Raw genomic sequence first — 144,179 nt, forward strand, 5'->3', positions numbered from 1 at the left:
TTTGTATTCCCATATGTTTGTAAATACCCTAAAACTACACCTTCGTGGGTGTTTATTTGTATCGTAGTAGCCTGGCCATCTGTTTGGATGGGCTCACTCTTCTAATCTAAATCCAAAACGGACGCTAACAAGATGCATGGATGAGCAGTTTACCTTTGATGTATACGCACACGGTAGACGCCTATTCATCTTCGTAAAGCTAGAAAGCATGAATACCTCACACATTTGTGCAGGTGTGAGTCTACTTTCCACCTTTTACAATCCTTGTGAATCGGCTCTATAATGTACTTGACAGCATCACAAACGTATTGCTGATGAACAGCAGAATTTCAAAACGTTGGCCATGTAGAATAACAAAAGCCTCAAATCTGATATGCCCCATAAATGCCACATTAAAGAGAAGAGTCAGACTCGTATCAAAAGATGGACAACCCATCAAAGGACTATGCAATTTAATATGTTTGCCTTTACTGACAGCACAGTTTGCTGAATGTGCAGTTGGCACACTCGCCTGGTTTGTTAATGAATCACTTGTTTCCTTTTCACAACAGAAGAAATAAAAAAACACAACCTTGTGGACGTTTGGACTTTATTTCATAGGTGGGCTCATTTTGTTCAACATGTAAGCTTTTCTGTATTTTGACAGTCTTTTCTTTTTTGTTGTTCATTTTCTTGGAAGGACCCAAGTGATGAGTTGTATTTCTTCATGTTTTTTGGAGGGGTGCAATTATAGATGGGCTACGCATTGGGAGGTTGACTACATGGCATATTCCTTATAACGAATCAAACGATTGCCCTAATGCATAATATATCTCGCTGGAGAATTTCCTGTCATCAAATGTAAAGCTTAGCTGGTAATAGCTAAAACTGTTATGTATTTGCACATGAACTGCCAACTGTACACTGATTGCCAACCATAAGCGGAAACAGACTAATGTTGGTGGACTTTTCAAAATATTAACCACATACTGCATATTAAAAAACTACTGATAGTCAGAAAACTCAATTGGGACTCACAAAGAATATATTGTCAACCATTATCACATGTGCCTGGAAAGGATTTAAAAAGAAAAACAACTATAGCTCTGAGTAGTACATAATGAATATATTCCTTATAAATTTATTTTCTGTATGTTCCGAGATATCTGCATGAAACATTGTCTGGATTACTTTATGTAATTATTTCTTCAGATATTGACCATTCAAGTGGATCCATTCGCATGAGTGCAAGATTCATGGCCAAACAGCAACCATAGACTACAGTACAAACCTGTAGAAGCCTCTAAGCTGTCTTTTATTTAAATTGTATTGGCAGATCTCTTCCCTTTGTCTTGGACACTGTGCTGCTTTTTGATGTCTGAGAAAGGAACAGAATGCAAAGAATGGTTACGAAGGGGTTTTCTCTCAATCATTTACCAATATATTCATCTTGTATACACGCTCATAAATAAGTGCAATAGTAAGCCAATCAGGACACAACAGGGCCAATATTTGTGTTCAATAAATTGTATTATTTTAACATCATAATACTGTAATTTATATAATCCAGAGCTGACCGAGCAATCTGATAAAAGTACTCAGTTCATACAATTTATACACAAACTGATACCCGGGGTGTCGTGATGTAAAAAGTGTCAAGTTCAATGCAAAGTATTTGAATCCAAGTTATGTTATAGGTTCATGAGAGACAACTCAGAGACTGTGTCAGTGTTTCAACCCTATGGAGAAAAGCTGTGGGGCTCTTCGGGACAGCTTCATATGTCTATGTATTTTCAGTAGAGGACATCACCCAGCACCTGAAAGACCTCCACCGGCTCCGCTCCAGAAGGGATGCCATTTCAAACTCCTGACCCACGCCTACAAAGCCCTCACTGACTAAGGACTGGCCTACTTGAACCCCAGCTACACTTCCACCGTCCTCCCAGGAACATCCGCTCCGCACACCTTGGGCAAATCCCTCGCATAGGCTGTGCCTGTGCCAGAGGATGCTCCTTCTCCCATCTCGCCACCAAAGCTTGGAACATCCTCTCCCTCCACCTCCGCACCTCGACCACGCTGACTGACTTCAGGTAGTGGCTCTAGACCTGGCTCGTTGAATGAGACCCGCAGCAAGCACCTGGATAACCTCGCAGGTGACAAGCCCTGCTCTATAAATACTTCTTGATTGATTGATTGATTGATTGACGTCATCCAAAACACCAAGCTTATTTGAGTTGAAAGTATCCAAGGGTTGGATCTCCACATCACCCCACTAGCCAGTGGACCTTCTATGACCGTCAAATACTGCCATTACAAAGTGTCCTTCAGATCGGCTTTATGCGCAGGCAGGGTCAATAAGGGAGGAGCAGGGCTCAGCAGGAGTGTTGTTTGTCTAATTGTTCCTATTTGTATTCTGACTTGTTCAGATGATGACACATGTGGGCACAATTAAAACGTCACCCTCCCCTGATATTGATATGTTAATGCCCGAACCAACACATGAGGTATCCAGCAATGGAACATTGTCCTGTGTCTTGCTTTGATGGCGATGTTAGTTAGGCCTTTTCATTACAATAAATGACAAATGATTGGCATTGTCAATCCTTTAAACTTGCTCATGGATATCGTGTGTGTAGATGGAAGCAAGGTTTGGAATTCGGCTCCTTAGTGTCAAGATTTATAAACAAAATCAGTCGGTTACATGACGTAAGGAACACAAGGTGGTTAATGAACTGTTCCAAAATATCTTTAAAGTCTATTTAAAAAAATCTATATATTCATTCTGTACTAAAAACAACTACGCATCACGTAAATGCAGTGCACCTTTTTTTAAACCATTCCTGTTGAGAATAATTCTTTCCTGCCAGACCCCAAGTGAACTCATAAAAACACAAGTGGGTTAAAACAATGAGCCCAGCATTGCTGGCTGGTAATAATGACTGACATTGTCTTTTACATCCGCAACTCTAAAGCGAGGAGCGTTCAAAATCAGTCCTTCAAGCCTTAATTATAGTGAGTAGAAAAATAATGCGTTTGAAAAGAGAAAGCACTTAACAAGGGGTACAATTAACATTCTAACATGTCATAAATGTAACAAAGATCAAGATTCCTTCTGCAACGACTGTCATAGAAAGCCTTCTTTTTGGAGATTGACAGGTGTTTTATTAATGCTTATTTCCCATGAATACATTATCTAGCACACCTTTGTAGGTAGAGCTTTGTACCAGCGCCACGAGACGTGAAATGCATGATTATTGCACTGTTCCTCCAACAATATGCTTTGATGATCTTTACTGGGGTAACATAAATGTTAACATACTTGCGCAATCTTGGGACAATTCCAGGCTGGAATGACCATCAATAGACTGATCATTCCAGGGTGCAAAATTGACCAACTCCATATAGCAGTAACCTTGTAAGAATATTACTAATGCTTCTGCATTGCACTGGATTGTATTTAACGTGCATCACGCTATCCTAACCTGGTGAAGTGCTATAACATCTTGTTAATTTTAATATTAATACAAGTTAAGCATACCACACCTGGAGAGCTGTACCAGTCAAAGCTTCTCAGACATACTAGTAACTATGCCGTGTTATTTTTACACTTTGTTATTTCTCTACGCATCAATTGTGCAGATGTGCAATACTTAGTTGGGAAAATCGGACTCACTGTGCATTTGCACCTTACTTCGTTTTCGTTTCTCCACATAGAAAATATTTTTTCTCCGTGAAAATCCCATTTCCTCACAACGGTGGTGACCACCACACCAAAGGTCATAATGGACACTGGGGGCCATAATTACGACTTAAGTGGTTCCTCCCTATGGAGGCAGCCGTCCTATGGCCCTGGGGCTGCCCCAAATTCGGTTACTCTTTCTAAGGTCTCCCTGAGGTCTTAGTCGAAAGACATTCAACTGTTGCTCTGTTTATTTTGGCATTTTTCCCCCACCTTCTAGTGGCAATGCATTTTTTTCCATGAGGTTTCAGCCTTGCAGTATCCCGCTACCCAGTCCTCATACCCTAGGTTATACATTTAGAAATGGGGGCCATTGTATTATAATCGTCGATCTAAGGCGACCATAGCTGTACGTTTCGATCTTAGTATACATTTCATGATTTTCTCTTGCTGGTGAGGTAAAGCATATTTGCCAGTCAGAGGTCGAGCCTATTTATAGACTTGTTTTTGGTCTATTTAATTCACCAACTATTGTTGGTCGTTTTATACTGTGTTGCGGCCCTGGATTTCGAGAGTTCTTTAAAGAAATACTAGTGAGTACTAGACCATTCGTGTAGTGATCTTCACTATTAGACCTATACTTTTCCTTTATGTCCGCTCAACCTTCTATATATTTGTTTTCTAGATTACCTATCCCTTTTGACAGCATCAGATTGGCCCCTAGAGTACATACAGCCTCGGAAGTACTCTCTAACAGTAGCTATTATAGACGACATCTTACATGGGACGCTCGGGTAAGGTCATGCCCTTTGCGTTTTCTCTCCATTTTAGTTACTCATGGCGTTCACATGGTTTAATTTCACTCTTTTATCTGTTGCAGACTCTCTTGCCAGGCCCTATTTTGACGTATCCGTGGGTAACCTTTTTTGCCATTGCATCTTACTCTGACTTGCGTTTTTGGGAAGCGTCTCTCTCACCTTAGAATTGTCATAAAAAATGGTTCTATTGGCATACCGTCACTATCTGCCTCATCTTTACTTAGCGGTACAAAAGGGGGTGGTGATGGACGGCGCATCTGAATCAATCAAACACTCACACCCAGTCAAAAGATCTGGGTTTAAACCATCACCGTTCTTTAGCCCACTCTGCCACCCCAGTTCAGACATGGCTATATGCAAATCAGTCTGACCCTGTGCCTCATGGGAACAGTCCAGCCCGAACTGCCAAGCCATGTCTTCCCTGGACCGGAAACAAGCTTCCGAGGACCGGTTTCTGGCATTCCAGCCGTCTTCAGCCCAGCTTGCTTGAATCCAGTGTCAAAGTGAGCAAGGGACTCACGTCTGAGCATACCCTGCCACACTTATGGCGGCCAAAAGCGGTACAAAAGGGGGTGGTGATGGACGGAGCATCTGAATCAATCAAACACTCACACCCAGTCAAAAGATCTGGGTTTAAACCATCACCGTTCTTTAGCCCACTCTGCCACCCCAGTTCAGACATGGCTATATGCAAATCAGTCTGACCCTGTGCCTCATGGGAACAGTCCAGCCCGAACTGCCAAGCCATGTCTTCCCTGGACCGGAAACAAGCTTCCGAGGACCGGTTTCTGGCATTCCAGCTGTCTTCAGCCCGGCTTGCTTGAATCCAGTGGCAAAGTGAGCAAGGGACTCACGTCTGAGCATACCCTGCCACACTTATGGCGGCCAAAAGCGGTACAAAAGGGGGTGGTGATGGACGGAGCATCTGAATCAATCAAACACTCACACCCAGTCAAAAGATCTGGGTTTAAACCATCACCGTTCTTTAGCCCACTCTGCCACCCCAGTTCAGACATGGCTATATGCAAATCAGTCTGACCCTGTGCCTCATGGGAACAGTCTAGCCCGAACTGCCAAGCCATGTCTTCCCTGGACCGGAAACAAGCTTCCGAGGACCGGTTTCTGGCATTCCAGCCGTCTTCAGCCCGGCTTGCTTGAATCCAGTGGCAAAGTGAGCAAGGGACTCACGTCTGAGCATACCCTGCCACACTTATGGCGGCCAAAAGCGGTACAAAAGGGGGTGGTGATGGACGGAGCATCTGAATCAATCAAACACTCACACCCAGTCAAAAGATCTGGGTTTAAACCATCACCGTTCTTTAGCCCACTCTGCCACCCCAGTTCAGACATGGCTATATGCAAATCAGTCTGACCCTGTGCCTCATGGGAACAGTCCAGCCCGAACTGCCAAGCCATGTCTTCCCTGGACCGGAAACAAGCTTCAGAGGACCGGTTTCTGGCATTCCAGCCGTCTTCAGCCCGGCTTGGGAAGACATGGCTTGGCAGTTCGGGCTGGACTGTTCCCATGAGGCACAGGGTCAGACTGATTTGCATATAGCCATGTCTGAACTGGGGTGGCTGAGTGAACTAAAGAATGGTGATGGATTAAACCCAGATCAGTTGACTGGGGGTGAGTGTTTGATTTGTTCAAACGCTTCGTCCATCATCCCCTTTTGTATTGCTTTGTTCGCCCTAAGTGTGGCAGGGTACGCTCAGACGTGAGTCCCTTGTTCACTTGGCCACTGGATTCAAGATAGCCTGGCTGATGAGGATTAAGAATCCGAAACCGGTCCCAGGATGCTTGTTTTCGGTCCAGGGAAGACATGGCTTGGCAGTTCGGCCTGGACTGTTCCCATGAGGCACAGGGTCAGACTGATTTGCATATAGCCATGTCTGAACTGGGGTGGCTGAGTGAACTAAAGAATGGTGATGGATTAAACCCAGATCAGTTGACTGGGGGTGAGTGTTTGATTTGTTCAAACGCTTCGTCCATCATCCCTTTTTGTATCGCTTTGTTCGCCCTAAGTGTGGCAGGGTACGCTCAGACGTGAGTCCCTTGTTCACTTGGCCACTGGATTCAAGATAGCCTGGCTGATGAGGATTATGAATCTGAAACCGGTCTCAGGATGCTTGTTTCCGGTCCAGGGAAGACATGGCTTGGCAGTTCGGGCTGGACTGTTCCCATGAGGCACAGGGTCAGACTGATTTGCATATAGCCATGTCTGAACTGGGGTGGCTGAGTGAACTAAAGAATGGTGATGGATTAAACCCAGATCTGTTGACTGGGGGTGAGTGTTTGATTTGTTCAAACGCTTCGTCCATCATCCCCTTTTGTATCGCTTTGTTCGCCCTAAGTGTGGCAGGCTACGCTCAGACGTGAGTCCCTTGTTCACTTGGCCACTGGATTCAAGATAGCCTGGCTGATGAGGATTATGAATCCGAAATCGGTCCCAGGATGCTTGTTTCCGGTCCAGGGAAGACATGGCTTGGCAGTTCGGGCTGGACTGTTCCCATGAGGCACAGGGTCAGACTGATTTGCATATAGCCATGTCTGAACTGGGGTGGCTGAGTGAACTAAAGAATGGTGATGGATTAAACCCAGATCAGTTGACTGGGGGTGAGTGTTTGATTTGTTCAGGCGCTCCGTCCATCATCCCCTTTTGTATCGCTTTGTTCGCCCTAAGTGTGGCAGGGTATGCTCAGATGTGAGTCCCTTGTTCACTTGGCCACTGGATTAAAGATAGCCTGGCTGATGAGGATTATGAATCCAAAACCGGTCCCAGGATGCTTGTTTCCGGTCCAGGGAAGACATGGCTTGGCAGTTCGGGCTGGACTGTTCCCATAAGGCACAGGGTCAGACTGATTTGCATTTAGCCATGTCTGAACTGGGGTGGCTGAGTGAACTAAAGAATGGTGATGGATTAAACCCAGATCAGTTGACTGGGGGTGAGTGTTTGATTTGTTCAGGCGCTCCGTCCATCATCCTCTTTTGTATCGCTTTGTTCGCCCTAAGTGTGGCAGGGTATGCTCAGACGTGAGTCCCTTGTTCACTTGGCCACTGGATTCAAGATAGCCTGGCTGATGAGGATTATGAATCCGAAACCGGTCCTAGGATGCTTGTTTCCGGTCCAGGGAAGACATGGCTTGGCAGTTCAGGCTGCACTGTTCCCATAAGGCACAGGGTCAGACTGATTTGCATATAGCCATGTCTGAACTGGGGTGGCTGAGTGAACTAAAGAATGGTGATGGATTAAACCCAGATCAGTTGACTGGGGGTGAGTGTTTGATTTGTTCAGGCGCTCCGTCCATCATCCCCTTTTGTATCGCCTCATCTTTACTTAGGACATTCATTATGGACCGGACCTATTTTCCCGGGACTGGGTGGCCATTGTCTTGCGAATTACAGGTATTCTCACTTCTGGGGTATAGGTGATGGAGCAAGGTTTCACATATTCCGAAACTTGTTTGCATTCAGCCTTCTCTAAATAACTTGCAATATATTAACCAACATGTTTTGTTTATTAATATTTGCACTACGCAACATTTGTAGCATCTAGGGGAAGCTTGTCTATGTGCTTTTACTAACAGTAATTCTAATGCATTAAAATGCATTAAAATGGCCACCGAAAATGCGGGAAACCTCCTGCGCATGCATCTGTCACATCTACGTGGCATGACGTACCTGTCTGCTTGGTGGGAAAACTTTGCTTCTGCGCACTAGTGCCAGAAATGGCTGCCTTAAATTTCACATGCTAATGCTTATGCTGCAGCTTGTACTAAACCTGTTTGTTCTGCTTGATCATTAAGGCACAAGTTAAAGTAAAGTAATGGGAATAGAGCAGGGGATAAGTGGTATACAGTGCGTTCATTTATTTCTGTATTCTCAAAATGTCTCTTTTTTTGATTTTGCTACTAGCTCGTACTTTGGGCCTGATCACTGACACATCTTCCATCTTGGATGATTCTGCACATGCGCACTCTGACACTGAATTTGCTGAAGCACTGGCATTGAACCCCTGCCAACCCGCTTTTTACCCATGATGTGCCTGGGAACCTGATCATCTGACCTCTAGAAAGGAAGCTACCAAATACAATGTATTCAAAATGTGTACCAATATTGGTGGGCGGAATAAAATCATGGGAAAATAAATTGTGGGTGGGGATTCAATAAATATGATTCGAATTGAAATTACATCATCTAAGTATTGTGTGATGACCTCTCCTCATCTTTCCAACCAATCACTGAAGGAGAACAAATAGATTTGCAACATTTAGGGGTCGTACATTGCCCTCGAAATGGTATAACTATGGAAGGCTCAGATAGAGAAATTGTCCGAATAGCTGACCTGTCACTGACCCAGCACACTCAATAGGCGATCGAGAGCAGAGATGCTGGCGGAGCACTCTGTCAGAAGAATCGATTACCCAATCAGGGTACTAATTGGCTTTCCTAGAGAGAGGGGTGTGACGCCGGCGTTGCACTTAGCTGGCGTCACCTGTCCTGATCTGCACCTGTCTTTTCCCGTGGGCACTTGATCAGTCGGAAGCCTGGTCCTGGTCCATATTTTTCCTCAGCCCGTGGCCAGGATTGGTCATTGCACCATTCTAGGTAAATATAATCTATGTGGTATGTCCTTGTGCTATTTCCCTTTCTTACCCTTCCCAGGTTCCAATGTCAAAAGGAGTTACTGTGATTTCTTACAAACGTTATGTCCTGCTGGTTATATTCTTGCTTGTAAAATGTATGGTCATGAGATTGTGGCCCTTTTTCATTTGACTCAGAAAATCTATCATAGATAAAGGTTTTAAAACTTTCCCTCGAGTCTGTGTTTATTATAAGGAAAGTAAATGTGTTTAAATATTACCTGTTTATGCTAACTCCCTGATCCACAGGACTTATAGTAAGGTGACAAGGATTGGTAAGTCATGGTTTACAGGTATAAGTTCTAAATCAGACCTCTGGGCAAACTGATAGAGTGATTAAATTAGTAAATAGGTTAGGCAGGACTACTAGTTCAATGTGTGAATGATGTATGGGCCCAAGGTGAGTATGGTAAAATTGAGCTAGTTGGTGCCTGCGGGCTCTATCGTAGGCATTCCTGATATAGCTGCCTTTTAAGTTAACTGTTTCTGATTTGGTCATATTACTTTCTTTTACCCTCAGAACCAACACATGGTCAGGGACTGAACCCCAGTCCCTATTGTGTCGTTGCTAAAAGAGCCATTGCAGCGTCCTCACTTGCAGAGACTTCTGAAGCATATTTTCATCAAATGTGTATCAATAAATCATTGTATTTTTCTAAAATCACTGGTGACCTTCGTTATTCCTTTTTTGCACATGGGTTTCGTTGCCCTTCATGTCTGTGGTTTCTCAATACTGGGCCTTTAACTCGGTTGATCATACTTATATTTTCTCTACTCCTTTTCTTTTTTCTTCTTCAGGATATAGTACGACTATTCACACATTTGATCTTTCCTGTTTACATACACACGATTGGTGATATGATAATTTTAACCTGAGTTTAGTGTGTCTCTAACTCCTTGTGCTCCGTTGTATTGATTTTAATCTATTGTTTTTTATGATGCCTTGTGTCATGCAGACCTATGGTGGTAGAATTTGAGAATTGAGTACCCTGCACACTATAATCAGAAATAGTGTACGTTCTACAGGTGGCTTTCTGCCACTGATTAACCTGTACTCACAGCACCCTGATGAAGGAATCTTCCATCTACTAGTCACTTCCGAAACACGCGTCAGCGCTTTTCCTTTGAAACATGTATTATTGATGATCTGATTGATCTTGCATATATATTGAGCATTGTCATGTGTATATCCGTTTTTCTCCTTTTTAATTACTGTTTATTGTCTATTGTACATGTGTCTATCTGTTTTGATAAAGTGTTATGGTTTCTCATTTTTTGTAACTATTTTATGCACATGATGGTATTGTTTCATAATGTTGTGGGTGTTGCTCTTCAATACATTTTGTGTTAGGTATCTTTCAGAGTATGTTCATATAATGGAAAGCATATATGTTAAAAAAAGGAAACATTATATATCCACCTCATTTTTATACTTTTGAATAATAAATACTCAAAACCATTAGTCTGTTGGACAATTTCAATTATAATATGGACATATTGCCCTATTTTAAATAACGAGGTTTGAAGAAGTTCATGTTGCCATTTACCTTCTTTCTTTCCCTGGTTTCTCCTCCTTGCATATTTAACTCTATCAGGGACCCTCTAGTCTATCTTAATAGTTCCCTGGGAACACCTGTGCAAAGGCCACGGAATACCTACCCGGTGGAGTAACCAACGCAGCGATTTGTGCTCCATTGCGTTACTCCATATTTTTGGAGCCCATCAATGCCATGCAAAGTGGCTTTGCATGGCTTCAAAAATATGACTTACGGTTTGCGTCGCTCTTAAACTATGTTGCAAACCGGGTCATGAATATATATGGTCCTGTGTTCAGTCTTGAACATTTCACAAGTTAATAATTGATTTCAGGATTGAGTCCAAGTAGTTTAATGTAAGCAGAAAGAGACTACAGCATCCAGAATGCATTGAGCTATCAAACAAAACCTAGGACAGAAACAGTGTTCATAATGATCGGAAGGAAGGTTGGCATCATAGTCAAGAGGAAGTTCCTACTCTTTCACATCTTGAAAGGGGAATTGCTTCAGGCCTTTGCAGGAGGACATTTCTGACCATATCCAGGTTGAAAAGGATTGTAGAGGTGTCTGTGGATGTCTCCACACTCATACTTTTGTGGCCGTTCACTTACACGTAAGGTAAAGCACACATTAATCAGTCCACTTTGCACAGCTTGTAGCGGCTTTAATCCTATGTAATTGTATTCAGTATTGGCATACAATTAAGCAATTGGATATACTTTTACATATTTTAGGTAAGATTTATATGGAATAGATATCTAACAGATGAAATGTTAGTCCTTTTAGGCCATAAACATGTATTTAGTGCCTGGCCCAATGAGTCCAATGCACAAGCAATTTAAATCATTGATTTATTTCACAGATTAATTGTGATTAAAAATAAATAGAAACATTTCCGCCTCCTTCTTTTTGGAACCTTTTTTAGAGTTTGATATTTTTTGTATTCTACCTTTTAGAATATTTGTGTTTAATGCCCTGCTCATGTATTTCTGTTTGTGATTTTTTTTGTGCCATATGTTTACACATTCATAAGCAAAATGTATGTTACAACTGTCTATGTAATAACATCAGTGAAAGAACGATGCAAATCTGGAAACCGATCCTGTGAATCAAACCCTGTTTTTTTTGGAATAAATTTTTTTACAAATGGAATTAATCTTTGCACGAGAAAATCCATAAAAGCATCGAAAATGCTAGAAAAAGTCACAGGAAAGGACAGAATTTATGTGTGGGTTTGGGACATTCAAAGCAATCCTGGATCCTGCTGTTGGTAGTATTGGAAAGGAAATTACCCACTGTGTGAAAGTCTCAGAAGATTGTCAATTTCCACATTGCCACTGGCAGCTATATGTCACAGTCAGGCGGAACCGCTAAGTAAACATATAGATTATAAGCCTGCCCATGGGAGAATATATATTACTCCATTTACCTGCATGGGATCTGGGTCTCAGTTTCGTTCTCATCGCTTACCTTCCACCACCCCTCAATCTTCCCCTTTTTAGATTTGAAAAATTGGGTCTCAGACACCTTTTCCCGGCATTCATTTGTACAAAATGACAGGCGCATAGCTGGACAGTCTCTTTTCTAACCCACTGTTTCAATACAACAGTACAATTGGACTTTGATTTGTACCTACTCATGGCAAAAATTAAACTGTGGCTAGCTGATACGGTTTTCAGTGTGAATAAGGCTAAAGAGTCGTGCATTTTGATTGACGGAATATGGGGAACGTTCGGGGTCTGCTCACCTTGGTTTTTCTTTTGTGATTGGTCTCATTAGCGGTCCAGCACTTTCACGAAGTTCAAAATGGTCGTAGATGGAGTTTTCAATCTTACAAATGGACATTGCATTTGAACCTATAAAATCAGTCCCTAAAGATGTAATAAAGACAGTTACTACTAAAGATAGGTGAGCAGTTACAACTGTGTCCCAGTAAAAATCCGGGCACTTAGAACACAATCTGCTACTAGAGCCCAGCACTATGTGCTCCAGAATACCCAAAGTACTGCTCCCCTGCACACCTCAGATGCAGTCTGAGGTCGAGCTCACTCACCCAAACCCAGTCCAACCCTACAAAACAACCCATCGGACCACCAGCATTCTTCTTCATTGCCGCTAGAACCCTTGAGCCCATAACTGAGGAAGGAAGTCAGTCTCCAGTCTATTAAACGAGGTGTGATGACTATTGCCTCTCAATGAGTAAGCAGCGTTCCCCCTTTAAAAAGGAACTACAGGCTCCCACAACCCCATCAAGAGAAGGCCCTCATAGACTCCTCGTTGTCTTTAATCTGTGGGCTTTATAACAAGTCCTATATGATAGGACTTCTGGGGGCTCTGCATGGATACTGGTGGGATACCGGCTATATGAAAAAAATTAAAGAACGAATAAATACATGCTATGTATACTGCTGCATGTGAAACTGAATTGCAATATAGAGGAAGGTGGTCTCAAGATTTTCATGATCATCATTAAGTCAAATAATGATGTTAAGATAAAGTGTTGGTGCCCAACATTTAATTTGGAATTCTAAACAGAACACACATGTACACACACACGTTTACTAGACCTGTTTTTCTCGGTTTTGAAAAAACACGTAGCGGCAGTTGCGACAGCAGTTAAATAGATACTGCCTACTATTCTTGGTACAACATTTTAATCACCATTATCTTCATTGTTCCATAGTCTTGTGCAGCAGGTGTTCCTCATTAGTTATAACAGCATCCAATGGCAGTAGGAAGTTTAACAGGAAATTATTAGCAGTGTTCCTTCAGTTAAACAATTTATTAGTTATTACTCTTTGCATATTTGTATCTGTATTGTATTTTATTGAATAACAATGCAATTGCTGCACATTGCAGCAAGCTAAATCAGCAGTGTCCAAAGTAAACTTGAGAATGTATTTGTTAATGCATTTACTTGTTCATTTATTTTGTAGTTTACATGCATGTGAAGAAGATGGCAGGTATGGTGGTTGTTAAACTCTGACACCAACAATTTAATACATACATTTCATATGTTAACATTTTCACGTACCATACTAATTTATAGCAGTAGATTTACTGGTGGGAAAGGAAGAAATGTAATGAGAAATGTGGTCAGAGTATTGTTAGCCATGATTGTGTTTTTGAGGGAGAGGATGAGCTTCAAAAGTAGCCCTGAACATGTGATACAATGAGGCTGCACATCAGATAGACGCAGGCTGTAGTGGAGGCGCCCTGTTGGAATGAGGCAGTAGCACCTCATTGCTGCACGGGGAGGTTTGAGTAGCACAAGCGACTATTTGAGTATGAATTGCGAAGATGGGGCACATGAGCGTTTTGAAGAGAGTTACATAGGGAACCACTAATGGATTTAAATGCGAAGATCAACAGCTGGTACAGGAAACTGATTTTTTCACCAAGTGGCAGTTGGTCTGATGGCAGGAGTGTAAAATTAACTTTTGCCTGGTGGAGAAATATAAGGTCTGCCTGGTGGAGTTTAGATTTGTTTCCCAGTCGAGAGAAAGTGTAGAAATGTAAGGTCTGCATGATGGAGTTTAGATGTGTATCCAGTCGGAAGAAAGTGAAGAAATATAAGGTCTGCATGGCGGAGTTTAGATGTGTATCCAGTCGGAAGAAAGTGAAGAAATATAAGGTCTGCATGCTGGAGTTTAGATGTGTATCCAGTCGGAAGAAAGTGAAGAAATATAAGGTCTGCATGGTGGAGTTTAGATTTGTATCCAGTCGGAAGAAAGTGAAGAAATATAAGGTCTGCATGGTGGAGTTTAGATGTGTATCCAGTCGGAAGAAAGTGAAGAAATATAAGGTCTGCATGGTGGAGTTTAGATTTGTATCCAGTCGGAAGAAAGTGAAGAAATATAAGATCTGCATGGTGGAGTTTAGATTTGTATACAGTCGGAAGAAAGGGAAGAAATATAAGGCCTGCATGGTGGAGTTTAGATTTGTATCCAGTCGAGAGAAAGTGGAGAAATATAAGGTCTGCATGGCGGAGTTTAGATGTGTATCCAGTCGGAAGAAAGTGAAGAAATATAAGGTCTGCATGGTGGAGTTTAGATTTGTATCCAGTCGAGAGAAAGTGGAGAAATATAAGGTCTGCATGGTGTAGTTTAGATTTGTATACAGTCGGAAGAAAGTGAAGAAATATAAGGTCTGCATGGTGGAGTTTAGATTTGTATCCAGTCGAGAGAAAGTTGAGAAATATAAGGTCTGCATGGCGGAGTTTAGATTTGTATACAGTCAGAAGAAAGTGAAGAAATATAAGGTCTGCATGGTGGAGTTTAGATGTGTATCCAGTCGGAAGAAAGTGAAGAAATATATGGTCTGCATGGTGGAGTTTAGATGTGTATCCAGTCGGAAGAAAGTGAAGAAATATAAGGTCTGCATGGTGGAGTTTAGATTTGTATCCAGTCGGACGAAAGTGAAGAAATATAAGGTCTGCATGGTGGAGTTTAGATGTGTATCCAGTCGGAAGAAAGTGAAGAAATATAAGGTCTGCATGGTGGAGTTTAGATTTGTATCCAGTCGGAAGAAAGTGGAGAAATATAAGGTCTGCATGGTGGAGTTTAGATTTGTATACAGTCGGAAGAAAGTGAAGAAATATAAGGTCTGCATGGTGGAGTTTAGATTTGTATCCAGTCGAGAGAAAGTGGAGAAATATAAGGTCTGCATGGCGGAGTTTAGATGTGTATCCAGTCGGAAGAAAGTGAAGAAATATAAGGTCTGCATGGTGGAGTTTAGATTTGTATCCAGCGAGAGAAAGTGGAGAAATATAAGGTCTGCAGGGTGGAGTTTAGATTTGTATACAGTCGGAAGAAAGGAAGAAATATAAGGTCTGCATGGTGGAGTTTAGATTTGTATCCAGTCGAGAGAAAGTGGAGAAATATAAGGTCTGCATGGTGGAGTTTAGATCTGTATCCAGTCGGGAGAAAGTGGAGAAATATATGGTCTGCATGGTGGAGTTTAGATCTGTATCCAGTCGGGAGAAAGTGGAGAAATATAAGGTCTGCATGGTGGAGTTTAGATCTGTATCCAGTCGGGAGAAAGTGGAGAAATATAAGGTCTGCATGGTGGAGTTTAGATCTGTATCCAGTCGGGAGAAAGTGGAGAAATATATGGTCTGCATGGTGGAGTTTAGATTTTTATCCAGTCTGGAGAAAGAGGAGAAGGAAAGGCTTAACAGTAAGCTAATGCAGTAGTCAAATTTTCTAAGGAAAAATTCTGTAATGATTACCATACCTCTGAGGAAGGAAATGTTATGGTGGACCCTGCATACATTGTATTCTTGATTCCTGAATCTTGCCTCTGTTGCAGATAGGAAAGTATCTATTCTAGTAGCCCTCATGAGTATCACAGATCTCATATCCCTCAAAAGTGTTTCCACTAAAGCAACTTTTTCTTCAAAATACACATTCGCCACTATGCAAGCACAACAGATGTTTCACTGCCTGGCCTTCAAGCACTTCTCATACCAAGTCAAGACTTTGTACGACATCCCCCAAGGTTGTATTTCCAGGTTCAAATATTCCTTTTGTTATTTCTGTGCAGTAACAAGCTTTGAACTCATAATTTTGCCCATCTTTCCAAGGAAAACTAAACTGCACATGTCCTTTTGCAGGTTGTATGACTTTAATAAGCATGCCTTTACCATGCATATGTATGTACCACACATGCCTTTAACGTGCAGGTAAGTATTAATAGGGTAAGTTACATCTCTCTCTCTCCATATAAGTATATACACTTACATATATTTAACTCAGCTAATGGTAAAGGCGTCGTCGTATAGGCACTGCATGGTAAAAACATTGTTGCAAAAGATATCTCTCAATCTTCTATTGGTTGCTTTTCCTTCAAAAAATATGTTAGTGTTTTCTCAACACATATCTTTATTCCAATAATTACAACATGCTTGCTCTATAATTAGTCAAAAGCGTTCTTGGGAGGCCGGCGTTAGGACGGGGGCAGAGACAGAACAAGTCGAGCTTGTCAGCATCCCTCTGAGGAAGTAAGGAAGACGGCGGGAAACCAGAGGAACACAGTAGGAGAGTGGAAGAGGGTGCCGTTTTTGTCCCGCTTTGGTACTTTGGCAGCTGACGGTTCATCGGTAAAGTAGGAGCAGCGCTGGGAGTCACGTTGGGGGTCGCTGGGAGCCGCGGTGATCGAACACAGGGAGAGCAATTTTACTGAGACTGTGGAAGACCTGTAGGACGGGGCGCAGCAAGTGCAATCGCTGAACGCTGAACGCTGAACGCCGAAATTTTGGCTTCTTAACGGTCGTCATGGATTACCTGACTTAAGCCTACAGACACAATCTTGGGGAGAATACACTGCAACAGAGCCTGCAGAAAAGACTGGGGAAAAGTTACCCGATGTCCTGCGCCGTACTATCTGGAGGTCGTTGGAGCCGCCTGAAGTTTTTCGTTACAACATGCAGTAAGGTTTGGAGGAGCACTTACAGCTCATAGCTTAAAGCTTAAACACGTTGTAACTCCCTGTAGCCTTAAATTTTGATTTTTCACAGAACTGAACTGACCAGCGGGAGTTGCTGCTTGTAGTTAAAAGTAGTAGAGTATCAGTATTTTTCTTGCGCATGTTTCTTTCTTTTTTTTTTTTGACTGTTTGCTGGGGGGACGCATCGGCCCTGTGAGCTGTGCTTGTTTGGGGAGAGCGGGGACGCAGCGGGACTACCTGTCCCAGGAGGCTGCGAGGAGAGGACCGGCAGCCCCACCCCCTGGACATATTCAACGCCTCATCTCCGGCCCGCGGGACGCGCGCGGGCAGCACTGGGCGAAGCCCAGGACAAGGGCGGGGCCATCTGCGGCCATCAGAGGCCAGAGGAGGCCGGGACGGGGCCATTCCCCTTGGTTCGGAAGTAGGAGAAGTGGAACAAGTATTAAATGTACTGTTACCCTTTATCTATCCCCCTCTTACTAATAGGTCCATCCCACTCACCATCATAGTGGTACTATTGAACTGTTTATATTGGAAGATGGCTGATGACATGACCTGCAAGGGGGGTACCAGGAATATCTCTACCCACAGTGGCTTGATCAGAGGAACGATGGACCACTATCTAAAGAGAGTAACGCTCCCCATTATCAGAGAACTAGAGCGAATAGAGCGATCCCCCGCCCTGGATAGTTCGCCCACTATGTGCGCTCCTTTACAGACTGCTGATGTTGCTCCAGAGATATCCTTACTGGAGGAACTAAACAACATGTGTAAATCCACGTATGCTCCTGTGGAACCAGACAATGTGAAAATTAATTCCCCTATCTGTGCCATAGCAACTATTAGTCCCCGGTCTTGCAATCAACCTCAACCAACTCATAGTATACACGATGCGCCTCCTTTAATACGATCATAAGTAAACTCGCATTCGGCATTGACCCCTCAGCTCACTATCGCTAAAAGGAAGAGAGATGGGGCCAAACAAATGGGGAGACAGGCCAAGCAACAGAAACTAAATCCTTATCCCGTATCTCCCAACACTTCCAACATTGTTATATCGAACCCACCTATCCATGCTTCTTTAATGGCCTCGATCGAGAACATGATCAAGACTATAATATCCCCGTTGATGGATAAAATGGTTAGTTTAGGGGACAGGCTCACGGGCGTTGAGAAAGCCATCAAGGCCAATTCATTACCTGCAAAAACTATGGCAACATCCACTCAATCACAGCGTTCAGTAGCCACAGAAATGCCCGATACCTCCTTACAAAGCAAGACCATTTATAGCCAGCTAGTAACTTCACATGTGAAAAGTTTGGATCCTCTGTCACAACTGTACGGAGCTCTCGCCCCAGAATAGGGCTAAACAATCAATTGACATCAAACAAGGGAACAGTGGTCAATCACAACAATATGAAAACCAAGCATTTACATTTGCCCCCAGAGGCCGCCCCTATTGTGTGTGTCCTTTCGGGAGTACCTGAACTTAAAAGGGGGGAAACATGAAAATCCTATGGACCTAAGAAACAAGGTTACGTTTTGGTTAACCAAAAATAGACCTCTACCACCCAACATCGATGGAACCATACTTAGTGTCAGAAGGGTGGGTTGGCTAGGACCTCTGCGCAAGGACTTGGTGGGCGATTTGGTTCTTGTCAAATTCAGGTCTAAATATGTTGTTCCTTTTCTCCAATCTTGGCAGCCTCAAATAGGAGATGGCCCCATATCTATCTGGAGCATAAGTGACTTCTATCCTAGATCATTATATGTCTAGTTGAAATGTAAAAAATCATAGAGCAACCACCTGATGGGCAGGTGTGGTCCTGTATCAAGTTTCTATATTCATCTCCACGCCTGATCAATTTGACTTATTATCTCGCCCTATAATGTTTAGCCGATTATTTATCGACTTGCTTTTATTTTATTTTCTAATATACGTAAATATGATGAAATGTACTGGTGTATATTTATGTACTGTTGTTGCTTTTATGATTCTTACACAGAAATCGAATAAAGCTAAAAAAAAAAAAAAAAAAAAAAAAAATTAGTCATCTATATTTAGTATGCCCTCCTAACCGCAAATGGGATGCATCTTGTTGAACAACGGGGCAAATAATAAAAGTAATTACTTAGAAAGTAATGGAAAACTGCAAATATAAGTTCAGAGTGAGAGGCGGCAGAGGGAGTAAGTGTCCCACACTGAGGGAAGGAGTTGCAATGCAACCTATGCATACATAACTAAAATAAGTACATCAGAGTCTCTTTCAGAGGGCCATGTGCATGCAGGGGATACTGGGCCCATGCGTGGTGGTTGAGGCCTTTTACTATGGATGTCACAGGGCCTGACCTGCTATGGACCCTGCTCAACTGGGCCAAGTACCTCTTCTGCACTTGATTCACAGTAGTAGCTGTGGCCGAGCAGTCAAGGCTCCCTCAGGGGAATGTCAGTGGACACAACTAATAACTCAAAGTCCAAAAGTATAAACAATAAATCAATGTTCAACCAAATATTTGCTACTATAGGAAAAAGTAGTATTTTGTTTCTAATTCTATACATGGATAGAGATGTGACATTCAAATGCAATAACATATTCTCCCTTGAGGTCAGGGCTCTAGTAATTGACAGATGAATCCTTATCCCATCCTCCTTTGTGTAACGTGTTCAGGGTTATTCCCAATTCACTGATGGCTGAAGCTGAGAATGCAAACCATTAGGCTGTACTTAAGACTTCCCCCGTCTGATCTTTTAGAACTTAATCAAAAGTGTTTATGATGCCACAGCACCATTTCACCATTTGGAGCCAGTTCCCCCGGAGACCAACTGGCCCAGTTCTCATTGTAGGCGCTTTTGTAGCACAGAAGAATTCAGCTTTGCAATGGGCCCCTTCAATCCTTAGCACCCGGCGGCGCAGGCTCTCTCTTTGGAGTGTCACTGTCGGAGGTCTCGCAGATGTTAGAGAATCTCCCGGCTCGTGAAGAAGCAGAAAGTCGACTTTGTTCAAAAGGGGTGGGGAATCCTTTCTTCAGCTCCCGACTGGAGCCACGAGGATGCAATGCCGCCTATGGCATCTCCCGCAGTCCTCCACAGTGAGTTGGGGGCAGTCCCCCAACAGCGTGGGTCCAACCTGCAAGTCATAGCCTCAGTTTTCCCTTCTGGAAGTGGCCCAAATCTTTTGGCAAAGTTGGTACCTGCCACGCCTCCTGGCATACAGGGTTGCCATGGTACGTGGTGATGCGTGCGCAGACACTTCGAGCCTCAGCACCCGACCCAGACAGTCTTGGCACTCCTGAAAATTATACTTTGCCGGTGGCCCCCTCTGGCACACGATGTCACTGCAGCTCCGCAATGCTATTGTCGCAAGACCCGCAAGGTGCTCAACACACGACTCAGTCTATGGCAGCCCTCTCCTGGCATACAGGGTCACTGAAAACAATCTTGCTCACGGGCAACTGCTTGATCTGTGCTCAGCAGAATCCTCACAACTCACACAGGGATTCCTCACAGTAGGGCTGCCCAATGTACTTTGCTCCCTCCAACACATACTCCCTCACAGAGCACAGTGCTCTTTGAAAGCAGGCAGGCACTGGTGCGCCAGGCTCTAGGGCAGGTGGTCTTGATTTCCATGGGTGATTTCCCCGGATCACTGACAGAGTATCGACAGTCAGAATATCGAGCTACAGAAATATTGACGCAAGAATATCGATGTCCGGAATATCGAAGTCCTATCTACATAAAGGTCAGTACAAAAATATTGTTAAAAAAATATAGTTGTTAAAAATATATATTTTTTAATGTATAAAAAAATGTAAATTAAAGTAAATAACACATATAACTAAAAAAACTGTTAAAAATATTAAAAATATTTAAAATTATAAGTGATACATATAATGTAAAAATCAATTAAACATATATATGTATACAATATATATATATACACATAATAATATTTATAAATAATCATTTTAATAACTTATACATTGTTAAAAACATATTAAAAATTATACATAAATATACCAATAATATAAATTAACATAAAAAATATATATAACTAATTACATTATTACAATATTTGTAACCTTTTTAAAATACATTTTACACTACATTAACTAAAACAGTAGAGAAAATATTGGATAGCAGAGGCGATAAAATTATTATTCCTACTCCAGAGAGTGCAACAGTAGGGAAAGTATTGGATAGCAGAGATGTACAAATTACTATTCCCACTCCAGAGAGTGCAAGAGTAGGGAAAGGGTTGGATAGCTTAGGGGTAACATTTACTATTCCCACTCCAAAGAGTGCAGCAGTAGGGAAAGTGTTGGATAGCTTAGGGGTAAAAAGTTACTATTCACACTCCAGTGAATGCAACAGTAGGGAAAGTGTTGGATAGCGGAGGGGTACTAATTACTATTCCCACTCCAGTGAGTGCAACAGTAGGGAAAGTCTTGGATAGCGCAGGGGTAAAAATGACTATTCCCACTCCATTGAGTGCAAAAGTAGGGAAAGTGTTGGATAGCAGAGGGTTACAGTTTACATACTTATCAATTAAATAATTATTAAAAATTAAGAACCAATTATTAATTAATCATTTAGACATTAAATATAAATACTAATAAATAGTTATTAAAAATTACTTTTTACAATTAAATTACTTCCCACCCTATTCCCCTATAAACCCACAACCCGCTCCTAAAAAACCACAAATAATATAATTATCAATAAATACATTATTAATAATTAATAACCACATTTTAATTAATACATAATAAATTGTTTATAAATACTAAGAAATACATAATAATAATTACTTTATTAAAATTAAATTACTTTCCACCCTGCTCCCCTATAAACCCATAACCCGCTCCTAAAAATAACACAATTAATACAATTATCTATTCATTAATTAATATTCATTAATGATTAATGAATAATAAATACTTTATAAATACTATTAAATAACTATGAACCCCACCCTATTCCCCAATAAACCCGCTCCTATAAAACATACACAATTTGTATAATTATCTATTAATTATTTAATATGAGTTAATAACCAATTAATTAATAATAAAATCATTATAAATGCTAATAAACATTAATAATTACTTTATTATAATTAAATTATTTCCCACCCTATTCCCCTTTAAACCCAAACCCACTCCCAAAAACGTACACAATTTATATAATTATCTATTAATTAATTTTATTTAAGAACCAATTCATAATTAGTTGATAATAAATTAATTATGAATACTAATAAATAAACAGTAATGATTGCTTTATCATATTTAAATTACTTTCCACCCTATTCCCCTATAAACCCACAACCCGCCCCTAAAAACATACAAAATGTATATATGTATCTATTAATTAATTAATATGAATTAATAACTAATTAATAATTAGTTAATAATAAATTAATTATGAATACTAATAAATAAACAGTAATACTTACTGTATTATAATTAAATTACTTCCCACCCTAATCCCCTATAAACCCACAACCTGGTCCTAAAAAACATACACAAGTTATATAATTATCTATGAATTAATTAATATTAATTAATAACCAAATAATAATTAATTAATAATAAATGAGTTATAAATACTAATAAATAAACATTAATAATTACTTCATTATAATTAAATTACTTTCCACCCTATTCCCCTATAAACTCACAACTCGCCAGAGAATTAAATTACGTGAAAATAAATTTACCTAAAAATATTTATTGCAACAAATGTAACACATACATTAAAAAAACAACACATATTACCTCAAATACTTTTAACACACATACTAAAATACAGAACACCACAATTAACATCGATGTTATTAACAATGATATTTTTACAAACTATATTACTCTCTTATTTAATTTAAAAAAACGATATTTCTTACCTTACTGTCGATATTCTGTACCACAATATTCTTTCAGTCGATTTTCTTGACCTACGATATTTAAAACTCGATATTATGGTAGGTCGAAATAAAAACGCGATATTCTGTCTGTTCACTGATTTCCCCTCATCCAGCAGGGAGAGTAGCAGGACTTGCCTCCCAGCCCTGGATACAGGCAGGAGTCTTGCAGTGCTTACCCTTCTCACGCAGCCTGTCTGGCTGCTTGGCAGATGACACATTATTGGGCACTTAACATGCCCATTTTAAAGTCCTTTTTCAGACACCAACTGTTATTTAGGGTCTGGGTCTTTTAAGTTTATTGTTGGGGTTCTGCTTTTTTTTAAGTGGGCACTTCTCTTTTTTATCTTCCTTCATGAAAGAGATCTGCCACAGCAGACCCGACTCCAAAGCTTATTTTCCACTGCATAATTCATGGGAGTGACCAGAGATTACACCTGGATGTCAGTCACCTTGATATATGTAAAAAAATGTTAATCCCAGACTCCCATCCCTAAGGTCTATGAATCTCTTATCAGCCACATCTCCCCTCCCGAGATGTGTTGAGGCCCTTTCTTTGTAATCTATTACTGAATAGTCCCCTGAGATGTAAAATGAGTCTCTTCCTTCCCTTCAGTGTGCACCCACAGCTCACAGGAATGCAGCAAAATACAAATTTGTCTGGGGGATTCCACTCCTACTCATATCTTCACCAGGCAGGCATGGTCTTCCTCCAATGGAAACAAGAGTCCAACATACAATGAACAATTGCAGACACACTCACTCAATGCACATTCATAGCACACTTTCTGTTCACCACTAATACCTCAATTAATTGTACTCTTACATGTATGCATGCTTTCAGTACACACACTCAATCTGCGTGCACTGGTCAGCACCATAGCTTTTTTATCTTTAGTCAGGGTGTGCTCTTTCAAAACACTCGCACTGCCAGCACACACACTTACTATGTGTGTCCTGTACAACTCTTCCCCCTTTATGTATCGTACTTCATGCAAGCACACATAGACCCGGCTCGTGCAGTCCCTAGACACGCACTGCACAGCACTGCACCTCTCATGCAATGTATTTCTCTCAGGCATATATACACCCAGCACATGCACTAAACACACATGTACTGCACAGCACTGCTCCATCCTTGTACTGGATCCTTCCCAGGCACACACACAACTAATACGGAGGCACTACTCCTGCTCCATGAAGCACTCCACATCTACCTGATGTAGACCAAGTGCGAGTTAAGCACACAGCAGCAGAACTTTTAAAAAGGTGAGTGAGCCAGTAGGCTGACACATGATAAAAAAGGTCCTGTTCACTACTACTGATCACTATACTGTATTCTGCCACTACTGTGCTACTTAGCTCCTAGTGAAGGTGGTAGCCTTCCCCCACTATGAGGGTAGTGCTTTGGGCACTCCTCCTGGTCCAACAAGACCACAATCCATGAGAAAGGCTTATGCCATGACGCACATGCAAGATCTGTATTTGTCTCTTACAAAAAAATCGGCATTAGGGATCCAGATAACAGTACAGTTATGCACTTAGGGTATATGTCTCTGACAATGCAGATGACTTTCCAGCCCCAACAAAGAATAATATACTAATTAAATAAATACTCCTGGGTGCACATTAAGGGGTTGATTCCGATCCTGTAAAAAGTGCTCCGAATCGCCGTACGGAGCGTTTTTTCCCCGTACGAATCGTACCTGTAAACGTCCCGTACGTATGACGAAGTACGATTCGTACCAGGAGCCGTACTCCGTACGAGTCGTACAAGACACCATACGACTCTAATCTCCGTACGATTCTCCCTCGGAACCCGCTGTAAGCGACATCTGTACCGTTCGCGGCTGGTTTTTACGACCCAGCAAGTACGATACGTGTCGGGCACGCACCGTATGACCCTTTTTCTACGGGAGCTGAAAACAGCCGTAAACGCCGAAACAGGTACGGAACAGCCCCCCCGGGTACGGTGCGTACCCCCAGCAGGGGTACGGCTCGTACCCCTGCGATTATGGGGTGTACGAGCCGTACCCCCATTGTATGATCGGTGTACAAGCCGTACCCCCATTGTACGATCGGTGTACGAGCCGTACCCCCATTGTACGATCGGTGTACGAGCCGTACCCCATGTACGATCAGTGTACGAGCCGTACCCCCATTGTACGATCGGTGTACGAGCTGTATCCCCATTGTACGATCCGTATCCCCATTGTACGATCAGTGTATGAGCCGTACCCCCATTGTACGATCGGTGTACAAGCCGTACCCCCATTGTACGATGGGTGTACGGCTCGTACACTGATCGTACATGGGGTACGGCTCGTACACCGATCGTACAATGGGGGTACGGCTCGTACACCGATCGTACAATGGGGGTACGGCTTGTACACTGATCGTACATGGGGTACGGCTCGTACACCGATCGTACAATGGGGGTACGGCTCGTACACCGATCATACAATGGGGGTATGGCTCGTACACCGATCGTACAGTGGGGGTACGGCTCGTACACCCCATGATCGCAGGGGTACGGTGCATACCCCTGCGATTATGGGGGGGTACGGACTGTACGGTGTGTATGTGTTTGTGTGCTTTTACGTACGACTCACCCTTACCTTACATGGACCGTACGAACAGCGTCCTCATACCCCGGTCTGGATCGTACTCATTGGGTCGTACGGTATGTGTACGAGTCGTACGGTTCACGGTTTCAGCCTTGCAATACGTACGGATCGCGACGATTCAGATGGATTCACGGAATACGGATCGTACTTCGCGACTCGGACGGACGGGTACGACTCGTACGGAGAGGGCTCCGGATACAAATCGTACGGACGTTTTTTTCCCTGAATCGGAATCGACCCCTAAGTCTTATCATATTCCTATCACTATATCAGGAATTGTATAGGAGGCTGATCCCAAACAAATGACTTCACGTTCACTGCCTGTTCATATTCAATGCTTTGGGGTCTGTAGAAGAGTAGAGACAGTTACATTTCATTGAGTTATATCACAGGATATACATTATGATGTGTTTGATGTATTATAGTCAAAATTTCCCCTCTCCTACCGACACATAATCAGACCTCAAGTATAAGAAAGCTTTAACGACATGCATGCACACAGCCAACATGGCACTGTGTGAAGTACCCACCAGTAATAATCAATCTTGCATCATGTTTGCCACTTCCTGAATACGAAAAGAGGCTAACTGATTTTGCCCCAGGTTTGTCCGATATGTTCATGGGAGAAAGAATTGTTTCCAATTTCTGTATGTCAAAGGCAGAAACAAATGTAAAAAATAGATGTATTCCACTTTGGATATGAAAATGATTGCATGTCACATGTTGAGTGGGCAGTTATATTTATTATTTTTTGTTTTGTTTGCTTATGTATTATATTTCAATGACAGAATGACTCTTTCCTGCGCTTTGAAGTGGGTAGTGTTGTGAACTTTGTAGAAGGGTTCAGGGTGTGAGGTGGATAGATTAAACAGTCTGAATATAGGTTGCAGGCACAGGCGAGGGTGGGTTGCTGTTGAGGAGACTTGGCACGGTGGCTAGACCTAACAGAGTGGGACATTCACTTCAGGAGCAGGGATTGGAAGACTGAAGCAAACCACCCTTTCCAAGGTTTGGAGAAGACCTGTTCAAGGATTCTAGAAGGCTTAGGGGATCAATCCTGCTCAGGTTGTCTGGAAAACTGAAGGGATCCTCCTTGACTAATGGTTCTCGCAAATGACTTCAGGTTGTACAGAACACTGTTGCAAGCCTTAGGCAAAGAGAACAGAAAGGCAATTAATCCTTACCTGAAGTCATAAATTCATGTTGCAAGCAGAGATTATGGGAAGAGTGTCTTAGATACTGGGGAATTATTTCCTATACATCTTTATAACTCAAAGTGTGAAGGCAGAGTTTGTTGGGATGCTAGGCTTAGGCACTTGGGGGCTTATCCACAAGAAAGTGACTCAAAGCGCCGCACTGATTCACTTTCAAGCACAGGGATGGGACATATTTACAATATGTCCCATCCCTGTGCTTTCCCCTGCATTGGCGCACAATTGACTGCTATGCGCCAATGCAGGCACCCTTGCACCATGGTGCAAGAGTGTCTGCGTTTCTGGGGAGATTGTTTTTGTGCAGGAAGGGACACCTTCCTACACAAAAAAATAATCACAAGAGGCGATTTCCCCTTTCTAAATGTGCTGTAGAATGCAGCACGCATAGATGGAGGAAAAAACGAGGAAAAATGAAAGCATTTCTCCTCGTTGCTCCTCCCTGTGCCTCCCCTGGAGAATCAGAGTATTCTGTCGCATTTCAAGGTTTACAAAAGGTTGTAAATCTGGGAATGCAGCAGAAGCCATGGGTGTTACGTGGGAACACCCACAGCAACACCCATGGCTTGCCTCTTTCACGCAAAGTGCTGCGTGAAAAGGAGACGTATTTACAAGGACACGAAAAGCCACACAGGGTGGCTTTATGGCTCCTTGTAAATATGGGGCAGAAAAATGCACCGCTGGTGCGTCACAAAAAAGTGGCGTACCGACGGCGCATGTAGCTTGTAAATAAGCCCCTCTGTGCCTTATTATACAAAGTACGCTGGGAAATAGAATGGATATTTTCACCCTATGCACCAAGTGCACTTTAGTATCAGAAAGGGGGCAGTAGATGCTTGTGCAGAACCTTCTGTAATATGGATGGTACCAGCCCAAGTAACTGGTGTTTCTTTAGTGTGTGTTCCCTCATTTGCATAGAGGGTAGACCTCATGCAATTCATGGAACTCTTGGCCATTGTGCCTATGCCACATTACAGATGCAGGTGCACTGGCAAAGATGCTGTCTAGAGGCAAATTAATTGCAGGTAATATAGAAGAATGTGCAGAGTAAGTGTGCACTCTGAGGAAGTTCCTTGTGAGTATGTTCAGGAGGCAGCAGAAACCTACCAGGTGTGCCCATACAGGCGGTGCCCTAACCAGGGATCCCAGTCCCCCTTTCAAACTGAGGCCAGACTGTCAGCAGTGAAAGAGTGAGGTTTCAAATTGTGGCCATGTCTTTCACTAATGTGCTCTCCTCTGCACAAGCACAATCTGTTAAAGTTTGCACATGCAATGTGGACAGTGTATAGTCTATCTGGTACATTTTCCAGCCTCTGCTAGATGCACCCATTTAAGTACACTATGGTGCAAATTAACCGCATCGCTGCGGCGGCATTTCCCTCTGTGCGCGGCGGTTTTAAAAAACCCACGGTTCATGACGAGCTCAGCTCGTCATGAGCGCACGGCAGGTAACGCTCATGACGAGCTGAGCTCCTCATCAGCCTGGAAGGGGTTAAGACAGTTGACTCATTCTATAATTCGGGCCTTGGTCTGTAGATGATAAGAGATTAATATAGTAATGATTTGTCGTCCAGGCAGAGGACATTTAAATTAAAAGACACCAGTTGTGAGCCAATGACCTCTCAAGGTCTGGAGTGAAGCAGAACTGCATGGCTTTGTACTTTTTACAGATTAGTCATAATCTTGGTAGGGAGATGAGCATGAGCCACATTGCAATAGTCACTGTGGTCCATTGAACATTTTGGAGATTACCACTATCCAGTATGATGGAAACAGTAGCAGGAATTTCACACAGAAGACACAGGTGACATGAGTCCCAATTTGTCATGCTGTTGACCTGGGGGAAATTTGATAAGGAGGCATTGATTAGTGCACCCAGATTACAATTGCTTTTGGGAAAGGTGTTGCCCCGGATGTTTACATCTATTACAGGGGGACGGGCCAGACTGTGACCTTTGCACCCTTTATCTAGAGGTAATTGTGATGCAGCTAGCTCCAGGCTAACGTCATGCGGTCCGTGAATTACTTGTAGCCATCTATCTTCTTTTTAGGTCAAGCCTAGCGTTGCAGCGTGCATGCGCCGCTCGCTCTGCAAGGCATGCAGTAGTAGAGTATGCTATGGAAGCTGCGCCTTCTCTCCGCCCATATTTTTGATTGGCTGGTGTCATTGTCCATGGTAAATGCTGACTTCCGATTGATAATGAGGCTTGTTAGTCCCTCCTTGTTACAGCCCTGTTGCCATTTGGTACCTCCCACGAGGACTGGATCTTTTACTTGTAGCATTACAAGGTCTCCCTCATTGGTTGGTAAGCACTATTTGTATTCAGTCGGCTCTGGCAATGGTGGCCCCGTGTTTATTTTTGCATCCCGCTTTCACTTTAACAATAGCTGCCTGCCGACCCCGCGAGTGCTGTGCGGGGCAGCAGGTATTGTTAAAGTGAAAGCGCAATGCAAATATAAACAAGCAGCTGCCTTTGCACAATGGGGTCAGCTTGTTTCTACATTTAGTCATTCAACCAGACTCTAAACACAGTGGGTAGTTTACGAGAGAAGCAAACAAGGAAAGGCGACGTGGTTGTATAAAATTAACCCTTTCTGCCCTTCTTACATAACTATTCTGCAGCAGCGGTTTAACCCCCTATACCAACTTACTGGGGTTGAATGGGCACAAACATAACTGCCCCTTCTGACCCCCCCTCTCCTTCGTTCTCATTCATGGTTGAATGACACCGCAAACCCCCCATCCCTTTATATAACTTGCTGGCATTGCGATTTGCAAATTGCACACAAATACCTGCACCAAGTGCACTAACACCCTCCCAAATTATCTTGTTCAGTTTGTGATTTACCAATAATATAAACTGATCATGCATTAAACCGATTGATCAATTGTGTAAGGATTTAACCAGCAATGTGTGGCATAAACACATCGCTACAGGAATCCCCTACACATATGATTTTATTGTGATCTCCGCCCTCCATTCAACTATTTTTCTCCCAAGACCACAAGTCACAGCGTTCCGTTGGTGTTTTTTCCTGGGACGTGAAGGTGTGGGCGGGGTGTTCCTAAATGTGGCCAGTAGGAACGACGGTGGCATAGTCCGTGCGATGAGCATGTGCCGTATCTATGCAGCTTCAAGTCAATTGAGTTGGGCTCGTAACTCCGTGAGTTAAGCTGGTGCCAGGGACCGGATAATATAGGGGTCATTTCAAGGTGGTAAGGACACTCGGGGTTAATGCATCTGCACAAGTGTGTGTACCTGCAAGTTTATGGGTGCAGTTCAAATATAGCTCAGCTAGTTAATGTGCCTGCTTAGTCGTTCTATGTGAAGGTCACAGTGAAAGATGGATGAATGATGGAGCTGAAGTGTGTGTGGCTTCTGGGAGGTCGCGGCTTGTAGTACTGCAAAGCCAATCTTAAAAGAGTTTAGTGCTTGTCGAGCTGACATGTTATAAAGGGAATGATAGAGGGCCAAGAGACATTCAATCAATCAATCAAAAATATCTTTATTCGATTCAAAGAATCATAAAAGAAAACAAGTCATAAAATATACAAACACTTCTAAAACTTTAGGTATGTTCACAGTTATAGATTGCCAATTTGTACAATGTTACATTTGTGCAAAAATGCAGTGTAAATTTAAAGTGCAATTAAATCAGTGCAAAAGAGAACACATTCATAAAATCCATTATAATAATATTCACAGGTGTAGATGACTAATTCATGGGAGATAACAGTTGTGCAAATACACAAGACCCGGACTAAAGTGCGATCGCCGTAAGAACAAAGAATACAATTCAATATATAAGATACAGTGCCTTTTAACTAAACTGATTTTCCAAAATTACTAGAAATACATTTTATAATAAAATATAAATACTATATACAATAAAACATTTCAGCTAGAAGGAGGTGCATTCTTAATGTTCTCAAAGCTATTATAAAAATAAATTCCTAGTTTAAATTTCAGGCCCTTCTTCGTTCTAATATAATTAGCAGCCAATAAGAATCTCGAAACTCCAAAAACAACAAGCTGGGTGCTATCAGTTTTTAAAATACGCAGCATTTCATATATCTTCTCACACCCATCTTCCTTCCTAGCGGTGCAATCCATTTCTGTCTAGCTTTCATATAAATGGGACAAAATAAAAGAACGTGAACTATGCTTTCCTTTGTAGACAGCTGACACATTGCACACTTGTTATCTTCCTCCCCGTTGCGAGGCATTCCCCACTTGGCTGTAAAAGACCTGACTAGAAGAGTCCCATACCTAAATTTTAGATACAATATTTTTGCAAGTTGAGGTTCTATTTGATCAAGAAAAACCTCAAAACAAGGGACAGGTTTAACCATCAGGTAATCATTCGTGAGTGGGCCAGCGCTGCTATTCAATGCTACTTTCAACACAGCCTGCCTCCAATAAATCATCTTAAGTTCATTTTTTTAGTTGAGAGTCAATTTTTCTGGATGGAGCTAGAACTCGCTGAGCCCCAGGTCTGTTAGCCACCTGCGTGTGTTAACCAACCAAGGGAAGGATACATGTGTGTCTAGTGCAAATAATTCTCTTAGTGCCTGTGTATAAATAAAAAGTTCATCAGTAGCCCATAACCTGATCCAATATAATAGGGTCATCAAGACTCTGTCCTCAATACGTTTTAACCCTAGGTCATATACGTACGGATCATCGGGGTGTTTTGGGGCAAGGGGATCAATGCTCTTAATACCCTATTTTCCCCCATAGTAATTGGGGTCATTTGCTCCCCGCCCCACAATTCGGAACCATAGAGGGCAGCAGTTTGAGCCTTTGATTTATATACCTCCAATGCCGGGGTGATAGATTTAGTATAAGTAGCATGGAGATTTTTCAGGATGGGCGCTGAATTTTGCATAAAAATCACTCCTGTTCTCCTAATGTGGGGACACCAAGAAAGCTTAGAATCTAGGGTCACTCCTAAATAAACGAAGTTATCAACCCTCTCTATTACTGCGCCGTTTAGTGTGATATTATTTTTAAAACTATTATGGGGCCTGATGCACATATATTTAGTTTTTGAAGGATTTATTTCCAGACCCTTTCCTATGCAGCTTGTTAAGGAGGTTCTGGGGCCCCTGGGGTTTTGCGAAAGCAAGATAGTATCGTCTGCAAAAGTAAGGGCGCACACGGGACAATCACCTAACTTGGGCGAATCATGTTTTGAATTCAGTAAGGAGTCTACCATGTCATTAATGTAAAGGAGGAAGAGGGTAGGCGCCAGGACGCACCCCTGGCGCACACCTCTCCTCACCGGGACCTCCTCAGTTAGTTCCCCACCTATTCCGCAGCAAACTTTTGCATAGTTATTTTCGTGGAGTCTTATCAATTGTACCAGAATGTTTTTGGGAACACCTTGTTTTAATAGATTTACCCACAGCAGATCTCTCGGTACTAGGTCAAATGCGGCCTTAAAATCAATAAAGGCCACCCGATCTTAATTTTGTATATTTCCAGGCAATGATTAGCAGCCTGAACACCTGATCAATGGTGCTGATTCTTTTTCTGAACCCAGCCTGGTAAGGGGACAGTATATCATTATCTGTTAACCAGTCATTTAACCTTTCCAGGATCTGCTTAGAATAAATGTTTTGGGTTATATCTATCAGGCTAATCGGCCTGTAGTTGGCGGGATTGTCTCTACAACCCTTCTTATGTATAGGGACAATCACCGCCCCCTTCCATGAAGCAGGAATGGGCTGACCACTACTTATTGCATTACACAGTAGATTCATGTACGGAGCCCATACATCTGGGTCGTGTCTAAAAAGATCCCCCGGGATATTATCAGGCCCTGGAGCTTTCGATGCCTTAATTGATACTAGAGCCTGCTTAGTTTCTGTAATGGCAAAGTGTAATGGAGCAATATCATCGGATTTTAATAACTCACTAATTATGCCTGTATTCTGGTTCAATATCGAATCCTCAAGTGCATATAAGTGTTCAAAATGTTTAAACCAGGTGGTAGGAGCCAAATAGTAGCCCTGGGCTGGCTCACTAAATTTGGTGCCATTTGCAATGATCCGCCAAAATAGTGGGTGGCCTCTTACCCTTGCTGCGGCTAACAAATCTCCCAGCCGGCATCCTCCCAACGTTTGCGTTCTATCTTTAAGATCCGGCTACAGTTATTCCTCGCCTGCCTAATTGAAACTGGTTCTTTAGATCGCAATGTTTTGATTAAGTATTTTTGGTTGTTTCTACAGGCTTCGTTAAACCAGGGGTTAGCTTATTCTTAGGAAAAAGTTTTCCCAATGCTGCTCTTGTGAGATAGGGTTCGATTTTTTCCACTAACATAGAGTGGATTTGAGTGATTAAAATAGGGTTTAAATCATCATTAGAAAAAAAAGGGATAAAAATATTATAAATAGAAGTCAACGGTTCAATTTTCCCTAGGATTGTCGGCCATCTAACGGCCCGCCTATTATTACACAGCATAGGCTGTAGTCCCTGTGTGCCTAGGTTAATCTGGGCCTGGAAGTGTTTGGCTTCTAACGATAGGCATAGGGGAAAGTGGTCACTTTCCCTCTTTTCCTCTACTCTAAAATCAATCACGTAGCCCCAGTGTGTAGCGCTTATCAGGATGTGGTCTATTGGTGAGAGCGCCTGACCCCTAGTAAAAGTATTTTTTCGCTCAAAGTCAGATGGGCACCTACCATTACACGCTCGTAGACCTTTTTCTATAGCAACATTAAAAATCTGGAGTGCTGAGGCTGTACACCTTGCTAGTTTCTCAGTACTTAACTGCGGGATACCTAATGCTTGATCTTCTTCCTCAGTTATTGTTACCATACCCGAATGGGTTCGTAACAACAATTAAAATCGCCACCATTGAGAATAGGACCATCATTGGTAGTAGAATCAATAATCCCAGTTATTTGTGTAATTAGAGGTGTTTCTTTTGAAAGGTCATGTGATCTTATATATATATATATATATATTAAAGAGTAGAAAGGTAGATTTATTGAGGAATTTTAAAAATAATCCCTGAAGATCACGTGAACCAATCAATATATCATCTATTTCAGAATCTATTTGGTTCCTAATCCAAACTAAAAGCTCACCAGAAGGTCTGCCTTTATTAAGGTGAGTTGCTGCAATGCTGAATGTTCGGTAGCCCACTTTAAATATTAGTTCCAAGGCCCACGTCTCTTGGAAGAGACATATGTTGAATTGGCCTATATAATTTTGCCAATCTGGTTCCAATAATTTTTTTGTGAGGCCTGCTATGTTCCAAGACAAAATTTTAAAACTACTTATTATAGGGGCGCTATCACTTACTATAATCTGCTCGCTTTCCGTAAGGATGATAGGTTCTACAGTAGGATTATCAATCAGTCCCCCCTCAGGGTCCTCATAAGCATTTTCTTCATCTGGGCTTATTTCCCCTTGAGTCCCTACATGATCACACTGGTCCCCGTAGTTTACCAATATCTGGTTAACAGGCTCAGTTAGTCAGTCTACTGCTTCAAGATCACTTTGCAGATTTGGTGTAGTCGCTAAGCTAGTTGGGATAACCTCTGTCACCATGAAATTCGTCCTGGGGCCAGCATTAAACACTATTGTTTTATTTTGTCTGATCCCCATCTTTGAGTCAAAGAATGCATGGGTTCTCAAATTAAAGGGTATCAAATTCCCAGCTATTACCCTCGAATAAAAAGTTACCCTGATGTCGTCTAGATCGCCTCCCACTTGTTGCTGCCGTTCAACGTTTTGATGTCAGATTTAATTATAGAAAGGCAGTGGCGCTTAGTCCTAATCCAATGTATAACCTTGTTAACCAAGGAATCCTGGTCCTCCTTAGTTCCCGGCTTCAATCTGGGGGCATTCGTAAGGAAGACATGAGATTGGATCATTCCCTCATGCAAATTATGTGCTAGTCCCCAATTTGAGGCTAGTTGGGGCAACTCTTGGTGTACCTCTTTTCTCTGATGGTTCGCCCGTTCACGTGTACCCCCCGTAACCTAGCAGGTGGTAAACTATCGGATGCCTCTTTTCTCTGGTAGTTCACCCATTCACGCACACCCCCGCGTAAACTAACAGGTGGTAGACTATCTCATGTGGGGAGGAATTTGCTCTCCTCAATATAAGCTACGCTGTTCCTGTCGGGCTATTGCTTGGTATACTGGGTTTTGTTGACAACCACTACCATGATCATCGCTATGGAGCCCATAAATGCTAGAAGACTGTGGGTTAACTGGCCATGTAGATTGATTAGGACACTCAACCGGTTTAATAGCATCATTTCCTGATCTTGGCTCTCGAGGATTAATCCCATTGGGTATATGAATAGTGCCCTTCTCGCTTGTGGGCATGTTGTTAATAAGCGTTTCTTTCATTCTTTTGATCACACTGACCTCTTCTTCAACGTTAGTTAATTTATAGGTCAGTGCAATTATTAAACTGTGTGTTTCAACAAGATGAGGGTGCGGAAGAGAATTTGATACAACAGGGTTACTCAAGCTCCCGTTAGGTGTTTGTCCGCCCCCCTGGTATGTCTACTGTAACCCAGGGCACCTAACCACAAATAACTAGAGTTTTAGCAAAATATCACAGTTAGTAAGTGCGCAGAAATACTTATATAGAACTATTATAACTTCTCAACACATATCCTCCTACTGGGGGTATAGCTATAGTGATCTCCACCTATCCCGGAGTAGCACACACAGCCTATAGTAATGGTTTTCAGAATATAAGGAATTTATTACAGTGAACTGAGTCCCAAGTTACAATGACCACAGGCTATATTAATTCAGTTTTAAAAGAAGATCGGGTAGTAAACTTTCAAGGGGGTAGCCCAGTCCAGTCTTATTCGGGCTTAGACAGGCGCGGACGGGTCCGCACTTGGCGTACGTCCGCGCGCGTCCCGTGCTGCGGGAGCGCTCTCGTCATTTTAAAGCGCCTCCTGGCGCTCTGGCGATGACGTGCTGTGAGGCGCCAGGGAGGTCAGTAAGGCACACTGGGAGATTAAGTTTTGTTCCTCTGTATGCGGCGCAGATTCAGGTGCAGTTCGGCGTTGCAGCCCTCCCAGGGGCTGAATCCAGCAGTGGCGAAGGCAGTGGCGGCAACCAGTAAGGCAGAACACGGGCCGATGAGAGCCAAGAGACATTGCCCTTCATGGCAAACTCTGCATCCTCTTGTGATGGCACGTGCTGTAGAGAAGCATTGTGTTGATGGCTTAAGATAACCATGTCTGCCTGTAGATACAATATTGTAATCTACCTTTGTGACACCCGTTGCCTCACCTGGTGGTGTTCACTGCTGGCCACTGGTTTAGCCGTTGCACCATTGTCTGCTGCTTTCCACAATGGAGGCCATGTAGCAAATGGCCCCATGTGGCCAAGATGCTGACTGGTCTGTAACGACAAACTGACTATGCCAATAGATTTTACTTTTGTATAGTGCTTGCACTCAGTCACAGTGTACGGGAACCCAAGCACATCAAAAGCCGGGGCAGAGATCAGTACACCTACAGCCAAAAGCTATCACAAACCTGCGGCTCCCACGCGCACAGAGCAGCAGTGATAGATAACAGTTTGCAGGGCTTTAAGTGGGATGAAAAAATTGGGGGGTCTCTCAAAGGGACGTGGCCAATGTAATTAAGAGTGTGGCTTAAAAAGAAATAAGCTAAAAATCTGTGCTTAGCATAGTGTGCCGCCCGACTTGTATTTTGCCGTTTCTGTCATTGCATCCAGATATATGATACAACAAGTAACATCATATCACAAGTCAGGACTATTGGCTTTCTCAATGGTTCTTAGTTGCATAAGATAAATAAGCAGCAACTATGGCTTGTATATAATATTGAAACTAGCATTTGCCATGCAATAGGTCTCGCATTTACTCGAGTTTAAGCTAGTGGCATTGTAAATGACAATGCCTTTTATTTATGTTCTGAAAACGAAAACAAAAATAAAAGGCATTGTTATTAGCAATGTCAATAGCTGAAACTTGCGTAAATGCGAGACCTATTGCATTGCAAATTCTTGTTTCATTTAGCAGTGCACCATGGCATTTATGTACAGATCCTACGTTCACCTATCTCAGGTACTCACAAGAGGAGCCAGGTACGGATTACAGATTAAAGGTAACAGAGACATGTCTTGAGACACCCCGCAGGTGAGGTTTATGACATGATATAGAAAGTAGGGAAGTTTAACCAAGTGTGTGCAACCTGATGGAAGAGACCTGAGCTGATGCCAGAAGAGGCTCCCGACTCACGTCTCAGTGTCTACATGAAATATAAGTGAGTTGGGTGGTTGATGTGGAATACTTCAGGGTGGTCTAACAAGATTATGGTTTCCCTAGGATTTTTGGGTCAGCATTAGTTTTTTTTTATTATTAGGGTGATGATGGAATATGTGAACTCAAAACAATATTATCTTCGCGCACACCTATTTGGTTATGACCATTTCAACAATATTCGCGTTGGCGCTATCCTTGTCGCACTGAGTCTGCAGTGCCTAAAAATTGCTGACATGCTTTCTATAAATATACGATTCAGAAAAGGGGGTGGTGATGAACAGAGTGCCTGAATTAAGCAGACCACTCTTACCCAGTCCAAAGATCAGGGCTTGATCCATCACCGTTTTTTAGCTCACTGCACCATCCCAACTCAGAACTTGGCTATATGCAAATTAGTCTGTTCCTGTCCCAGTGCATGATGGGAACAGGGCAAACCAAACTACCAAGCCAATTCTTATACTGGGAAGGAAACAAGCTTCCGGGGACCGGTTTCTGCCATTTCAGGCGTCGTCGGCCCGGCTTGCTTGAATCCTGATGGTGCAATGAGCAAGGGACTCACATCTGAGTATACCCTTCCACGCTTATGGTGGACAAAATGATTCAGAAAAGGGGGGGTGTTCTGAGCTGGGATGGGGGCAGTGAGCTAAATAACGGTGATGGATCAAGCCCTGACCTTTGGACTGGGTAAGAGTGGTCTGCTTAATTCCGACACTCTGTTCATCACCACCCCCTTTTCTGAATCATTTTGTCCACCATAAGCGTGGAAGGGTATACTCAGACATGAGTCCCTTGCTCACTGCTCCATCAGGATTCAAGCAAGCCGGGCCGACGACGCCTGAAATGGCAGAAACCGGTCCCCGGAAGCTTGTCTCCTTTCTGGTGAAGAATTGGCTTGGTAGTTTGGTCTGCCCTGTTCCCATGATGCACTGGGCCAGGGACAGACTAATTTGCATATAGCCAGGTTCTGAGCTGGGATGGGGGCAGTGAGCTAAATAATGGTGATGGATCAAGCCCTGATCTTTGGACTGGTTAAGAGTGGTCTGCTTAATTCAGACACTCTGTTCATCACCACCCCCTTTTCTGATTCTATAAATATACAGCCTAAAGACTAGGAACTCTTTTCTCCCCCTGGAACAATCCTCAAATGAAAAGTGGTCGTACAACCTTACTCAGACTTTTTTCATATATTTACATATTTTATGAACATAAGAGTTTGCTTATTCTGTCAATGTTTAATACTTTTGCATTTCAGACAACACTTCGTAATGTATATGTTTAATTAATGTAGAGTTACTATTACAGTTCATCAGTCACAATTTTAACTAATTTTACATCAACCTTTCGAGTAGCGCATTGTCTGTTTATTTACATTTGGTGATTTACACCATTCACGCAACATTGTCACGGTTGGCGTTAACCTCGTCCAATCAATTCATCACACACGGCGACATCATCAGCACGTGATCGGACTTTCGTCCAATCACAACTTTGAATGAACGAACCTAAGGCTACCGCCACTCGTTCACACATTTCACACTGCAGGTTCTAATAATTTTTCTTTAGAACACGTCGTTTTCTGTAAACCCGCAAACACAACGACTAGAGCAATTATTTTACTTAGATAGGGTCGATTTCGACCTTCCTATTGGAGTTAACGTGAGACTCACACACCATGTGACTTATATCTTTCTACTAATACCCCGCTTATTGGCTCACACTAAACTCACATGACCCGGAACACGGAAGTGAACACTGGAGGAGAAGACCAACGTAAGTTGCAACCTCGCGCTCGCCATTAGGCTTCAATATTCTATCATTTCGGCTCATTGTTTTCAATTTCCATTAGGATGGTATCTTTTGATTAATGTATTATTCAGTATGTTAATGCTGCATGCTATAACTGTTTCTCATGAAGCGAGTGAAGAAACATGCATTCGGTTTTATAACAAACCACTGAGGTTCCATAATTCATTTTGCGAACAATCGTTTGATCTGAGTAATGTTTTTCTGTTACTGAATGTTAAGGTCCTGAACGTTTTCTTAATATTTTTCCTACAGGCCCCTGATGAAGGGTTATTGTCTCTCAACCCGAAATGCATTGGGCATAATATAAAACAGTGAACTTGTGAATTTTCATGAATACAATGAACTTTCTTGCAAAAAGTGAAAACGATTCTGAATGAACAATTAAAGACAATGATGAAATCTGTGAAATAGTCAGTCGTAATGTGTTCATACAAACGACTGGTGTGAAAATTGATTACATATAATTGAGTGAGTGAAGAAACCCTACAGTTTCATTTTAAAGAAGCACGCATTCTTCGTGGTTTGTCGAACCACATTCGATATCAGGAATATGTGAACTCCTCAGGCACTGGTCATTCCTTGAAGGATAATTTTGAAATCAAGAGTTCAGAGGGATAGGGCTAGCAATCTCAGTTTGACATCCTTGGTATTGCAGAAGTCAGTTGGTGCGAAGGGTTTCAAATATTTTAGGATCTTGGTTCTTCTGCAACAGAAACCAATGAGTTTCATTCACGGTGCTCATATGCTTGCTTAGCCTTTAATAAGCATCAAAGTCTCTGTTTTGATGTGAGAAATGAGAATTTGAAAATATGACGTATTGCTGTACATCACTCGTTTAGATCCACTACTTCATTAAAGCTGTGCAAAGGCAATAGAGCAGTCTAGATGTTGTAGGCATATTATTGTAAAAGATGGTTATGAATCTCTAATTTAAATCTAGAAAATTGTGCATGATAAAAGTTCCACTGAAGTATAGTGTAAAGCTTCTCATTCAAAGTAAGAGAAAAAGAGTTCTTTTAAAATATAAATAATTCGTTGTTTGCATTCAACTTGAATCGCCCTGCTGGCCACCACCTGCGCTCTTCCTATGCCCCCTAACTACTATTTATTGTTATTGCTGTCTGACATGTGCACTTCAGAGCTCGCACTACCAGGGCTGAGAAACAGCCATGGGATTGCAGTCACAGGCCCCCAGCCTCAAAATGAACCTGGGTTAGCCTGCTCCAACCAATCCTATTGGTTTGATTCACGTTGCACAAGGAAGGAAGTCCTTCCCTTACCTGCTGGACTCATCGCCAAGGAGCGCGCCGAGTTCTGTACACAAATTGAGCAACATATATGGTGAATTATTTGGGCATCGCGCCTCAATATATTTTAATGTTGCCGGCCGCCACTGTCCCCAAGCTGTTTTCAAGAAAAGGAAAACGCTCTCTCTGACAAACTCGGGGTTGAGTCTGGAGCAATATTGTGCAATTTCCGAACAAATTGTTTGAATTGCATTCAAATCAGTTATTTTTTAAATGTGGTAGTTTGTTGTCAAGGAAGAATTTTGATGACTAATCCCGTGCTTTGGAAGTTCTTGAAGCTACTAGTGTTCTCATGCATACACTTCAGTTAAATGCCAAAACATGGCAGATGTATAAATATGAGTTGTTATTGTGATAAATAGACTTAGGGCCTTATTTAGAGTTTGGCTCAAAGGATATTCCATCGAGACCTGGGGATATCCTGTCCTCAGTATTATAACTGCTAAAGGCTCCAATGCACTTGTTATACGGCAGACGGGACCTTGGAGCTAGTTTGGGCATTTGAACTGATAATGGCGAAGCTGAGCTAACCAGACCTCTAATATCTTTCAAAGCCTGTGAGACCTACATATCTCAGGTTGGTACCTCCTGGGTAAAGTGCCATTTCATTCTAATATGTACACACTTATGGAACAAACAACCTCCGTCCTTTAGAAGTGCAGTTGCCAATCTGAGCATTAGCAAGGTCTTAACGACATATCTATTTACCAAAACATTTTCTATAATCATGCATGTATTCTTCTCTGAACTCTGCCATTCCCACTCTCAGAGACTAAAAATGCTTAGAAACAGCAGTAAAACACCGCTTGATAACTAAGAGTATAACAGAATGTTTTTCATGTGTTTCTTTTAAAAAAAAAAAAATTTTTGAATGGTGTTTAAACACATAGTTATGTTTTTTACTGCATGTTCATCCATTAAGCATGTACGATATTATGTCATCTTCAAACCTGTGAATTTTTAAATGAACTTGTGCAACATTCTTCAACATCAGGATCCATTTACATTCATTTTTTTTAAAATCTACTGTTTTAACCTAACAGATGCGCAGAACATAAATTCTTCTCATTCAAATTTCTGCCATATGTTGCAAATTATTGTCCTTGACCTCTAGTAGTTCCCATGCCTTAAGCACAATTATGGTCCCAAACTATTATAATTTTTAAACGTGACAGCATGACTACAGCATGTAATTGTATGCTTCCGGAATATTTAAGTCAGCTCCCATTGGACCATAAATTTGCAATGTGTTTTGCTAATTTGCATTATTTGGTACGGCCATGGAAAAGGGTGTACACTAAGCATGCCGAGGAATTGCAGCATCCTCTCCACACCATCAGATGAATTACTTTGGTCCTCAACGTTTACTTTGACCTGTTTCCCTAAGCCACAGACCTTTGCTAACGCAAGAACATCAGTGACGGCATTGTGATGTGGCTGTTTATTTACTAAGTAAAGCTAAAGAATCTGATCTGGTAAGAGTAAATGGGGTCAGATAAAGAGAACGTGAAGGAGAAATAGTCATGCGGATAATTTTCCCTGAAACCATTTAGCTACAATTTGTTTTAATATAAAACAAAAATGGCTAAGATGAACAATGAAACGTTTATTTTGGAAAGGAATCTCCTTAACATTTACTGAGCAATTTGAAAGGAAATTGTATGAAAGACTTCTAATAGACATCGGCAGTGTATCACGTGTTTTCACTAGCACGCCATAGTATATCAAGATCAGACTTGCTAAGACCCTGCAGCAGGGCAAAGTGACACAAAGTGGCGCATGGTGTTTACTCTCCATTGCTAAACAACTTTGCGTCAAAAATTGACATACCCTTGAAGCAGGGTCTAACAAGGAGAAATGTTTTAATTTCTTTAAAAAAAAAAACACGCATTACATTTCTGCTGAAGGGCACAGCTAAAATCCAGATTGTGGGATTCTCCTATATTTGTCTGTACAAAGGCATTTTTACTAGAAGGGTATGCTTCCAGTGCAAATATAATGCTAGACAGTGCCCATTGACCTCTACAAGATTGTGCGTTGCCCAAGAAGCTTAATTTGTGCGCCAGCACAGGGGTTGGCAGCAGCATGCCAGCCTTAATAGCTACGGTTCTGTGCTGTGTTTTCCCCTTTGCACAAGGGAACATAACAAATTTAGTGGCACCACTGCATTGTGTTAGAAATGATTAAATCTGGACCCAACTATGTTTACAGTGGAATATGGTGCCGGGACAAAGTAAATTACTTTGGTTGGTGAGTCTAGTATCACAGAGGTAATGTTCAGGGTTTCCAGTTTGTATCCTGACACACCAGCTAATGGATGGGTGAATACTTCAGGTGTTGATCTGCCGAACCAACCTTGCAGGACCTATGTTTGCCAACATCCAGCTAAAGAGAGGAAGTAGAGTCCTTTATTTAAAAGGACTCTCCCCCACATAGAGTCATGTGCCATGCTTCATCATTGAGTCCACAACCATTGGGCTCAACCTCACTCTTGGACTGAGCACTTTGATATTATTTGCAAGGGATCCAGGTAAAGATTCAAATTGCCAACAGCGAGGGGCATAGCTAGTGTGCGACCAAGATGGCCGCCTGAGCACTCTCTCCGACCGATCGAGAGTGCCTCTGCTGCTTTAGTGGACTGGATGATGATGTGAGAAACGGTCCTCAACGTCACTCACCGGGATTAACATCGCTGCAGCCCCGGTGACTGTTTACCCAATTTAAACTATGTCAGGAACACTGGAGCTCCAAATCGGTCACAGAGACGGCCAGGCAACAAAATGGCCACTACAATACATATCCTGCATAATATGTTCTATACTCAGTGAATGCTACAATTTTTGGAAAGTAGGTCCCCCCACTTATACTTATACCTGATATCTGACTCTCTTTTGAAGGATAGTGTTGCTTACACATCAGTAACTGTGCCTTTTGGTCTGAAGCTCAGGCATCGTCTTTAGATACAAAAAGGCTGCCAGGGAATAAAGCTTGATTTCTTACTTTTTAAATGATTATGAGTTCTGTTATCTACATCACTGGGTGAACCTGTCTTTTAAACAAGGTGTGTTGGCCATATAATTACTCTGCTTATGGAAGAAGTGAAACTCTTTGTGGTTGCTGTAATCCTTTCCAATTGAATATAAGCTTAATGTGCAAGTCTTCCACTTACTTGCATCCTTATTGAATATAAATACTTTTATATAGCATGCAAAATATTTCTAACCTCTATCACACTCTACAACCTACAAAAGGACTTTCATTGGTGGAGTAGCATTTTTTTTTATACAAACATGGACGAAGGTAGAGACAAAGAACTGAAAGACTCTAAATAGGTCAAAACGGGCAAGAAAAGATCTAAGTCCACACCACCATTATCAGACTCACCATTAAGATCTAAATCTGACCAGTCTACAAACATGGAGCTTATACTTCAGCTGCTCGCTGGCCTACATGACCTGCCACAAAGCATGAAACGAACACAGACCTGATGCAAACAGACATTCAGGGTCTAAGGAATGTTTTTAAAGATCTAGCCAACAGGATCACGAAAGCTCAATCTCATATAAGCTGCCTGGAAGATGACATGAAGACAACTTGAAAACTTTCCAACTCAATGTGTTCCAAACTGCCATCTGCCTGACTGGAATATAGACTTAGAACATTGCAACCATAGCGAGAACCACAAATTGTTGGCCCGCTGGAAAGAGCCGAGGATGCTGAAAACTGCTGTGTGGAATTTCTTGAGACGTGGATTCCCCACACTTTGAATATTGCCTTTTCTAAAAAATTTCAGATTGTAGTAGCTCACTGAATTCCCTCTGACAGACTTCCACCTGACTCTCCCAGGAGTAAACAACAACTGAGGACCATCATCTTTAAACCCCCTAAGATACCACGACACGGAGGACATTTTGAAATATAAAAAATTTAATCAGTCGATATCTTGGGAAGGACCAAAAATTGGTATTGGTTATGATTACCTGAAAGACACCATAATCAGCAGGAAGGGTTTCTTAACCCTCAGGCACCAACTAAGATCTCTCTATTGAAAATTTCTTTGTGGTCCCTTCCCACTTCAAAATTATCTTTAACAGCAAACCCAAACTCTTTTGGGACCCTGCTGACCTCCAAAGGGTTCTCCAGGACATCAAGCATTCTAACATTAGCCTGTGAACAATACCAGCTGTGATTTTGTTTCAGGTTTATATGGTGCTGATCCTATTGCTTGCTTAGACTGTCTTCTAGCTAAATAGGAACTAATGTATCTCATTTTGCTACCCTCAAATATGTGAATTGATCAAGGCCCTCTCATTGCAGAGTTTCACAGAACAATAATGCTTTACTGGTATGTTTTGTTTATGTGTTTTTTCCATGTTATCTATGGTAGCTAGACCTTGTAGAAACATATTCCTACTAGAACAGTAATAATATGTGAGTTTTGCCCTTCTACAGTGTTATGCAAGTTCTGCATTACTTTCTCTCGCTCTTCTTAAGGAACTAAAATGTTGATTAGGTTAGAGCTCATTATCTTCTTATAACTGCCCTACAGGTGTTTTAATAGTTTGTATATATGGAATTTTTACCTGTCTCCCTGAAATTGATATCTTGATCATGTTTTGATGCGATTAATTCATTCGTCATCATTTTCTTCTGATGGTTGCTTTCAGAACATTTATCTCATGTCCTGATGATGAAGAGATAAGATCGAAATGCCATTGATGTTCTCTTTGGCAACTAAAGAGGACACAGTCACTGCATTATGGATCCTGTGATATATTAGACATTTTGTTTATTATTCCTCTGCCATTGTGTTTGTTTCTATACACTGTAATTTGCACTTGTGTATGTTTATTATGTGTAACCCCATGAGCATCATGTTATATGTTTGTATTATTCCCGATCCTTTTTATGTTCTCTAATAAGTTATTCTAATTATACAAAGCTATTTTCAATAAAGTTTTGTCTTTGGGTACCTTTTATTTGCACTTCTTTGTAAATATAAATCTGCATGTAAATTTGTCCACTGTAGCTACTATATTGTTTTTCGTCCCAGGTTCTTAGGAGTACGGCTGCCCCCGTTGCAGGTAATCTCTCAACACACAAATTTATGCACCACATATAATATTACGGATGTATGGAGGAGCCACAAATTTACGGGCAGTTAATATACTTTCTACTCACACCTTCATGACTTTTTTTCAAGGATTTATTATCTTCTAGTAGATGACCAACTTCTCCAAAAGTCAATATCCCCTCAGATACCAATTGTGGTTTCAGATCATGCATGCATTTCTTTATAATTACAAATTGGTGCCCTTGCTCAAATATCTAAACAATGGAGAATGAAAGACTTGATCGTAGATGATGAACTTATGAACTCTTCCATTCAAAAAGACATTCCACATTTCATTAAAAAAAATGTAGATGAGACTCCTCCTGAATTATTCTGGGACTTACATAAAGCTACTATAAGAGGAAGCAAGATTAATCATATGTCGTCGAAACACAAAAAGGATATCCTTCATCTAAGCAAGTTGGAGAGTAAAATTTTAGCAATGGAATTTAAATTAAGCCACTCTAAGGGCTCCATGGCTCTTCCTGAGCTAAAAGCACTTAAATATGAGTATAATAGAATTTTGAGCACTAAAGCTCATAAATGGGTTGAGGTTAACAATGCCGAAAAATTATCAAATAGAATAAACGCCACCAGTTTTTAGCAAACTACTTAAAATGAGGACAACCCAGCCATCAAAAATGCTAAAAGCATAAATATATCTTCACTGACAGACATTTTGGAGTCATTTGAAGACTTCTATGAATCCTTATACACCCACATTACTACAATTGATGCTAATCCCTGTGGGAAATTAAAAAAAACTTATCATTGCCTACCCTAGACCCAAATTCTAGAGATACTCTAGATACAGTCAGTGGCTGACTGTGAATGTACTTGCTTTGCGATCTCCATGAGTGCGAACTACACTCTACCTGGGTTGTTGATCTATCATCCTCCTGGTCCTTCTAAGGAGTTCAAATCTGCCCTTATTGAGGCCGTAAGTGTTATGGCTATGACGTCTGCCAACTTCTCTATCTTTGGGGACCTGAATTTACATTTTGAAGATCTTATGGAGACTGACATCAGTAGCTTGCTGGCATATCTTGCAGCTTGTCAATTAAATCACTTAGTCTCCGGCCCCACTCATACTGCGGGCCACTTTACTAGACCCCGTTTTTTCTAATATTCCTTCCTTGTCTGTCAGCCCCCCTAGCCCAGTCTGTTGGTCCGATCACCTTTTGATTTCGGTGTCCCTCCCGATCCCAGTACTAAGTTCTGATTACTGGTGCCCAGAAATCCTTATATAAACGCCCTTGGCGTAAACTGAACACCGAGCAATTCCACACACTTTTGTCCGTAAAATTACCCAAGTTACCTGTGGACCCAGATGCAGCTTATAAAATCTTCTGCGATTGGATCCTTCAAGCACTAGACTCTCTTATCCCTGCCACTTGGTCCAAGTGCCACTCCCCTCACTCCAATCCTTGGTTTTCCGATAACCTGGCTGACATGCGTAAAGCCTGTAAAAAGGTTGAGCGGGCGTGGAGGAGGGACTATGCTATGCTTGCTAAAAGATGCTATCAGTTGCCCATTAAAAGATATCACCAGGCCATACAGGTTGAGGGGGCTGCCTACTTTGCTAAAGAGATTCAGTCCAGTCCCAATCCCATTAAATGTATTTTTAAAATACTTAATGATTTTAAACGCAGGAGAATTCCGGCAGCCTCTGTTATCACGTCTAACCATCACTGTGAGGACTTGGCCACCTTTTTTGTAAAGAAGGTAGAGACCATATATAAGTTTTTCCCGTTGTCCCCTGCTTCTCCCAGTCTTCTGCCTAGATCCCCTACCGCCCATGCTCTCATGACCTTTCCGTTGGTAGAGCAGGATGAGCTCCGGCTGCTCTGCAGAAAAATTAAATCTGGCTATCCGGCTGATCCTCTTTAGCCAGACCAGTTTCTGAATACTCTGCCTGTGATTTTGGCACCTTTGAGTCAGTCAGTTGGTTAATACCTCACTGTTTACGGCAACAGTTCAGAGGCAGTGGAAACAGGCTATGGTGGTTCCCCTCCTTAAAAAGCCGTCATTGGATCCTGCAAAACCAGAACATTTTCGACCAATCTCTTTGCTACCATGGGCAGCGAAAATTACTGAGGCACATATCAAGACCTGTCTCACGTCATTTTTAAACACCAATGGCATCCTGGATCCTACGCAGAACGGTTTCCGCCCAGGACACAGCACGGAGACAGCTCTCCTTGCTGTGACTGAACATCTGCGGACTGTTCTAGATGAAGGCAATACTGCGGCACTAATTCTGTTAGATCTTAGTGCCGCATTTGACACGGTATTCCACCCAATTCTTTTAAATCGCCTGGAGGAGGCTGGTATCAGTGGCTTGGCTCTGAACTGGTTCAGATCGTTTCTCTCTGAAAGAAATTTTCAGGTATCTGCTCCACCCTTCCTGTCCCGTGCCTAGTCTATTGGCCAGGGTGTGCCTCAAGGCTCTGCCCTGAGCCCCATACTTTTTAATCTGTATGTTCAGCTTCTGGCCATGATAGCTAGGGACAGAGGCCTCTCCATTGTTTCCTATGCCGACGACACGCAGTTGGTGGTGGTCCTCACTGACGATCCCACGCAGGGCGCCTCCAAATTTAGGAGTGGGCTGGCGGCGGTCGCGGAGTGGATGACCACCAACTGCCTCCAGCTGAATGCGAATAAATCGAAGGTGTTGTTGTTGGGTAAAAACTTCAAACTCTGGAGTGAGAACTGGTGGCCGGATACCCTTGGGAGTGCTCCTTCCCCCAAGGTGGTGGTGAAGAATTTAGGGGTTTGGATGGATTCTACCCTTAGTTTTCAGACCATACCAAGAAGATTGCGGGCACCTGCTTTGGTCTTTTACGAGGTTTGAAACCCCTTTTAGGCTATTTTGATCCTTCTACTAGACAATTGATTGTCAGGCAGCCATTTTGTCTAGGCTGGATTACGCCAACTCGCTCTTTGTGGGTTTAAATAAAGCCGAGATCATGCACCTACAGAGGATCCAAAATGCTGCGACTAGAGCCCTGCTAGGACTTCCGAGAAGACGCCCTACCTCAGGCGCAATTTGGCATCTACATTGGCTGCCTCTACCCAGGCGTATAGAATTTAAAGCAGTCTGCCTGGCTTTTAAAATCCTGAAATTCTCCTCCCCGAGTATTTTGTCCAGCGTATTGGTACCATATATACCTACTCGCCACTTGCGCTCCCTGGGGTCCTGTCTTGCTGTTGTTCCGTGGGTAAAACGTATGCGTGCTGGGGGATGTTCTTTCCGCTGTTTGGCGGCTAAATTGTGGAACTCCCTCCCCTTGCACATCCGCAGCCTGGAGAATATAAGGCTATAAAAACGCATCTTTTTTTCTGCGGTTTAGGCTCCAGTGTTTGGTCTGCCTGTAGTAAGCGCTGGGACGCCTCTTTGCTGCGGCAGCTGTTGCGCTATACAAGTTGTCTTACATAACATAACAATCCCAAAGAACAGGACGAAATCCTCAAAGCCATATCTAGTCTAACACTAGGTAAAGCTCCTTGCCCGGATGGTTTCAATGGTAATTTTTAAAAGTCATGTACACAACTACTACATATACCCCTGCATAATTTGTTTATTTATTTTGCAGACACTGGGAATACCAAGGCTCTGTTGCCGTAGCAACAATAGTCGTTATTCCTAAACAAGAGAAAGATCCTCTTGAGATTAAAAACTATTGACCAATTTCATTAATAAATATTGACTATAAGATCAATGCCAAAGTGCTAGCCACCATTCTATAAAAGGTTATGGGAAAGCTGATACACCTGGCAAAACTGGAATTCCTTAAAGGTCGAATGGCAAGTGATAATTTTAGAACACTATACCATGCTCTGGAAAAGGCTAAGTCCTTACACCCCCCTCAGGAGTGATAGCCTTAGATGCAGAAAGGCCCTCTGATAAAGCTCATGGACCGGTTTGCAGGCTACCTTTCATATATTTGGCCTTGGTGATAAATTCATTAGAATTGTGTTTGCCATTAACTACAAATCACTAGCAACAGTTTGCATCAATGTCTGTACTTCAAACATATTCCCCCTAATCAAGGTACCCATAAGGGTTGGTCTTTATCTCCACTTCACTTCATACTATCTATCAAACCTCTGCTTGAACTGATTAGGAATGAAAATGGCATCAAATGTATTCATTTTTATTCTGACCCACAAAAAGAAGCAGCTTATACCAATGATGTCTTAATCTTGACAGAAGAAATGGAGAATGCTTTCCCCTGTATCCTAAAAGTAATCACGAAATACTCATTGGTATCCGGATATATTTCAACAAAGAAAAAAAAGACTGAAGTCTTTTCCATGAATATTCACTGTTTGCCCTCCCAAATTCAAAATTCTGACCTCAAATGGCAGAGCGGCTCCCTATAATACTTCGGAATATGGTTTGTGAAGGAATCCAGAGAAACCATGGTAATTAATGAGGGAAAAACAATCACTAAAACCAAAGAGTTGATCACACTATGGTCTACAAAATTTATCACTTGGTGGGGTAGACTCAAATCAAATAAAATTATGCTTATGCCCATAATCAGCTTTCAAATTAGTATGCTACCCTTTAAATCCTTAAATTACTTCTATGAATTAGTAGACAGAATTATGATGGACTTTTTATGGGAAAGCAAAAAAGCCCACATTTTCCTCAAGAAATTGAGAATGAATAAGAAAGAAGGCAGAGTTAAACTCCTGCACTTTCCTAGATACCAACAGACCTTCTTGAGAGGACAATGCACCTGGTGGTTTTCTAATTATACCTCTAATATCCTTCCATGGCTTCCTTGAGAAAGGGATTAGCCTGCTCTGCTTCTGATGTGTGCTCTTCTAACGAAACACAACATTAGTCATGTGAATATATTTCACTCAATTGACTCATTACACTTGATAGATGGAAAACTTTTACAAAAACTTCCTACATCTTATTTTGCGTCTCTGTGGTTCAATAAACACTCTCAATGACCAAGCAAGTCAACGCAGTCTCCTACTCCTGCTTCAACACCCTACGCATGCTCCGCAAGATCTACAGATGGATCCCGACAGATACAAGAAAGTCAGTCACCCAGGCCCTCATCAGCAGCAGACTAGACCAAGGAAACGGCCTCTACGCGGGAACCCCGACCAAGCTCATCAAACGACTACAACGCATCCAAAACGCCTCGGCACGACTGATCCTCGACGTACCGTGACACGGCCACATTACCCCCCACTTGAGAAACCTGCACTGGCTCCCAGTCAACAAGAGGATAGCCTTCAAGCTCCTCATCCACGCACACAAAGCACTCCACAAGACCGGCCCAGACTACCTCAACAGACGGCTCTCCTTCTACACCCCCAACCGTCAGCTACGCTCCGCTGACCTCTCACTCGCCACCGTCCCGTGTATCTGAAGAACAACCACCGGTGGGATATCCTTCTCCCACCTCGCTGCCAAGACATGGAACACTCTCCCACTGAGCCTACGACAGACCCAAGACCTGCGATACTCAAGACTTGGCTGTTCGATCAGTAGCGGATCCCCCTCCCCAGCGCCTTGAGACCCTCGCGGATATGTATTGCGCTTTACAAATGATTGATTGATTGATTGATTGAATAAACAGATCCAAATAAAAAGACACGATGATTTGTGGAATGAAAGGCATCTCCCTACTCAAAGAACTTGGTACGCAAAAACATAAACACAAACTATCCAACTTAGACTTTTACACTTTCTTAATGTTAAAATCCACTCTCAGGAAGTTAGGTCTGATTCACCAATCCACTGTCTCACACATCTTAGCCAATTTCGCAAAGCTAGGACATGTAACTTCCAAAAAATATAATCTTCTTGAGGTCCCCAACACCAGAGAAAGAAAATCTAACTTCATTAACTGGATTCATGACTCTCACTTAGAACTTTATGTTGACATCCCCTCTTTGGAAATATGATACCAGTCCTCATACTAATGAGGCTATGGATCGTACATAATGTTTATTGGTCAGCACTTAAACTTCATCGATTGGGGCTATCAGATTCAAATCTCTACTGGAGTTGTAAATTAGCTCCCGCTCATTCCACTCACATGTTTTACTACTGCAGCCATGTCAGTCCTCTATGGTAACATATAGAAGACACGATTCAAAAGATTTTTAATGCCCATTTTCCCATCAATTATCATACAGCATTACCAGGTATACATGATTCTACCTTTTGTAATGATTTTTGCTCACTCTGATACCCAGCTCATTGAACTACTACTAGCCATTGGTACCAAACTGATTCTTTCCGAATGGAAAACCTCCTCTATTTCCTCTCATACGTGGTGGTCTGGGGTTTGTTTTATGAGAAGCGCAGATAACTTATGTCCCAAAAAAATGTCATATTTTCTTATCATCCACGAAATTATGGGAAACTCTAGACAGTTATTTGCCAAAGAATAAACCTGCTTGAATCTCTTTATAAATCTCGTTATATGTTAAGATAACTCTAGTGTTTGAAAGTGGAAATTGAATACCCGTTGATATGACTTATACAATGCACACCTTTTCGGCATGGGATTCTTTCTGCTATGGTTAAGCGGATATGTTCCCACCCCCTCTATTCCTCTACTATCCCTTTAATTTTTCTCCTTGTTATTAAAAAATTATAGCTGTCAGAATTACTGCATTTCGATGTATACAAATGTTATCAAGCCATAAATTATGGTATCTTGGAACTTTGCACCCATATGACTTCTATTTTGTACACATAATTTTTATATAATTCCCATTGACCTTAACACTGGCATTCTTTTTATTTTATTATGGTACAGATTACTTGCATCGCTAAATCATATCTCTGTATAGTTTGCTTCTATTGAGGGATGTATATTATATCTAAATGCTGTGTTATGCATGTGTCTTTACAACAAAACACTTTTGAAATTGAAAATTGCCAGCAGTGACTGTCAATCTCTTTCTTCTAAGAGGAACCTTTAGCGAGTATACATGTTTCAGCAGGCCTTCTGTTTGCCCAGTGGGCAATCCAAAGTTCATCAGAACCAGCAAGATTCCTAGTCAAAACCACTGGACTGAAAATCCAGATTATTCAGTTTTTCGTCTCTATATTTTTACTCACACTCATGCATACTGTCATACATCCATTTCCTGGAATCAACTTCTCTTAACAAACTGGTTTTCTAATAATGTTGCTTGGTTATTTGTCAGCTTTTAAGTCTGTGGATACAGGAATAACATTCAAATGTATTGCCTAGATTAAATACATTTTTAGTACTCATTACTAAAGCCCTGCACACTGTAACTATTTATCCTTTAGAAATGTGTCACGGTTTGCAAATTCCAACATTTTTTCTATTTATTTTTTAAATATTTTTCATGATATTGAGGCACTCATGCAGTGCGACTGCTCAAGTGTCACCTTGCGGTATCGTGTGACCAAGCAAGCTTCAATTATTGAAGCTTCCGTAGCCCACGGTACCGGAACTGACGCAGTCCAGTAGGCAACACACATTACTCCCAGTGAGGCCGTCCACACCAAGGACCATAACATGCTCATACAGTCTCAATGCTACAGGTGCCACTAACCCTATTTTACACAAACCAATCCCACATTTGTAACTGTGTACTGAGTCCTGAATGGCAGTGACCCCAACTTCATGGCAGAGACCACAACACAAGACTCCCTTCAGTCTTATTTGTTGTTCTTTTCTTTAAATAATTTTTCTATATAAAAATCTATACATGACTATGATTCTTCTTTGTCCAACTGTACAGGGACACTCACGGGCCCAAGAACGGTGTCATTGTGGCTATCCCTTCCCTGTTCCATCGTACGCCAGGCCATGCCACTCCAATCCGATTACGTTCCGACGTTGGCCCCACATAGCTACCGGTCGCAGGCGTACTCGCTGTTGGTTTGCAGGTCAGTGGTCTAGTTCTCAACATCTCATGGCCACTCCCTGAGGGCAGGTTTGCACGCACACCTCACCCATCCGGCACATGCGTCATAGGCCATATGACCACGTAAATATGATACATCGACAATGTCACATTCTTTATTGCCGATGCTGACTAGCTGGCGGACGCTCCACGGGTCTCAACCATAAAGAGTCCATGAAAAGTTGCGCAGAAGGTTAGTCGCACTCTCAGCTGAATAGCTGTCAGGAGCCTACCATCCTGTTGGCGTGGACTTCATATGCATAAGGTTAGTGCCACCCGAAACTATGTGGTCATCAGGGGCCTACCACCACGTGGCACGTACTTGAGTTCCACAGGCCTAGCGGCACCAAGCCCTGAGGTGGTCTCCGCCATTGATGACTCGGGACTCAGCGACATGTGTGAGATCTGCCAGGCCGCGGAGAAGTTGATATGGTCTCCACCATTCAGGACTCAGCAATATCTGTCACATCCGTGAACAAGCTAATGTGGTTTCCGCCATTCAGGACTCAGGACTCAGCAACATCTGTCACATCCGCGGACAAGCTACTGTGGTCTCCGCCATTCAGGACTCAGGACTCAGCAACACCTCTGAGATCGGCGGGGTTTTGAAGGGCACGTGCAGTCAGCCCACTGCTGCACACTCCACCAGCACCAGGTAATTATTTGCTCATGGATGTGCAGAGGCGACAGTCTATCTCTCTCTCTCTCTCTCTCTCTCTCTCTCTCTCTCTCTCTCTCTCTCTCTCTCTCTCTCTCTCTCCATTCCTTTCCTCCTATCTCTTTCTCCATTCTCCCTTCTCCCTTTTTCACTCCCTTTCTTTCCTTCCCTCTCTTTTTCTCTCTGGCTTGTTTTTCCTTCTCTGTTTCTCTCTCTCAGTCCTTTGATATGCGCATTACACGCGTCCTTATTTTGAGCTTTATTTTCCAGGCTCTGTCGTCGACATCCATGGGCCCCACAGGAGTCTTCCACCTTGTTATTTTCTATGACTTTTGTTAAATTTTGTTTATTAGTTTAGTTTTCATATATGTTAATAAAAAAATGGAAATTTTAAAATAGGTTAAGGTTTCTATATGTTTAAAAAAAAATAAAGTTTGACCCCCAAAAAATTATTAACCTCTTTGGTTGTTTTTTTAACTGCTGTGTGACTCTTTCTTGTTCTTTTTAATGTTATTTGGTGGTATCCACGATAGTGTTAAATTTTGGGGCACTTATCGCGGGAATACTGGTGATGTCTGCAGTTTGCACCAACTTCTGAATACTGTGTTAGATTTATCTCAACTTTAGTTGCATTAAAGTGCCCATAATGAAATGCATATTCTGCATACAGATCCCTGTATTGTTCAAATATGTAAAGTTGCCTAGACTCGGCGTGGACAATGTATCTGCCAAGTATATGCTTAAATGCCTTTAAACTACTTGTCCTGCTAAGTCTATATTTCGAGTTTTTGCAAAGGTTTTAGAGTGCATATACTTAAATGTAATAAACAAGTGTAATGATGCCCTATAGAAATAAAGTGCAAAGTGAAAATGTGCTATGTGCTCTATGTAGCCGTACATCTCCTCCACAATCATTTCTGGGACGACAATACAATTTACATTAAGGTTAGAGTGTATGAATACACAAATCTATGTAATCAGATCATTCTTAAGCATATCCATACTTTCCCATTAATTATGGGCTGTGTCTCTTGTCTATATGGAATAAGCTTATGGATGCAGATCTGATGGGACCAGGGATAATGGATGTAAACATAATGACTAAATGAGATCTAGCAGCTCGGGGTACATAATTCTATATATTTTGTCATATTGTGCAAAGACGTCATTCATATTATGATACTGATTCAACCCCCTACTGCTAAAATAGATACAATTAGATGTAAAATTGTTCATATAAACATTCACAATAAATATATTCATAAAATACTCTATATAAATATGTATAAATATATATATGAAGGATCAGATCTCATAGTCATGGATATTAAAGATTCTATAAAAGCAGAACCTTTGTAAATGATTACCAGACATATTGATTTGCTTATGTGGCACCAATCTTTGCAAAATGTTAAACCTATCTAGGTCTATAAAGTGCAAAAATGCTTCAATCCTAAAGCATAATAAGAAAGTTACATAAAAAAATCATAGAAATCTATACCAATATATAATCATATAAAAACCCCTAAAAATGATAAAACTCCTAAAATTGCAACGTTATTTTGTGTAAACATTCTCCATTTTATAAAATCTTGATTTCATAAAAAGGTGTGCAAATCTTCGGTGTTGCGAAGACCTCCTGGATACTTAGGGGCCCATTAGGGTGTAGGGTGGATCGCGACAATTCGAACGGGTGGAAAAGGGTTTCATATGGTGCCGGTGTCTGCTAGACACTGCCATCCATATCAGGATGCAGGCGGGAGTGAGCCTTTCCGTGGCGGCGTTGCCCCCACAGAAAGGCATGTGGTTTTTGAGTTTGGGGGCCCGTTTAAGGCCCCAAGGATGTTGGGGGGTTGAGGGGGGGCACCTGGGGGTACCTATTTCCCCCCCCCCCATTCATGTGCATGCACAACATGGCAGGCACTGCGCTGTGCCTGCCACGTTGTGCATGCACATGCACAACATGCATTTTTGGCATGTTGAAAGCACTGCCCGCCGCAATGTTAAAAATGCAGGCTGCGCCCACCAGTGTGGCGGGCGCATCCTAATGTCACACACGGGACCCCCACACATATGGTGGGCGGTCCCTATTACCGTGAGGATGACGGGCGGACAAATGCCCTTAGAGTCAAATTCTAAAATATATCTAGTTTCCAGGCATCTTAATTTGCCTTCCCGATCCCCACTTCTCTTGTGGGCTGGTACCGACTCTATAGCATAGTATTTGAGATGTTTGAGGTTACTGTCATGAAACTCCTTGAAATGTCTTGCGACCGGATAACTTGCATCATTATTAGATGACCCTCATATGCTGCAAAATTATTTTATGCACTGCTAACTTAGTACTGCCTAAACAAGAAAAAGGGTTTGCAAAACATTTAATAAATGCTGACTCTCATTTGCCCATGGAGAGACATGTTCAGCAATAGCCAAAACATTGAAAACGTAAGAAAGAAAATAATTTCGAATTGTAAGCAAAACAATTGGTACTACAAGAAGATCACGTTGCAAAACCTCATACAAGAAAGACAGTTTTAGATCAAATATGCAAGGCACATGGATACTGAGGACGAAAAGATTTTCATAACTCTCCAATAAGAAATATAACTGAAAGAATTTACATGATGGAAGGAATACAAAATTTGACTATGCTTGAAGAAAATAAAAAATATATCAACTTGACCAGCAAAAGCTGAAATGCAGCTTCTATACACTTAGTGTCTCATTACGATGTGACTTGGAGAGCCACTGACACCAGGTAGGAGGCTTTCCAAGTCACATTGTGGGTTTCACTTTCGACCATCGCATTACGATGCAGGCGGTCGAAAGTGAAACCGACGGTCATTCCGGCTGGATTCCGGCGAGCTCAAGGAGCCAGTCGGCCAGTCGGAGGCCTCACTGTAATCCCTATGGACTGCGTTTCCCCCATCAGGATTACGATGTCGGTTTCTGACAGGCTTTCCATGTCGGGCTCTCCGACATGGAAAGCCTGCCTGAAAGTGACTTTGGTGGCCCCTAGCTGGGTCCCCTTCTCCCTGTGGCCTCCGGTTGGGGGCTTGGGGTCACCTTTGGTGCCCCCTGTTGACCCTGCACCGTGTGGAAAGCACCTTCAGGTACCTGCCACGCGGTGCAGGGATGAACAGATTCTCCCATTTCTCTTTGGGAGTTTGTGCTACAGCTGGTTTATGGTTGCAGCACAATCTCCCATAGAGAAATGGGAGATGCAACTGCACCATGTGCAGTCGCATTGTAATGCTGTGGTCAGGACCTCCGACCGGAGGTCGGTCCTGATTGTGACATCGTAATAAGGCCCTTAATGTTGGGCAGCAGATGGTTACTTTTGTTTTAGATAGGTGGCAATGTGCAATATCATCTGTGTAATGGAATTTGAAAAATGTCACCTTCACAAGAAAGCATATTTCAGTGGTGGGCTCAAGTTGCTCAGTTATAACATTTCAGAAAAAAATAACATACAAACTAAGGGGCTGATTTATATGTTGGCAGGGAGAGAACTATGTGGCAATGGTGATGAAGTTCCCGCCCTGCCAACACAGTGGTCTGTCTGCTCGATTTATATGTAGTTGGACATCAGCCATGTCTACGGCAGTGACTACGCAATCATCGCCATTGCAAAACTTCTTCGGTGACCCGATGGAGTAAGGGCAGTCGGAGAATTGGCTATATATGTCCGCCTGCCCATATCCGATGGGCAGACATGTAGCTACTTTTACTGTCCTTCACCTCCAGTCAAACCCTGGTGGTAAGGGGACAGTAATAAAAAGAAATACCCCCTCGCCATGGGAGATGACTCCCATGGTGAGTGAGACATTATTTTTTTGATTTTCAAAAAGAAAATCCTGCTTCAGGATTTATTTATTTTTTATTGTAAAAGAGAAACCAGTTTGGTGCAAGCTCCATCATGACGGAGCCCTGCACCAAACTGTGAAAAGCATTGGAAGAAACCGATGGAGTAAGGGCAGTCAGAGAATTGGCTATATATGTCTGCCTGCCCATATCCAATGGGATAGGGTATTGGCAGTGGCTCCTGTCAATGTGTTATAAATGAACGCCAGCTTGGCAGTCATTTATAAACGAGCCATGCCCTCTAAGGAATTTCAAAGTATAATTCATGGATTTATGTGCAATTACTTCAGATTTAAGAACTAAACATTATATTTTGAATACATGTCCAATATTATTTAAAGTATTTAGGAAATGTAAGGATCTGCAAATAATGCTACACATCAATGAAGCCATCAGCCCTATGGCACAAAATCATTGTAAAATACCTATATATTGGCAAAAACAGGTATAAGGAGAAATATGTTTAAAGGAACTTGAACCAGTAAATAGTTTACATTTTGGTTGTCACCACATGTATCTGTGTCAAAAGTACAGGCAACAAAATTGTAGATGTGCTGGTATGAAAATCCCTTATACATCAATTGAGAGAGAAAAACATCCTGGACCTTTGTTAAGTGACATGATCTGCAATTTAAAAGAAGGCACCACATTGTCATATTGCTTCAATAAATGTTTATTGTTAAAGAGGGAACAGGTAAAAGATGTGGAGAGCACTGCAGCCCCAGAGTCCACAATTACAAAGGAATCTCAAAACAGCATTTAAAAATGAATTTTGAGCAATATACGCTTAATGTGCTGGATTGACTTCCTTTTGCAGAGTCCATTATATAAATTACTCGCAGATCCATCAAATATGCACTAATAAACAAGTTGCAATGAGAAAAAAGGAGAGGAGGGAGAAGATGTAGTGGGAGACAAGGGTGAAGGTTAGAAGCAAGGTGAACTTTGCATATTCATGTGCCACATCATCATATCTCTTATAAACATCAGGTCTTTTGAGTTGAATCCTCCACACTAGGGGCTCTACAACTCTTGAGAATGTTAGGTCTAGAGACTCTCTAGCCACTCACTCTACCTCCAAGATGCTAGAACCTGTGAAACCTGAGAAACATGTGAAAGGACAACACGGTCAGATGAGAAAAGAACACAAAAAAGAATGCACCTTAATAGAAGTGAAGTGGTGATAGATGAACACAAGTGGTGGTAAGTAAAAACAAGACCTGTACCACCTTTCAAAATGGCAACAACGGATCAGGTAGCTTCCATTAGTACTGTACTCTGGCATCACCAAATGTACATGGAGGGCATAGAAAATAGTCTTTATTTGGGTGAAGATCATTGGTTGGTCCTCAACCCTGAATATCATGTGTTCATAAGTGCCTACATTTGCTAGTGCAGACAGTGATTCACCCAAATTGGGGACAGTGGGTTTACTCCATTGTCACCCAGTGATACATAGCCAGGCTACTGAAAGTGCTATTGCTAACCATCAGCTTAGGTGAGTGTACAATCCCACAATAACATAAATGTCATGTAGTAAGGCTAGATAATCAGAGAGTGGAATCCACAGTATACTAACCAATCTCAGATTATCCCATATGTCATGCCAAGAAACTGGAATTTTTGGGCCTGTCCATATTTGTGCAGTATGTCACAAGCAGGTTCTCTATATCAAGAAATTGCTCTATCTAAGAGGTGTCCAGTGCCAGTTTTCCTAAATATTGAGGTACAAGAACTTGAGGTTTGCATTGCTAATGGATTTGTGGTTTGTGGAAAGTAAGGAGGTCTACTGATTACAGTAGCTAAAGGTGTTCCCTAATAATATCTTGTAATTACACCAGCTAGGGGCCGAAGAATGAAAAAAGGTGTCTGCTACAATCAATCTGTGTGCAAATTTCTTTTGAAACAGAAATCATATAATTTAAGACAAGGTTGTCACTAGAAGGTGGGAGGATTTTGTAGCAATTTAACAGAGGTAGCCATGCGCAGGTCCCTAAACTGTGTATTTCTAACTTGCCGAAAGTGGAGTGAATCTATATTTAGGAAGGAAATATATCAATAGTCAAAAATTATGTGCATCTTGTATGATTCTATGTATGGGAGACATATACATCTCCTTAGTGTGTGCACAAGCGGGTTGCTAAATTTAAGTTGTGGCCTATCCTACCACAATAGGAACAATTTAATGCCTGATTTGATTCTTGAGAGGGTGGACAGACAATGGGAGCATACCAAAAATGTAACTCTATCTGGGTTTCACCAGTGTGTCCAGTCTCACAAAAACAGATGGAGGAGCATCCACATGCAGTCAGTCTGCAGTTTGATCATCAGTAGTGTCAAATTATTCTCCACCATGCTTTCAAGGATCCTTGTCAGAAATGTAATTGATTGTTCAGAGGGATGTGAGCCCTTTTCAAACAATTGCCAGAATTCTTGTCAGGGTGAGTCTCAAAAAGTCACCAAATTAACAATTCACACTACATCAGTTCCCAATGATATATCAGAACTACGATCTGTTTTAAGTAGGCAAGTTATTATGCTCATAACTCTCTTCAAGTTTTGACTATCTGTGCACCATTTGGAGAGTTAACCAAAAAAGAAGAATGGATAAAAGATTGTGTATTTGAAATGATAAATAAAGAAACATCATCAGCAAAACATGAGGCAGGACTATGCAAGTCCAGTTGAACTTGGAGCAATATTAGTACAACACAAACTGGAAAGAGATTCACCAAGACAAGCAGTATCATACGCCCGTTGGGGTATAATTACATTGGAAACATCACATTTTCATGAAAAAGAAAGCCTAACAGTGTTATAGCCAGGTGAACGTTTACAGTTTTTTAATAATATACTTTTCATTGACCATCAAGCATGTTTAACCATTTTCTTAAATCTCTTTGCAAAAATGCCACACAGATTGAAAGATGGCGTATACAACTAATTGCATGAGATTTCAAAATAATACACACAAAATGGAAATAGTATAACACACTAGGATACAGGTTAGGAAATCTCTGTTACCTATGACTGAAACTGGGTCTATCACTTGAAGAGGAGTATATCAATTCCATCAAAAGTAAGCCACTCCAGATTCACAGCCACTCTGGAAGACTTCGACCAACATGCTTCCACTGCACAGACTTCTAAGTACTAGGCCTAAAAGAAACGTCTGGCTACAAATGTTCTCGTCGCACATTTTTTAGTCCAGGCACAAGGGAATCAAGTCGTCATAAAGGTCACATTTTCAATTAGATGTGAAAAATGAAAATGGACCATCATAGACATATGACCTTTATGGTGTTGTCAAAGATGGCCCCAGGAAATCATATTTCTTCCCAGATGAACAGTTGTCTTGGAGACCGAGAACTATAGACTGCCTTTTTGTTACAGAAGCGTGTGCGGAGGATTGAGCAGGATTTATTGAAGAGAGATGGTAGTGTCAGACTTCTGTGGAGCACATCTAAGATTTTGCCCTCAGTGTGTTTTTTGTTACATTATTAATGTGTTCCAAAACATATTTGAGCTCACAATACAATTTTTAGCAGAAGAGACAAAGAAAAAGACATTCATGACAACAAACTGTAGACTTCTTGGGCAGTGTCTAATGGGATGTACACTGAAAATGCAAATTTAAAACACTGGTGTATCACATAGAGAAAGCACTGGGAGAGCTAAGTTGAGACACATTTGGGCTGCCATGTCTTAATTAGTTGAAGAATTGGAGCAGCGCAGTTTTACTACTTGAGACAGTGGTAAATTGTTGCTTGTCACAGGAACTTTCAATGAATGTGCTGCTTTTGACCGGAAATATAGCAGCGTATCTTTAATATATTAAAGGTAAACAACACGCCATAACACAGTATCATCCACAAAGAAACATACCAACATAATTAAAACATAACTTAGCATATCACAACAATATATTCAAAACAGAACACAACAACTGTATTGCAACACAACAACATCAGATTGCAATAATGCAGCACAAAAACACAGCTGCACAAAAACAACAAAACACATCACCACTTCAACAAAATTTCACACATTAACTGTGTCCAAATATTTTTGTCTCATCTTACCACCTCTAGATACCTGTTTGCATAATACAGTGGTAAGGTAATTTCAAGAAAACACTGCTTAACTTGCGACCAAGACCATGAAATAGTACCAGTGAAAAATCTTTGGTGAACTGGCTCCAAATTCTTTGCCCCGGTTTTGGGCTGACTGGTGTCCTAAATAGTTGAAGAGTTGGAGCAGGGCTACCGTACCAACCAAGATATTGGTTAAAAACAACACACCACAATAAATCTGCACAAACATTCGTGCAACACATTACCAGCTTCAGAAATACACTTTCTATGGGGGATATCAACAAGTGGCCGGAGTAATCATCGCAAATCGCGCTTAGCGCGATTCGCATTATCACCGTATATCGCCGGTTCACATCGCCGTGTTAGCAGCATATTTACAAAGATTTGCTTACAGGTGATGTTAAACCTTCGATATATGGCGATTTAAGGCAATATCGCCTGAAAACCAGCGAAGTCAGCATTGCTCTGAGTAAAATGTTGATAATAGGGAGAAGTGGATGTAACCTTACAATCCATTATGCACATGGCTAAGTCTGAAAATTTCCAGACGTTAGTTTTCGGCGATGTCAGCGGTTAGCGCTGTTGTTTTATTGCTGCGCGTTGTCCTGAAGATACGCCTACTTTGCATCTCAGCGATGCAAAGCGAGGCGTTACTAAAAAGGCAGCAAACATGCGCTAATGAATGTTTGCGCTGCCTTGTTAATAGGGCGATGGCATTATCTCCACTTAAGCAGCGAAAAGTGCCGCTAAAGCGGAGAAAAAGCCCTTGATAATATGCCCCTTAGTACCCTGATAAAAGATGTATGCATCATGCATTGCCCTACTTACGACCAGTGCCAGCCAAAAATGTTTTTCCCGTCTGTTTTCAGCACGTGACAACTTTAATTTGATTTTTTCCTGTGCCAAACTATTCCTATTACTTCCTAACCTGCTGTGAATTTGCTTGTGAAATGAAATATGTATCACTCCATTCTCCCGGAGCTATTAATAACAGGGACAGAAATATAAATATAATAAATGTGTTCAGGCGGCTAACGGGACGAGCCTTCAGAGGCACTGTGTGAAATATTGCATCTGTGGCGGATGCCCAGCCTCGTTCCCTAGGCATAAGCGGTAAGGTGATTTGCCGCGTGGAGCATGGCAATATATTAAGACAGGGGAAGACTCGACCATGCAAGGCATTTACAGGGCAGGGACAGTGTGGGACAGAGAGAGAATTAATTACCAGGCATCCAACAAAGAGAGTTACAAGCCTCGGGGGTGTGCAGAAACAGGGTTCTGAATCAGGGGTGTAATACAAAACAAGGCCCCTTTGCAGAATGTAAGTTAGTTAACAATTTATTGTACAGTTTATTAAAACCTTAACAACTAAACAAACGTCTCATTGTTGCGTAATCAAGGCAACAATTAGAACGAGAATGCACATTATAAAAAACGCATAGCACAAGGAAAAGTACAAAGTGCTAAAACAACATTTTCGTCTGTGGTTAGAGTATTATGACCTCCGTTTTTGGCCTCAAAGAAAAAAGTACAATGTGCAGAGGGCAAACAGTTCATTTATGTGTGACAACAATTAAAACAATAATACTCATTATAAGAACACAAAGCACAAAAGAAGGTACAAGGTGTTAAGACAAAAGACACACAGATGATGGACGGAATGCAGAGCAAATCAACCATCCACCCCCAGTCAAGAGATCTGGGTTAAATCCATCGTTCTTTTGCTCACCATGCCACCCCAGTTTAGACCAAGCCATATGCAAATCAGTCTTGACCCTGTGCCTCATGGGAACAATCCAGCCCAAACTGCCAGGCCAGGTCCTCCTGGACTGGAAACAAGCATCCTGGGACCGGTTTTGGGACAGCACCCCTCATAAGCCAGGCTAGCTTGAACCCAGTGGCACAGTGAGCCCGGGACCCACATCGGGCATATCCAGCCCACTTGGGGCGAGAAAGCAGAAGACACACAAATGATGGACGTAATGCAGTGCAAATCAAACATTCACCCCCAGTCAAAAGATCTGGGTTAAATACATCCTTCTAAGACAACATTTTGGTCTGTGGCGAAAATATTATGACCTTAGTAAAGAGTAAAGTTAAATGTGCAAAGGGCAATATGGAATGTTCCACCGATGCTTCGGATGATGTCTGTGGGCGTGCACAAGGTGCAGTGAGTAGAGTCAATAAGAGATTGTCCTATGGATGCTTCAGATATTGTCTCAAAGCATGCCGCAAAAGTATATTCAGAAAGTGCAGGCGAGCGAGGAAAGTGCTAGTGCAAACAGCACAAATGTGCTGTGGTTAAATGATGGGTGCACAGAGATGTGTCAAACAGAGACCATCTTGGGATATTATGACATTCATTCTGAGTGTGAACAAGGAAAGTGCAGTGTGCGAAAGGCAGTCGGGAGTGACCCAGGGTTGTTTGTTTCAATTGTTGCCGCAAATCGATTCAATGTGCAAAGGCAATGAAGGGTCATCCCTAAGATGTCTCAAATGGTGTCTCCAAGCGTTCCGCAGTAGTTCCATTGAAAGACCCATACAGAGGCAAAAAGGTGCTGGTGCAGGCAGCACAGTTGTCTCAAGATTAAATGGCGGCTGCACAGATATAAATCAAGCGAAGGTCGATTTAGGGATTAAAGCAAGTAGAAAAGCCATGAAGTAGAGGGAGCCGTAGATTATCCCTGTGATGCCTCAGATATTGTCTGGGAATTGTCCATTGAGGTGATCAGGTTTTATGGACCAAAATGTGCAACATTGATGGCATTTTCAGAACTTAGGGGCCGATTATGATGGCGGACGTACTTGAGTCCGTCCGCCACCATAGAGTAGGAGGGACCATCCGCAGGGGCAGCGGTGGTCCCTCCATACAGATTAGGATGTGACCGCCAGGGTGGCGGTCACATCCTCTATTTTTAACATTGCAGCGGGTGGAGCTTCAAGCTGCACCCGCCGCAATGTTAAAAATGCATGCACAGCATTTGCGTGCACAAAGCGGCAGGCACCGAGCGGTGCCTGCCGCTTTGTTCACGCAAATGCAGGGGGGTACCATAGGTACCCCCATGTGCACCCCCCACCCCCCCTTCACCCAGGGGGCCCACAACGGGCCCCCGAAGGCAATCTCCGTATGCTTTTCCACGGCGGAAAAGTCGCCGTGGAAAAGCATACTTTCTACGCGATCATAATATGGCTGGCGGTGTCTGATAGACACCGCCAGCCATGTTATTGCTTTTCCGCCGCGGTCGGAAGACGACCGCGGCGGAAAAGCTGCGGACTGAAAAACGATCCCCCAGCCATCCTAATCTGGCGGGGGGGTCTTTTTCAGTCCGCAGCGGATTTCCCGCATCCTCCGGGCCGGCGGTGGCTTCCGCCGGCCCGGAGGATGCGGGAAATCCGCAATCCTAATGAGCCCCTAAGTTTTGCTCTGGCCATCAAGAGTAAATTGACTATTTTCATGTTTAATGAGCTTTTATCCGGGTTCAAGAAGGCGATGATCACCTGATGACAGATTCGAACTCCTAGTTGAACAATGTCTCTGAGGAGAAGAACTTTTCTTTGCTGTAACAAAAAGCAAAAAATGCATAGAATATGAAAATTGTTTCCTTGTCTAGTCCACAGAGTAGGCACATTTCATCTAGGACTTCTGTGCGATGCCATGCCAGGCGGTGACTCAGCATATTCCACTCCATCAGTCTGAGGGCAGTGAGCCTGGCTTTTATCCACAATAGGTAGGTGCAGGTAATATAATTCTGTTGTTTCCAGGGGACAAATGGTTGATTACTGACCAACAATGAGAACGCTTGGTCAGTGCTGTAATGTCCTCTAGCTTTGACAGCTTTTTTCCATGTGCTGCTAAAAGCTTTTTGAAAGCAGTCTGTGTAAGGTTCTTACCCCATTCATCTGTCAGTGAAAGTTCCATTAGTTTGTCATCAAGATAGCACTTGTAGGAGAAGGATCTTGAGCTTGTTAGGTCGATCCAGATTAAGCCATGCATAGAGTCTTTGGAGAAATATTTAAGCCTAAGGCATACGTTTAAGAATTAACTGCTTCTGGCCCATTACTGCTTTACTAAGTTGAACTCAAGCCTTATTTGGGCTGGGGACGCCCTCTTGGGCAAACGTAGAGAGGCTTGGTAGATTTGTGTGATGTGATTATCCGGTGCTGTGGCCTTCTTACCCTGAATGATTTAATTCCCACAGGATAGTACGGGATGATCTTTGCTTTTATCACCTGTAGTAGGGTATCTAGACTTGGTGCAGGTTATGTCTGTGCAACAGTTGTAAAGATGTGTGTGAAGCTGGTGGCTTTGCTTTTCAAAGAATACAGATGGGTAGTGAACAAACCTTGACTGTCCTGGTAGAGGCCCAGGTATTTATACTCAGGGCTATCTTGGTGTCAGTCTCCATTAAGCTGCCACCTGCCGCACCCTGCTGTTTTCTTCTCAAATGTGACCGTCAAGGTTTATCTCAAGCATGTTCTTGACAGTGTAAGCATGTAAAGCTAATGGTTGACGCTGGAGGCCCATCTTGGTTTGGCTCGGCAGTACAAGGTCGTCTGCGTAAAGTAGGTGGGTCATTTGTTGGCCTCTCAGTTTAGGTGGTTGGCAGTTCACTTTATCTAGGTCTCTAACAGATCGGCAATATATAAATTAAAAAGCAAAGAAGTGAGGATGCATTCTTGCTTCAACCTGGTGTTTGTGGGGATTTTCATCGATATGCACAGGCCGTCCCCTAGTTTGACCTGCACCCAGTTGTTTGTGTACAACTGCTCAATTGGTCTCAGTAGGTAGATTGGAAGGCCCCAGTCTGGCAATTTGCACCACAGGGAGGCTCTAGTAATACTGTCAAATGCAGCTCTGAAGTCTATAAAACACAAGTCGAGCACTATTCCATTTCAGAGGGTTTTATCAAGCATTAGGCCTAATGCTATCAGGCTTGAGATAGCGCCACTGTTGTCTCTGAGCCAACAGTGATTTGTAGGAATGATCTAGCCTTCATCTGCCCAAGCTTTTAGGTCATCATGCAGAAGGCTACGGAATAGTCCGACATCATTGTCAATAAGCGCAATGAGGCAGTAGTGTTGAGGATCCGATTTCGAGCGTCCTTTTAAAACTGGCTGAATAATGGATCCTCTCAAAGAGTCTGGAATGCAATTTGATGCCAGGCAGAATCTGAACAGTGGTGACATTCCCTTAGCCCAGAGTGTGGAATCAGATTTTATAAAAAATGTAGGAAGCCCATTTGGGCTGAGTGCCCCATCTTTCAACAGTCTCACCAATTTCAATCCACAGCGTTCCTCAATTGGGCTACTTGCACAGCTTTTTGCAGTTTAATTTGAAGAACATTCACCTAACATGTGAGTTACAGGGAGAGTCTTTGATATTACTGGAGTAACAGGATGATCACTTAATGATAGGTGTGGAGGTAGTGGAGTCCCAGATTTGTTATCACTTGAAAAATGTTATTACAAAAATGAGACCCAGGCAGGTTCTGAGATGTTTCCATTAGTGCCCCTCTTGCCTCCGATTGTTGCATGGTAAAACCATCAACCAAAATTGTTTGGCTTTTTTTTTTATTTGCAAACAGAAGGCAAGCCCAGAAGTCAATGGTTCCTTTTTTCTTTGGAGAGCCACGTCGATTTTCTTAATTTGGAATTTTTTTATTTAGATTTTGCAGTTGGAGAAGAAGAACACTAAGAGAATGTGCATTTTGCTGTTCGCTTCGTTTTTCAGGGCCTTCTGGATCCTTGGTAGTTTGAGTTTCACAGTGAGTTCTGATGACTTTGTGTGAGAATAGGGCTTAGGTTGAAAGTTCAGAAGGATCTGGCCTGTAAAAGGTATCCAATGCCTTATGGTTGAACTGATTCAAGAGACGATTGCTCTGGGTTGTGATCTGACCCAGGTCAATGCCTCAGCACTGATTTCATTGTCCCACTTTACCCATTTAAGGTTTTCTGTTTGCACAGCAGAGCTGGTGGAGGGAGCCGCTTCACCTTTCGCTGGACAGATTACGAGATGGATTTTCTGCAGTCTGTGGTCACAGTCAAGTGATCCCCTAGGGAGAAATTGTTAATATACCTAAAGAGTGGGGCTGAGCATAAAGTGAAGTCGATACAAGAATTTTTTTTTTCTAATTCACGCTTCTAGCCGGTTGGCTATCTCCACTAGAAAGACCATCCAGGCACCTAAGACCTAGGACTTCACAGTCTGCCAAGAAGGACTCGGCCAGTTTGTTGTGGCTGGTTTTCACAGGGAGTCTTTGTGGTGGAATGTCACATGTTATGTCCAAATCATTGGCCTCTTGACCATTCGTGCCAACATGTTTGTGTTGAAGTTGTCAGATAGAAGAATGTTTTCCAGCAGAAATTGTAGCTTAAGCTCAATTATAATTGAGACTAATTCTTTTAGTTTAGTCTTCTTTCCTGATCTGGTGGGATTTATGTACACATTGATGATCACGAGACAGTGCTTCTCATTGTTGTAGGCTATGCTGAAATTCACTGCTTGCAACCATGATTCTTTCAGGGGAATCTCCTCCGCAGTGCAGTGCCACGATGTGGATAAGTAAATTGTTTGGCAGCCCATTGGGCAGCCATAGCAGTTCACTTCAATAGTTGGCTTCTGATATTCGCTGTAGACTGATAGTGGGGCTGATGTTTGTACCCAGGTTTCTTGCAGGATAAGAACGTCACAATTGCTCCAAAATGACAAAATATTGCTGTCTTCAAGTTCTTGTGTGAGGCCGTGAATGTTTCACTTTGCCTTTGCTGTGCATTGGCTGTTGCAGCTCTCACCGCGTTGACACAGACTTTTTTGGGCCTGGAGAGTAATCCAGCAGACTACCAACCTGCTAACATCTATCAACATATATTCATCTGGGCCCATAAACACACTCACTCCTATAGGCTAGTCAACACCACTGGGGGTCAATTTTTATAAGGGCTATAGATTATTTACCTATCAATTTTTGAATTTATTACTGATCCGAAGCACTCTCTTTAATCAATGGATCTATTTTAGTTGAGTAGCGATTGATGATATGTCCTAAGTTAATTTACCCTATCATTTATTAAATAATAACAGACTTGGGGAAGTTTTAAAATGTTTATCTAATTAATCATATGAGCAAAACAAATTACATTGTTAACTCCATCTTTCTGAGGAAGTAAGATTGGTTTACCTAATTTAAAATAAGATTTCACAACAACAAGTATCTCAGGAAAAGGGAGGATTGAGAGAGAGAAAAGTACATTGACACAATACACAGAGTTATATTTCCTAGGATGGTGTGAAAATCAGACCCCTCTGGCCAAGAGTTAATGGACCCCTTAGAAAGTTCAGGTGACAAGGATTTCAGGACAGGTTCATGACAGGAGAGATGACCTCTTATGGATTCGACGCCTATGTCTCACCCCTCTCTGATACTAACTTCCTCCTCGATTCTTCCGCAATCTTCTTCTAACTCTATTACCTCCTCGATTCTTCTGCGATCTTCTTCTAATTCTATTTTGCTTTGAAATTCTAAGTCTGCTTCTTCTGGTATTCAATGAGCATTCGGACAGCATTTCGGTCTCTCAGCGTTCTTTCTGTAACTGCGTTAACTAATCTAACTACCCCAATTATACATTCCTAATGGCATGTACCACCCCTACATGTTTCAACTTTATGAAACTCCTATTTCTGATTGGACGAGCTAAGGGGATGATCATCACACCATGCTAAGTTTTTAATACATTTCTTTAGTTCATTGTTTTAAGTGGCCGCCCATTCATTTGTTCTCCCAAGCCCACCCATATTTGCAAACTTTATCAGCAACAATTTATACATTTCACAGTTGTCTATTGAATCTTCAGGATGTTCAGCTGGTTCCCAGGACATGTACGGAGAACGTCCTTGAACGAGTTTCAAGACTTGACCTCACTGTTTCTGGGTTGTTCGCTTTGCGCACGCATGAAGAACCATGTGGGTGTTAAACTTTAGCATCATTCAGAGGCCCAAATAAGAACTAATAGAGAGTTCAAAAGACAAAGTATTAATTTCAAAATAAAATGATTTCCCTGTATACCACCTATCTCTACTCTAATCCCATTTACTTATAAAGACGCTTCACACATAAAGACACATTTAGTATATAACTCGGTTTAATTTTCAGAAAAGCAGATGCTTAGCATGTGAGCTTCCAAGCAGCCATTTTAAGTGCATTTGCGCAGAAGCAGAACTTTCCCTCCAAGAGAAAAGACGTCATGCAGCTGACGCATGCGCAATAGATTTTCCCGCGTTAGCAGCCATTTTAACTCACACTCGGGTTACTTGTTAGTAGAACACATAGGCAAGCTTCCCATATTTGGGAAATATATGAAATGTGGTGCATATATTAGTAACACATTACATTATTAATACTTCGTTACGGGTTATGTGAGAGGATTGCGTCCGAGCAAGTCTCTTTTATACAAGTCCTTGCTCCATCAAGAGCGAGTTTGGCAGCCAGTTCCAGTCATTAGGATTAATCTCTGAGTCTTTAAGACCTTGTGCTCCTTGTGCATTTTTTAAGACTGATACGTAGGCCTTCTGCACAATATTGTGAAGGGTCCTAGACAGTTCCAGATCTCTCAGATGTTCATGCGCCCTGGGTTCAGATGGGGGCCACTGAAAAGGAGGGACCCCCTACACTTTAGGGGCCTGCATTATGCTCCTTCATTCAATACTAATGTATTGGCTAATACGGCATTGCATCAGAGGAACTTTTAAATTGTATTTGCAAAACACAAAGATACATACATATATTACTTAAAATAAATACAAATACTCATATCAAGAAAAAATTGATTCCAATATTTAATTTCCAGCATCAGCAGTTTAAGGTACACACTACTTATCTTTTTACATGACACAAAACCTGTGCTCGTGGTTTTTAAGTATAGTACATTACAGATGTCAGTAATTAATCAGTTTAATGGTTGTTAATGCATTGACCTCATAAGTATGGAAGGCTAAGTTGGTCTTGCCCATTCCTGAACTTATGATCTGCAAGTCTCACCAGATCTCAGCAGCTAAACTAGCCGAGCCATCTAGCCTGTGGATTATCTACCCAAGTCCATCAGTATTTTCCACTTGCTTTCTATCATTTAAGCATATGTACTGATTGCACAATCTCATACAATCACTTTCAGTTGTGCACATCTTAAATGTATGTATGAACACAGTGTTATTAAATGACTAAAGATGTCTACCACCACTATATGTTACCCTCTTTATCCAGATGTTTCAAACCAATACTTTTGTTTTTGATTATTCACTATCTTAATTAAACAGCTGTGTTGTCTCAGTACTCATATATGTGTGTAATCTTGGGTCAGATGTACAAAGGATTTATTTGGTTGCAAACATTTTGATTCTGCGTTTGTGAATGAAAAATTGCTTTTGGGATCCTACTAAACCAGTCGTGGCAGGCAAGACTCATAGGTGAGGGGGAGGGGGGTCGTGCCGGGTGTGGGGGGGGGGCGGGGGTTTGAGGGGGTGGTTTAATTTGAAATAATTAAAAAAATAGTTAACGTACCTTTGCCTGTCCGGCCCTGCATTGTCTCTGCTTCTCTGAACCACACAGGAAGCAAGCAGCTTCCCTCCCTGCCCCCAAACCAATCACATTGCTGCAATGGCAACGTTGTGTTTGTTTGGCACGCCGACCACACAGGCGTCTATGGGGAGGCCATTTTCTCCATGTAGGCTGCATGCTGCATGCAAACTCTTAAACAAACTAAAAAAGTTAACTTTTCTTTTTAAATGCAGCCCAGATTCATTTAGGAAAATTGACTTATTTTTGCTGCATTTCCGAGCTCACTTTGACACTCGGACCAAGCTACTCCCTTCTAAAGAACCCCAATAAGGGCAAAACCGGTCCTGGGTTACTTGTGTTCCAGTTCAGGGCCTGGAAGTTTGGGCTGGACTTTTCCCGTGAGGAGCAGGGTCAAGACTGATTTGCATAAGGCTGGGTCTAAATTGATGTGGCATGGTGGGTGAAAAACGATGGCTTAGCCTGCGTCGCTGAGAGATTTCCAGTGGATGAGAGTAATTCAAGCCTTCCATCAATCACCTTATTGTTTTTGCTGGCCCAACAGTAGCATTTAATTTACAGGTCCTGAGTACTGGTAGTGCCATATATTAGGGAATTACAAGTAAATTAAATGTGCCAATTGTTTGTAGCCCAATTTGACCATGTCGAAGGAGAGAGCGCAAGCACTTTACCACTGGTTAGTAGTAAAGTGAACAGAGTCCTAAAGTGAACAAAAATGAATTCAGCCATTAGGAAGGGGGAAGGCAAGCATTTGGGGGAATACCATGTCAGGGATGTCAGTTTTAACAACATGAACCTATTAGTACATAGTTAGGTTCTTATAATTCTTACTGGTCGCAAAATTGCGAGTAATAATTTGGGACCAGTGAATCTGGCTCATGGTACTAATGTAAAGTGTTCTTATACCCTTGGGGCAGGTATGCGCTATGTAGAACAGCAAAAAAAACACTAATTGTCGGTTACACCTAATTTCTTACCATATTCTATATTCCACTTTACTTATGGATAAAGAGTAGTGTGTTGCATTGTGAACTAAACATAAAGCAATTCCGTTTACGAATGAGCGACCACTGATCCTGCTTGCAGGCAGGTCGCCCCCACGCCACTGCTCGCCACCTGCTTGCTGCCCCGTGTTCTGAGCCTGTTTGCCCGCCTTTTACCCCTGCCCGTGCGCCAGCTCCCCCCGCCCCCACTGCTCCCGTCTCAGGCCCTTCCCGCCGCTGCATCCCTGCGGCCCCACCCCCTACACACCCATTGGCCTCCCCGCTCCCGCCTCCCAGCTGCTCCTCTCTCCCAAAGCCTCCTTATGCAGGCCGAGAAGTGGATGCGCGCAGCGGGCGTGCCGCTGGCGCGCCGAAGGCGCACTGAAGGCAAGCCCGTCTGCGCCCGTCCGTGTCTGGACCGCGCCCAGCGCCAGAACCCCTGGACCCCGCGAACGCCACGACACCAGAATCCACTACGACGCCAGCACCCTCCGCGCACTCAACACCGGCCAAAACCACACCTTCTTCCAAGCCACCCCGAAACGGACCCATCTCCTGACACACCTGCAGTTTCACCTGCGACAGAACCACCGAACCTCCAAAGACTGGACCCAACCACCTCTGCAGCATACTCCTCAACACCTGCTCCAACCATACAAACAAGCCATCGAGCTCTGGGATCTGCTCGACACCTCCTCCCCAGACGTGGCCTTCCTGACCGAGACCTGGTGGAACATCTCCTCGGTGCCCGACATCGCCATAGTCATCCCGGACGGCTACAAGATCACCCGCAGGGACCGTGCCAATGGAATCGGAGGAGGAATAGCCATTGTCCACAAGTCCACCCTCAAGGTCGCCACCCACGCGGACGACACCCTCAACACTGCTGAACACCTACACTTCCAGATCCACACCGACCCCAACACCACCCTCAGAGGAACACTGATCTACAGCCCCCCTGGAACCCGGGCTCAGTTCAGCGACTCCATCGCCGACCTCGCTAGCACCCACGCACCCACGCACCCACGCACTCGCCTCCACGGACTACATCCTCATCTTGGACCTGAACTTCCACCTCGAGAACCACAACGATGCCAACTGTGCCATCCTGATCGACAACCTCACCAACCTTGTCCTCAGACAACTCGTCAGCGAACCCACCCACCCACGCCGCCGGCCACACGCTTGACCCCGTCTTCTCCACAGGCTCTCACGTCACCTTTGACCACACCACCGAACTCCACTGGACCGACCACTGCTGCATCCATTTCACCTTCAAGAAACCAACCACGCACCACCCACCCAACAGCTGCCTCGCCGCTGCTGGAGCAAATTCACCGAAGACCAGCTGATCACCTCCCTCGCCAAGAACCCACTGACCGACCCCACCAACCCAGACGCCGCAGCCCGCAACCTCAGTCAGTGGATCAACGACTGTGCCAACACCCTCGCCCTGCTCAAGAAACCCTCCAACAGCCACGCCAACAAGAGAGCCACCTGGTTCACCAACGAGCTCCAGGCCTCCAAACGAGCATGCCGGAAATTGGAGAAGACATGGCTCCACGAACGCACACCGGACAACCACGCAGCCCACAAGGACGCCACCCGCAGAGACCACCGCCTCATCAGATTAGTCAAAAGATCCTCCTTCAGAGGCCGCTTGGATAACAACGCACACAACATCAAAGAGCTCTTCAGCATCGTAAAGGAACTCTCCAACCCCAGCGCCAACGCCAACGACATCCCGCCCTCACAAGAACTGTGCGACTCTCTAGCCATATTCTTCCACCGCAAGATTGCTGACATCCACGACAGCTTCAACACCATGACCGCCCTGACTATGGCAGACTCCACCCCCCCTGTGAACCGCACCAGCGCCAACCGCCTGACCTCCTGGTCCAACGTCAACGACGACGAGACACAAAAGGTCGTGAACTCCATCCACTCAGGATCTCCGTCTGACGCATGTCCATACCACGTATTCAACAAAGCAGACACTGCCATCGCACCCCAACTACAGAAGGTCATCAACATCTCCTTTGAAACAGCGACATTCCCGGAAAGATGGAAGCACACCGAAATCAACTCCCTCCTCAAGAAGCCCAAAGCGGACCCCAAGGACCTCAAGAACTTCCGACCCATCTCCCTGCTCCCAATCCCCGCAAAGGTCATCAAAAAAATCGTCAACATGCAACTGGCCCGGCACCTGGAAGACAGCAACATCCTGGACCCGTCCAGTCCGGAATCAGACGAAACCACAGCACCCAGATAGCCCTCATTGCCACCACAGATGGCATCAGGCGCCAACTAGACAACAGCAAAACATCAGCCCTCATCCTCCTGGACCTGTCAGCCGCCTTCGACACGGTCTGGCATTGCACTCTAAAGATACGCCTCCTAGAAGCCGGAATCCAAGAGAAGGCCCTTGACTGGACCACGTCCTTCCTCTCCGGAAGAACCCAGAGCGTTCGCCTCCCACCCTTCCAATCTGAAGCCACCGACATCATCTGCGGCATCCCCAGGGCTCAGCCCGATGCTGTTCAACATCTACATGGCCCCCCTCGCACAAGCGGACCTCAACATCATCTCCTACGCCGATGACACCCTGCTCATCCTATCCCTCAACAAGGACCCACGCACTGCTAAAACCAACCTCCACAAGGGAATGAAGACTGTCGCCAACTGGATGAGGAGCAGCCATCTGAAGCTGAACGCGGACAACACGGAGGTCCTCATCCTCGGTCCCACCCCCTCAGCCTGGGACAACTCCAGGTGGCCGACCACACTGGGAACAGCACCAACACCCACCGACCATGCACGCAACCTAGGATTCATCCTCGACTTCTCCCTCTCCATGTCGAAGCAAGTCAACGCCATCTCCTCCACCTGCTACAATACCCTCCACATGCTCCACAGGATATACAAGTGGTTCCCCACCGATACAAGAAGAACGGTGACACAGGCCCTCGTCAGCAGCAGACTGGACTACTGCAACACACTGTACGCAGGAATCCCAACCAAACACCTACGACGACTACAACGCATCCAGAACATCTCCGCCCGACTGATCGTCAAAGTCCCTCACAGCAGCCACATCACCCCCCACCTGAGAGACCTACACTGGCTCCCCGTCGACAAGAGTATCACCTTCAAGCTCCTCACCCACGCACACAAAGCACTCCACAACGCCGGACCAGCCTACCTGAACAGCAGACTCAGCTTCCACACCCCCACCCGCCAGCTCCGCTCCGCCAGCCTCACCCTCGCAGCTGTCCCCCGCATCCAACGAACGACCTCCGGTGGCAGATCCTTCTCCCTACCCACATACCGCAGACCCAAGGCCTTCTCACCTTCAGAAGACTCCTCAAGACCTGGCTCTTCGAGCAGTAGCAGCTTCCCCCACCCCTCCCCTCAGCGCCTTGGGACCCTTACGGGTAAGTAGCGCAACTTTACAAATGTGCTGATTGATTGATTGATTGATTGCTCATTCTATTGCGTGGAGATGATCTTATGGAGTAATTTGCCCAAACTTTGGCACCTATAGGGCTGTAAACCTTTTCAAATAGCACTTGACGGTAAACAATTTATCTCTGAAACTATTCCATAAGTTTATGTTTCCATGTTTAAATTCTGCTTTGATTTTGTTACTAATATAAGTTTTTCAAGCTAATCAGAGCTACCACTACAAAAAAGCCCTTTCAGCCAATCAGAAGACTTGAATTTTTTAACCCAATTGTCAATATAACTATGCATTTTTTACTTTTATTTCAGCAAAACTACCTAATGGATTTACTCCAAATCACTAATGCACGCTTTCTGGGTAAAGATTTAGCTTTCTACCAGATTTGGTGCAATTCTGTTAAACTCTTAGTTGTAGCTCTGTCTAAAATTCCTTATAGAAATTACTTGGAGAATTGACATTTTTGTGACCCCCCCCCATTTTCTCAGCACTGGCTTGATGGATCACCCTGAAATGTACTAGGAAGGAGCTGAGATAGATTAACTTTGTTTTTGAAAACTTTATTAAAGATTCCTCAAATGGCCCTAAAATTATTAGCAAAACAAAAAAACACTCTTACTATTGAAAGTCTGACCTAACTACAACTACACAGGTGCGACTAAAAAACAATAAATGTTTAAAGGTCCATATTAGTTAAGTAAGGAATAAAACTCCTCAATTTATAATTGAAAAAAATCCAGATCCAGTAAATTCACTCAAAAAAATGGTTAAAGTGATAAATATCAGTAATTCATCAGTAATTCATGAGGTAAGGTCATAAGAAGTGCCTGGTTAGGGAACAAATTATAGTTAGCTCACTGGACTATAACTAGCAAATTGTAGTGGTTTATCATTTTTGAAACGTTACATTTTGTGTGATTGTCACCTACATATAACTCCATCCTACAGTTTTTTTTAGTGAATATCTGAGGTTCCTTTTAATGTACATTAAGGTGTTTTTTACATACCTAACTATAACGTCAATTCAAACTTTGTTTTTTTCAGTGAATTTCTCAGTTTTTCTATATCTAACTTTAATGGCCCTTTATCCTTTGTTATTTCACTGAATTTCACTGTTTTAATGTAAGCTAAGATCTTATTTCTGTACCTAACTATAGTGTCACTTTAACCTATGTTTTTTCCTAGAAAATGTATGTTTTTTTTAAACATAAGTGAAGGTTTTTTCCAAGCCTACTAAATAACGTCACTTCAAACTTTGTTTTTTTTCCCAGTGAACTACTGGTGGATTTTTATCATACTCAGGCAGTTCCCCCACTTGTGCAGTCGTTGGCCATGTGCATCAAGGGGTTGGCCATCGGCGTCCAGTGTAATCAGGCCCTGTGCTCAACTGCCCTACATTTGGCTAATTGACACTCTGTACAGCCTTCTAATGCAACCACACATCATCTGCGTACAACATGTGGTTATGTGTAGTAAATACTGGATGCATATTGTTATATTTTATAAGCAAAGGTGGAAACCTGGAGATCTGTTTTTTCTATCCTTGAGTATTATGATTTTTCTGGATGACGCCCAAGGGGTACAAAAGAAGCGTGAATCCTTACAAGAGGTCAGGCAAAAACTTCAGGCGATGAACTTGCAATACATACGGATGCATACGTATGCATACGTAGCGCGCTCTGCATTGCATTTTGCGATGCAGGGCACTGAACAAAATTTGTTTTATTAATTTAATTGTTTACTTATCTGTAATCATCCATATTCCGGTGTTTATCACTCCCCACCCTGCCCCTCCCCCGCCCCGCCTGCCTGCCCCACCGCAACTCCCTCCACGGGCCGCGGTTGGGTATAGGCATAGTGAATGACTAAGTTAAGTTACAAGACAGTTGTCAGTACACATAGGGCCTTATTTATGAAGGCCTTGCGCCGCCGGTGCGTCACTTTTTCCCATTTTAAAAGTGGCGCACCGGCGGCGCAAAGCCTTCATAAATACGGCCCATAGTGTATTTCACGCTTAATAAACATAGTTATGAAAAAAATACGTTCAAACGAATGGCTCCAATGGCCACACTTAGAATTCCCTCTTTTACAATCACAATTCACAAAACAAATGGCAGTTACTTGCTATCCAACTTACTATTCTACCTCACAAACAGCACCCAGTCGCAAACATAGGAAGGTTTTTTTTCCCTCTTGAAATTACATACTCTGTTGGAACTCTTCTTATTCTGCTGCAGACTCCTTCTAAATGTTGCACTAGGATACCAGCAACATGGTCAGCATCTGAATTGATAGCACTTCCTTTGTCTTTAGGGCTCAGCAACATGCCTTAAAATGCAGCATTGATTAAGATCCAGGTTTTTCTAACTTGGACAATACTTTAGGAAAAGCTAGAAACATTGTAGATTGGCCAACTGAGGGATGAAAAGAGATGAAATGGGATCAATGGTATTAACTACTGCTTATGGTGAAAAGCATTCTGAAATCATTTCCAGCACGTTGATGCTATGATTGTGCACTGTGAAGGAAACGATATGAGCACAAACGCAGGGGAAGTTTTATCAATTCAAGTGAAAGAAATCTTGGGAGAGCTGATAAATGTCTTTTTACTGAACTGGTTTTGTCTATTTGAACATATGTCAAAGGCAAAATTGGCATCGGTCCAACCAATTTTGTCCAAAGATTGTGAAATCTCATTAACATTCCAATAAAGTAATTTCCTCATTTCCCAGACTCTTCGCCATGGGCATCATATATCATAATGATACCTGTTTTGACATCCTTGGTAACTTCAGAAAGAATGGAGTGCATTTCACAGCAGAAGGGAACAGGACCTTCCTGAACAGCATAAAGTAATATATCCAGTTCTACCTGTAAGTGTAACACACTATTAACACAACAATTCTTGTCACAGCCATCCTTTTTCAGTATCATATATGTTATTTTCATGTGAATCTTTTTTTAATCAGGTTTTTGGTACTGCGGTACTCCAGCAATACCAGAGAGTTTCCCATTTCACAAATGTTTGGGGGTAGCTCACTTCCTGGTACCGCAGGAGAATTGTGGTACCAATATTACACCCCAAAAAAATAATTACTGCCTCCTGAAGGTAGAAGGGAGGGGTCAGAGGTAGCGGCAGCAACAGGCCATGGAAGGCAAGTGGGAGCAGTAATAGCAGCACGATGGACCATGCAAGGCAGGAAAGAGCAGGCGCACAGACATTGACAATGGAGGGCAGAGGGAAGAGGGCAATGACACCAAGCTATCCACAGATGGCAATTGCGAGGGACAGTGGCATCACAATGGAACACACAGTGCAGGAGGGCGGGGCTGGCTCATGAGAATTCATAGGGCAGATGAGAGGGAGATAGGGGCAAGGGGAGCAGGGTGACCAGGGAGGTCAGACGACAAAGGCAGTGAAGTCACAATGGATTGCATAGGAAAGAAGGGTGGGGGCAAAGGCACACAAAAATAGAATGGAGAGCAGGCGGGAGGTGGGTAGGATCAGACACAGCAACCTGACCACAGAAGGCAGGCTGGAAGGGGAAGGAACACCAAGCTGACTATGAAGGGTGGGAGCAAGGGGCAGTGGAAAGCTCACAGAGAATGGAACCCAGGAGGAGGGACAGAGGCAGATGCTGCAAGCTGATCACAGAGAAGGGGCAGAAAAGACTGCAACAGGCCCAGGAGGGCAGGCGGGAGTGGCACCCACTCAGAGAACAAAGGGCAGGATGCTGGAGTGCAAGGCAAGATCAGCAAACTGGCCCAGGAGGGCAGGCGGCATGGTAGGTGGCAGCACAACAGATCGCGAAAGGTAGGCGCGCAGGGGTAAGGGCTCACACGGAAAACAGAGGGCAGGGGGCAGCGAGTTGACCACGGAGGACAGCAAGCTGAACACGGGGGTCAGGAGGGAGAGGCAGGGGTACAAACACAGACAATGGAGGGAAAGGGCAGAGGGAAGGGCAAAGTGCTGATCACGAAGTGCAGGCCAGCATAGATAGGCAGGGGGCGTATAATTTACCCCGAAGGGCAGAAGTGAGGGGTTAGGGGCACACACATGGAGAACATATGGCAGGGGTAGGAACAGCAAGTTAACAATGGAGGGCCAAGTACAGAAAAGGGTATGTCACAGGGCCTGTTCTCTGGACATGCCTTACACATAACTCCCATTGGAAGCCAACCTCAACTGTTGCCTTTGGCCATGCATGGGGTGTTAGTCGCAGGGCCTATCTCTTGCCCAATCTTCAATCCCCATGTAAACCAATTATGTGCATCCATTGTTAATATAATGCATACACACAGGCCAGGGCCAACAGAAGTTTGTGAGCGTTTTATTCCTCCTTCCCAATATTTTCATTTGTTCCCATCAATGGGCAAATTTTCATTAATTGATAGAGATGCCACAGTACCAATTGATTTTTGTAAACAAAGTTCTTTTTATTAGTGTTATCACACGATTTCATCCATTTTTGCTCAATTCTCATTTGTCTAATAAGCAGTTAGATCTTACAACAAAGGACAGAACAGCCGACACGTGTTTCGCCCTGTTTGGCTGGTCAAGCCAGGGCTTTCTCAAGGCTATTTTACAGTCTTTACACTGGTTTACCAGGCAGCAAAGTTTCATGAACATTCATAATCACATATTGATGTACATATCCTCAGTATTCAGTATTCTTTAAAATAATTTATCAAGAGCAGTGCAAGTCAGGTCAGGGGTCTCTGGATTTTTCACACAGGCCAGGGCCCTCCATATATTGAATGGAATCATACATCCATGCAAATGAGGAAATGTCCACTTCATATTGCCCGGATGCTAACCTTGCACTGGTGCAACAGTTATTACAAAAGACACAACTGCTGCCACATCTGCACTACCACACTGCCTGGTTGTGAGTGTTAAAATAACATGCACTGCTGGCTAACTCGTTTATTTCAGCAGTACTATAAGAGTAAGTCACTGTAACATCTTTGTGAATCAGACGCATCGTTTATCTCCAACACAGGGTGTAAGAGGGACTCTATAGAGATATTCTGATTTCCCATTTTTAATAAGTGTCTGTCCTGTGGTAACTGACACCTACGTTAATTTAGAGAATATTTTAAGTTGGCTCCTTAGACAATGATATATTTTTTTTTAAATACGTGTCTCTCCTAGAAATAATTTAGTGATATTGTCTACACTGTCTCTACAGTCTAGGAATAGCATCAGCGTCAGGGAAGAGACCCTTTTCCAGACTGCCTCACTCTTCTCTGCCGTCTCAGGTGTCTCGAGCCTGTCAGTGCAGCCGCGATCTCTCCCTCTCTGCCGTTTAAAGAGCTGATGGAAGACGGTGAGCTCGTCGCTGTGGGACTCAAAGAGAGTTTGGAATTCAGAGATCAAACCGGGCTGACAGGACGACCGACAGAGGTCCTCATCAAATGGCATCACCGACAAGGAGCAACTGTTCGCCTGGTGATTGGATCCCCCTGGGACTCTGAACTCAGCGCTCATCAGAGCTGCAGTGCTCAGTCGTCTGGATGAAAGGTCCCTCCTCTGCACTGGCTTTGTAACCTACATCTCTATTATTACTTATGCGCACACATGTGGAGGTCTTCGAAGCTTGAACAGTTTAAGAAGTGGTTTTTTTTATGCTGCAGGTCTAGCAATGTCCATTGCACAAACACCTGCATCCACTACATGTCAGAATACCAGTGCACATGCTGGGCTGAAATAAATGATGCTCCAAATATTGTACTTTTATTGTTATTATGGCTTTGTATATGTTATATCAATAATAATGCTAACAGCTGTATTATTATTATATACCATTGTTATGTATGTATTATTGTTGTTATTATTAGCATTATTATTATTGGTATTAGTAACAGTAGTAGTAATAATAATAATAATAATAATAATAATAATAATAATAATAATAATAATTAGAATAATTGTAATAGGAATTATAATAATAACAACAACAACAATAATAACAATAATAATAATAATAATAATTAAAATAATAATAATAATACAAATAACGGCCCTCGTAATAATAATATTAATAATAATAATCATAATGATAATAGTAAAAATAAAGAATTACATTATAATAACAACAACAAAAACAGCAATAATAACAACAACTAGAGTTGGTATTAGTGAGATCATCAGCATCATCATTATTAAAATGAAGTACGGTTTTCATTGGAAACCTTTATCAAAAACATCAAATGTAAAAACTGTTTTTTTCACTGCTCCAACAGAACTGAAATCAAAAGCAAGCGTTGGGTTTTAATGAGCAGTTAAAAACTAGGAGGTCAATTACGATGTCGTTCGTAAAGACTCTGTTCGGACTTTCCGACTCAGTTCCGAAAGGCATTAGGAGTAACCGAGTCAGTCGGAGCTGAATGGCAGCGGTCTATGGACCACATTTCCAGCCGAGCAATTAGTCGAGCGATTAGGATGTCAGATTCGGACAACCTTTCTGAATTGATTGTTCCGGGATGGATCATCTGTTGGAATCTGAGTTTGGGGGCATGTAGCAGCTTGGGGGTATCTGAATACCCCCATGGATATCTGGTACCCATGAGTCCCCCTTTCCATGCATGCACAATGTGGCAGGCACCACGGGGTGCCCGCCACAGGGTGTACAATTTTTCCCTATGACCCATTTCTTCAATGGGAGCTTGGGTAGTCGGTTGGAACACAGGCTCTCAGGTTCCCATTGAAGTCAATGAGAGTCCGACCAAATGGTGTTCGGACACATCATAATCGGTCGGTCGGATTCCTCAAACCCGAGTCGGTCGGAAAGCATTCCGAATCCGATTCGGTCAGACTGCTTTCCGGATGACATCGTAATATGTCCCTTATTAGTATCAGACTCCGGTGCTGCTGCTGGTAAAACAATGTTTGTATGGGCTGAGAGAAAGTCATTTTGTCGAGGGTGGTGGTGGGCTGTGGCAAAATGCCATGAATAAATTTAGGTCTGGCATTAGATAACGCCTTCTGATTTTACTAAAATTATCAGTATAATATATATTTCCTTATTTGGGCTTTCAGCCAGCCATCTTCATCCTTTGGTCTGTTATTGTATTATTCATGTTTTTCTTCCACCTACATTTGTAAACAGCATGGCGTTATGGTCAGCCCACTCCAACAAGTGGCTAAATTCATTGTGACGTGTGTACACAAAAAAGTTATTAGTGGACCTCTTGAACTAATCTCAGCCACTGGTAATTACTCAGGACGCATTCCAGCCCATCATTATGCACACCATGCCACCTCAGTTTGGACCCAGACAACAAATCTGTCTTGACCCTGCTTTAAAACCCCTTGGAAGCTCATGACGAGCTCAGCTCGTCATGGAAATGCCATTCATTTCAATGGAAATTACATGGCAACGATGGAATAGGCCTTAGCATCCAATTAAAAAGAACAGTCAGCCCGAACTGACGGGTCCGGTTACTCCCAGAACCGGAATACAAGCAACCCAGGAGGGGTTTTGCTATTCATTGTGACTGATGGTATTCTGCCCTGTCATAAGAAGCACATCCACATACAATGCATTTCCCTTAAGTGACAGGGACTACCTATGACAGTGTGTGTGAGTTCTGCGACCGAAAATCTATTGTTTGTTTTATCCAATGTAATTTATTTTTTTAAATCATGACAAAACAAGCATTGCCAAAGCCTAAAGTATTGCTAGATCTACCTTCAAAGGGGCACAAATAGGCCCAAGGCCAATACATATATGTGAGATAAGGGAGGCTCAAGGGGCCCTGGTCACATTCTGTGGGGCTAGGGTGGAGCGTCATTTTTGTTATGTCACTGGAAGAGCCTAACAGTAAGATAAATGCATATCATATGTTTCTACCGCAAAATAGCGGAAAGGAGAAAAGAGAGTGCCAAAATAAGTTTCAGTGTGTGTTAAAAGAGGAAGGGAAAGCGAGGGCAACTTACAATGGAACATTTCTCTCACACCTGCTCCATAGTAAATCAAAATAATGATAAGGACATCAAATTCAAAACAAAATATGGTGATAACTCGATTTGAAGAAGATAATATGAAGTTAACCAAACATATTTGGTGACAGTTCCAGATAATTGCCTGCATCTCTCAAAGGTGTGCCCGAAACGAAGTCTTCGCATTAAAACTTTTCAAATCCCTTACAGAAACATGTGAATGATGGGTCTGAGATTCTTAATAAAATAACATTCGATCAGTACTCTCGGAAATATCCACACAAGGAAACAAACCCTTTTTAAAATAACTAAGCCAGGACTTAACAAGCGTAGGACATCTGAGGGACACCGGTTGTCTGGAGCAGGTACCGTATTATTTAGTGATTAAGGCATGTATTTCCAAGGACAATCATATTTGACAGGAGTCCGGAAGCCGGAATTGATGACAAATTGAAGACTGCACGGTTTTAATTAAACAAATGTGCAGCTGTCACAGTATCCAAGGACAAATGTGGAGTCGGCAGTGAGGTATGATGATTTAAATTCCACAGAGGATGGAGCAGATGTTTTGTAAGGGACATTCTGTAAGTATCACAAAAAAAAGCAGTGAGCATGCTTCAGAAATGATATTAGCATCAGAAACCAGCTGTGCTCTGCTGAATGGAAAATGACAAAAGACACCTTAACAGTGATGTACAAAATAAATAAAGTGATAGAAACCAGATACTTTTTTTTTTTTAAATACTTATCAGATTTTGAAATGAAGTACACGTGAGAGGCGAGCTAAAGTCCCAATTAGATATGACAAAGTATAAACTCTGAGTTTAATAAATTCGAAATGTGCATATTTTAATCTGTCTTGGAAAAGTATTGTCACTAGGATATCACGTTTCTTCGGCCTGTGCTAAAAGATGACTGCCACCGCTGAGTCACTGGAGTTACTGGAGGAGGGAGAGGACTACAACTCCCAACACCCTGCTGCTAGACCCTCGCATTTAAGCGCAGCGAGTTCCTGTGGCCATTGTAGCCGCCACTGCCACTGCTGAGTCACTGGAGTTACTGGAGGAGGGAGGGGACAACATCTCCCAACCCCCTGCTGCTGAACCCACACATTTAAGCGTGACGAGTTCCCAAGGCCGCCACCGCTGAGTCACTGGAGTTACTGGAGGAGGGAGAGGACTACAACTCCCAACCTCCCTGCTGCTGGACCCACACATTTAGGCATGACGAGTTCCCGCGTCCATCCAAGCCGCAACCGTCACTGCTGAGTCACTGGAGTTACTGGAGGATGGGGAAGACTACAACTCCCAGTCCCAACCTCCCTACTATTGGACCCGCGCACTTAAGCGCAACGAGTTCCCATGGTGCACAGAGGAGGCTGGGCAGTGCCCCCGTTCTAACGTGTGTATCCCACATAAGGTACTGTGCACATAAGTGATTGTCTTAGAGTGTGCAGACAATTGCACCATCCAGCCACCCCTATTGGCTTCTCCACCCTTCCCAACAAGTAGCCAGTTACTACCACCACCTGTAGCACTTCACCCACCTGTATCACCTATTAAGAGGTCTGAGACCCGCTCCCACATAGACTATAATAATGAACCACCAGTAAAAAGAAGAAAAGGAGGCGGGCCCCAAAGGTAAAACCCATCAGAACCACCAGAGTAACGAAAACCAAGGGGTGAACACAAATACGGAAAACTGTATGCTTACATATTCTCTCTGGACCCTGTCATTACGGCAGTCCAACGATCTTATGTGGGAAAGTCTGGAAAAAAAATGTGCACTCTACTGAATCCCCTCATACTAAAATTGACACAGATCGAGGAGATACTATCTCACATTGAGGCACAGGGAACAGGCAGTCTGCGCCCCGTGAAACTTTGTGTCCCACGCCCGCCGGTCAACTGGGGACTCCGGCCAACCTCCTGTACATAATGACTCGGGTCTGGCTCCACCATAAAATCCCTGTCCCGAGAAAGGACCTTCACTAAGGTAGTATGTGCCCCCATACAACCTAATGGGTCCATCGATAAGGCTACTGTAGGACCATCTCCAATTCCACCTGGCATAAGAATTGGTACAGTGGTCCGAGAAACTGGGAGAGGGGGCCATTTCTAGCAATGCAGAAATCCCAAAAGCAGGGACAAACCTCTACCCGCACCAGACCCTGCACCTTCCGCCTGAGGCATTCCCTTTTGTTTTGGTCCTGGCAAATGTACCAACTTTGCAGGAGATTCAGCACGAAACGACAATACAACTAATGGATAAATGCCTACATTGGCTGTCATGTCACCTAATTGACATGGGGGTGGGATCTGGCCCCTTGCCCAAACAAAATATTGTGGCAAGGAGAGTGGGATATCTGGGTTCATCTAGCAAAACATTCCCAGGTGATTGTGTAGTGATACATTTTGATAACATACATGTGGTTAGATCACTCTTAAACCAGTTACACAAAATCCCCACAGAAGGTACTCAGTTAATTCCCCTGTCGCTGGAGTTTTTTTATAATCACTGTGCACGGTATGGAAATGCCAGGAGTGGTCAGGTGAGGGGAGACCCATCCTGGAACCACAGAGTGGAAATCACCAACCTTCCAGGGCTCACATTGGAAAATAGATATGCCATCCTATCAGACCTGGAGGCCTGTGATTGACTGCCTCTAAGTGGTACAAATCCTGAAGAGGGCTTGGAAAGGTCACTTAGTCCAGTCCCCACCATCCAAGAGAAACACGATACTATTTACATCATGAAAGAGGCACACAATCACCAAATTAGTCTAGCATCTTGGAATGTGGCAGGTATTGCCACAAAACTAGGTAATGAACGGTGCCTCAAATTTGGCAATCTCAACATAGCATATGCCTGCAGGAAACTTGGTTGTTGGATCCTGTCTTTGTCAACGGCTATTTTTCTTTCCAGACAGCGGCAACACCATCAGTGACAGGTAGAGCAAAGGGCGGTCTCCTAACATTCAATACCGTCCCATTGAAAGCAAGGAAGGTTGAATGTTCGGATACCCTTTTTCATCTCCTTTCCATTGCATTCCCTAGCAAAGGTGACTGGCTGCTAATTAACTATCATAATAACGAATTCAGGGGACACATGCATCTAGTGGTAGCTGAGTTGGACAGAGAGTTAGACATATTTTTTTTGTCCACTAAATCTGGACCACCTAATATTATTTGGGTGGGTGACTTCAATATGCACCTTTGCAAGCACACTAAAGATCATGTTTGTGGCCTTGAGGACTTGCAGGGAAATCCGATCACTCATTTTGTCCGTAATGAATATGGCAATAGCCTAAATAGGATGCTATTCACCAGAAATATCGTAATAGCTAATAAAGTAAGCTCCGGCCAGGTAGGGAGAACTTTTAGGCAAAATGAGTAAGAATCCACCATTGATTTCATCTTAGTTAGTACTCCATTTAGTGCTAAGGTGACTCACCAAACAACCTATTCACGCCCTTTAGCGACCAAGCTATATTTACCACATGCATAAGCGTAGGAATTGAAGAAGTTGAGCCACCTCAGACAGTAGAAAACCTAACACTGTCAAGGTAAAATGGCATCCAATTAAAATGGGCCCAAATTGAGAAGCGGAAACTGATTCCGGAAATTATAAGAAATGTACAGGATAAAAATGTTAACTGTCTGGAGCATGATACTTGGCCATCTTTACTAGTATCATGCTTCATAGACCTTTTAGGTATGGAAAGTAAATGTCATAAATCAGTGTCTAGTCTAACCTCAAAGCGTTGGTTTCACTCCCCCTGCACTACATCCAGGAAAGCTCTCCATAAAGCCCTGAAAACCCAGCCAAGGAATGTGGTACATATAAGAACACTATGTAAAAATTACAAAGCAGCACAAAAGGAGAGAGGAAGAGATATGAGGGAGGAGGCGAAAGTAATCAATGCTCTGTGCCTTAAAAACCCCATGGATCCGGCTCTGGATACACATGTAGGTGAAGAAGCCTGGGTGGCTCATTTTGAACATATCTTCGCCTCCAATACTGCCCTTGTGTTATCACCTGTTTATACAGATTTTAATTCCCAGGGAAATTTGACCTTCTCTCTCATAGAAGTGAGAAAAGGGTCGCTGGCCTGTACTCCCCGGAAGGCAGCAGGACTGGATGGGCTCCAATAGACCTCTTTCAGGAGCATCAAGACATGTGTGCCCCACTCCTAACTAATGTCTTTAATAGCATTGCTTTAGTTGGTCCGCTGCCCTCCTGGAAGCACAGTGTGATTGTCCCGATTCACAAAAAGGGGGATAGGGGAAGCCCACAGAAATCTAGGCCCATTTCCCTGTTGGGCACAGCCACCAAGCTTATGGGCCGGCTCCTCCTATATAAGCTGGAAGGGTGGGCCCAAGATAAGAACATCTTAATGCAGGCTCAATATGGTTTCCAAAGGGGAAAGGGCACCATAGACCAGTGCTTGAATCTATCGCTAACAATATATAAATATACCAGAGCGAAGGGTGGTAAAATCTACATGTCCTTTATGGAACTGTCAGCCACATTCAAGTCAAGTCAAGTCAAAAGATTATGTTTATTTAGATAAAAAATCTTTAAACAAGTGTGAAGGCATAGCTGCTTGATTAAAAATGTTCTACAAAAAGGTAATAAATTCATTACAAATAACAATATTCCACTGGAATTTAGAAGAAGACTTACACATATTTTATACATCTCTTATAAAACAGTTATTAAAAACAACATTTTTTCTCTTAGACAAGTTTTTATAAAATATTTTTAAAATATTATAAAATTTCTTTAAATTACTCCAGGCTATTTTGGGGATTCTGGATTACTTTTATGTATTTCCCTAAAGCAATGGCAATTTCAATTGTGGGCATTTCTGTTAGAAGGTTGACCGCCTGTGCCCTTGTTCTTATAGCATATTTTAAAAATATTGGGCGCAGCCACAATTTACGCTCTTCTAATATTGTTAGGCAGTCAAGAATGATATGCAACAAATCTCCTTTGGTGCCCAAATTACACCTGCAACACCCTTTATGATCTAACATTGTTAATTTAAAATCTTTATTTATTAGCCACGGGTTGATCCCAATTCGCATCCTTAATATCTCCTGTCTATACCAGCGATTTGGTAGAATGTCTAAGTAGGGGAACCAGTTTCCCATTGACCATGAGTTCATCATAAATTCTACAGATTTTTTCTTTGCAAGGTATCCCATATCGGTCTTTCTAGATACTTCTTGCCCGTTAATTTTCAGGTCGCTCTTAGTACACACTATTTGTTGGGTCTTTTGGCACCTCTCCACCTTTAGCCCTTCACAAGCCTGCATCATTCTTTCCCTACAAGCCTTTGCCCATTTCAGGTCACTGGTTTCGATCTCTTTCCTACACCACTGAGCAATTTGTTGCCCTTTTATGTTTTCCAATCGTTTCCAGAATCTAATTAACGCAACTTGTACTTCTACCCCCCAAGACTTAGTTCCTATTTTCATTTTTTATTGCTTGGACCATTGAGGATTGGGGTAGGGATAAGAGGCTTTTCAGGCATTTCCCTTCCTCTAGGTCCCAGACTCCTTTACCACTCAAATAAAGGATTTCTGCGCCGTAGAGGATTTGTGGGGGTATCATTGTATTGAAGGTTTTTAATAATGGACGGTGTGACATATCCCCATACTCCCGATTGAACATTTTTAATCCACAGATTGATGTATGTGCTTTTGCTTTTTGGGCTTCCAGATGAGTATGCCAGTTTAACGTTTTATCAAACCATATACCTAGGTAACGATATTCGTTGACCGTTTCCAATTTTAGATCTCCTAAGTACCAGTTAAACTTAATTGTCTTTTTACCAAAGCATAACATTTTCGTTTTGTCTAGGTTTACTATTAAAAATTTCCTAACACAATATTCGTTAAAAGATTTCAGCTTTCTTTTGAGGCCGATCTCTGTCTGGTCTATTATTACCAAGTCGTCTGCATATAAAAGGCAGGGCACCTTTTTTCCGTCCATTCTGGGGCTTGCACTACCCTCAACCTCTAAACAGGCGGGAAGATCTGACAGGAATATGGAGAATAGCTGTGGGGCCAAAACACAGCCCTGTCTCAGGCCGTTTGCAATTGGTATTTTTTGTGTTAATGACCCCTCTGTGTCTCTGATTACCTGAGCCCAATTACCACGATGTAATTCTTTTATTATTGTCAAAAGGTCTTTAGGCATATTTCTCTTTATAAGAGTTTCCCACAAGCAGTCCCGATCTACTGAGTCAAATGCTGCTCGGAAGTCAACGAAACAGCAGCACAGCTTGCCGTTTTGTTCCGTTGACTTCCTCGCCATTGCCCATAGTGCAAAACCGTGATCTATCGTGGAGTGCCCCTCTCTGAACCCTCCCTGTTCAGTGGGTACAATTGAAAACTCCTCGACCCATGCATTTAATCGGTTTAGCACAATTTTTGAGAATACCTTCTCTCCTACATCTAGAAGGTTGATCAGTCTGTAGTTTTGTGGTATGTCCGTGCTGCCTTTTTTATGGATTGGTCTGATTACTGCGCCTTTCTAGTTCGGTGGCATTATGCCTTCTAGAAGTATTACACGAAACATCTGGGCAAAGAATCTTGCCCACCACTTTATCTCTGATTTTATTATTATTGCAGGAAGATTATCGGGGCCTGCCGCACGGGTTAGTTTCAATTCTCTAATTATGTTTTCCACTTGCTGTTCATGGAAATCTAATTTAAAATCATCCGATATTTCCTGCCAGGGTTGGGGCTCTGTGTACTCTTGGGGATCTCGTGCCCTATATAATTCCCTTAGGTACTTTCCCAAGCCGCATCGCTAACAACACATTTCATTTCTCCGTTAGTTGGACCGGACGCTGCTTTTACCATTTTCCAGAATTGCCTCAGGTTTTTTTCTTCAATTGATACTAACAAGTTTAACCAACATTTCTCTTTGTATAATCTTTTTGCATCAGAGACCATTTTTTAAAAATCAATTTTCAACTTATTTAAATATTCGTCTCTCTCTTGTGTGAATTTTTTCCTTTGTCTTCTTTGCACTGCCCGTATCTCCCTTTTTTTAGATTGGCAATCACTAGAGAACCATTTCACTCGACTAACCGGGGTTTTTGCACTTTTTCTTTTATCCTTTTTTAATTCTATTCTTAAGCACTGAACTACTTGGGCTAGCTTCTCTATATACCAATCCAAGCCCCTACTCCCGAAGTCTTCTGGTTCAGTTTTCTGTTGAAAGGCCTTTAATTTTTCCTGAGACTCCTCCGTTAGTCTTGTTGTTACGCGCTTGGGGTACTCAACTTCTAATCCAATCACTTTATCTTTATATACCTTTCTCCCCCCTAGTAATGTTAGATGCAGTGGAGTGTGGTCACTAATTTCTCTTTGATATATCTTAAATTCCTGTACTAGGTGAAAGTTCCAGGCTAACATGAACATGTAGTCAATCGGACATTTTTGTGAGCCTATTTTAAAGGTCTTCCCTGCCGGGCAATCTGTTTTGGTTCTGCCATTTAGGCAGAGAAGACCCCTTTCTCCCAGAAATTTTACTAACTCCATGTCCTGTTTCGAGGGGTCGCATACTGGGAAATTGGCGTAGTTTATTCCATAAACATCCAATAAATCTCTGTTCCAGATATCAACCTTCTTAGGGGATAACTTATGATTGAAATCCCCCATGATTATCACTACATCTGATACATATTTATTTAATAAACAGTCAATATCCTTTTTGAAATTTTCCATCTCGATAGCATACTCTGCAACATTGTCCCACTGCATATAAACATTTACAACAATCAGCATTTCATGTTTCTTTCCCGATGTCAATAGTTCTAGTCTACAAGCCAATAGCCATTTACATTTTGTTTTTATAGGTATTACATCTCTTATTACTTTTGTTGAAGCAAGGGTCATTATCCCCCCAGATGGTCGGCCAAATCTCTTTCTCCTTGCTAGTCGGTTTAATTGTAGGTAGCCCTCGATGGGTAGGGTTTCGTCGCATATCCAAGTCTCTTGTAGGCACGCAATTTCCATTTTATTTACTACTTCCTTTATATGTTTTTGTTTTGTCTCATTGCCAAAACCATTTACGTTCCATGTCAAGAGACTTAGACTCTGCGACACCCCCCATCCTATTCTACCTCGCTTAGACCACCATCTTCAATCCTTCCCTCAGTGTATCTCTCAGAGGATTCTCCTACATAACTGCTTTGACTCCAGTTATCCCATGAATCATCCTTTCTTGTATTATTTACCACTATATTCAGGCAGCTGACATCTTCTTCGCTATCTCTTGATAACTTCACTTGTCTCCTCCCTAGACCTGCGTGGCACTTCAGGAAACTACTTCCTGGGGTGCCGTTTACTTCTCTTTCAGGTATTATCCTTATTCCTACTTGAGTTATCTCCCTAGATGCTTTTATTATTGCCATTTTTACCAGGTCTGAGTGGAGTAAAACTTTTGTTATTTCCTTGCCATTTTTATTCTTTATGAAGCCCACCTGCCTCAGATCTTTTGTGCCGATCCCATTCAGGCTACTACATTTGGCAAAGGAAATCAATATCTGTTCCCTGTTTAGTGGATTCATTTTTCTCAAATTCATTCCCCTTTGACCTGCTTGTACCGATTCCAGATATACCCATTTATTGTTCTCCACTTCTTGTAATATCTCTATTTCTGGCTTTATCTGACTATTCTTTGGTCTCCTAGGGGGTCTCATTTTGCTTCCCACTTCTACTAGGTCTTGCAGTTGTGAGTTGTCTAATCTTTGGTTGAAGTGGGGTTGTTCTTCTGAGGGTGCATGTACTCTCTCATTGGCAAAATGGATTTTTGGGGGTTTCTTACTTGGACCCTTACTACTCTGGCTATTCCTTGTTACCTTTGGGGTATTTGTTGTTGTTGTTTTAATCACTGATTGCGGGGAACCAATCGGTACATAGGTCAGGGCAGAGGCATTTAGGCTCAGTTGTACCTCATTCTCTGGTTTCTTCCCTTTTCTCTTTCTTGTTGTACTGGGGGCCCGCTTCTTACTTGCCCTATTTTTTACGGGTATCCTCACATATTCGCGGCGCCTTTTTATTAGCATCGGATATTTGGAAATATATACATTTTCTTCTGCCCCAACAGGTTCACTCACTATACTTGGTTCTGTGGGCTGGGGGGTAACTGATGGTCTTATCATATTTGGCATTTGGCTCTTAATCCCCCCCAACTCCTCTTCAATCTTTTTTAAGTACAGTTTTTGTGATTTTAAAACTCCATTGTTCAATAATGTTACTTCTAAAATTCCTTGCAATGTTTTTTGTAACATCAATAGTAAGTCCATCATGGTGGATGTAGGTGATGCGGAGAGATCCGAATCCTGTGGATTATTTCTTTCTGTAGTAACTTGATTTCCAGTTCTTACTGCGTCCTGCTGGGCTATATTTTCTAGGTCGATTAGATGCTGAAAAACGTAGTTGGGTGCTGCCCCCCATTCAGGGCTTGGGCTCTGACTTTCATTCCCTGTATTCCCTTCATTTTCTGAATTTTGGTGTGAGAACATTTTCGGGGATGATGAAAGACGAGGTGCTGCTATTTGTAGATTTTGGCTCAGAAGGGTAAGGTTTATCAATATGGGGTCCCCCATTTCTTCTTCAATCCCTTCTTCTCTTGGTCCTCCCATATCCTTCCCTATTAGGCTCTCCTCCTCAGCCCCCGTGTTTTCTCCGTTCAGGACGCGGTACTCCTCCAATAGACCTGGAAAATGTATGTATGTATGTATACATACATACATACATACATACATACATACATACATACATACATTTTCCAGGTCTATTATTGGCGTCTCTGTAGTTTTGTAGTGTTTCCCTACAAAGTCCTTTATAGATCTAGATGCTGTTGCACTATCTTTCTGATTGGATGTTGAGGTGCGGCCCCTCTTGGCTAGCGTGACCTGTTTAGCTACACTTTTTATTACTTTCCTCTTCTTACGTTGTCCCATTCTAATGTTTGTGACGGAAACCTGACTTTCTTGACTCTCTTCCAAGGTCCTAGATCCCTCTATTAACTCACTCCTCTCTGGGCTTTCTTCGGGAACTTCTTTATCTGATTTTTGCCTTCTTTTCGGGGCCATCTTACTCCAGTGATAATACCTTTACTCAGGCGTTGTTGTAATTATGCCCTGTATAATCCCTGTTCGCAATGTGTTATCGTTGTGCTTGCCGTTATACTTGCGGTCTTCTCCACGGCTTCTCCACGGCTCTGTCCTCGACTCTCGATTCTCCGTCCTGCGTCCTGCGTCCTCGCGCTTGCTGGGCTCAGCTAGGCGAACAACAGGGACAACAGAGAGTCCATCTGCAGACGGCACCTGCTGGGACCTGAAGGGGGTTATTTTCCTCCCTGGTGGTGCAGGTGTGTTGTTTAAAGCCAAAATAAACTCCTACTTCAATGAGGGAAGGGGAGAATCTTCTGTACAACCCACCGCTGGTTCACTGGTCTCTGCTGGCTGGAGGATCTAACAGCTGCCACATCCACGGAAATCAAATGTCCATAAGAAATCCATGGATACTCCGTGAACCTGCTGCAGGAATAAACTGCCTCTATTTCTCTGGCTACCAGGGCCCTCAGGCGCTCACACTAGCTCTCTGGCACTTGTTGCTACTGGCTATTAACTCTGCACAATCACATTAAGCTCCATGTGCCACCGAAGGAGTTATCCGCATATGTGGAGCTTCTGACACTTTGTAAGTAATGTTCGCGGCTTTTACCGCTTTTTAATAAAAATGTGTGGCTCCTGACGCTTTGGAAAACTTGCTCCCTCTGAAGCGTACTGAAGTCAGCCTCTCGCGGCCCCCGCTGCTTTTAAACGGCAGCCACTGCCATTGCTACCGCGCTTACGGTGACTCACCCGCACCTAGAGGTGGAAGTCGCGGTCTCCGCTCTGTAGTCTGGTGCCTCCGGCCGCTTCCAGCACAGCCTGGGCGCTTACAGCAGGGCTTGGGTGAGCAGGACACAGGCAGTTTTCCTGGCTATTACCCGGCTATTTCCAACAAGTGATCCCGGGTCTCGGATCCGAGCCGCTGCCGCCGCCGCTGCTCTGCTGCTTCGCCTGCTTCCCGCTTCCGCTCTCCTGGGTCTCACGCAAAACCTGGAACGGACCTCTCACTCTCTGATAGCATCAGCCACATTCGATTGTGTGAGCCACCCTAAGCTCTGGCACATAATAGAGAGGATGGGGATAAAGCCACCCATAATCAACTTCATCTGCCAACTCTATGTTAATGCTACCGCCTGCGTTCGGCATTGGAAAAACAGGGAATGTACCCATCCCTTAAAAATTGCAAGGGGAGTCAGGCAGGGATGTATCCTTGCCCCATTCCTCTTTTCCATCAATACAAACGGGGTAGAGACAGCCATGTTGGACTCATCACCGGATGTCCCTATATTTGACACCTACCATTTGCCATTACTATCCTATGCGATGACGCAGTGCAGATAGCTAGATCGGGCATAGCACTCCAACGATTTATAACAGCGTACGCCTCTTTTATGGACTCATTGGACTTGAAAGTCAATGAAAGCAAATCCTTTGTTATCGTAGCAGGGGCCAGTAAAAGTGATAAACCCCCAAAATTCCACATGGATTGTCGGGAAATAGAAGTGGTAGAGTCCTTTCCGTATTTGGGGGTTTTATTTGGCAAAAACCAAACCTGGGGGAATCTGGTTGCGGGACGAGCTTTAGGAATGGGGAGGAGTATGATAGCTATTAAGACCTTCTGTAAAAAGTTAGGTGATGCATCTATCAACCCTCTTCAAATACTCGAAGACAGGTTTTTTTTAAGTCCCTAGTGTCACTTCCGTCTTTCTACTCTAACTATATTTAACATCTGGACCTGGGGCTACCCTACATTGCAGACACTTTTAGATTAGCGCCAATTTTACTGTGTTTTTCTATATGGCGTGGGGACTCAGAAAATGAAACTCATACCATAATTAAAAATTGCCTAAAATTGGATCACCATTTTAAGATCCGATGGCTGAGTTACGTAGAGTCTGAACTGATTGCAATTGGGCTAGGTGAATTATTCAAGAACAAAAATGCGTGCAGGAGTATTTAAAAAAAGAATTCCTTCTAGGCTGGAGGGCGGTTACTTTTACCTTGCACTCACCTCAATAGTACAGCTCAGATATATATTTGCTGAGATTTCGCCTGAATCTTCTACCGCTGATGCTGATTACCCTAAGAGAAGGTTCAAACATTCTGACTTGATCCCGTGTCCTTGTGATAATCACTCTTCTCAATCTGAACTGCACCTTGTTTTGTGGTCTGGATAAGAAAGAAAGAGATGATCTTATTTTACCGATCCTAAGGCGCTATACCTTTAGACAATGCAGGGTGGCACTTTACTTTTTAAAATCATTCCCTGATCCCTTTGTCTGTTATTCAGTAGCTACATTTATGGGAGCATGTATAAAAAGGAGAAAGATGCAAGATCGTCAGATGGAATAAGGGTTCATTTTTATTGTATATTAAATTATGGATAATGTGTAACCTATCCATATGTCTGCACAATAAGGTACTTTAGTCCAAGGGTTCTCTTTTCTTATTGATTATTTAAAAAAAAAAAAAACGTTTAATGAATTTCTTATTTATGCAATTTTTGGGCAATTTTAGGAGCATATCGCATCACATTGTAATGAATTGATGTTTCTTTTCTGGACTCCGATGTTTTTAATTGTGCTCTTATGATCTGTATTTAATAGATCGAATAAAGATTTTATTGATTGATTGAATGACTGCCAATGTGTAATTTCCAAAATTATTACAAATAGTGTGGCTTATGTCTTAGCATTACCCATTCTAGTTGGCTCTAAGAGACTTGAAAATAACTGGCCAATATGCATGCTTTACTCATACGTGAAATACAACATATGGTGGTGGATCAGGAATCTATTGAGCTAGCATTCAAACCTTTGACAATTTCACTGGCTGCATTCATTTGGGAAACAATATTTTCTGAGTTGTAATTGCTTCGTAAAAAAGGAGCAAAATGCAGGGCCAATGGTAAACTGGTGATTGTAAGTATTACTTAGCCTTGGGTCAGGCCAGACTCTGGATCATGAAGATATACACACATAATAACTCTGGCACTCTAACAAACTCCTCAAGGGAAGTTCCCAGGCTCATGATGAGAGAAAACCTGACACTGAGTCAGGGGTGACTGACCAGCAAATCATTACATTATCTTCTTTTGGCACAAACTCCCGTGCATGTGATGGACCTATTGAGTGCATGCTTATATCAACAAGAGCAGAGGCCATTGCGACCCTAGGTAGTGGATGTGTGAGTAAAAGGAAGGGAGAGCAAAACAGAGGTTGAGTGAATGCATGATCTATTGGATCAGGTTGGTGAGGGATTTGGGGGTGAGTACCTGAATCAGTGTGTGCAGGACTGAGATAGTTTATATAGTCTGCAATCAATGTTAATTAAAAAGTATGCTGCACTTATTAGCAACATATGCAGACTTAGGTATCATAGCCCACCTAAAAATGGCTTGATTTTACTATTTGACGCACCCCAATGATGACATTTTCATCAGTTTACTTAGGGCACTGCTGTAGTTCTTACATCTTTTCCAGTTCAATTGTTCTTTTTTCTTTTGTCGCCCTAAGTGGGAAGGGTATGCCCAGATGTGCCACTGGAGTTAAGCCGGCCTGGCCGATGAGTGGTGATACCATAAAACAGGTCCCAGGATGCTTGTTTCTGGTCCAGGCTGTTCGGGCTGGAATGTTCCCACTGGGAACAGGGTCAAGACTGATTTGCATATGGCTGGGTCTATCCTGGAATGGCATGGTGTGCAACAAAATGGCGCATTTAGGCCCAGGTCTCTGTACTGGGGGTGAATGTTTGACATTCTTGCAGCATTCCGTCCATCAATTGTTCTTTTTTCCAGGACAGGCATGCAGAAACATGCTTGCATAGATTGGGAGAGTGTTTGTTGCTATGGCGCATTTTGAGCGCAAAATTCGCTCCGATCGCGGATTTTGCGGATTTTCGGTAAATCCGCGATCCGCGAACTCTCGCGGATTTACCGAGAATCCGCAATCCGCGATCGGAGCGGATTTTGCGGTCAAAAGTTCAAGCCTGCATAATTTACGATGGCGCCGGCAAGCTGCCAGCGCCATCCTCAAATGGTTACTTAATTAGCTTCGACAGGAAGCTCTAATAGATAAGATACAGCAGGGGCTCGAGCGCCTGCTTTATTTTAACAGTTGGAGCTTCCTGTTGAAGCTAATTAAGTAACTATTGCAGGAAGGCGCTGGCAGCTTGCCGGCGCCATGGTAAATTATTTCAACGGTGCCCTAGTTGAAGCTTTAATTCAGTGACTCATTGATCAGCCCAAAAATTAATCTGCTGCTCTGATCGGTCTCTGCCCTTTTATACACACAAGAGGCATGCTCGCATGGACGCCCCGTCCGTTTGGCCCCGCTCACACACTCGAGGTGTGCACCGTCTTCCCGCCATTTACCCACTATGATGGACATTTCACTAAAGGGACCCCTGCGCACTTCGGCGCGATTGCATAGTAACACACACTTGGTCGCTGGAACTAGTTGAAGCGCAAATGCAGTGACTCATGCATCAGCCCCAAAAAAATCGTGAGCGTTGGGAGGCTGGGCAGATGTGCCTTCTTCCCAAATATACCATCGATGCTGCTCTGACCTTTTAGACACACAAGAGGCATGTGCGCTCGCGTGGAAGCCCCGTCCGTTTGGCCCCGCCCACACACTCGAGGAAGCCCCGCCCCCAATCCGCAAATCCGCTGAATCCGCTAAATAGGCGGATTTTGCGGATCCACGATCCGTGGATCCGCTAAATCCGCGAATCGTGGATCCGCAAAATCCGCCCATGCTTAGCTGGGAATACATGTAAGGGTCAGATGAGTGCACTGGTTGTAGGCAGACCAATATGAATAGAAAGGAAATTCATATGGGAAGATGAGAGCACTTGATTGTGAGAAAGCGATAGTAGTGAGTGTATTATAGGTTGTTGTGAGTGAGGGCCAACGATCTGCTCCAGCTGTAGCTTATTGAGTTAGATACAACAGCTGCGAAGATAAGTGTGATGCATCTCGTCAAGATACATATCCGAATCAGCCACACCTGAGAGTGATTGAGACCATAGGATCCTTTCGAAGTATCACAAAGAGTGTTGTCCTGATACATATTAGAGGTAAAGTATGGTTGAAATTACTCTGATTAAAAGATACTTAGAAGCATAGTGAAGTAGTACATCTGTAATGCCGGCTCAAGAGGGTTACAAAGTATTTGATGTTGAATAAAAGAATGTCAGGTCTGATAGTGAAGCTTCTGGCATTTGGATTGGACGAGATATTTCAATCTTGCTAGGAATGATCACCAGGTGAATTTTGGTCATATAATCATGGACAGTGATGAAGCAAGTTCCCAGCATTGATGAAAGCTGTTGAAACTGGGGTTTATTAGACGCACTTGTTTTTTGATGTCCCATATAAATGGCCCATGTGCTTTTGGTTGTGTGAGAGCATGTTAATCCTTTTAAATGAAGATGGTCAATTTGTTTGGCATTTTGTTTTTATTTTCAAGTCTATAGGCCTCATTTGGAGTTTGACCAAACAGGATATTCCATCACACACATGGCAGATGTTGTGCACACAGTACTACAAATGCATTACAATTAATGGCACTTGTAATATGGCTGGCGGGATAGCTACCATTTTCTGAATATATATAGGGCCATTTGTTTGTTGCGTCTAAGCTTGCCCATGAATCCTCTTAACGAAGCATTCTATGCATGTTCTTCTTTCATCGCAGTTGTAAATTAGCCATGTGAAAATAATTATTTACTTTTATCGACTCACATTTTATATACTGAATTCTCCTGTAGACGGTTCCTTGACCATTAACACTACTCCAAGATGGTGCATCAAAAATGTGCTGCATTCCTGCTGTTTCCATGCCACAAGAGATAGCTATCTCATCTAAATTTGATTCACAGCTGGGAGCTGAAGCGTACACATGGAGACTAGACAGTTTAGTCGCCCAGCCTAGTGATCTACGACAGTGTACTCTAATAATATCCACATGAAAGCATTTGTGGGTGGTCTGTTCTCATATTTAAATGTTCTCGTTTGGAGCATGGGGCCAGCGATCCATTAGAAGATCCATATAATTTCTCCTTATCAGTGAAATCAGGTTCAAGCCAGTTCAGATGAAAGCTTAAGCAGGAAACTAAAGGAACCTCAAACAGGATTTCCCTGCCTGTGTTTTTCTTGATGGCCTATCATAATCATTTCCTCAGCACAGTCCATTTCTATGCATGAGAATACATCTTACAAAGCAGCTGTGCTATTAAGGGTAATGAGATCCTCAATTTTAGCAGAGGTTGTCTGTGATCTCAGAGCATGGGAACAGTTTAGCGCCCACTAAAGAGCCAATTATGGTAGCCTGCCTTTCAAGGCTGTATTTTAAACGAGAAAATGGTTAAAACTGTGTATAGCCTTTGCTTCATAACACAGAGCAGAACCGCCTAATGCTTTTCTAGCTGTCTTTTACAAGTGTCATTTATATGGCTTGCACATTTAATTAAGGTGCCCTTGAAAATTACAAGTGTGTCCGTCTCTAAATCAGGTATTCACAAAATGTTAGAGTGGCTAAAAATGGGCTACCGCACAAGAAAGTAGATATTACATTTGTGGTGATTATCTTTGGATTCCAGTGAAAAGCTCAAAATATAGAACTCACAAATATGCTGAATGGGCACTACTCCACAGTTGTGCCCATTGGAAAATGAAATTGACTCCATTCTTTGCTCAAAAAGGAACTTTTTCATTCTTTAATTTAGTAGGTCAAACTTTTTGATTCTTTAAGTGACTTTATGTAGCGCTTAGAGCACTGTTAAGTGAGTGACTCATTCAGCAAATGAGAGAATTTTCTGAGGTGTCGTGGCAATATGCTATAAGCAAACGTGACCATAATTTACCTTTGATAAAGATTTTGCGGTAACTTTTCAATGTTTTTTTTTAATGAAATACTGTCTCCAACACCCTTACTGATATATTGTACTGTACAAAGTCTTCAATAATATCCAGCAGGTTCTGCGGCCATGTATCGTCTGTGGGCAAGCCCTGCACCAGCACCTGTTTCATAGACTGAAAACGCATTACTTTCAGCCTTGTATGATGGGCTCTGGGCCAGGGACATCTTAAAGATTGTGGCCAGGTCACTGACAGTGCACTTCATGCAAAAATACCTCATCCAACAGCTTAACCATTGTAACAAAATCCGCCGTGCACCCCTCTGTAATCTTCAGAAACGCGTCCAAATTCTAAATGTGTTTACATGTCATTTTCAGGGATAGTGATGTGTGTTTTCAATATTGTAACACAGCAGCAGCTCTCTAACATTACTACAAATAATCTCTATGACTCGCTCCCATTTCTCATATGTGAGGTTCAGTTTTTTTTAAAACAGATTTTATTGATAGATCGCTCAGAAAATCGCAGATCTCTGTATCCCAGAGGTATCTGCCAGACATAGGTGCATATATAGAACAGTGCAATCCATCATGACTTTTACATGTAGTACAATGGGATTATTGCACAAAACTAACCCACCTCCCTCCCCCACCCCACCCAACTGTCCCCAACTCCATCCCACCCGGACCCCTCCCTCCTGCACAGTTTCCTTTTGTTTTAAAAAAAAAAACTATTTTGATTGATCACGAGGAAATCGCAGAGCTCTGTACCCCAGAGATTTCTGCCAGACAAAAAGACACACATATGTGACATCGCAATCCAGCAGAGTTTTACAAAGGGAACATATAAACATTATCAAAACCATTAACAACCCGCCTCCCCACCCCCTTCCCCTCCTCCCCCCCTTGCACGGTAGCTAGCTTCTTGGCAATCAATATACAGTCATCCGTCTACATAGCACTCTCATAGATCCGGTGTTGGGTCCTGTTCTGGCAGAGGTTCGAGCCATATACCCCTGAAGTCAGCCCACCGCCGCCAAATTTTATAATGTTTGCAAGGACATCCCCGGGCCAGAAATATGAGCTTCTCCAGCCCCATGCAAAAGTCTAGACCCCTCTTCCAAGCTATGAGGGACGGGGCCCTTGGATCGTTCCACACCCTGGCTATGTCTCTCTTGGCCACTGTAAGCCCCAGCAACAATAAGTGTCTCTTGTAAAGATCCCCCCCCACCCCATCCAAGACATGTAGAAGGCCAAGACGCGACGTACGCGGAAGCACCCACCCGAGCGCCTCATCCAGGCTATTCCAAACCCCATTCCAGGACCTATCTAGGTGGCTACAGCTCCACACCGTATGCAGGAAAGTTCCCACCCCCCGACCACATCTAGTACAATCCGGGGATGCAATGAGGCCCACCTGCCACAGCCTTCGCCTAGTGAAGTACACCCTATGTAGGTATTTAAATTGGATTAGCCCGATATGGCAGCACCTCTGGGACTTGCTAGGACCTCATTCCAATCCTCCTGCTCCAGTGCCCCAATATCTTCCTCCCAGGTCTCCCTCAACTTCTGCAAGGTGGATGAGCAGTGTATATTCAGGGGTTGGTAAATACGTGATATTTTCTTAGTTCCAATATCTCCCATGAAAACTCTAGCTTCTAAGGTGCTGAACTCCGGGAGGGAGGTCAGTCCCTCCAGGTGCGGGGCCAGGGCATGCCGGAACTGTAGGTAGCGGAAGAATTGGGTGCGGGGCATAATATACTCTGTGCTCAGCTCCTGAAATGACTTAAGTGAAGTCCCCGACCAAACATCACCCAATTTAGAAATCCCGATGCTGTCCCACCCTGCAAAGCCTTGCAGCGCTGCTAGGCCGGGTAGGCGGCCATTATACCAAAGGGGAGTCTCTTCAGTCAGGGTCTGCCACCACCCCATCCGACGCAGAGCTTGCCTCCAAATAGTAAAAATCACTTGTGTCGCAGGCGGTAGCGCCTTACGCCTCTGAGCAGCATACAGAAGAGTGTGCAGCGTATGGGGTTCCATCATGAGCTGTTCCCGGGCATATGCCGGATCCCCCCTGTCTCCATACCACCATTCATTCAATACTAGGAGATGCGAAGCTTGGTAATATGATAGGACATCTGAGGTCACCAAGCCCCCACAATACGTTGACCGAAAGCACGTTTGCAGCGCCACTCAGACCGGGCCGCCCACCCACAGAAACTGACCAAGGACTGAGTCTATTTGTTTGAACCAGGAAGGTGTAATAGAATAGGGATAATTCTGCAACTGGTAGAGCAGCTGAGGCTGGGCCACCATTTTGAAAATGGCCGAGCTGCAATATATGGTCAGGGGCATCCGGGACCATATTTTAATGTCCGCCCAGGTCCGTTCCCAGATTGACGCCACGTTTCGTTCCCAGGAGACCACGGGGATCTCCGACAGGAACACCCCCAGGTATTTAATGCCATCTGCTGCCATCTGAAGCGCCGATGCCCAGTCCCCAACTGCCGGACCACTCCCCAGGACCCACAAAGTGGATTTCTGTGGATTTATATATAATCCAGAGGTCTCGCCAAAGATTTGCAGGATTCTCAGGAGATGGGGCCCGACCTATTGAGGTCCGTTAAGAAGAAGAGGACATCGTCCGCATACAAAGCGATCCTGTCCGACAAGCCACGGTCCCACTCAAACCCCCTCATCTGTGCATCTATTCGGACCCACGCCGCCAGTGGCTCCATAGCCAAGGCGAACAGGTAGGGCGAGAGGGGGCAACCCTGCCTGGTGCCCCTCCCGATGACAAAACTCGAGGACTGGACCCCCGCTATTCTGACCGATGCCGTCAAGCCAGTGTACAGAAACCTTAAATAAGACATGAAATTGGGTCCAAAATTGAATTGGGGCAGAAGCGAGAACAAATATGTTCAACTGTGCGAATCAAACTCCCTGTCCATGTCGGCCAGGAAAAGCGCCGTCTGGAGCCCCGCAGACCGAACCGCCACCACCGCGACATGTGCCTGCCTAATATTATGCTGTGTCGCCCTTTGGGGCATAAAGCCCGCCTGGTCGGGGTGTACCAGCTCCGTAATATATGGCAACAGCCTGTTAGCCAGCGCCGTGGCCAACACCTTGGCCTCCACGTTTAATAAGGAGATCGGGCGGTACAAGGCGTGCTGCTCCGGGGGCCGGCTGGGCTTGTGGAACACCACCACTTCAGCATGTCTCCAGTCCGGGGGCAGGCTGCCCCACTCCCTGGCCTCCTCCACCACCGCCCTGTAATGGGCCCCGAGTTGCAAGTGGAATTAAAAAAAAAATTGCTGGGGAAGCCATTGGGGCCAGGGGCCTTGCCAGTATTCAGCTCTCCAAGAGCGATACCCAGTTCCTCCTCCATCAACGGGAGGTCAAGACGGTCCCGGGCTGCATCCGAGACTGCTCGCGGCAGTAAATCCGCTATAAATTTGTCAACCCACTCTGCGGAAATGCACTCCCGTGGGGCATATAAGTCTGTGTAGTAGGTCGCAAAGCCCTCAGCCAACGCCTTGGGATCCGTGATAGGGGTCCCCACCTCATCCTGAATCCTCGGGAGTGTCTGAGCTTGAAAGAGGCCCTGACACAGTCTATGGAGCATCGTCCCCGATTTGTCGCCCCATTGGTACACTCTACTTCGGGTCGCCAGCCACATCTGCCGCGCCTCATCCAACAAGAGCGAGGCGTATGACTGCTGTGCCAGCAGTAGCTGCTCGACCATCTGGTCCTACCCCTCGTTGTCGCTACAATGCTCCAGTTCCCTGATCTCCGCCTCCGCATGGTCCAGGGCCTTCCTACGCCTCCTCCGAGCCGCGGCACATCAAGCAATATCTACGCCCCGCAGTGTGGGCTTCATCACCTCCCACAGTGTCGTCGCACCCGCCACAGTCCCCAAGTTGTCAGACCAGTAGTGGGCTATGGCCTCCCTTATATGCTTTTGATATTCTACCAGTTGCAGATGCCATACCGATAAACGCCAGCGGAATGGCTGTCTCCGCCTATCCAAACAGATAACCACAGTAGTGGGGGGAGTGATCGGACAATCCGCGTGGCAGTATGTCTGCTGCCTCCACTCTACCTATGACCGCCCTGGAGACAAATATGTAATCCAGCCTGGAGAAGGATTTATGAACTGCGGATACGAAGGTATACTCTCGGTGCGCTCCATGTATGTCCCTCCAGGTGTCCACCCAATTTAGGTTCCTAATCATATCACTCAACTTGGTAGAGCTGACTGCCACACTCCCTCCCCCGGGCTGGTGCCTGTCCCGCGCTCCCTCTAAGACGTCATTCCAATCTCCACCCACCACTGCTAAAACATCCAGGATGCCTGCCCACACTGCAAATATCTTTTCTGCCAGAGACCACTGTAAGGGGGGCGGGGCGTATACACAACCGAACACAATGGGCTCCTCCCCTAAAGTACCTTGAACAAAGATATAGCGGCCCTGTGTATCTACCCTGTGTGTGGAACGGACATATGGGACCCTGCGGTGCACTAATATAGCCACCCCTCTGGATCCCTTGGTAAAGCCAGCGTGGAAGACTTGGTGGTAGCCAAACCTTTGGAGGCAGAGTGCCTTATTGCCTAAGAGGTGCGTTTCCTGCAACATCACTATATCCGCCCCCGCTCTCTTGGCCTGCTTCAGGACTGCCCCTCGCTTGATCTTATCCAGTACTCCCCTCACATTCCAACTGAGGACACAAATCGAGCCCCCGGGCCCACTGACCCTACCATCTGGGGCAGACATCAGGGTCCCCCTGGATCAAATAGCTACAACACACGCCACAAAAGTGCATTCTCAACCACCCTTGCCGCTTTGCCCGTACCGTGCAACTCCCCCCAATGCAACTTCAAACTGCCCGCCTCGCCCCCAACCCTAGTCCCCACCCCATACCTCAAGAAACAATGAAGTACCTGTCGCGGTGTAGCAAGGTCCCCACCCCCAACATGAGGTTGACGACCCTCCACCCCAATGGATCCCCATGAACTACCCTACCCTCCAAATAACCCCCCCTACAACTACCTACCCACAACTAGGGGACCTCCCCACCCACAAAAGATCCCTCCCTCCACCCTGACCCCCCTTGGGTAATCTACTGAAGAATCCAAGCTCTCCGGACATACGCCCTCCCAGACTGTTAGGGCCAAAATTCCCTCCAAGGGGGGTGTAACATGCAAGTGTGTAGGGCAAATGCAGGAAATCAACAGTATGTCCCTCGAATCATTCAATTGTCCTTCATTTGATTCCCGATTGCTCCTTTCTCCTTCCCAGAAGCCGGGCCCGGTGAAGACCGCTGGCTGGACCTGGACCTCCAGTTGTCCTTCCGCCTCGCCTCCCGGTGGGGCCTCGCCTGCGACTCACCACAAGAGGAATCAGAGTCCAGCCCCGGAGGGGTATGTGCTCGCACCCGCACCGTTTCATCTGTCCAAGAAAAAACCTCCTCCGCGGACTCGAAGAAATGTGTGCGTGACTGAAATACGACCCACAGGCGGGCTGGATACAGTAAGGCATATGGTAATTTCAAATCCCGCAGCCGAGCCTTAGCCGCCGTAAAAGACTGTCGTTGTTGTTGCACCATACGGGTGTAGTCTGGGAAGATCAGAACACGTTGATTTTCAAACATCAAAGGTTCCTTCGCTCTGGACTGTTTAATGATCGTGTCCCTGTCATGATAGTTCAATATCCTAGCGATCACAGGCCGCGGCCTTGACCCCACCGGTGGTTTCTGCACCAGGGCCCGATGCGCCCGCTCGATTACAAAGCACCGGGACAGAGTATCAGGTGGAAGCCAGCTCTCGAGCCACTGGGTCCGGAAGCCCTCCATGTCACCCTTCTCGCAACCCTCCGGTAGGCCAACAAAGCGTAGGTTTTTGCACCTGGCGCGCCCCTCTGCATCCTCCACTCGAAGCGCCAGGCCCTTCTGACATGCCTCCATACTGGCCACCTTACGCTTGAGGGTCACAATGTCGTCCTCAGCCCCAGAAATGCGTGTCTCTGCCTCCGTAATGTGGGAGACCGCGTTCCTAAGGTCCTGGCGCAGCAGCATGACATCGAAGCCCACTGCCCCAATTTTAGCCTCCAGCGCGTCCCGGGACTGAGTGATGGCTGCCATAAGCGCCGCATTGTCCGGCCCGGCCTCCTGATGGCCACCCGAGGCTCCCGCGCCTCCACTGGGCCCCGTAAACTTGTCAATTGGGCCATGCTTGGGGGGCCCCCCCACCACCTGCGCCGTGGGTCATGGCCACCCAGGCGGTACTACACAAGGTCCTGCTGCCAAATCCCCCAGGTTAGCAGCCAGCAATTCCACTCAGGGACTCTCCGCGGCCCGGCTGCCGAATCGCCGATCCGGGGACTCCTCCGCCATCGCCAGCGGCACTGGGGCCCCCCACACAGTCACCTCACTCTCCGTGGCCCTCCACTCTATCAGATCCAGGCCCCCACCAGGACTGCCGCGCCCAGGACTGTCCCACAACCACACCTGGGGGGGCACCGCACACCCCTTACTGTCCGGGCCGTCCAACCGGCACCATCCGGGGAAGACCACCACCAAGTCCACTGTTGGATACTGCCCCAGGGCTCCCCAAGTTCAGGTTCCACCACTCTGACCAGGCCAGGCTACCCTGTTCTCTCCTCTCGCCAGGGCCCGGGGCCCACCGGTCTCCCCAGGAAGCCTCTCCCACTGTGGGGTCCTCAGATATTGCGATGGGAGCCACTTGAATCCGGCGGCGGCCCCAATAATGTCAGGTTCGCCCCACCAGGGCTAGGCCCAGCCCTGTCCAACCGCCGAAAGTGGATGCCACTAGCCCAAGCGTTTCATAGAGCCCCAAAGGCCCAGTGTCGGATCTCCGGGGCCGGGGTAGTGCCACAGCCGCCACCACTCGTCCGTCAATAGCCCATAGGTCGGTGCGGGTGAAGGATACTTACCACTAGCCCATGTATATCTATCAATAATAATAACTCAGTCAACAATGGAGAAAGTTCAATCGTTTATTCAATCAAATACAAGCCCTGGCAGGGGAGCCTCAGTCTACACGACCCTCGGAGGTGCGCAGAGGAGACTGGTTACATGTTCAAAACACAAAGCATATATACGGTTCATGTGTTCAAGATGACATCCTACAAGGAAAGATACAACTTGTCTGTATGCCAAGAGGAATACCCATATAAGGCACAATTGATTGCTAGTATCCTAGGCCTAAGCTTTTCCGGGGGCAGGTCAGCAAGGTGCCTCCCGGTCTATCTGTAGCCCGGGGAGTACAGGAACGGGCTCTGCTAGAATGTGCGCATCTCACAAGAAAGGCAGATGTGACCTTGGGTTTCCTTGAGCTACCGGCTAACAACTATATTAAGCAGTCTGACTGTCGTCATAGTTTCGAGCAGCAAACATGATCACGTGATTTCAAAGAAACAACGCGAGCACACAGGGAAACGAAACAAAATGGTTCTGGCTATATCAATAGGAATAAGCGAGTAAAAAGTGAATCAACGGTTACTAAGAATTCATGGTGTATTCTAACTATGCGATTATATAATTACGAGGTTACATTGGATATATTAGGCCAATAATGCATGGTATCGAAAATTAGATCCCTACAGACGGCACTTTTGGCCTACTATAGCCAATACAATTTTATTCTACAAAAACCCCTTCATCGATCTGCATGAGATCCGACACCTCCTTTTGCATCATCTGCTTCTCAACCTTGATTTGTCGAAAAAACTTCAAAGCAGACGTTATTCTGGTTGCGCAAAACGAACAACAAGCCGGTCCACACTGGAGACACAAGCAACACGTAAATATCACTTCAAAAGCTCCGGACAGCACTATGAATATCTTCCAACCCCAGGTGGCTAAAAGACCCCAAAACCAACTACTAAGGGACCAGGTACCGTTATCCACATGGGCTTCACTGGCTAGTCGATGTAGTTTCTGTATAGCAAGATGTATGGTAGGGGCTGAATCTGGAATAAATACGCAGCAAGAGCTGCCGATCACACGACAGGCTCCTCCCCTATCTGCGAGGATTACGTCAAGAACCATCCGGTTCTGGAGCGAAACAAGCCTCGTCGCTGCAAGCTCTACAGTGATATTAGTTAAAATCCCAGTAGTGGTGTGGACCACGTTCTCAACTATTCGAGACAGGCGTCGTATACTTCGGCTATTGAATATGGGTCCCCAGAAGGGGATAAGACCCTTACCAAAATCTTCGAATTGTTGTAAGGAGGTATCTGTTTGGTCCGTACTGTCGGTGTCATAGCTTCTAACATTTCTGCTAACCACTGCCTCTTTCTGGACTAACTGATGAGTTTGATGATAATCGGGTGGAGCAATATAAGGTGAGAGAGGTAGCCGAATGGATGACGACCAGCCGCCTGAAACTGAACTCGGACAAGACGGAGGTCCTCATCCTGGGCTCCTCGCCCTCCGCCTGGGACGACTCCTGGTGGCCCCCCGCCCTGGGCACCGCACCTAAACCAACGGACCACGCACGCAACCTGGGCTTTATCCTGGACTCCTCCCTCTCCATGACCAGACAAGTAAACGCCGTCTCCTCGTCTTGCTTCAACATCCTGCGCATGCTACGTAAGATCTTCCGGTGGATCCCCACCGAGACGAGGAAGACGGTCACCCAGGCCCTCGTCACCAGCCGACTGGACTACGGCAACGCCCTCTACGCCGGAACCACCGCCAAGCTCCAGAAGAGACTCCAGCGGATCCAGAACGCCTCGGCCAGACTCATCCTCGACATCCCCCGACGCAGCCACATCTCCGGACACCTAAGAGACCTGCATTGGCTCCCGGTCAACAAGAGAATCACCTTCCGTCTCCTCACCTACGCGCACAAAGCCCTACACGACCAAGGCCCGAGCTACCTCAACAACCGGATCAACTTCTACACTCCCAAGCGCCTCCTCAGATCAACCAGCCACGCCCTCGCCGCCGTCCCCCGCATCCGAAGAGCGACAACAGGAGGAAGGTCCTTCTCCTACCTGGCCGCCAAGACCTGGAACTCACTCCCAACCGACCTGCGCCTGACCCAAGACCACCTCTCCTTCAGGAAGAAGCTCAAGACCTGGCTGTTCGAGCAGTAGCGGCACCCCCCCCCCCCAGCGCCTTGAGACCCTACGGGTGAGTAGTGCGCTCTATAAATGACCTGATTGATTGATTGATTGATATACACAGGAGGGTAGAGAAATGAGAGATAGCAATTTCCGGCCCACCCCCGGGGAAGCTATGTGTATGCATTCTCCCCACAGACTAAATATACATCTGGTGGAGTAATCATAGGTGGGGTGCTATATATCTGTAAGGTGTAGGTGTAATTACATCTGCTCTTTCCTACCTTAACATGACCTCGTCCCTGTATGCAAAAGGGAGAGGTAGTATTAATGATGGGAATCGGCAAGGCTTTGTCATTCGTAACATTTCTTTACTTAAAATGCTGGAAATACATAGTATCATTGAAGAGTTCAAAATCCTGCATTTCCTCCATTAGCCATGTAACATTCTTATAATCTGTATACACGTTCATGCAAGCATTAGGGTCTAGAGAACCGTCTCCCCCATTTCCTGCTGCATCAAATCCTTGATGTTTTTCTATGTATTTCAAAATGGCTTCATAATCTTTTTCAGGATACATTTTCGGTTCAGCTACATCATGTGAATACATCAAGGATAACAATTGGAACCAGGCTTCACAACTAGCTAAATAAGACATTGGTAAGGAGATAAACAGTTCATGCTGGTGCATGACTGAAGGAAGTAACCCACATACCCAACAGTTTGTCTTATTTGTGGTGCTGTGTGTCTGGTGCAACATTTCAATAAAAGCATTCTTCATATAAGTTTCTCTGTGTCTGGCCTTGTGAGGGGGCAAAGAATAGAAGAGATGCTCTTCCGGGGCAACAGTAGTTCCTAACAGCTTCTGTACTGGGTGCTGAAACTCTAAATATACGAATACACACATCATAATTATTGTAATGATAACAATGAAAGAAACAAATGCCACCTTCACTCTGGTGGACCATCCGGAAAATAAATGCATATTATCCACATATCGACGAGGGGCTAGTGGCCTATCATCCTCCATCGCAAATCGAGCAAAACGAAACATACTCTCTATAAGTCCAAGTCTAACTCGGTCACTCTCTATAAGTCCAAAAACTATCTTTGTATCCACAAAGCACGCACGCCACCAGAGGGGATCTTCTCCCTGTGTCCGTTCTAGAGCCTCACAGGCAGACTCTCATCATCCATCAAGTGAACAAAAACCTTTGTCTGGGAAAACAACACCAGCCCCCAACTCAGTCTTTCTTTCTGAACAGAGCTGCTTAACACAGTGTTCCAAGCTCTCAACGAGTTCAGTCCAGTGTCTCGCTCAGTACCCCAGTGTACCTATCTGATATTTCTCAAATGAAGTCTTTCCCTATTTTCTTCCACCGAAAACTGGGGTACCACGCTGTTTTCGGGGCCACAAGTCGTAGTTACAGCGACCAGGTTGCTCCTGGTCAGAAAACAACTCAGTTGCAGGGGCATCAGATGCATTTGACCCCTGTGATATACCAGAGATAATGGCCTCCGCTGTTTGAGCCGCCGCCTTGTCACCGGAGAGCAACGCTTCACTTGGCTGCCCCTCCTCTCGGGCTTCAGAAAAAGGTACAAAGCTCTGTGGCGACTCTCCTTCCTGGCTAGGAATTCCTTCACGGTTTTGCAAATCAAAGGGTAAAGGAAGCGGAAGGCGCTTCAGATGGCTCGCATGGATCCAGTGTTTACGTCCATGCACCTTCACCGCCGATCTTGTAGCAAGTATGATCTGGTAGGGATCGGACCATTTTGGTTCCAAACTCGATTTCCGTTGATAGTTCCTCACCAGGACCCACTGGCCTGGTTCCAACCGATGTCCTGGACCCTCTGGTAGCGGCCGCAATGTCTCGGATACCTGTTGATGAATAGAACGCAGATCTTTAGTCAACGCATACAAGTAGTCTGTCATCAAAGGATAATCAATATCTCTAAAAGATCTGGGTCTAGGGACTCCCCGCACATTGGCCGGTCGGCCAAAGACCACTTCATAAGGGGACAACCCTGTTCTTGTGTGTGGTGTCATTCTCAGAGACAACAGTGCTAAAGGGAGGGCATCGGGCCATTTCAGTCCTGTACTAGCACAGATCTTGGCCATCTTTAATTTCAGTATGCCATTGTATTTTTCAACCAGGCCCGCTGACTGAGGATGTCTGGCTGCATGAAACGTTTGCCTAATTTGTAGACCATCACAAACACTCTGAACCAGGGAGGCATTAAAATGTGAGCCATTGTCAGACCAGATAATCCGGGGCAAACAGAATCGGGGGAAATATTCCTAAATTAAAGCTTTAGCAGTAGCAACTGCAGTGGCTTCTTTAGTGGGGTAGGCTTCAACCCATTTACTGAACGCACAAACCACCACCAATACGTATTTCAAATTATTCACTCTCTCCATCTGTATGTAATCAATTTGAAGAACTTCAAAGGGCAAAGATGGTGGTGCAAAATTTCCGCTCAGGACCGCCTCTCTGCCCCCCGAATTATAACGTAAGCATACTGGGCAATATTTAACCACATGTACTGCTGTTTTGGGAATATTTGGGTTACTCCAAACTGGGTCCAACACTGCACAAATACCTTTTGCTCCTATGTGTGCTGGACCATGGGCCATGGTTACTACAGCATATACTAATGCGTTAGGGAGTAACCAACGCTGTTTCTCAGTTCGATCTATCCAACATTCGTTTTTGTCCAATTGTCCCACTTCCTGTTCCCATTTCTGGGCCTCATCTATGGTAGCTTCCTTCTGTAATTCTTTTATACTCTCAATGGTATTATCAAACACAGATGTTTCCGCCACCCACCGGGCTGAAGCACTAGGGAACATGGGAGTCATCTTAGTCTGCGCTGTTTCTTTAGCTACTGAGTCAGCATATGCATTTCCCTTTCCTATAGAATCAATGATTTTCTGATGAGCACTGCATTTGATAAGGGCAACCTTATCTGGGAGTGTCAAGGCATGCAATAAACGATCAATTGAGGGACCGTGTTGAATTTTCTGACCATGCGTGGTAAAGAAACCCTTTTCCCTCCACAGCCTCCCAAAGCTATGGGCAACGCCAAAGGCGTACTGGCTGTCTGTATAAATATTTACTCTTAAGCCTTTACTGATCTCACAGGCTCGTAACAAGGCTATTAGTTCAGCTGCCTGGGCTGAATGGTGTGAAATCCTAGCGGTTTCCCCCACCGTTTTTAAGGTCGTAATGGCATATGCAGCTGTGGCCGTACCATCTGGCAATTTAAAACAAGAACCATCCACATGCAATTCTCCTTGGGGTTCTGGCAAAGGGGTGTCGGTAATATCTACACGGCCTTTTGTTTCTTCTTCAGTTCTGAATATACAATCATGGTCATCATTCGTTTCAGCATCGGAAGGGAGGGGCAATAATGTGGCTGGATTCAATGTAGCACATCTTTTGATTGTAATATGTGGTGCAAACAATTTCAATTCGTATTCTGTTAAACGAGCACTCGTAAGGTGTTGAGTCTTAGTTCTATTTAACAGAATATCCACTGCATGTGGTACCAAGACTGTGAGTTCCGTATTCAAAACGATACCCACTGATTGCCGGATTGCCAACGCTACCGCCGCAGTGGCCCTCAGACAACTGGGAAGGGCTTGAGCAACCATGTCTAACACGGATGAAAAGAAAGCACAGGGTCTCTGCTTCCCACCAAAATCCTGTGTTAATACTGAAAGGGAACAACCGTCCACCTCGTGCACATAAAGTGAAAAAGGCTTCCGGTAGTCCGGGGTACCCAAAACAGGTGCAGAACACAAAGCAGATTTCAAAGAGTCAAAGGCTTCTTGACATTCATCCATCCAGGGTAGGGGTTCATGCACATCTTTGGTAGTCAAATACAACAAGGGTTTAGAAAGAAGTGAATAGTTAGGAATCCATTGGCGACAGTAAGAGGTTATGCCAAGAAAAGCACGGACATCACGTTGAGTACGAGGTACAGACATATTAGTAATTACAGATATTCGTTCTGGTGTTAGTCGTCTCCGCGCTTTCGACAGCAAGTGGCCAGGGTAGGTCACTTCCTGTCGACAATATTGAAATTTAGAGAGGGAGACTTTATTTCCTTTTTCAGCCAAATGATGCAATAATTTCACTGTTGCCTCTTTGCAACCTTCCTCTGTATCAGAGGCCACCAAAATGTCATCCACATATTGGATGATTGTGTTACCCGCGGGCAAAATTAATTCATCCAGGACTGCCTTTAGAGCCTGGCTATGAATGCTGGGACTTTCTGTATAGCCTTGGGGTGCACGCGTAAAGAAGGCGATCTTTAAATCTATCACAGAAAAATATTGGGCCGTAGGGGGAATCATTGTGAGAATTGTTGTAATGTCCGGCACCACTGGGTATTGAGGGACTACTATCTTATTGACCGCTCGAAGGTCAATCACAAAGCGATAGGCAGTCCTATAATCAGGGGCACCATCAATTGGCACAAAATTGATCCCGCACTCTTCAAATGTAAATACAAAGTCAATGCAATTTCATCAGTGTATGATAATCAGATTCAATTGTTCTTATCGATGTTCTCCCAAGAATTCATGAGTCAAGTTTTCTTCGTCAGAAAGGAATCTTTTATTCACAGATGATGATTAAAAAACAATAGCCAATGCGTTTCGTCCGTAACCGGACTTCTTCAGGGCTTAGTTCAAGTTCAAGTTCGGGCATTTGTATAGCGCGCTACTCACCCAGAGGGTCTCCAGGCACTGGGGGAAGGGGTTCATTATTTGTCGAATAGCCAGGTTTTCAGTTCTTTTCTGGAGGAGATGTGGTTTTGAGTAAGGCGGAGGTGTGTTGGGAGTGAGTTCCAGGTCTTGGCAGCCAGGAAGGAGAAGGACCTGCCACCCATGGTGAATTTCCGGATGCGTGGGACTGTGGCGAGGGCTTGATTGGACGATCTTAGTTGGCGGTTGGGTTTGTAGAAGGATAGTCGAGTGTTGAGGCATTCGGGTCCTATATTGTGGAGGGCTTTGTGTGCGTGGGTGAGAAGGCGGAAAGTAATTCTTTTGTTGACGGGGAGCCAATGAAGGTCTTTTAGATGTCCGGAGATATGATCTTGGCGCGGGATGTCTAATATGAGTCTCGCTGACGCATTTTGAATACGCTGGAGTTTTTTCTGTAATTTTGTTGTGATTCCGGCGTAAAGTGTGTTACCATATTCTAGTCGGCTCGTGACCAGAGCATGGGTGACAGTCTTTCTTGTCTCGAGTGGGATCCAGCGGAAGATCTTTTTGAGAATGCAAAGGACATTGAAGCAGGAGGACGAGACGGCGTTGACTTGTCTGGACATCGAGAGAGAGGAGTCCAAGATGAAGCCCAAGTTGCGTGCGTGGTCTGTGGGTGTGGGTGCTGTGCCCAGAGCGGAAGGCCACCAAGAGTCGTCCCAAGCTGAGGGGGAGGATCCTAGGATGAGCACCTCGGTTTTGTCTGAGTTGAGTTTTAGGCGGCTCTGTTTCATCCATTCGGCTACTTCTTTCATGCCTTCGTGAAGGTTGGATTTGGCTGTGTTGGGGTCATTGGTGAGGGAAAGGATTAGCTGGGTGTCGTCGGCGTAAGAGATGATGTTGAGGTTGTGTTGACGCGCGATGGAGGCGAGAGGACTCATGTAGACGTTGAAGAGGGTGGGACTGAGTGAGGAACCTTGTGGTACGCCGCAGATGACTTCGGTGGCCTCTGAGTAGAATGGGGGAAGTCGGACTCTTTGAGTTCTCCCAGCGAGGAATGAGGTGATCCAGTCCAAGGCTTTTCCTTGAATGCCGATGTTGCTGAGTCGTTGTATAAGGGTGCTGTGGCAGACTGTTTCGAAAGCGGCGGAAAGGTCGAGTAGGATGAGGGCCACTGTTTCACCGTTGTCCAGGAGTGATCGGATGTCGTCGGTCGCTGCAATGAGGGCTGTTTCGGTGCTGTGTTTGGCTCGAAACCCGGATTGAGATGGATCAAGGGAGTTGTTGGATTCAAGGAAGGCAGCGAGTTGGCTGTTGACGGCTTTCTCGATGACTTTGGCCGGGAATGGGAGGAGGGATATGGGTCGGTAGTTTTTCAGTTCTGAGGGGTCTGCTGTGGGTTTTTTCAGAAGGGCGCTGAGTTCGGCGTGTTTCCAGCTTTCTGGAAAGGTGGCAGAGTTGAAAGAGCAGTTGATGACATCGCGGAGTTGGGGTGCGATGATGGAGTCAGCTTTGTTGAAGATGTGGTGGGGACAGGGGTCAGAAGGCGAGCCAGAGTGTATTGAGTTCATGAGGCGGATGGTGTCTTCAGTGGTGATTGTGTTGGCACTGAGGTTGTTAGTAGGGGGAGTAGGGTCTGGAAGGGGAGGGGCGTGTTGATCGCTGGGAGAGTTCTTGAAGCTGTTGTGGATGTCGGCAATTTTGTTGTAGAAGAAGGAGGATAGCGCGTCGCAGAGGTCTTGGGAGGGAGTGATGTCGTTGGATGCTGCGGTGGGGTTGGTGAATTCTTTGACGATATTGAAGAGTTCCTTGCTGTTATGGGTGTTGTTGTCGAGACGATCCTTGAATGCTGATTTCTTGGCGGAACGAATCAGTTGGTGGTGTTTGCGGGTGTCTGCCTTGAGGGTGGACATGTTGTCGGTGGTTTGGTTATTTCTCCAAGTTTTCTCCAGGGTGCGGCATAGCTTCTTGGAATTTTTAAGGTCATCATTGAACCAGGGAGCCTTTTTGCTGGTTGATTTGATCTGGTGCTTTTTCAAGGGCGCTAATTCGTCAGCGCTGTGGGTGATCCATTGCTTGAGATTGGTTGCCGCTTGGTTTGGGTCCGATGAGAGGGTGGTAGGGTTTTGGTTGAGTGATGTTAGGAGTTGTTCGGAGGTGATTTTGTTCCAGTTTCTTCGGGGAATTGGTTGTGGGCTGATGTGGGTCAGGGTGGTTTTGTAGCTGAAATGAACACAGCTGTGGTCCGTCCAGTGGAGAGCTGTGGTGCGATCGAAGGAGATGTGTTTGCTGGAGGTGAAGATAGGGTCGAGCGTGTGTCCGGCTACATGGGTGGGGGTGTCAACAAGTTGTTTGAGTCCGAGGTTGGCCAGGTTGTCCAGAAGGGTGGTGGTGTTGTTGTCAAGTATGTTTTCAAGGTGATAGTTGAGGCCTCCTAGAAGAATGTAGTTTTCGGAGGCGAGGGCGTGCGGGCATACGAAGTCCGAGATGTCATCGCTGAATTGGGTGCGGGATCCTGGAGGCCTGTAAATGAGGGTGCCTCTAAGGGTGGTTCTGGGGTCGGTGTGGATCTGAAAGTGGAGATGTTCGGCGGTTGTGAGATTGTCGTTGGGACTGTTTGTGATTTTGATAGTGTTTTTGTGGACGATGGCGAGGCCTCCTCCTGTTTGATCGGTGCGGTCTTTTCGAATAATCTTGTAGGCGTCCGGTATGGCTATGGCGATGTCGGGAGCAGAAGATGTGTTCATCCATGTTTCAGTAAGGAAGGCGATGTCAGGTGACGCAGAGTCCAATAGGTCCCAGAGTTCTGTTGCATGTCTGTGGATCGAGCGGGTGTTCAGTAGGATGCACTTCAGGCCGTTGGGTTCGGAGCTGTGTGTGGAGGACGTGGGTTTGGTGAGGGTCCTGGAACAGTTGAGCTTGCAGGAGAGGCAGGCGAATGGGCCGTGGGTGCGTCCTGGGGTGGCTTCGCAGCAGTGTGGTGCGCGTCCGGGGTTGAGGGCGAGGAGAGTAGCGGCATCATATGTGATTCTAGGGGGTTGGGTGCGGCGAGGACCAGGGGGTCTGGCGCTGGGCGCGGTCCAGGCGCGGACGGGCGTAGACGGGCTTACCTTTGGCGCACCTTCGGCGCAACTAGGGCGCGACCGCGGCACGTGAACGCTGCGCGTAGGGATATCGGTCATATATGGATAGTGGAGGGGGAGGGGCGAGGGCGGAGCAGCTGGGAGGCGGGAGGCGGGGTGGATATCCGGGGAGGGAAGGCTAAACAACAACAACAAGAGACTAAACAAGATGGCAGTCGGCCAAATCCAATGCAGAGATGGGGGCACAAAGTATTAATGACACGCTCAAACTAACAAACAAATTCGGGCACAGACAATCAAAACAAATTATTGAGAGGCAAGGCAATGCAGACAAAGCTCAGCGTTTCAGCACGTTATGGAGGCTAGCGCTGTGTAATTATGCTAATTGGTGCAAGTGGGACAAGCGCTACATTGCGAAACAAACTGCGCAGCCACTGAGGTGTTGGAGCGCTATGGGGGTGATTAATTAAAGATGAAATCGGGCGCTATGGGAGTAAGTGATTAAGATCCGGTGCAGCTCAGAACAAATCAGGGCGGGGAATAATAATTAATTAATATCGGCCGCTATGCAGGTCAATGGTTGAGATCGGGCGCTGTGGGAGAAATAAAAGCAATCGGGTGCAGCTCAGAGCAGCTCAGGGCAGGTTACAATACCGCACTTAGGTCGGGGAGGCAGCTTGAGGTGGAGCGACCGCGTCTGACGAGTCAGGACAGTCACAGAGGTCTCGTGGAGAGACCGAGCCTGATGAACTGTGGGAGGGCGGAGCAGCTGGGAGGCGGGGTGGATATCCGGGGAGGGAAGGCTAAACAACAACAACAAGAGACTAAACAAGATGGCAGTCGGCCAAATCCAATGCAGAGATGGGGGCACAAAGTATTAATGATACGCTCAAACTAACAAACAAATTCGGGCACAGACAATCAAAACAAATTATTGAGAGGCAAGGCAATGCAGACAAAGCTCAGCGTTTCAGCACGTTATGGAGGCTAGCGCTGTGTAATTATGCTAATTGGTGCAAGTGGGACAAGCGCTACGTTGCGAAACAAACTGCGCAGCTACTGAGGTGTTGGAGCGCTATGGGGGTGATTAATTAAAGATGAAATCGGGCGCTATGGGAGTAAGTGATTAAGATCCGGTGCAGCTCAGAACAAATCAGGGCGGGGAATAATATTTAAGTAATATCGGCCGCTATGCAGGTCAATGGTTGAGATCGGGCGCTGTGGAAGAAATAAAAGCAATCGGGTGCAGCTCAGAGCAGCTCAGGGCAGGTTACAATACCGCACTTAGGTCGGGGAGGCAGCTTGAGGTGGAGCGACCACGTCTGACGAGTCAGGACGGTCACAGAGGTCTCGTGGAGAGACCGAGCCTGATGAACTGTGGGAGGGCGGAGCAGCTGGGAGGCGGGAGGCGGGGTGGATATCCAGGGAGGGAAGGCTAAACAACAACAACAAGAGACTAAACAAGATGGCAGTCGGCCAAATCCAATGCAGAGATGGGGGCACAAAGTATTAATGACACGCTCAAACTAACAAACAAATTCGGGCACAGACAATCAAAACAAATTATTGAGAGGCAAGGCAATGCAGACAAAGCTCAGCGTTTCAGCACGTTATGGAGGCTAGCGCTGTGTAATTATGCTAATTGGTGCAAGTGGGACAAGCGCTACGTTGCGAAACAAACTGCGCAGCTACTGAGGTGTTGGAGCGCTATGGGGGTGATTAATTAAAGATGAAATCGAGCGCTATGGGAGTAAGTGATTAAGATCCGGTGCAGCTCAGAACAGATCAGGGCGGGGAATAATAATTAATTAATATCGGCCGCTATGCAGGTCAATGGTTGAGATCGGGCGCTGTGGGAGAAATAAAAGCAATCGGGTGCAGCTCAGAGCAGCTCAGGGCAGGTTACAATACCGCACTTAGGTCGGGGAGGCAGCTTGAGGTGGAGCGACCGCGTCTGACGAGTCAGGACGGTCACAGAGGTCTCGTGGAGAGACCGAGCCTGATGAACTGTGGGAGGGCGGAGCAGCTGGGAGGCGGGAGGCGGGGTGGATATCCGGGGAGGGAAGGCTAAACAACAACAACAAGAGACTAAACAAGATGGCAGTCGGCCAAATCCAATGCAGAGATGGGGGCACAAAGTATTAATGACACGCTCAAACTAACAAACAAATTCGGGCACAGACAATCAAAACAAATTATTGAGAGGCAAGGCAATGCAGACAAAGCTCAGCGTTGCAGCACGTTATGGAGGCTAGCGCTGTGTAATTATGCTAATTGGTGCAAGTGGGACAAGCGCTACATTGCGAAACAAACTGCGCAGCTACTGAGGTGTTGGAGCGCTATGGGGGTGATTAATTAAAGATGAAATCGGGCGCTATGGGAGTAAGTGATTAAGATCCGGAGCAGCTCAGAACAAATCAGGGCGGGGAATAATAATTAATTAATATCGGCCGCTATGCAGGTCAATGGTTGAGATCGGGCGCTGTGGGAGAAATAAAAGCAATCGGGTGCAGCTCAGAGCAGCTCAGGGCAGGTTACAATACCGCACTTAGGTCGGGGAGGCAGCTTGAGGTGGAGCGACCGCGTCTGACGAGTCAGGACGGTCACAGAGGTCTCGTGGAGAGACCGAGCCTGATGAACTGTGGGAGGGCGGAGCAGCTGGGAGGCGGGAGGCGGGGTGGATATCCGGGGAGGGAAGGCTAAACAACAACAACAAGAGACTAAACAAGATGGCAGTCGGCCAAATCCAATGCAGAGATGGGGGCACAAAGTATTAATGACACGCTCAAACTAACAAACAAATTCGGGCACAGACAATCAAAACAAATTATTGAGAGGCAAAGCAATGCAGACAAAGCTCAGCGTTTCAGCACGTTATGGAGGCTAGCGCTGTGTAATTATGCTAATTGGTGCAAGTGGGACAAGCGCTACGTTGCGAAACAAACTGCGCAGCTACTGAGGTGTTGGAGCGCTATGGGGGTGATTAATTAAAGATGAAATCGGGCGCTATGGGAGTAAGTGATTAAGATCTGGGGCAGCTCAGAACAAATCAGGGCGGGGAATAATAATTAATTAATATCGGCCGCTATGCAGGTCAATGGTTGAGATCGGGCGCTGTGGGAGAAATAAAAGCAATCGGGTGCAGCTCAGAGCAGCTCAGGGCAGGTTACAATACCGCACTCAGGTCGGGGAGGCAGCTTGAGGTGGAGCGACCGCGTCTGACGAGTCAGGACGGTCACCGGCTTAGGCAAAGTTCTAAGCCGGTGGACGGCTTAGGCAAAGTTCTTTATAAAGCGTCTTGTCAGTCTTTAACACAGGGAATTCAGGTAATTTTTTGGAACAAAGAGATCGTTATGGTTCCATAATACAAAGAGTGCAGACTTTAGTAATTAATAGGAAGTAAAGGCCTCAGAAAGTGTTGGCGTGTGAAAGAAACATCTGGAACCATAACGATCTCTTCGTTCCAAAAAATTACCTGAATTCCCTGTGTTAAAGACTGACAAGACGCTTTATAAAGAACTTTGCCTAAGCCCTGAAGAAGTCCGGTTACGTTTTTTAATCATCATCTGTGAATAAAAGATTCCTTTCTGACGAAGAAAACTTGACTCATGAATTCTTGGGAGAACATCGATAAAACAATTGAATCTGATTATCATACACTGCTGAAATTGCATTGACTTTGTATTTACATTTGAAGAGTGCGGGATCAATTTTGTGCAAGTTTGTTTGGTAGGCCAAGCTGTTTGGCTCGCCTATATTGGGATTCAGGGGATTGTGTCCCAGATCACCAGCACCTGTACCTTTATCAACTTATATGGACTTTCCTAACAGTGCGGGCACAGTAGCTTCAATTCCCTTCTTTGTAGTTTGAGCACCATCAATTGGGGTCCTTTTCAGAATCGGCAAAATGGGACTATTACAAACATTAGCAGCTGTTTCTTCTACCACCCCTTTGTCAATGAGGTCACGAATGATATGCAACAAGGCCTGTCCACCTTCTGGTGAAATCTTATACTGGGGAATATGTGGCATCTGTGCATTTGGTTTCAGGGTTATTGACACAGGAGCTATTCTTAACAGACCGACATCAGTGTCCCCTGTTGCCACAATGTCCGAGGAATGGTGGAAAATTCAGGGGCAAGGTCTCATTTTTAGCAAAGTATTAGGCCTCTGCCATAGATGGTTTCTGCATTGTCAAGAAAACACCATCCGGGGAACAATAAATGCGAGCATGCAATCTTTTTAGAATGTCTAACCCTAAGAGGTTTTCACCACAATTAGAAGTCAGGAGGAAGGGGGTGTGCATGGAAATGGGACCTATCGTAAAAGGCAGAGGTTTTGAAACGGGGCTCGCCACCGGTATTCCAGAGAATCCCACTGATACATTATTTTGGCCAGACAGAGCTGCCCCTGGGACCAGTGTACGAGCGACTGAACTACTCATCGCCCCAGTATCCACTAAAAACTTTCCCGATGTACCCAACAGTTTTCCTTGTACGTAAGGTCCCTCTTGGTCATCTGGTACTGTAATATGGCCCCTGCTCTGTCCATGGCTGTCTCATGCATAATCCCGTTCATCGTATCTATCATCCTGGTAAGTCTCGTTATAATATTGTCTGTTCTGAGGGTCATCGAAATATTTTTTCCGAGAACCCTCACGCTGTGACTCCTCTCTTCTCATGCTGTTCCGGTCTATGTTCCCTCGGCCTCTTCCTCGTCCTCTACTAGGTCCATTCCTTGTTAATAACAGAGGGCAATCTAATCCCCAATGGCCTTCCTCCCTGCAATAAGAACATTGATTTATTCCGATATTCGGTGGGCCTCCCCTTCCTCTTCCTGTCGTTTGACCTCTCTGAAATGAACCTCACACTCCTCTATTCCAGAGAATCCCACTGATACATTATTTTGGCCAGACAGAGCTGCCCCTGGGACCAGTGTACGAGCGACTGAACTACTCATCGCCCCAGTATCCACTAAAAACTTTCCCGATGTACCCAACAGTTTTCCTTGTACGTAAGGTCCCTCTTGGTCATCTGGTACTGTAATATGGCCCCTGCTCTGTCCATGGCTGTCTCATGCATAATCCCGTTCATCGTATCTATCATCCTGGTAAGTCTCGTTATAATATTGTCTGTTCTGAGGGTCATCGAAATATTTTTTCCGAGAACCCTCACGCTGTGACTCCTCTCTTCTCATGCTGTTCCGGTCTATGTTCCCTCGGCCTCTTCCTCGTCCTCTACTAGGTACATTCCTTGTTAATAACAGAGGGCAATCTAATCCCCAATGGCTTTCCTCCCTGCAATAAGAACATTGATTTATTCCGATATTCGGTGGGCCTCCCCTTCCTCTTCCTGTCGTTTGACCTCTCTGAAATGAACCTCACACTCCTCGTCCTGAATTATTTCCTCTACTGACTTGCTGCAGTAGCACCCTAGTTTTTAGATCCTTAGTCTTCTTCTCTGATTTCTCCTTACTCTCATTTTCTCGATGTTCATAATATTGAGCCATGCTAAGAATAACAGAGGGTGCAGCCGTAGTCCATGTACTTTCTGCTGATTGAAGACGGGTCATAACCTCAGGAAGTAAATTTGTGACAAATCTATTTACAAATAATCGAATTCCACCCTCCGTAGAGAGGTCCTGACCACTAAAATCTATGAACACCTTCTCAAACCTGGTAAAGAAATCAGACACACTTTCGTCCTTTTTCTGTTTACACGCAGTCAATTTATCCCAATCTACCTTTCTCGGAGGGAGAAGAGTCTGCATATATGCAACAATTTTTTCTGGTACTGCTAATATTTCATCCCGGGGTTTCTCACCTGGCTTTCGTTCCTTATCCCAATCTTTTAATTGATTCCAAGTTCCTCCCAACTCAGGAATGTGGTCGGTATCGTGTATATGTCTCCAAATATCCACCGGAATCAGGAGACCGAAAAATAGCTCGATGTCGGCTATAGTCATAATAGCCGAATTGGCGGCTTCCGTCAATTCTTTATAATAGGCTGTAGGATTTTTACGGGGGTCAGGGAGCTGGGCTTTTAACGTAAGGACCTCACTTAGTTTCCAAGAGGTGTAAACCCATTGTTCCTGAACTCTGGCGTCCTCCCGTGCTCTAGTAACGTTGCCAGCGTTATCCTTTATTTCAGGTAGTTCTGGAAAGAAAAGAGGATGCACCTCTCTCATGGGGTGTTGCGCTCCCCATTCAGCACTCTTTCGGTGCATCCTTTCCCTATAATGCAAAAGGGTGTTTACATTCTGATACACTTCCTCGATTTGGAGATGGAATTTATGAACATGATCCCTGATGTCACGCAGTATCTGAGGAGGTAAGCCTTCCTCAAAACACTGTTCCCATAGTGAGATCAATCGGATTGCCATGCTCTCTAGAGCCAGTTGTTGTGCAACGGGTTCGAAATCCTTCATAGTACTCCAAATATCTTCCAAAGTATAAATAGGATTCCGCATCCACTGGGATGCCTGTATTGTAATAGCTCTCCTTTCCTCCTGTCCCAACAGCGACCGAGTGAAAGCTCGCTGATCACTCAAGTCAGACATCGGTCGCTTGGGCGTGGCACCCGGACCAACTATATTTCGAAGATCTAAGGTGGTCTGAGTCAGAGGGGAAAGAAATACAGGGTGCAAAGGAGAAGGGACAGCCGCATCCGGCTGAAGGGATATTAAGGGTGAGGTAGTTGGTCAAAAAGAAGGAGGGGAAACCGGGATATCGGATCCCAATCTACCGACGGGGGCCGTGGCGACCATTCCCGACGGTGGTCGGGCGGCCGAGACGGCACCCGCTTGATCAACCCGTACCACAGGCACAGCTGGATACAAGCCTTGCGGGGCATAAGGGGGAGGTGGTCGGATTTCCAGCAATTCTTCTAATTCATCTCCTGTCACTGGTCTAGCCACATAGCTTTTATCAGTTTCCAACCGGAACTGCCTATCCATCCATTCAATATTCTTTTCCACCTTTTCCTTATCATACGCTATGGCTTTCTGTGTGACCGTTTGACCCGACTTCATCTTTCCCAGCTTCTTTTCCCTGATTCGTCGTCTTTTTGCCTCCTTCAACCATAAGTTCAAGGGATCAAACATTGACTGACGACTCTTCTTCATAAACAATTTATTCTGTATATAATTCATCTTTTTCTCGTCAAAAGACCCCGTGAGAGGCCATTGTAAATCCGAATTATCCTTGGTGTATTTGTTCCAAAGAGTGTTAAACAGAATTGGCTGTAAACCATGTTTAGTATACATATCAAAACTGGGGCTGCCTTCGGGAGGGGCAGGCTGTCTTTCTTCGAGCCGTGTACCTCTCCGACAACAACACCCAAAACATATTTTGCTAAAGCACGACATTATGATAATACTTTCACGTTGCTTCTTAGTCACAAAAAATCTCACACCACGTGCATACTTAGACGCGTCCTTTTTCTCATCCACTCATACACCTTTTATTCAAAAGTGCTGTAAAACAGTGCAAGGCATAAACACCTCTCAAATACTTCTCTATGCAAATGACGTCTTCAAATACAAACAGAGCCCGTCGACTCCCGTTCGGGGAATCGATTCAAATGAATTCCAGACCAACAAAATTTCACCAAAGGGAGCAGTCATCAGACTGTTCTGAGAGCATCTGATAGGCGAACCACGAACTCTCTCACAGGCCATCCCATCGTCCTGTTCTGGTTGGGCCGGGTATCTAGATACGTCTCCAGAACCCTTGCTTACCCAGTTGCTCCCAGGGCTTTCCCGGAGAGAATTTGGCCGAGCGAGCAACACCGTACTCTGCTATGGCATCAGATGTGTTCTCAATTATTCACCAAACAAGTCCGTGGAGCCTCTACTCGTGCAGCCCCTTCGCCGCAATGATAGATCCCCAGATTCCCTCGTGGTCCGGCTTCACCGGCCACCTTCAAACAAAAACAGTTAATTATTGTCAAAAAAAGAAACACTTCCTTTAAGTGATTCTTATCCAATTCAATTTCAAATATCACTCACCTGGTGCACTCAGGTCGATTGTGAATTCTCAACTGCCGGCACCTAAACAGACCAACACTGTCTGTTCTTCTCTCGGGTTAAGCCCGTAGGACTCCAGCGTAGGGTCTTCAGAAGTTGGGAGGGATACTGGACTCTAGAGTGGAACAGCTTGTTTTCATACCGCAAACGGGTGTCTCAAATCAGGATCCTCTTTCCGTCCACCCACTCGGCCAGAACTCCTCCCTGTCCCGTCACCCCTGTTTACAGGAGGGGACGATCCTATCGCGGAGTCCCGGCAGAGTCGCCAACTGAAGGATTCAAAAATTATTCTATCGGGCCATACTTACCACTAGCCCATATATATCTATCAATAATAATAACTCAGTCGGCAATGGAGAAAGTTCAATCGTTTATTCAATCAAATACAAGCCCTGGCAGGGAAGCCTCAGTCTACACGACCCTCGGAGGTGCGCAGAGGAGCCTGGTTACATGTTCAAAACACAAAGCATATATACGTTTCATGTGTTCAAGATGACACCCTACAAGGAAAGATACAACTTGTCTGTATGCCAAGAGGAATACCCATATAAGGCACAATTGATTGCTAGTATCCTCGGCCTAAGCTATTTCGGGGGCAGGTCAGCAAGGTACCTCCCTGTCTATCTGTAGCCCGGGGAGTACAGGAACGGGCTCTGCTAGAATGTGCGCATCCCACAAGAAAGGCAGATGTGACCTTGGGTTTCCTTGAGCTACTGGCTAACAACTATAGTAAGCGGTCTGACTGTCGTCATAGTTTCGAGCAGCAAACGTGATCACGTGATTTCAAAGAAACAACGCGAGCACACAGGGAAAGGAAACAAAATGGTTCTGGCTATATCAATAGGAATAAGCGAGTAAAAAGTGAATCAACGGTTACTAAGAATTCATGGTGTATTCTAACTATGCGATTATATAATTACGAGGTTACATTGGATACATTAGGCCAATAATGCATGGTATCGAAAATTCAATCCCAACACGGGCAGCCCCTGCAGGTCTCGCTGATCAGGGAGGGAGGGCCAGAGGCGGCTGGGTCAGCCCCCGCCAACAACCTCCAGTCTGTCGAGCCCGGGGCCCACCGATGTCTTTGAGAGGGGGCGGGGGTATCCTGCCCGCCCCTCGTTGCCCCCATGGCCCAGTGTGACTGCCAAAAAACTGCCACCCGCCCCACTGCTCCTGCCGCACCACGGGCCCCTGCTCAGCTCCCTCGGGCAAGCACACCTCCTTACTGTCGCCCCGTCAGGCCAGTCGCGTCTGGGGAGTGTCGCTGCAGCCACCAGCGTCCAGGTCACCAAAATTTAGTCCCCGGCTTCACGTTGCTGTCCAGGCCGCACCGCAGCTGTGGGTCCCAGGCTGGGCACCCGACTGCCGTCTTCCGCAGCCCTCCGTCACTCGATGGCAGTGGGGGCGGGGTATAGCCGCCAGATCGCCGCCAACTCCAACTCCGCAGCGGTGCCACTCGCCCACCGCCGCTCGCCACCTTCCCGCAGCCGCCGCCGGGGTCCGCGAAACTCAAGGTTCCCGGCGTCACGCTGCGGCACGGGACCTGCCGCCTCGGGACTCGATCTCCGCTCCCCGGAGCACCAAAACTGTCCAAATTTCACCCCGGGCTTGCCCGCAATTGTCTCTGCCGGAATACCCCTCCGGGACGTCTCAGGAAGGGGGAGGAACAGGATAACTGTTCGGATGAGTAGCCGGCGGGACGGAGCTCTTCTAGGCTGCATCCACCATGCTGGCTACCTTGGCCACGCCCCGTTAGGTTCAGTTTTGATCTAAAAGAAACATTCTTTATGGATGTTGCATGAAACATAAACACAACATTTCTCTGCAAAATGACTGTAATAGACTCTCACACATCACTAAGATTAGAAATAAATTAAAGGAAAACAGTCTTTAAAACAATCTGTTTAAGAATAACTCAAGGTCATTAGAGTAAGATTCTCTGCAGAACAGAGCTGGCTCTATCAGGGACCCCCTGGAAGGTTGGGGGGCTGCCTGGGCCAGAGCCCGCTTTGCCCTTGCCTTATAACGTCTGTGCTCTGGGCACAGAACCTGGACTGCACTCGGGTCCTGCATCAGGCCCTTCTCCACAAGGTCCACTATATGCAGCTTTTTGCCATGTACAGCCGGCTTCGGGCACAGGACATATGCCATGCACAACTGTGCCCCTGCACAGTCTTTGATTTGCACAGTGGGCCAGTGTGCGCATGGCCCACTCAGAGTAAAGCACCTTTGCTATGCTCTGCCCTACCAGGCCTGGTAAGCACAGCTTTTGGTTGTGCGCAGCAGGATCTGGTCATAAGTTCCTTGCCAGATTCATGCCAGTGTGCCCACTGTGCACTTCCTTTTTCTTTGTGCAGCGGACTTATTGCAAGGCCTGCATCAGTCCGTGTCACTGAGCAAGCTTCATGTGGCCTTTAACCTTGCGCAGCATGCCAAGGACACATGCTCTGGGCTGCAATGAGGCACTGCACCAGGCCCCACACAATGCTGTGTGCAGTGTGCTCTGGGCTCAGGACGGGCCTATGGCGAGGCCCACAATTCAGCCCACATCCTACTGAACCAGCTTGGCCTCAAGCCACATGCAATGAGTGACTGACTCGGGACCCAATAGGCTCTGGATGTAGGGTGGTGTTTGTTATTTAATATGCATGTAATTTGGCAGACCATTAACATGTTAAGCCAAGTTTTTGAATCTACCTTTCCTGGAAATCCAACCAATGTTAGCAAAATTATTAGCCAATCACAGTTAATTTGCAGCTCCCCCCCCCCCACACACACACCTTAACTTTGCCACTCCAGGCAGATGAGCATAGAACCTAATCTGCTAAAAGACTGACAAATGTCCAGCATTTTCACCAACAAGTGCCACAATTATTAGCCTCTGTAAACGTTTATGTCACCATAGGTTTTGCCTCACTCACCGGATCTAAGCTAAAATGACTTATCAAAGGACGTTTGACGTGCTAAGGGCAAGAGTTACTACAGATACAGGCAATGCAGCGCAGAAAGTGAAGTTACTGTGCTGTGTTGCATGAAAGGAAGAGAGCGAGACGAGCCATATGTACTAAGATGGGGCGCTATTCTGCTCTCGCCTTGCACTGGAGCACTGTTGGATGCCATCCGCCAATGCAGACACCCAAGCACCCTACCAGTACAAGACCTATGCTTTAAGGCATTTACCACTTTGCGTGTGTGTTGTAGAATGCAGCACACATGCAATGCGGGAAAAACAAAGAGACATGAAAATATTTTTTCTGGTTACGCCTGTGTCATGGAGCTGCATAAATCCCTGTCCATAATTCTTTGTAGATAGAGATTTATACCATAACCTATGGATTGCTGCATGGGAACACCCATACCCCTCCCATGGAATGCCCCATGAAACAAAATATTGCAAGGCAGTACATTGCACAGCAGTGCAATACTTTTGGTTACAATTCAATGCAATTCAGAATTTGATTTGAATTGTAAATTCCAACATGCCTTTTACGTCAAGATGGCGTTAAAAAAGAAATCCAAACCAGATGGAAAGTGTTTGAAAGTCTGGGCCAAAATGTTTGCCACATTTTATGCAGGTTCACCAAATGGCACCAAAGTTATAAGGAAATAGGCGGGTGCAGTTTCAACAGAAAATGTAATTTAACCATATGATTGCCATCTTCGAAATGCTGTCCAAATCCAGCGCATATAATTTTTTTTAGGAATGGCTTTTCTACCAATTTGTGAACTGAAAGAAAATACCAAGAATACACATCTAGATCTGGTTCATAGTACATTTTACAAGGAATTTTCGCTCGCCCCTCGGTCCCCGTCATCGGTATATCTCCAAGTCCCGCTTGAGGGAGGCATCCGATGTGCAGCATAAACCGAAAAAGGTAGAAACAATAACATTGTTAACACAACAGTGAATTTTAACCGCGGGTTCCAGGTGGGAGAATGTCTAAAGGGCAAAGCAGGAGATTACATATGGGGGATATGCAGCGGGGTTTGTGGAGGTGGAATGGAACAGACAAGACGCTCCAACTCTCAACACATCAATGGAATCACACCGTGGGTATAGTCACTAGGGGGCATATTACCAAGGGCCTTATCGCCGCTTTAGCGGGAATTTTTCCAGCTAAAGCGGCGATCATTTTATCGCCCTATTACCTAGCTGTCGCTAACACCAGTTAGCGACAGCTAATATTCGATAGCGGGCATTTAGGGGCCCACTATGCATGTCAGCGATAATTATCGCTAATAACATGCAATGTGGGCGTGCCAAGATGTTAGCGACTGGAAACAGTCGCTAACATCGCTATCATCTGTTACCAACTTTTGGAAAAACTCGCGCTAAGCGCGATTATCTCCAAAAGCTAACGCCTGCCCAGAGCAGTTCTTAGCCACGTTATCCAATGGAAGGTGGATAACATGGCTAAGAGCATTGTCACGATAATGCATGAATATCGCTGATTTTACAGCGATATTCATGCATTTCCCATGATTTTTACCGCTTTTGAGATAAACCTTGATAATATCAAGGTATCTCAGCGGTAAAAATCGTCGGAGAGCGGCGATATTTTAATACCCGCTAATCCAGCTTAGCGATAATTATCGCTATAGCTTGGTAATATGCCCCTCGGTTTGGCCAGCTCACGCAGCCCTGTTCATCCAGCACCAGAACTCATCACCTTCCAGCATCTACAGCTGGGTCCTTAAGTATAAGGGGACACCCGCCCGCACCCACATTAAAGGGCACTGGGAATATGCTGAATACCAGGTGGCAACGATCTGGCCTCTCCAACGTCTCTGGAGGCGCTGTACTTCCACAGTGGTAAGGTGTATCTTCTGTAATAGAGCTTTATGCACAGCGCTGCATTTAAGGAACATATGAATCTTGTGTCGGCGGGCTGCCATTTCCATACCCCTAAAAGTCCAGGTCAGTAATTTCAGTTTGATATAGGTCATGTTCCAAGGCATTGGCAGGATAACTGAATGGACCTCCCACCCCCACAACAATGGCAAGGCACGCACATCCACCCCAGAACCCACGGAACCACCAATCAAAACCCCAACTCTGTCCCCGGTACAGTCCAGCAACGGTGGGCTGCCCAAACGTAGGCATGATGAAAAGAAAAAAAACAGCCACAATGGCAGCTACTCCTGTCTAGAAGTACCACATCCAGGTAGCAACATCATTCACACTGGCACCAAGGAACTGGGTGAGAAAGCAATGCCCCCACACCCTACAGAGGTCCGTCCCCTGGCCAGCTCCAGCAGTAACATAGGGACAGGGCCCTCCCCCCACAAGCATCTCCGGCCTCTATGACAAGGTCCACCATAATATCAATAATAATAATCACACGGGAAAACCAGAATGACACGATCCATCACTCAGTGGCCTCCACCCACAGTCACTCAGCTGTTCCACAAAATCCTGAACCACAGCCCCCCCTTAGATCTACCTTAATCATCCGTAGTGACAGGTTCAGAGTGGACTATCCACTATCTGCTGAGTCACCAGCGCCATATTCTGCTTGTCTAGTACTGTATCGACCAAAGAAGAGTCAATGGCTTGTTTATAAGAATGAGTCCCAGTGTCTGGGCCCACCAGGCCTCGGCATCTGCAGCCACATCACTCCTCAGCTGCCGGGTCCGGGAGCCACCACATCTCATCAACAGCACTCCGTGTCCTCTCAAGGGGCCTCTCACCTGCACCTGCTTGACTGTCACCTGTGTGTGGGCTCAAGGAGTGTCACCAGATGCCAGGGTCACAGGATACCACAGGATTAGGATGGGTGCAGAGGGGCCCGACTCTAAAACATCCCGCTGGCCATCTTGCTTCGCCACCCCCCACCATCTCTCATCATACTTGTCCAAAAATACTAATAAGCACACAAAACTCACATTTTTAGTGCATCTTACTAATTCAATATGGCAGCAAAAAATCTATACAAGCTCCTGATCAACTAATCACATCTTTCTAAACAAGCTGAGATTCATGCCCAATCACAAGATTTTCATAAAGCTTTCCCCAATTAAATACTTACAGGCTAAATAACACACATATGGGGCGCAAATACTTAGTATGATAAATGATAGGTACTTACCATCATGCTGCTGCTCTTGCCCCACAACAGTGCATTGAGGTCTACAAAGGACCCAATACTGCATGGGTACTCACAAACATTTTCCCGGGGGCGAAAAGGTTGGTCTTTGGTGTGACCGAGGGCTGCACTGATGCCAGAGGGGCAGGGTGTGGTAGGGGAAGCAAACCATGTATATCTACTGGCTGAACTCATTTGCGCAATGTGAAACCAGAAAACCTGGGATGAATCCCAGCTTCCCCACTTCACCAAGTTGTGTGACCCTGGGCAATTGTTTTATTTCAATTTCCCTCCTTTTTCTTCATCACATATAGGAGGACCTCAAAATACATGGCTTCAGGATGCGTGCTGTACAAAACCATCTCCTGTGGTTGGATGTAATCACTATTGGCATTGTTGTCAGGGTGGGGGGGCGGGGGTGGATGAACGTTTCTAAATTCATGTTTGAAAACCATCACTGTAAAAAAATACTTCTGAATGCACTGCTATAATTTGATTTACTAAGGTGAAATGGTTCTACAGGTCAATTAAACACACTTTTTTAATTTTGAAAAGACTATCCTATTTTTACATGTTTGCTGCCTTGAAAAATGAAGGTGTTCCTAAAGTTAAGGGCCTAGTTACTTTCTTTGTTTAGCTGAAATTAACATTTGAATAAGTGCTTGCTGTATGTTTAATATTTTTTTAATGTTAATGATCATTCTAGTAAACAGCAGCCCAGTGCTGCTGCTGCTGAGGGGAGCCGAATGTAAAGGTCAGGAGGGTGCATGCGGCCCCCTGGCCATACTTTGAGTATCACTGCTATACTGCAATGAGGAGATATAAAGATGGTCTTTCCGCATACCCAAGATGACCACCCACTTATGTCTTGGACCTTAAGCCAGGACTAGAGCAAGAAACCTTCCTGCTTTTGTTTAGTTCTTGACCCTTTCTGGGGGGGGGGGGGGCAACTCGCACTACAGTGCACTTTCCTATGCTGTCCTACCAAATTGCCAGGTGTCATTTGGGGGTCAGCTGCTTATCTGACCCATGTACAGAGCAAGGAATTTCAGGAGAACCTTCCACCCGCGATCTCCAGCTCCTCCTAGAAAATGTTGTGTGCCCTCTCCATCCTCAGTTATTTTGGGGACCTCGAGGATCCAAGGAGCATTATAATGGATGCTAATGTCCTATTGGTGGATTGGATAGCTCGGTGTTTATCAGTCATGCTCACCTGCATTGTTCACCTTCAGATATACATAGTTGGTATAATAATATATTTTACATTGCGTAGACCCAGAAATGAGCTTAGACAGGTGACAGAAATGAGAGTAAGATACACATCAGTCCTTCATGGATTAAAATGTCTCTACACATAGGGTTTCATTGCCATCAATCACATCCAAAAAGAAACATTGTTTCGAAAATTTTGGCTAGTACCTATAAAAATGGAATTAACAATATTCTACGTTTCTTAAAATAGTAGTGATCTGTAAGAAGTTAGGTTATTGGTTGGAGGGGGGTGGAAGGCCCACTCAGGCAAAAACTTCAATCCTTGTCAGGGTGAACCACAAAGGTCACTAAATCAGCTTTAGCATAACCCTCTGCTAGCTTGGATCGAAGAAATCAGGCATAACTTATAGGCAATGTGTAAAGTATTTATGCTGCACACGAACAGTAATAAAGTGAAAACACAACACAAGACAAATCTGAAACTTATTTAGAAAAATCGAGTAAATTTTATTAAATACAATGATACAAGAATGACAATTTACTACCTAAAAGCACAAAGCACGAATCATGGTCTTCTGGCCATGCTAAACTGTGGAAAGTCACATGTTCAGGCCTTCCTTGATTGAGCATGGGTCGGATACAGAGACCAGGCTAGTCCAGCTTAAATAGTTACCTTCTTTAAAGTCCAGCACGAAGAGTGTCAGTCACGGTGGAGGAGGACGCAAGTGACAGTGTCGTTGATGGTTGTCGCTGTCCCATGGAGAGCTTGCTTGGTGTTGAAGACTTTCGTCCTGTATCACGAAGAACTGGCCTGGTGACTGGGAAGGTCATTGCAGGAGTTTTGAAGTTGGCAATCACTGTGGGCTGGCATTGCCATGGCAAGAAGTGCAGATGCCTCATTGCCTATTGCTGCTGGCAGTCCCTGTAGCTCTAAGAGTCAAGCTTACCAGAGCTTTGTGTTGGCGGTCTCGGAGCGAATGGACCTGTTTGCAGTCACAAAGAGAACAAAACTGCAGGATTTCACCTTTCTTCTCAACTGATGTCAACCAAAGATCCAGGACCAAGAGAGGCACTTGTGGATCAGGACATCACTCCAGATAGGTCAGCAGGGCTCAGGCAGGTCCAGGTGCAGGTCCAAGCAGGTCCACTGCAGTAGGTCAACTGGTCAGTTGCAAGGAGGCCTCTGGGACTTGTCATGTCTCTGTAGCTCTTACAGGAAGTCAGCCAACTGACCCTTGGAGTCACTCTGGCTAGCCTGGAATGAAGGGAGCAGGTCTAGGCTTCCTTCTCAGAGAGCAAGGCAATCCTCAAGTAGCAGGGCAGTCCTCTCCAAAAACTAGGCAGTCATCAAGGGACAAGGCAGTTCTTCTCCTATAATGTACACAGGCCCAGGAGTGTACTGATGAGTGGCTCAAGAGGTCCAATATTTATACGTGGTGCCAGCCTTTGAATTAGAGATTTCCCTATACTACTCCCACATCTGGTTCTGGAAAGTTCATCCATTCCATTGTCAAGGCTCCAATTCATCTGCGGTGGAAAAATACTAGTGTCAGGTTCCTTTGTGTATGCTGGAGACAAATGTGAGAGGGGCAGGGAATAGCTCCACCCTCCGTCATCCTGGCAGGATGGGCCATCCTGACCACATACTTAGTTCCTTTTGAATCACTCTCTAGAAGGAATACATAAACCTCAAAAGCAGAGCCATTTACAGTCATGTGATCCAGGACACAGGCAGAAGGCACAAATGGTTAAGACAAAAAAATGCCAACTTTCTGAAAGTGGCATTTTAAGAATTGTGACTTAAAATCCTACTTTACCATGAATGAGGGTGTTAAATTACAATTAATGTGTGTGTTAACATCATGTATCCGTGTAAACACCATATTTGTATCTGCTCCCAATCAAAAGTTGTCAATTATTAACTGTACTCAGGTAACTCAGTGTTAGTCAAGTTTCCGCTGATAGGACAAGTAAACCTTAAACCCACATGCCCTACATTTTAAATGCAATGCAACCTGCCGTGTGAGCTTTTCGGGCCTACCTTTTAGGTCACTGAAACGTATTAAAAAGGAAGGTTTAGACCTGGCAAAAGGTTTATTTTACCAGGTAAATATGGCAGTTTAAAACTGCACTACAGGCTGCAGTGGCAGGCCCGAGATATGTTTTAAAGGCATGAAGGCAAAATGTTTGAGGAAAAATAACGCCAAGGATGTCAGGTCCAATACAATTCCTTACACCAATATTAAACTAATTCACAGAACTGTGCAACTATACATGTTCAATTGTTACAACCATGTGCGAGTATCACAGACAGGTGATAAGATGTAACATCAGTGTGATCTGACTTGTTTTCATGCAGGCAGCCCTTGACCCTTGGGCAATGATTCTAGCTTTGAGATTTGGTCAGTATTGCTTGGTATTGGTCCATGAGTATGCCCTGTTGCCAAGATATATTGTACAATATGTTACAGGCAAGAATAATAATATAGACTCCTTCATGTGACTACAGTAGCTCCACCCCCCTGTGATCATGACACCTGAAACATGGCCAATGGATTTCAAATGCACACTGTAAAAAGCTTTTTCTCTATGTCTGTGCTCTGTTACTTCTCATTTGTAACACAGTGATCAGACATCTCAAGGGGTGCTAAGAGATGGGGAGTAAGGCCATTTGCACAATTAAGTCAGTGAAATTTTGGTTTATCTTTATTCACATTTCACAATTACATACATTTTCAAATCCATTGTTTGTGTATGAAAGAGTTACTAGGTCCAGTCCCTGTGAAAATGCATGTCTCTTGTACTGACCAAGCAGCCACGTCTCTGTAATCCCTGATATTCAATTGACATGTAATTGCTGACTAGAACAAAGATAAAGATATCGTGTGCTCCACTATGAAAGATGGTGTACACAAGTATGAAGGGGCCCCTAGGTATTTATTCTCTGATCCTGAGTTTGTGAGCATGCTAAAAGAACACATAAAAGATTTTACTGATATAAATAGGTTCTCTTCATCTCCTTTGATGGTATGGGACGCTTGTAAGGCTAGCATCCGTGGGTTTACCCAACAGTTTGTCTGGCAACAAAATAAAGCTGGTAGAGCTCAAAACAAAAAATTACTAGATGATATATCTAATATTGAAGATAGGCTATCTAAGATGTTAACTACTAATACAGGGGCAAATGAGGTCGAGGCTTTAAATTCAAAATTAATGGAACTAAGATTAGCACTGAAAAATCTTTTTAGGGAGAAATGTATCTCCAAACTAGCTAAATATAGGCTGGATCAATATGAAAGTGGGGAGAGGATAGGAAAAATTTTGGCATACAAAGTGGCAGAAGACCGAGCCCAAATGTTGATTAAGGAAATAAAAGGCGACGACGGACAATTACATCAAGACCCCAAATTAATTTTATCTCAGTTTGCTTCCTACTACCAAAAGCTATACACACCTGAAACGTCCCCATTAGGAGATAATATAAAGGCCTATTTGATTGAAAATGTGGTACAGAGTATTGAGGAAGAGTATGCTGAGCGTTTAGAGGCAGATATAACAGCAGGAGACATTCAGGTAGCTATTAATTCCCTAGCAATGGGAAAGGCTGTTGGCGAAGATGCAATTCCCCTAGAGCTTTACAAAAAATGTATGGAAGAATTAATTCCACTCCTATTAATGGTCATTAAAGCCATTGGCAGAGGAGAACAAGCCCCAAAATCTTGGAACCACACGAAAATCATATTTTTTCTTAAAAAGGGTAAACTCCCACAAGAGAGAGGGTCCTACAGACCAATATCATTAATTAATGCCGATGCAAAGATATTTGCGAAAACTTTAGCAACTAGGCTTGCACCATTACTGCCACAAATGGTTTCACCAATTCAACATGGGTTCATTCTTAAACGGGACACTACTGCCCATATTAATACTGCTATAGCTGCATTTGATGTTGCCAGGACGCACCCCGCTCGGTATGATCCTTTTAGATGCAGAAAAGGCATTTGATCGCGTGGGGTGGGACTTCCTCTGGGCAGTTCTGGCCGCATTCGGCATAAAAGGACAATACATGAAATGGGTTAAATCCCTATACGATCAACCAAAGGGTAAAGTATGTTATTCAGGACTATGCTCACCTACTTTTCCAATTGAACGTGGTACAAGACAGGGGTGTCCCCTTTTTTTGATTGCACTGTACAAACAAGAAATGATTACCCCGTTTAAAAATGGTCTTAATGTACTAAAAATAACTGCTTATGCAGATGATGTGGCAGTATTTTCTACAAATGTCCCTGATGCGATACTAGGTATTGGCACTGAAGCAGAGAAATATGGTTTAGTATCAGGGTATCGACTAAATATTAGCAAAACGCAAGTAATCATAAACTTTCCCTCACCCACACCATTAGTAGGGGTATGTAATGTGGCAACATATCTTGGGGTAAAAATATCTTCTAACCCTGAATCAATAATAGCACTAAACTACGAACCTCTACTAAAAGATACCTCTATTCTCCTTAAAAAATGGCATAGACTTCCGTTTCTGGATTCTGGGTCGAATCAACTTAATAAAAATGAAGATCCTGCCTAGATTCTTATACCTTTTTCGTTCTATACCTTTAAGAGTGTGTAATACATATTTTTGTAGACTGGAGGGTATCATCAGTAGCTTCATATGGGGGTATAAGAAAGCACGACGGGCTTTATCTCTGCTTAAACTACCCTTTGATCATGGTGGACTTGGGTTACCAGACTTCAAATTGTACTATTGGTCTGCTTTTTTAACTCATTTTCGCAGTTTGCTTGTCCCTGAAAAAAGCCTTTTTTTTCATAGATTCATACTAGGGGGGGAGGCTATGATGTTTTTGTATAGACTTAACGACCCTAACTACTTTAAACGAGTACGGTTTAAGACGATCCGAGACACGGTTAATATCTGGCGTTCCATTATTAATAAGAATAATATCTCTCTTTTTCATGCCAAAACTCCCCTTTGGTCTAATCCAGGTTTGCCAGAAGTGTTTCATGATCCAGCTAACACTATGTTCTCTGATCATGGCATAAGTAATCTTGGAGATCTGTTTGATCATATTGGATTCTTTACTTTTGAAAAGCTGAAGATAACGTATAACTTACCAGAAGGGGCTTGGTTTAAATATAATCAGATCAAAGATTATCTTACTCGTAGGTTAGGCCTTAACAGCATAGCTGAATCCGAAGTCTGGAGTTGTATGTATAGAGATTCTGATAAAGCATTAATTAGTTATGGATATAGGACTTTTTCTGTTTTACACAAGGACGACATCAGCAAGGTGGCAGAAAAGTGGAGTACTAAGTTAGAGGTGAATGTAACCCCTGATATGATAACTTCTTCACTGAACAGTCTAAATAATGCAGTTCAATCGTCAAGTCTGAAATTACAGCTGTTTAGAACATTATTCCAACTGTACTATACTCCAGACAGGATTCTAAAATGGGCTTGTGATAACGATTTGAGTGATCGTACAAAATGTCCTAAGTGCGCACTTAAAGGGGCAGATATCATTCATATGTTTTGTTCCTGCCCTGAATTATCTATTTTTTGGAAGGATGTGTTTAGTGTTATCTCGGCCAAAATGGCTAGGCCAATTGTACTCACCCAATTGGATATCATGATCGGGGTCGATGGGGAAAACAATACACCTAGGGAATTAATGAATATACTTTTGACATGTGCCAGACTAGCTATTGCTAGGGTGTGGATTCAAAATCATCCCCCCACGGTTATGGAATGGTGGCTTTTGGTTAAAGACATTTATAATATGGAAAGCTCTTTGGCGGTAACTAGGGGACATGGGAAAAAACGAAAAATGGAAAAAATATGGGGATCAATTATGCCCTAATGTTTTAACTGATACAATGATTTTCAATACTGTTTGGAGCTATGCTTTATCTATTTACTTATTTGTTTTTGTTTTTTTATGCCTCTTCTGACCCTTATTATTTTTAGCTTTTCTGAGCTATTTGTATCTGATGTTACTCATGATGCTAATAAAAAATTTTGAAAGCAAAAAACAAGTATGAAGGGGCCCATTGTATAAACAGACAGCTTGCACACTGATGCAGTGCCACTGCTGGCACTTGCCATATGGTGTGCTCTCTGCCTTAGTGCCTGACGTGCCACATATGTATAGTCAATGGCTCCAATCAACCTGGGGAAATGGGCTGTGACATACAACTGCTCAGCCACCCATTACCTGCAATGACTGTAGTTTTATGATGTTTGCACTCATTTGGTAATACATGTTATTCATTGGTACAAGCACCAGGAGTGGCTTGCCTGTGAGATGCTAGCTTTGACCACTCTTGGTCTATGGAAACATCCAATGACCAGAACATCTAGTGCAGCCAATAGCTTGACATGTGTAGGGGTGGCATGGGAGCAGACTGCGAAGTTCGTTTTTTTATTTCCTTCTGCAACCACTCCTAGGACCATTCTGGAAAAAGATGGAAGCTCTCCCTGTTATATCATTTGTAGGCATTAAAAAGACAGTGATCTTCTTCCTGTATATCCATTCTCTCCTCCTCAAGTAGTTACCCTTCAGGATCAAGGACAGGGTAGCAAAGATGGATGCCCAAATTGTGAAAGAATGTGTTGTTCCTGCGTCTGACTTACTTATGGTTCTGAACTGTATGCAATTGGTTGGTGAATTGCAGCAGGGGTGCACTGTGGTACAGAAGCTTAATTCACAAAGGGAATTATGGGGCATATTACCAAGCTATAGCGATAATTATCGCTAAGCTTGGTTAGCGGGTATTAAAATATCGCCGCGCTCCGACGCTTTTTACCGCTGAGTTACCTTGATATTATCAAGGTTTATCTCAAAAGCGGTAAAAATCGTGGGAAATGCATGAATATCGCTGTAAAATCAGCGATATTCATGCATTATCGTGACAATGCTCTTAGCCATGTTATCCACCTTCCATTGGATAACATGGCTAAGAACTGCTCTGGGCAGGCGTTAGCTTTTGGAGATAATCGCGCTTAGCGCGATTATTTCCAAAAGTTGGTAATAGGTGATAGCGATGTTAGCGACCGTTTTCAGTCGCTAACATCTTGGCACGCCCACTTTGCATGTCATTAGCGATAATTATCGCTGACATGCATAGTGGGCCCCTAAATGCCCGCTATCGCCTATTAGCTGTCGCTAACTGGTGTTAGCGACAGCTAGGTAATAGGGCGATAAAATTATCGCCGCTTTAGCGGGAAAAATTCCCACTAAAGCGGCGGTAAGGCCCTTGGTAATATGCCCCCAGGTTTAGTAAAGTTAGAAAGGCAGAGTCGCCACACTCGTGGTGGAGTCTCTGCACTCGTGGCAGAATATCAGTACTCAGGGTGGAATCTCCGCATGGCGCACTCTGCAGTGTGGATATATTCCGTCCTAGTACCGATAACTGTGCTCTTGGCCTGGTATCGGGGCTATAGCTATGGCTCCAATGTATTAGGCTTCGTATCTACTACAACATGCTAAACTGATCTTAGAACAATGCAACCTCACCCAAATGGGACCTAACCTATATTGTCAGTTGTGTGGAGTCTATTAATGGTCACCTGTCTAGGACTCATCAGTTTGGCTTCTATCTTGGCGTGTGTGCAGATAAGGTGGGGGAAGGAGACCCTTGCTCCTTTAGGGTGGTTTGGAGCCAGGCCTGCAGTGCTCTTCATGTGCGGAGGGGGCAAAGAGTGTAAAGGGGTGTTTATCAGTCATGCTCACCTGCTAGGTAGCGCGCCTGGGCCCATTATCGGTATGTCGTACATTTTTTATGCATCAATCCTGCCTATGACAAAATGAGTTCTGGTAAACCTTTGTTGGGTCTCAGGGTTGCCATTCTTCCATCTTTGCCGCCAATTTGTCTATATGTGTATCCCATGCATCCCATTATGGCATCTCCCCCTGCTGCAAGCGCCAGATTGTAGTTTTAGTGCTGGCCTATTTGAGGAGATTTCTCATCCACAGTGAAGGGGGGGGGATGCTGCAGATTTCCACGCCAACGCTATATGAAGTATTTGTTCTTATGAATACAAGGAGTCACCCCCAGCAAAAATAAAGGGGGTCCACCTGTAGGGGTCATCCCATAATGTCGGTCAGTGTACTCACTGCTTCTGTCCAGTACTGCTTGATTTTGGGCAGGCACACACCATATGGTAAAAGTCTGCCTCCGGACATGTGCACTGTGGGCACTTCAGGTATGCTCCATGGTAGATACAGTGTAGCCATGCTGAAGGAAGATATGTTTTGTATAGATAGTTGAATTGAGTATACTTCAGTCACAGGTTTCTAGAGATCCTTCAGACCTGTTCTAGTGCAAGGAACCAATTTCCGTCTGTGTGCTCCAGTCCAAGTGAGAGGGCTCATTTATCCCTCGGGGTATGTAAATTCAAGACTCTGAACTCTAACAGTCGCTTATTTATTAGTGCAACTGCTCACCTGTCTGCTCCATGCTCTAGTAGTAATTGTAGTGTAGGTGATGTGGTGGATTCTACACAGTCTGGGCCCCATACAGTCCCTATCGTGGCTGTCAGGGCATTGTGGTCAGAAACTGCCCCTTATTGATATCATAGCGTTCTCTGAGGTCTTGAAAGGTCTACAATGTTTTATGTTTATACAGGTCGCCTGTGGTAAGAACATCGGCCTCTGTCCACCATCACGTAATTTGGCAATCTGTCACTTTGTGAAAAGCTGGGAGTGCCCACAGTGGCAGAACAGGAGTGTGTGGTGTGTGGCACCACCTAGGGTGTACATAAATATGCCAGCAACATTTGGCTATTGTGGCAAGGCGTCCAGTGCCCTGGGGTCCTCTATAGGGGTCCATGAGCCTCTCCAATATTTTACAGACTCCCCCAATCCATAGTATGGAAGCCCTTTCACTGTTTGGTGCATCCGACAGCCAGCGCATGGGTCAATGTAGCTGTGCCACCCCATAGTTCAGCGTGTAAATGGGGTATACAGTTTGTGGATGGCCACTCTCTACCCCCACTCTACCCCATATCAAGTCAGAAAGAACAGATTGCAGTTCATCAGAAAAGTGTCAGGGAAGAGGTAACGGGAGGGCCGAAAAATGGTAGAGCTGCTTAGGTAGTATTAGCATGTTTGCTGTTTCCACTCTGCCCAAGGGGGAGAGCAGCAAGAACATCCAAAATGCTAGCCACCGATACACATCGGTTGTCACATTCCCCAGACTACCCTGTATGAGGTCCTCATCCGAGTGGGAGTCGTTAATCCTCAGATCATGAAGGAGTCGCATTGTCAAGGTAGCCCCATGTGATGGGGTACATCCCTCTCCAATTATATGAGTTTTCGGAGAGGTAAGAAGCATGATTTAGCTCAGGTCATGTTTAGGCCGGAAGCTGTTCCAAATTCTTCCAACACTTCCATCACATGGGGTGAATATCAGTGCACATCTCTCAGGTATACTAAGGTGTGCTCCGCATAGTGCAAGATTACCTTCCATGTGTCTCTGCTCGGGATCCCCCACTGTGGGCCTTGTTGTCTGAACAAGCCCGACAATGGATCCATCGCAAGGGCAAATGTGATCAGGGAGAGCAGACAGCCCTGTCTAGTGCCTTTGCCTATCCTGGAAGGTTGTGATTATTTCTTTGCTTGTGCATATCAGAGCAATCAGATCCGTATATAGGAGCCTTATACACTTCAGTATCTTGGGACCTAAGCCCATCCTAAGAAGAACTCCCTGGAAGTAAGGACAGACCAGCTTATCGTAAGGTTTCTTGATGTTATGGGGGATCACCACGCATGGAGGCAAGACCGCAGGGTATCCCTCCATAAGCGTGAAAAGACAGTGCAAATTAAGAAATGTATTTCTTCCAGGAATAAAGCTGTTTGGGTTGTAATGCACCAGCGCCATAAGGCAGGGTATCAACTTTTTTGCAAATATATCCCCAAGGATCTTACAGTCCGTTTTCAGGAGGGAGAGTAGTCTATATAATTGCACATTTAGCTGGTCTCGTCCTGGTTTAGGAAGGGCTGCAATAAGCTCCCCATCTCAAGAACGCAGGCACTATGCCCCTGTTTCGGGCAGATTGAAGCGCCTGTAGTAATCGCAGTGCAAGAGTGACCTCATACATCAAATATAGTTCCACATGGATCCCTTCTGTCCCCAGGTTTTTTTTATGTGCCATTTGATTGATCGCAAGCCGGAACTCATGAACAATTAATGGCTCATTGAGTGATTGGTGTGGGGGGTCAAGGCATAGGGTCTGTAGGCTATCTAAGTAATCCTGCAATGTGGCCCCCTTGTGTCTCTCCCTCCCTCAGTACAGGGTACTGCAGTATCGAAGAAGTTGGTGTTAATGTCAATCTGTGTGTTTAGGGTGACTCCAGTCTGGATTTTAACAGTGTTCTGTCCCCGTCTGTGTGCAAAAGTCACACCTGTACTCTCCCTGTCCCCTCCTCATGCTGCCTAGCAACATGCTCTGCATTGTACAGTTTCCGCAGTCTGTCCACTAGTGCCCTATGATCAGCCCTGAGGGACGAGAGCTTGTCTGTCCATCCAGTGAACCTCTCCTGCCTGTATCTCCATTTGGTGTATGGCATCTTCCTTGTCTATAAGTGCACGTTACAGTTTGAGCATCACGACATAGTCGGTCTCTATGCATAAGACCCACAAGACCACCTTAAAGGTGTCCTTCTCCACCCTTCTATCAGCTGTAATCAATTTGTTTTCATCAAAGTATTGGGTCATGTGCATGCTTATAATCTCACAAAATGTGTCATTGTGTGGGGCCTGCATGTGCAGACTGTAGGTGGACATGCTGGCACGCCGCCAACCCCAATAAACCACCATCTTAAAGGGGTATGATCAGAGAGCGTGCGACCTAAGTATTTGGTAGATGTGACAAATGGAACCATACTTGGGTTGGAGGAGGAGGTCTGTTCTGGTGTGTAGTCGGTGGACAGGAGAAAACCATGAATATTCCCTCATGAGGGAATGCATGGAGCACCATATGTCTTGCAGGTTATGGGGTCCCAACCAATCCGCAAATGCGCTTGTGGTACGGACTGCAGGGGTGCCACTCAATTGGGGGTAGAGCTGTTTATAGTGGTATCATGTA

General features: G+C 44.3%; 1 long non-coding RNA gene across 1 annotated transcript; it reads right to left on the reverse strand.

Annotated features, from left to right (window-relative positions):
* Positions 1–1,201: 1,201 nt before the first annotated feature.
* LOC144824980 (uncharacterized) lies at positions 1,202–94,942 on the reverse strand. The gene is made up of 3 exons (XR_013609221.1): positions 94,761–94,942; positions 12,403–12,526; positions 1,202–1,357 (listed from the first exon to the last, which is right to left on the reverse strand). It is a non-coding gene; the product is annotated as an uncharacterized LOC144824980 (long non-coding RNA).
* Between the last annotated feature and the right edge of the window lie 49,237 nt (positions 94,943–144,179).

The sequence above is a fragment of the Lissotriton helveticus genome, chromosome 3_1, assembly GCF_964261635.1.
Source record: "Lissotriton helveticus chromosome 3_1, aLisHel1.1, whole genome shotgun sequence".
NCBI lineage: Eukaryota > Metazoa > Chordata > Amphibia > Caudata > Salamandridae > Lissotriton > Lissotriton helveticus.